We start from the raw sequence: 144179 nt of genomic DNA on the forward strand, positions 1-144179 counted from the left end.
CCACACTTTTCAACATGACATTTTCTTTCTCACAGTCTGTTTTAACAGAAAGCAGTACATCGTTATTTAAAATTATTATATAGCTGTTTGAATGTTTATTAGACTATAACATAAAAATTTGAAGCAAGATGGTAAGAAATTTTGAGATTTTCCTGACAACTTTTCCCCTAGTCAAGAACTTTGAGATTTTTGCTAACAATGTTTATCTTTAGATATCATGACATATATTTTGTATACCATATGTATTAAAAAATGTGTGGCCTATATCCATCTCAATGTTCATTTGTTTCATGCAAAAATTTGAAGTAAATTGGTCAACAATTTTTCAAGATTTTTGGTAACAACATTAAACAACAACTTGTCTTTATTTAGTAGTATAGATTCATCTTATATAGCTTTAGAAACTGAAAACAATTTTATAGAATTCAAACTTGCAATATTCAAATCTTGAAGAGTGATACAGCCATAATATTGCTCAATCATTACATGTGAATTTCTCACGGAACTAGTAACCACTAACCCTTACAATGTAATCAGGTTATAAAAAACATCTTTACGGAACTGTCACTCATTCAAGATGAACTGAAATTCTCGAATTTAGTTATTTATAGACATAAAATGTTCTGCTCACACTATTTTTACGTTGGCTCTAATGCTCTATACCTGTAGACTGGCAACCAAGGGGGCAGATAATTCAGTTAATTATCAGTTCTTCAGGTAAACAGGATGATTATTCCTCACTTAATTCTAATCATGTAATTAATGCAATCCTTTACATAAAGTAAAACCATAGCACCTTACCCATAAGTTACCTGTATATTGTTTTTTATTTAGCTGTACCAATAGCACTCTTTTAAATTCTGTAGTCAAACTAGAGTACAAGATGGGCTAGCATAGTTACACTAAGCAAAACTAACCTCTCCTAAGAACCTTTACAAACCCAAACCATGATGCTTAACAAACTGAATAGAGTATGGTATACGAAACTCTACCAAACACACCAATGTGTAGTTGCGAAATAGGCATACACCTCCAGTCGTTGGACATATCCAGTTACTTCTGACAGTATATTTTGTTTTTCCATAGACCCTTTAAGCTTTTCAACAGCCAATATCTATAAATGTGATTTTATTCTTTGTGTTACTACTGTCAAATCAGAGGAGTTGATTTTTAGGATAAGCAGCAACATTTTGTTGCCTTGCATACTCAAACCTTTACTTCGTATTAGCTGTGTCATGAACAGCACACAATGTCCAAGTAAAATTGTGTCATTATCATTAAATGATTAAATCACTGTATGAATTAGATTACTACAACTCAGTTAAGTTCCTCTACTATGAGGCCTGTCTAAAAAGTATCTGACCTTTGGCCAGAAAAAATATTTTGAATACCTGACGGAGTTGGGACCCTAATCCCTTCGAAGTACACCCCTTGTGCTTGCACACACTTAGCCCACTGATCCTTCCACTGCCAGAAACACCTCTGGAAGTCTTCTTTTCGAATGGTGTTTAGATCCATCATGTTCCACATTATCTCTTCTCTATTCTCAAAACAATATCCTTTCAGTGGCGTCTTCAATTTCGGAAATAACCAGAAGTCACAAGGAGCCATGTCTGGAGAGTAGGGAGGCTGGTGAATGGCTGTAATTCCATGTTTGGCCAAGAAATTTTGGATCAAGTGGGATGAATATGAGGGGGCATTGTCATGATGCAGTTGCTGGTTTTTCGCTATCCACATGTCTCGTCTTTTGCGCCGAACTGCATCACGGAGTTGCCGGAGAATATCTTGATAGTACTCCTTTGTCACTGTTTGTCTTTCCATTGTGCATTCGTGATGCACAATTCCACGGACATCAAAGAAGACAGTCAGCATCACCTTGATTTTGCTCTGCACCTGCTGCAATTTCTTTGGCCTTGGAGACTCGGGATGCTTCCATTGTGACAACTGTCTTTTTGTTTCTGGGTTGTACCCATACACCTATGACTCATCTCCAGTTATCACTGTGTTCAAAAACCCAGGATCAGTGTTGGTGGTGTCCACAAGGTCCTGTGCAACATCAAAACAGAGGTCTTTTTGTTCCAGCAACAACTTGGGCACATATTCCGCAGCCACTTGGTGCATGTTCAAATCATCACACAAAATTGCATGTGCAGAATCTTTACTCACTACAATCTCTTGGGCAATCTCCCGCATGGTCAGATGACAATCTGCCATCACCAAACTTTACACCCTCTCAACAACTGCCGCACTCCGAGTAGTTTGGGGCCTGCCAAAATGCTGATCACTCTCCGCTGATGTGTGGCCATTTTTGAATCAGTTGAACCACTCTTTAATTTGTATTACACCCATCGCATCCTGTCCAAACACCAGCTGAATCTTATGAATTGTTTTGCTTTGAGAATCACCAAGCTTTAGACAAAATATCTTTGCTCAACACATTCAGTCATCTTGAGAGAATTGGTAATCCAACGAACACGTTGTGTAGCGCCTCACTCAGTGACCGACAGGCAGTGACTGACGCACTGGAAGGCGGGGATAAAATTCATACATGCCCATAAAGGTCTCTTCCTTTACTGTCTACAGTCTATTTACAGTCTATTGTGTGTGGGAAAATTAAAGGTCAGATACTTTTTAGACAGACCTCGTACTTTGCAGCTTTGGAGTAAGCCTTAAACAATATTATACTTCTGTAGAAATCATCATATAAACCTCCTTCCACAGAAATAATTTCTTGAACAATGACTCAAATTCTCACAGCAAAAATATATATACAGGGTGCGGCAGTGTTGATAGTAGAATATTAAAAACACACCATCAGGCAGTAACTGTAATTTATTACCTCGTATGTCAATTAATAGTTAAAGGTCTGTCATTTACTAATGTGTAAGTCATTGTCCATTGTGTGGATACTTTTTTAATATGACTCCTGTGAAATGATGGCCCCCTCTGCATAACACATTCGTCTAGGCGGCATTGGAAGCTTTCCATAACTCGGCGTAACCTATTCCCTGGGACATTGCCGACAGTAGTTCTGATGGGATCCTCCAACTCAGGATTGGTGGCACAACGTGTTCGGAACATTTCTTGCTTCAGATACCTCCAACGGAAAAAGTCTGCACATGAAATGTCAGGTGAGTGAGGTGGCCAGGAAATGTCACTAAAACAGGAAATTACGCTACCGGGAAATGTCTGTCACAAGAAATCCAAGCAAATTCAGCTCTATGCAAGGTCGCTCCATCTTGTTGAAACCATAATTGTTCCACATCCACATCGACCATACCTAAATGGGGAAGAACAAAGTCTTGGAGCACCTTTAGGTAGCAGTCACTGGTGACAGTTACAGCCACACCTCAAAGAAGTAAGGGCCAATAATCCCAAAGGAAGCAACTTCACACCGCACTGTGACATGAGAACTGTGCAATGGTTTGATGTGCAGTTCATGCGGTTTTACATCACTCCAATAACGCATATTCTGTTTATCCACTGAACCACATAACTTGAAACGAGCTTCATCTGACATCAGGACGGTGTGCAACATTTGTGGATTTTGACGAGAGAGATCATGTGTGGTTAAGCAGAATGTTTCGCATGAAACCCAATCATGAGGCTTAATTCCCTGAATAATCTGAAGCTTATATGGGTGAAAATGGAGATCTTCGTGCAATATTCTCCTGAATGAGCAATCGGAAATACGCACAGTTTGCGCATGACGATGAGCAGATCTTTTTAGGCTACGCAATAGTGCATAATGAACATTACATTTTCCACGGCTTCTGGTGACTGCGCAGTTCTTTCACTTCACTCCCGTTTGCCATTGCAAACAGAACCTGTTGTTTGAATTGCCTGTACCCACCTCACAATGGTCCGTCCATCCGGAACTTTCTCATGACGGCCCAAGTTGAAATGTTGCCAAATTAGATGCTGGGTAACAATAACAGGGTCGTTATTCTTGAAATAAATTTCAACAGCAAAGCACGATGCTGTGCACTCCACTGCTCCACATCACTGTCACACTCAAAATGGCAGCTCATTAGTACACAAATAAGGCACGAGCTGGCACGCTTTCCTGCAGTAAGTCATTGTACTACGCAAGTCAAATTATGCTATGAATGCTGCTGCACCCTTTATATATTGCTCTTCTCCTACATTTAGGTGTATGTCATCCCTATTTCCTTTGGTCTACATACGCTATCCATTACACAATATATATACAAGGGTACAGTATCCTGCTTAATCATTACATACATCTGTACTCTCCTCTTCCTTCATATATTTTAAGGTAAGTTATTCCTACTGTATTTATAACCTGTCCCTGATCACAGATTCCTCACCTGCTGTCTCTTAAAATGTACTCCTCTGCAGTCAATACAACTTAACCAAAAATCATAATTTTCCTTTATAGAAACACATTTTACTGCTGTGGCTTTGCATGTCTTACACAGCTTTCATCAGTATCCCAGCTGTATTTAATCTGGACGTCAGCTTGTCAGTTAATCACAATATAAGGGTACTTTGCCCTTTCTTCTCCTGTTCGACATGACGTTGCTGAGAACCAACATTATCTTAAATGAGATTGTTTACTTAGGCAACATCTCTCTTTCGTGATTTCTCAATAATGTCAAATATGTATGTTTATTACCTGACCACAATATTACTGCTCTTTGCCTCCAGAGTCCATTATTGGAAACAAACTGTGATGTTACAGTACACAAGTACAGTGTTGACTAAGGAAAATGCAATCACATTGTGAATGATTTCAAGACAGTTGTGCATATGCTACTGAATGATTCAGTGTGTTCTCTTGAAACATCACGATAAAAACTCATGATAAGCCAACCAAAGTGCCCTCACTACCAGGTGCAATAATATTGTCGTCAAGTAATATTGTCAGAGAAGAATCTGAATAGTACCGTGGTGTAGTGGATATGATAATAAATGGAGGGACGTGAGTTCAAAACTCGCCTGCACTGTACAATTTCAATTCCTGCACTGTACAATTTCAATTTCTATATTTGGTTCGAGTACATTCTAGAAGAATCCACAAATGTCAAGAATCATAGTGCTGGAATGTTCTGTAGCTGTATATATACTGTATGTGTTCTGACCTGCGCTCTTGTATGTGCAAGTGCTGAATAAACCTTCGTTAAGTGAAGTTAGTGCTCGTCATTCATCTAATTACACTTCTTCTATGTGACAATATTACTGAAGCATTATGGTCAGATAACACCTTAATGTTAAACACACTTTAATCAATATCTTAATCAATATCTTACTGTAAGAATATACGAAATCCTCGTGGGTTACTCCTTATCTTTTATACAAGTATTAGGATAATCTTACTTATGAGAGAAAACACTGATTACAACTTCATTGTTACCATAACATCATTAGTGTCTTATTACATAAGCATTGATGATGTGATAGTGAAATCACACACATGCTGAGATAACATAATATAAATATACTAATAGGTTAAATCATTCAACATTTGGGTAATTTCTTTAACGCATTTTAGAATCAATAAGAAAGAAATGCACTTGCCATAATTATGAACATGGTTTTTATATCTAAAAACAACAGTAAATAGTTGCTAATTAACATTTTTCTTTTACGTGATGGGTTCCAATAGAATATTCAAAGAGAAATAAACTTTAAAGATGATATTATAGTATAAGAGACAGTTATATGGCGGTCTAAAGACCAAAAAATATAACAGGCAATTGGATGTCTTGGGGTGATCAATATGCATGGTTCACATAGGACATGAACTCCTGAAGCCATGATTTTTGGTCCCAAACAGGCATCTTTTTATCATGTCCATTATAAAATCCTTTTTCTTTGCTGGATCAATCAGAAACACTGTCTTTTGGTGCTGACCACTTATTTTACATGCATCTCCACAACACTGAAAAAACTTATGTTTCTTTCTTTGGGTGTGAACTCAGGTGGTAGGCTTTTACTAGCATAATTTCATGTACATGAAAATTATGTGTAACCACATTATGATTATGTACCCGGCATCTGGCTTGCTATTTTTAATTGCCTTTCCACATCATCCTGTATATTCTTAGCACTCATGTCTTTCTCATTCGGCCAAGTAAATTTTAATAATGGTTCCTCAATGCACCTCCTGTTCATTAAATCAGCTGGAGAAAGTCCCATATATAAGTGGGGAAATTCATTAAGAATAACCTGAAATTCTGGGATCATATGAGTCCAGTACGTGTATGTAGAAGAACAATATGTACAACACAATCTTCCAGTTCTGTCATTGTGTATGCAGATTGGTTAGATGAGGGATGATACTCAGAAAAACAGTGACATGTCTGACACCTTCCCTTTTCAGGAACTCTTTAAAGCTCTATCTTACAAATTGTGTTCCAGTATCCGTGAGTAAATGATTGGACTTTTTCCCCACATCCGTAAAGCACTATCTCAAACAATTTATTACATAATTGCCAATTTTAAAGGATAAAGCTTCACATACTTCAACCTATATTCTACTGCCACAAATACATACACAGCTCTTCCTCTGTCTTTCGGCAATGGTCCAAATAAATCACCTGCTGTTAAATCATGTAGAGCTTTTGGTATTACTGGATACATTTTATAAGTTACTTAACTAATGTCTTCTTTAACTTTTTGACACAGCTCCAAAGTTCTTACAGTTGTAATAACTTGAATACACAGTATTAACACTATTGTAGAATGTTAATAGTGTGTATTCAAGTTATCAGTACGTCTACCGATATGTTCCTCCGAGAAACAACAGAATATTCCATAAATCTTACCCCCTTCCTACTTAATTTCTTAAAATAGTAAAATTTCATCGCACAATTAATACACTTCTTTATTACAAAGTGTCCATAGCCTTCATCCAAAAGCCAAATCAGATCTTGCCCTGCTATTTGAGGAATACACAGCTTCCAACATTTAGAATTCTTGTTTATTCTCCAAAACAAGGTCTCTTCAAGTAATAACTACATACTCTTATCTTCTCTGATATCTCTCCTGGTTCCCATGATATGACTATATTACCAAAATATTCATCAGACGTCAGCCATTATATTGTTTTTGCTAGAGTACCTCATTATTGGTATGTTAACTCTAAAAATAGCTCCAGGACCTTTCAACTTGCTCAGTGTGTTCATATCTAGAGACAGTCAAAAGGCAGTGTGTCAGGTACTGTATTACATGAACCTTTGATATAATTAATTTATAATCTAAACTCTTTTATGAATAAGACCCAGATAATGGCATTGACAGAGATCCTGGGTACAGTTTAGAGTGTGACCTGGCAAAGATTGCATCAGCATCGAAGGATCCTACTGTTGACTTTGTATCTGTTCTTGGGTGCCATGACTGACCTCATTTGAACCCTTTTGTCAGGAGAGTTAATTTTGAGTTGGAACAGCTGCTTATGGCAAGTGCAGGGTCACACATTGGTGTGGTTTCTGTTGATTCTCTCAATAGGTGGGATTATACTAGGCATGGTCTTCTCCTCAACAGGAAAGGGAAAGGTAAACTAGCTGGTAAAATAGCAGGAAAGTTAAAGGGGGGAGGCACTGTCATGAGTGATAAAATGCCAGTTGTTATATGGTTCAGAAAAGACCCTTTTTTAGGGTAGGAAGGACAGAAAGAAACCAAGTTTTAAGAGAGGTTAGGATTGAGACAAACCTTCACTTTGAGAAAGAAACCAAAAAACCTAATTCTAGCTTATTACATCAGCATAAACAGCTGTTGGTTAAGAATTTTCAACAATCAACAAGAATTTCAACTCTACCCAGTTTAACTCAGTCAATGTGAAATGTCAGCTATCTTTATTGCATAAAATATTGTTATTGCATTAAAATTTTGGAGGACTGAGAAATGAAATTAATGAATTGATTATCTGCATAAATGAATTAGAGCCCTCAAAACCAGCTGACATAATCTGCATCTCTGAACATCACATGTGACCACTGGTACAGAACAGGATTTAGGTTAGCATCTCACTTTTGTAGAACAGAAATGGAGAAAGGAGGAGTTGCCACATTCATCAGGAACTGTCATAAATTTAAGAACACAGACATTCATAAATTTTGCCTAAAATAGCATATGGAAGCATGTGCAATAGAAGTAGAATTTCATAATAAATCCTTCATAATATTAAGTGTATATCAAGCACCTGCAGGTAACTTTAATCTGTTCATTAACCACCTTAATGTAGATTTCCTTAAAGACTATCCCCATAAGAACCTATTTGAGTTAGTAACACTAGAATTCAATTTATTTCCCACTGTAAAGTTCCCAACTAGGGTAGCCAATTGCTCGCCAACAGCCATTGATAATATCTTTATAGAAAAGTCCAACGAACAAAATTATACTACAAAATCAATAGTCAATGGTTTCTCAGACCATGACAGGCAATTCCTTCTGTTAAATGTTAATACTGAGCAGGATATAAAAACTGCTAAATCTGAACTCAAGAGGGCAATGAATAAGCCAAAAATTGGTTATTTTAGGACACTCCTCAGAGACATTCACTGGAGTGAATATTTACAGTGCTCAGGGCATGAATGAAAAATATAACACTTTTGCTAATAAAGTGCTTACCTTATTTGAACACTGTTTTCCCCCAAAACTAACCAAGGTTAGAGCAAAGTCTACAAAGAAGCCATGGATTACCCAAGGAATAGAGGTACCTTGTAAAACAAAAAGAAAACTGTATCTGTCAATCCGAAACAGTTCTGGCGTTGATGTTATAGCACATTACAAGAAATACTGCAAAATATTAATGACTGTAATGCAGGCATCAAAGGAAAAGATAGTCATACCAAATAACAAAATAAAGACAATATGGAAAGTTGCTGCTCACCATATAGTGGAGATGCTGAGTCGCAATAGGCACAATAAAAAGATTCACACAATTAAAGCTTTCAGCCATTAAGGCCTTTGGCCACCCGTGGTCATCGCATCTGCGGTGATGAGCAGTCCCTCTCAAAATATACCGAGGGTCTCACTGAAGCCTTCACTGACCGTAATTATCCTCCTATCCTTGTACAAAAACAAATCTCCCGTACCTTATCTTTCCTGTCTCCCACCACCTCCCAAGGTCCCACAGTCCGGCCACAGAGGAGCATTCCCCTCGTAACTCAGTACCATCCGGGACTGGAGCAACAGAATTACATTCTCCGCTAGGGTTTTGATTACCTCTCGTCATGCCCTGAGATGAGAAATGTCCTGCCCACTATCCTTCCCACCCCCCCCCCCCCTACTGTGGTATTTCACCGTCCACCGAACATACACAATATACTTGTCCATCCTTACACAACCCCTGCTCCCAATCCCTTACCTCATGGCTCATACCCCTGTAATAGACCTAGATGCAAGACTCGTCCCATACATCCTCCTACCACCACCTACTCCAGTCCAGTCACTAACATCACCTATCCCATCAAAGGCAGGGCTACCTGTGAAACCAGTCATATGATTTACAAGCTAAGCTGCAACCTCTGTGCTGCATTCTATGTAGGCATGAGAACCAACAAGCTGTCTGTCCGCATGAACAGCCACCGACAAACTGTGGCCAAGAAACAAGTGGATCACCCTGTTGCTGAACACGCTGCCAAACATGATATCCCTCATCTTAATGACTGCTTCACAGCCTGTGCCATATGAATCCTTCCCACCAACACAAGCTTTTCTGAATTGCGCAGGTGGGAACTTTCCCTGCAATACATCCTACGTTCCCGTAACCCTCCTGGCCTCAACCTTCGTCAGTCACTTTCCTCGCCCATCCAGCCCCCCTCCCTGTTCCCATTCCAGCACTACACAGCCGTCATTTCACCACCACACCCAGTCTTTATATTTCTTTTATTTGTAATCAGTTATTTATCAGTGGAATATTTCCTGAATGGTTGAAACATTCTGAAGTTAAGCCACTGTTTAAGAAGGGAGATAAAGAAGTAGTGTCAAATTTTTGTCAGATTTCACTTTTGCCAGCATTCTCAAAAATTTTAGAAAAGGTAATGTACAATTGGCTTTATAAGCATCTTATCACAAATAACATACTTTCAACGTCACAGTTCAGATTTCTAAAGGATTCTGATATTGAGAAGGCTACCTAGAATTACAGTGAAAATGTACTTAATTCATTACACAAAAAATTGCAGGCAACTGTTATATTTTATGATCTGTCAAAGGCATTTGACTGTGTAAATCACAATACCCTTTTAAGTAAAGTAGAATATTATAGTGTAACAGGACATGCTGCAAAGTGGTTCAAATCTTATATCTCTGGCAGGAAACAAAGAGTGTTATTAGGAAAGAGGCATGTATTAAGCTATCAGGCAACTGGGAACTAATTACATGTGGGGTCCCACACGGTTCCATCTTAGGGCCCTTACCTTTTCTTATGTATATCAATGACCTTTCATCAGTAACATTACCAGAGGCCAAGTTTGTTTTGTTTGCCAATGATACAAAATATTGCAATAAATAGCAAATCAAGTGTAGTCTTAGGAAGATCAGCTAATAAAATATTTGTGTACATTACTCACTGGTTCTTAGCCAATTCTTTATCACTAAACTTTGAAAAAAAAAAAAAAAAAACACTACATGCAGATCAGAACTTTTAAGGGGTGTCCCACGAGTACATGCCCAACATATGGTGACAAGCAGACAGAAGAAGTGGACAGTGTTAAATTCTTGGGATTACAGCTCGACAAATTCAACTGGGAGGAGCACACCACAGAACTGCTGAAGTGTCTAAACAAATCTCTATTTGCAATGGGAATTCTGTCAGACATAGGGGATATAAAAATGAAAAAGCTGGCATATTATGCTTACTTTCACTTCATATAGTCATACAGGATTATTTTTTGGGGTAATTCATCAAGCCAAGCTAAAGTTTTCTGGGCACAAAAACATGCAATAAGAGTTATATGTGGTGTGAACTCAAGAACATCCTGCAGAGGCCTGTTTAGGGAACTAGGGATACTAACTGCTGCTTCCCAATATATTTATTCCTTAATGAAACTTGTCATTAAAAATATATCACTTTTTCAAAGCAACAGTTCAGTTCATGGAATCAGTACTAGAAATAAGAATAATCTTCACAAGGATTTAAAGTCACTTACTCTTGTACAAAAAGGTGTCTGTTATTCAGGAACACATATTTTCAATAAGTTGCCAGCAGCCATAAAAACTTAACAACCAATGAAATTCAGTTTAAGAGAAGCCTAAAGGATTTATTGGTGGTCAACTACTTCAACTCCGTTGATGAATTTCTCCAGTAGAACCAACTGATTTTTGTGTGTGAGTGGGTGTGGTACAATCTAACTTCTGCACCATTTCAGTGCAGTAATGCGTTCACTGTAAATAAATATTGTAGTAGTTCTACTACATGTTTATTACCTTATAAATAAAAAGATTTTTACTTTTATTGCTAACCGGTTTTCGGCTTACAAGGCCATCTTCAGACATTTACTAAGTATTATCACCAACGAAGTTAAGTGTTAGCAGACAACATTGGAAGAGAAGTAACACATCTAGAGTGAAGTAGAAACATACAGTAAGTAACATCTTTGCAATGAAATAGTAAAAACTGAACAGTACATAAATAACAATGGAGTTGACAGGAAAACCTTTAGCACAAAATAGGGATAGCATGCCTACATAACAGTTTCTATTAATAAACAAAACTAATAAAATAAGATAAAATTAGTACTAGACAATGCTGCATCTAGAGGTATGAAACATGGAGAGTGATACACAACCAATTAAACAAAAAAAAGAAAAGAAAGACAGTTGTCAATGTAAATACAGAATACATAAGGAACTTAAGCAATTTCAATAAGATAAATAGAAATTAATAAATGCAGGAAAATGGAGGTGTTTGGGGGAACCTACAGTTTGAAAGTGTGGTGGTACTGCATTTTAACATTAACATTATAATCAAAGCAGTGGCTGTGTACCAGTTTTCATTAAATAAATGAGCAAAGTAAAACATGAACAGTATTTGATGAGACAACTACAAGGGGAGTTAAACATGGACAGTAATACAAGTACAAGTTAAAAGGAAACCCTTAACTATTGAAACTACAGCCTATGTGTGATAAAGGCAACAGTATTGTGCTTTTGAACAAATGTGATTATGTGGATAAAGTTAATGATTTTCTGAATACCACAGGCTTCCAAGTCCTTCATAAAGACCCTACTAAATTGTTCAAAGAGGATGTTAAATATGCAATTATTTCATGCAAAAGCATATTCTCTGAATTTGAAGCAAAACTGTTAACTAATATACTACCAGCCAGTGCCTCCTAGAATGTACGGACTTCCTAAACTGCATAAACAAGTTGTTCCTATTCGTCCAGTTGTATCATCATTCACTGCTCCATCTTACAAACTAGCCAGTAAACTTGATGTCCTAACTAAGAGCAAGACTAAATTCAAACCAAAGCATGGTATTTCAAACTCTGTGGACCTAGTAAACAAGTTAAAAGGTATATCTGTCTCACACAGTGATAAATTAGTATCCTTTGATGTCAGCAGTTTGTTTTCTGACATACCAGTAGTAGAATGCATTGATATTCTGACAGAGCTGATACACAAGTCTAATGTCAATCCTGTGGAACTGAATGACTTGAGACTGGCCACACAGACATGCCTTGCACAGAACTATTTCCAGTTCCAAGACACTCTTTATAAGCAATTAGATGGCTTAGCTATGGGTTCCCCTCTTAGTCCACTGTTGGCTGAAATATTTATGGACCATTTTGAACAAAATTTTCTAAAAACAGAACCTTTGAGTGCAAACATCAAATACTGGTTTAGATACGTAGATGATGTCCTGTGTATGTGGACTGGTACTACAAGACAACTCAACACATTCTTGAAAAACCTAAACAGTCAACATAAAAATATCCAGTTCACTATAGAAATTGGCAATAAATCCATAAACTTCTTAGATCTCACCATTGACATCAGTACACACACACATTGTTTCAAAATCTACAGAAAAACAACAGCTACAGACACAGTAATACCTTCTTGCTCACAACACCCCATAGCTCACAAACATGCAGCCTTCCACCCAATGGTACACCGTCTCATATCTATCCCCATGTCCAGAGATGATTTTAAAGCAGAGTTAGATACAATAAAATTTATTGCCACAGCCAATGGCTACAATCCAGTTCTTATTGACCACATCTTGCATAGGAAACAAAAACGGAAAATTATACCCCTCCTCTATGCCCCACCTGCTTCCCCATCCACTGTCTGCAAGAAATGGTGCACACTACCATTTCTAGGTCAGGTATCACAGACTGTAGCAAAAGCGTTGAAATCCTGCAAGTATAGGATTTCCTACTATGTCAGGAACACTACAGCCCAGTGTGTTTTTAATAGCAAAGACAAGATCCAGTTATTAGCCAACAGTGGGGTACACAAAATCACCTGTTCTGATTGTGACAAATTTTACATTGGTCAGTCAGGCAGAGACATATCAACTAGGCTGGCTGAACATGAACGCAGCTGGAGGTTGGAGAATTCAGACTCTGCATTTGCTAAGCTCCCTCCGCCGTCCGAGCCCCGCGCCACGGTCGCGCTGTGGAACAGATTGCGACGGCGTCTGAGATGACGTCGGTGTGATGGCTCTGTCCGCCGTGGTCGTCACAACTATACGTTTGCTCGATTTACTCTAGATTAACCCGATCGCTGGTTCCCAAGCCTTGCTAAGATTATAGCCACAGTCACAGTCACCGTGACTGTGGCTATAATCTTAGCAAGGCTTGGGAACCAGCGATCGGGTTAACCAAGAGTAAATCGAGCAAACGTGTAGTTGTGACGACCACGGCGGACAGAGCCATCACACCGACGTCATCTCAGACGCCGTCGCAATCGAACCGAACTGAACCGTGTGATTCACGTGCAATTCCCTGCATGGTTTAAAGCAGGTTAAGCAGGTCAACTGCTGTTCCTGCGTCTTGGAATCTTGAGATAGGTGTGGTCCTCACTTTGTTGTACGTCTTCTTGTGTTCACAAACGTTGGTCGTCCTCTGTGGCTGCATGGAATTATTCCAGCAGCCGGTCTGGCCATCTGGTCGCTGGACGCCAGTGGAGTTGGTTTCCCAGTCCACTGACCAGTGGGTTCCTTGATGTCCTCGCCGACTCGTAGAAGTTCCGTGCGAGCGCGCGGATGCGGCGCTTTAGCATCGGAACTCCCGCGATGTCGTGAAGCATACGGGTGTCGTGGTCCCTTGGCAGGTGGAGCGCCAGCCGAAGGGCTTTGTTCTGCACCCGTTGCAGCGTCTGGACGTGAGAGTCGGCGGCATTTCCCCACACCACGGCCGCGTACTCCAGCACTGGCCTGATTAGTGCTAGGTAGAGCGTGAGGCTGCAGTGGGGGGCAGTGTCGTCGTGGGGTTGAGGAGGGGGTAGAGCGAGCGCATCCGTCCAAGCGCCCGGCCCCTCAGCTCCCTGATGTGTGGACCCCAGGTCAGGTGTCGATCCAAAGTGACGCCGAGGTACTTTCCAGTACGCGATCACGGGATGGGGCCTCCCATGATCCGCACTTGCGGCAGCGCGTCGGGTATGCGGCGGCGAGTGAACACCACCGCCTGGCTCTTCCCGGCATTGAACTTGAGCTGCCATTTGGTGGCCCAGGCTCCAATCTCATTGCAGGCGAGCTGCAGGCGGCGGCGCATCAGCTGCGCGTTCATGCTGCGCGTGTATAGCGCGGTGTCATCGGCGTAGAGCGCCAGATGAACCCTCGGCGTCGTCTTCGGGACGTCGACGGTGAAGAGGGAGTACAGCAGGGGGCCAAGGACGGACCCCTGCGGCACTCCGGCACGTATGTGGCGCGCCGTTGACATGCCGCCGTCTGCACGCACATGGAACGTGCGCCCTCGCAGATAGGATTGGAGAAGGCGGACGTACGACACGGGCACCCCCTGTACCAGCAGCTTATACAGGAGGCCGTCGTGCCACACGCTATCAAAGGCCTTGGAGACGTCAAGGAGTACCGCCCCAAGGTACTCGCGTCGCTCCAGGGCCCCCATCGCCTGCTCCACCAGTCGCAGTAGTTGGTGCTGCGTCGAATGCCCACTGCGAAAGCCAAACTGCTCGTCAGGAAGCAGGCCTTCTTCTCTGACGTGGCGCTGTAGCCGTTTGGCGAGTATCCTCTCGAAGGTCTTCGATAGGGAGGGCAGTAGGCTTATCGGGCGATAGTTCTGCGCCAGCCTGGGGTCCTTGCCAGCCTTCGGAATGGCGACCACCTCTGCGTGTTTCCACGCGTCGGGGTAGGTGCCGGTGCGGAGGATGGCGTTGAAGATCGCTGTGACGATACGCACTGCTTCCGGTGGCAGCTTCTTCAGCAGTGCGTTGTCGATCTTGTCGCAACCCCCCGCCTTCCTGGGCTGTAGGAAGTCGAGGTGGTGTTGCACTTCCTCTGCAGTGGTTGGCTCGATGACGTCGTCCGCCTCCTGATGTGTCAGGTACAGCGGAAGACGCTCTTGCACCTCCTGGATGGTCTCTTCGTCGACCACATCGTCCACAGTGGAGAAGTTCTCGGCGAAGGTGTCCGCGAGCACGCTGGCCTTCATGTCCGGCTCTGCGGCGACGTCGCGGCCAACTTGAAGTGGCGGGTTGCGCTGCCCCTTGCGCAGAAAGCTCCTGGTCATGGCCCAGGCGCTTCCGTCATCGATCCTGAGCGTGGCTATTTTGCCAGCCCAGTCCCGATTATGGTGGTGGCCGACGGCCGCCGAAATCTCCCGGCGCAAGCGGTTTAGCAGCCGCTTGGTGGCGGGGTTTCTCGTGATCTGCCACTCACGAAAAACCCGGTTCTTCTCCCTGATCAACGCCAGGATGTCCGGCGGAAGCTGTTTGGAGTTGTCCTTCGGCTTCCGCGGTCCTCGCGGCGCTGCTGCATCTGCCGCCGCAAGTGTGTAGTGGGTGAATGCTGCTAGTGCTGCATCCACCCCCTCCTCGTCAGGATCAGGTGTGGCTGCGACCGTCTCCGCCAGGTGCTGTTGGAAGTGCGCCCAGTCGGTGTTGAGGCGGGCACTGCGGTGCTCGGGAGGCGCCGTACCGTCTGTGTCCAGGTCGAAGATCACTGACAGGTGATCGGACGACAGGGCACAGCGAGTGCTCGCGATCGCGTTGTGTGCTGCCCCTTTCACAATCGCGATATCGAGCACGTCAGGACGGCCGCGCGCCGGGTAGTGCGTCGGATCGAAGGGACCCAGCACCACGGCGTCATGGTCGTTAACGACCCGGAGAAGCCGTCTGCCGCTGATGGTGGTGACCCTGGAGTTCCACTCTGGGTGTTTTGCATTGAGATCGCCGCCGATGAACAGGTTCCCGCGCATCGACAGCAGCGTCTCGATGTCCCCGGAGTGGAGGTGTCCTGACGGCTTCCGGTAGGCCGCCACGAATGTTACGTGGCCCACGGAGGTGTTGACCACGACGCCGGTTGTCTCCAGGGTTGGCGTCGCCGGGAGCCGCACCTGGTGGTGGCGCAACGACATCTTCACGTACACCGCCGTTCCGCCGCCGTGAGTGGCCCGGTCAGTGCGGTAGCAGCAGAAGATTGCCGCCCGCACGTCCACGCCCGGCTTCAGCCAAGTTTCTGTGACGAGACAGACGGTACTCCTCGACGTCTCCAAGGCCTTTGATAGCGTGTGGCACGACGGCCTCCTGTATAAGCTGCTGGTACAGGGAGTACCCGTGTCGCACATCCGCCTTCTCCAGTCCTACCTGCGAGGGCGCACGTTCCATGTGCGTGCAGATGGGGGCGTGTCCACGGCGCGCCACATACGTGCTGGAGTGCCGCAGGGGTCCGTCCTTGGCACCCTGCTGTACTCTCTCTTCACCGCCGACGTCCCGAAGACGACGCCGAGGGTCCATCTGGCTCTCTACGCCGATGACACCGAGCTGTACACGCGCAGCATGAGCGCGCAGCTGATGCGCCGCCGCCTGCAGCTCGCCTGCACCGAGATTGGAGCCTGGGCCACCAAATGGCGGCTCAAGTTCAACACCGGGAAGAGCCAGGCGGTGGTGTTTACTCGCCGCCATATACCCGACGCGCTGCCGCAAGTGCGGATCATGAGAGGCCCCATCCCGTGGTCGCGCACTGGAAAGTACCTCGGCGTCACTATGGACCGACGCCTGACCTGGGGTCCACACATCAGGGAGCTGAGGGGCCGGGCGCTTGGACGGATGCGCTCGCTCTACCCCCTCCTCAACCCCACGACGACACTGCCCCCCCACTGCGGCCTCACGCTCTACCTAGCACTAATCAGGCCAGTGCTAGAGTACGCGGCCGTGGTGTGGGGAAATGCCGCCGACACACACGTCCAGACGCTGCAACGGGTGCAGAACAAAGCCCTTCGGCTGGCGCTCCACCTGCCAAGGGACTACGACACCCGTATGCTTCACGACATCGCGGGAGTTCCGATGCTGAAGCGCCGCTTCCGCGCGCTCGCACGGAACTTCTACGAGTCGGCGAGGACGTCCAGGAACCCGCTGGTCAGTGGACTGGGAAACCAACTCCACTGGTGCCCAGCGACCAGATGGCCGGACCGGTTGCTGGAATAACTCCAGCACCCAGTGAGGACGACCCACAGTTGTGAATTCGAGAAGACCTACCATAAAGTGAGGACCACATCCATCTAGAGAATACAACACGCAGGAACAGCAGTTGACCTGCTTAACCTGCTTCCAATCGTGCAGGGAATTGCACGTGAGTCACACGGTACGGCTCAGGCTGGTGCTCTCTCGGCGGTCCGCGCCCGCGCACGGCTACCGCCGCGGACGCAGGCTCCGGTTGACTGCCACGCCCCTGGACGTCAGCGGGGGCGGCAGGGCGCTGCTCAGCCGATCTGGCGGTGGCAGCGGATGCGTAACTGCTACCGGTTTGCACCCGCGCGGAACGCGCCGGCTTTCCTCTTCTTGCTGCAGCGCGCCGGAAGGCAGTGCAGCCGCGGAAACACGCCACATGCTTTTCGCCGCAATGGCAGCATGTGGGCGCGTCCGTCCGCGGGATTTTGCACTCCCGACTGGGATGCTCCCCCGCGCATTTGACGCAGCGGGGAGGCATCTTGCAGTACTTCGCCACATGGTCCAGGCCTTGGCAATTGAAGCACTGCGGTGGGCCGCGTCTTCTGCGCAGCTTCTCCACGGTGACGCCGACATCAGCCACGTGGGTCACCTGGAATATTTTGCGGTTCTCGACGGTGTCGTCGAGAACCGCCATAAATAGCGGCATGTCGGAGAAGTCCCTGGGTGACTTCATACGCGCCGTGGCGCGTATCGGGAAGCCCTGGTCCTCGAGCAGCTCCCGCAAGTATCCCGGGTCCATACTGAACGGGAGCTTGCGGAACACGACTTTCAGAGTCTTCACCGGCTCCGAGGAGTAGGTGAAGCTGTGTAGCCCTTCTCTCTCTGCAAGGTCCATGACCCCGCGGTAATCTTCTGCCGTCTTCGTTATCACTCGGTTCAGGTCACGCCCTGCGACTCTGAACGTCACGTTCCCTTTGACGACAGCTTTTACTTTCTCCCTGAATTCACGGAAGTCGCCAGTCCACTTGATGACCACGGGAGGTGGTGGGGGCGACTTATGCTGTTGCTGCTGCTGGCTGTCCATGGGCTCACTGGCATCATTGGAGAGGCCAGCGAACCGGTTGCCAGTGTGCACCGCCGACTGTTGCGCAAGCACCACAGCCCTGGCTGTGTGCTTGCGGGAGGGCTGCATGAAACCCTCGTCGTCCACGGTCGGGGGAAGGGTCCTGGATCCCTTCCGCGACGCCTTCCGCTGGGTACGGAGCGTGGGCGCGCTACTAGACGTGCTAGTGGCGGACCTCTTGCTGTGTGTTTCCGCGCTCACGTCAGCTGGCCGCTTACGCGAGTGCTGCACCTCTTTCATGGTATCCGGAGATGGTTTGGCGCCTGGGATGAGGCCCATCAGGAAGGCGAGCTGCCTTTCCGCCTCCGGCGTGTGGGCTGGGTCCCCAGGAGGCGCTGTCTCCGCCTCAGGTGCCAAGGCCGTCGGCTGTGGCACGCGGGAGGCCGAGGGTACGGCCGTCGGGCCACCAACATCGAGCCGTCGCAATCTGTTCCACCGCGCGACCGTGGCGCGGGGAGCGGACGGCGGAGGGAGCGCGCCGCGGGCGGAGGGTATTTAAATCGGCCGCCGTCGCGACCGAACCTAGTTCCTTCTGAGCAGCCATAGCGTACGGATCTCTGTGCCGGCACGTTCACAGGAGCTCAGTCCGTCAGTTCACCTGATGATGGCGACATGTATGATCGCCGAAATATTGTGCCCGTTGGACACTATAGACCGGCAGCATACCCGTGGATATTTTGATTAACAAACATCTTGCTCACAGTCCAGATCTCATCCTAAATGACCAGACACAACATTTCCCCTCTCCTAAACTTCATATAATCATCTTTGTTCATTACTTCCCACACTCTCTCTTCCTACATATTCCCATTTTCCTGTAGTCATTAAGTTGTTTTATTTGTTGCAGTTGTCTTTGTATTCCACATAGGCTGTAGTTTCAATAGTTAAGGGTTTCCTTTTAACTTGTACTTGTATTACTGTCCATGTTTAACTCCCCTTGTAGTTATCTCATCAAATACTGTTCATATTTTACTTTGCTCATTTACTTAATGAAAACTGGTACACAGCCACTGCTTTGATTATAATGTTAATGTTAAAATGCAGTACCACCACACTCTCAAACTGTAGGTTCTCTCAAACACCTCCATTTTCCTGTATTTATTAATTTCTGTTTATCTTATTGATGTTGCTTAAGTTCCTTATGTATTCTGTATTTACATTGACAACTGTCTTTTTTTTTTGTAATTGGTTGTGTATCACTCTCCATGTTTCATACCTCTAGATGCAGCATTGTCTAGTAATAATTTTATCTTATTTTATTAGTTTTGTTTATTAATAGAAACTTATGTAGGCATGCTATCCCTATTTTGTGCTAAAGGTTTTTGTGTCAACTCCATTGTTATTTATGTACTGTTCAGTTTTTACTATTTCATTGCAAAGATGTTACTTACTGTATGTTTCTACTTCACTCTAGATGTGTTACTTCTCTTCCAATGTTGTCTGCTAACACTTAACTTCTTTGGTGATAATACTCAGTAAATGTCTGAAGATGGCCTTGTAAGCCGAAAACCGGTTAGCAATAAAAGTAATATTGTAGAACAAAAGCAAACTGGTGCTCTTCCTTTATTATTATAATGTTGTTCTACCAAGAACCAACGGAAGATTCTGTTAATATGAAAAAGATTTTTAATTTTAAATTCAGTGCATTAATGTGATCTTTGTAAATGAGTGTTGTAAAATGATACACTTTCATATAGTGTTCATTTAAAAAAGATTAGCATTCCGCTTGGGACCTGTGGAAGGTACATTAGCTTATTTGTTTTAGTTGTAAATATGTCATATATTATTGTTTTTCTGGCATGTTCTATATCCTGGAGGACCTCCTCTCTATGGATCAATTGGAATGAAAGTCAATCTAATCTAATGATCTCATTAACTGATTTTGCAGCAAACTACTTTCCACTAAAAAGATACATCTTGGTAGTCTATATATAGACACAATAATTTGTGAACCCCATATCAGAGTTTGGAATTTCTGTAAACCCCACATAATGGGCTATAATTAATTCTCTGTAACAGCATAATTCAGTTCACCTTTATTAAAGCTTCTACTGGTAAACGATGTCATGTTCTTTCCCTTTTTTGTGGTCCCATTCCCTTTGAGTGCAACCTGTGGCTAATTTAAATGCTTGATGCATTTTTGGATAGCTTAATTCTTGGCCGTATTAGGGCTTGCTTGATATTATTAAATGTCTCAGCAGCACCACCATCCCAAATACACTTCGATCATTGTTTCAGTAGGCACAGGAGTTGCGGATCGTTCAATGCTAGTCCTGTTACGAAATGCCTATGGAGACCAGCTAACCCTAAAAATGAACGTAATTGTTTTACATTTCATGCTTCTGGCCAGTCTAACTGCTTGAATCCTTTGTGGACCAGTTTGTATCCCCTTTATAAGCCCATGATATTTTACTAGTTTTTTGTTATTACCTTTCCCTGTAACCTTTTAAAAATCCTAATTAATAACACCCAATACTTCTCTCAGTTATTAGAAATGGGCAGCATATTACCTACATATGTAATTAATTTCTGTAATAGACAATTACCCAATGATTTGCCCAGGGTAGGGATAAAAATTGCTACTATGTTCAGGCCAAAAGGTAGTACACAGAATAAATAAAAGTTCCTTCGAACGAGAGTGCTATGTACGGGCTATAATGGGTTCTTTGTGTAAGGATACCCCCAATAGCCTGCACTTAAACAGGATGTATACGCAGACACGGGAAAAAAAAATTCCCGGATTTCCCGGCTAAAAATACACTTTCTCCCGAGTGATAATACACCTTTTCGTTTTAAGGGACAGTATACTTTTTCCTCGGAGCTGTAAAAATTATCAATCATTTGAATGGTTATGGCTTTATACACCGGCGTATAATTTCCCGGCGCTTCAGAAAACGAAACTCAGGGGGGGGAGATGACTCGTTTTGGAATGATGTTTAACGTGCAGCAACACGTACTCTGCATATTTTCGTATTACAAAAGTATAAATTCGAATTCCAAAACACCGCATGCTATTTTCCAAAACATTAAAATGAGATTGCGATACACTTTAGTGAGCCAGTCTCAGCTCACGTCGTGATCTCGCCAGCCGATGAAAGCGGATAAGAGCATAGGACACGTGATGGAAGTCAGCCAATAGTAACATCACTGTTAAGTAGAGCGAACACACAAATAGGAAAAGTTAATTGTTTAAATTAATATACATAGTGTTGCCCCAAGTCAAGAAAACCTTTCACATACAATGCTGATCTGTTTTGCGGGTTACACTGTAAGATACATCACACAAATGTGCCAGTCAAATTTTTAACGACGACGTAAATGTCTGATCTGGACTCGAAATTCTTCTAAAGAGTTGATTTTTAAGTGAGAGTCAAACGTTCTGTGATTTAATAAATTCATCGTACATTCTTGAACATAAAACATCTTGCGTAAAAGGAAATTTACTTTAAAAGTAACACTTTTCAAACAACCATTCGCAATATTTTCTCGCGGCCTGTTAAAAACAGGTTCGTTTCAGCAGCTGCCAGAGAGCGCTAGATAGTATGGTTCACGAAATTCCGATGCTCTCGGAGTATCCTCTGAGGTTTCTTTTATGACCTTTTATTGGTCACACGTGCGAAAATACAGGCTTCCTGCGTCATTGTATCTGCGCAAGCGCGATGGCTGGCGCCTGTTGCATTTTCTTGGAGTACCAGTACTGTATTATCTCATGTTTCGTTCTTTATTACGGCATAATGCCATACGTGCTAGATGATGAAGATGTGCACTTGAAATGCTGCGAACAGTTGAAACTAGTCAATAGCGTGGAATTAAACACCTCGTTTCAAATAAATTGACTGCCTCAGCGGAAACGATTAATAAAAGCAAAATTTCTTTAGCAAACCGACAAAAATAACTCCATTGTTCTGCAAGGCAATTAATGCTTGACTGTCAGAATGGTGGAAATAAAATTAATAACACATTTTAGCCTGCCTTAACTATGTGAATGTATTTTAATTCACTTGATAGCTCCCGGCCACATAAATCCGTTTTGTTTTCATTTGACGTGAGAGCAACAAACGAAGAGGAAACAGCAAAACCACTACACGTAAACACGGGTCATGTGAAAACTACCCACCTCCTCATACAACTCAGACTGCTCTGTGCATCACCCCCGGATCTAAGATATTTCCGAATCTGGGCAATCCCCCCCCCCCCCTTTTTTTCCGAGCGTTTGAGGTAGGACAAAAAATTCGACTTCTCAAAAATGTGTTCATTTTGTAGCGCACATCTTTTTGAAGAGTCTGATACATAAAACATGTATGTTCGAGCAAATGTAAGACCTGTTATTTGGTCTTAAGTGTGCCGAAGTGGAATGCCACGCCTCTTCACACAGCATTGTTCTATCGCACGTCACTATTTCCCTCTGTAGAATTCAAACGTGTAATATTTTGTAATGGATGCCAACAAACTATATTCAGGACAGTGAAAATTAAAATGTTCTGTGGTGCCTCTCCCGCTACCAGTCGGCCGGTTTGACATACTGCTCATTAAATAATAATAAAACCTCGCAATTGATACTGGATGTGTTTATTTGTAACCGTAAGAACAAGAACTCTTCAGAAAATTTGCGCTCTTTATTAGATAGTAACTTGGTGTTGTGTGTGACATAAAATTAAATATGATACATAAAACCGTTAAAGGCAAGAGACAAGCTAGACAGTACACATTTCAATCCATTTTTTTCTCTCTAATCTTGCTATAGCTTCACATGGCGTGCTTTCCTTTCTGGGAAAGAATCTGTTATCTCTAAGTTCATCAAACGTTTTGCTACACGAAAAAACGAAATGTTGTCTAATACTAACAAAGCTGTTAATACAAATAGTACTCAAGCCTAGTGTGGTTTCTCAATCTGATTACGTGTATTTTGTCACTGTCTGCTAGATAAAACGAAATAGGCCTAGCTAATATTGCAGCAATTGTAACACACACCAAATAAACGAGACTGTTTTGGCACAAATGGTCATTTTTATAACACGACAGAATATAATTCACGAAGTACCAATATCAAACGCCCATTAGGCCTACTACAAGCAGAAAGTTTTATGTTAGGAAATAGTTTCACATTTCATTCATACGCTCCAGCTCCTGAAGCAGGAGATAGGAAAGTTTTAATACGACATATTTATATAAATTTAGAGTCGTCATATTCTTCCATATATTTGTGTTATGTCCCTGTTCCTTCTCCTTCCTCGTTCTAACAAACAATCTTGGCATCACGTAGTCTCTAACTACTCCCGCTAGTGTCAAAACTTACTCTCCCGGTTAACTTCACTAGCCTTGTCACAAACACCTGTATAGTTATCCCGTGTTTATTCTCCGGTTAATCGTTATTACATGTTCGCACGGCATGTTTTCCACACTACTCCCAGAATTGAACTTATGCGGCTGCTAGCCGGAAACTGTACAACTGGCCCATACTAGTGTAGCGGTCTGGCCAAAAATGTTAAAATTTCATTTTCTTGGATGAGAAGACAATACGTAATCTATCTTACCAGTTATTCCTGTTAGTCGTTTATTTCTGCTCTGGTAGTCTGAATCTACGGATTTCACTAATAATTATAACAACGCTGATCATTCGCAAACGCAACAGCGATTGTCATTCTCCCCGTTCGGCTTTATTCAGCTCACTTCGTATAACCCCGTCCCCTTTTGTCTGCAGGACGGGGCTCCCCTGGCAGACATCACGTGCATTATGAACTCATTCAAAAATCAACTTACGATTCGTTCAGAAATCAACTTAGAATGTGTTCAAAAACCAACACGGATGCGTTTAAAAAAAATCGTATTAATAATCCATAGACCAACGTGCTCTGGATGATAGGTGCTTTGTGAAACAAGGTTTTTCCTCAAGAATAAAGAATATGAATTTGGCGCCCGTCACCCCCACCTTTTTTCCCTGAAATTCCTGTCCAGGGCAGATACCCAGTTTGCTCCCCGACCGCTAGACCAGGGCCTGTTGCGCATGCGTGAATCTGGCAGCTCAGTTGCGCCAGTAAAATTTTTCCAGGTAGCATCTGGCTGCTTGCTTATGTAGTTAAATGCCACACTTCTGTACCCAGAAGTGGAAGAAGGTACTGCTCAGGCGCGACTGAATTGCGCAGTCGCATGAACATGCTCGCAACTGCTCAAACGAATCTAAGCAAGCAGTTGTGACGTCACGCTCATCGGAGGCAATTCGTTGTTATGAAGCATTGCATAGTCTTCCTAAATCCTTCGACACATTTTGCTGTTAGCAGACGCTTGTATGAGTACTGTGTTTTGTTGTTGGATATGGCGCATTTCCTTTGCAACTTAAAAGCTTTATTTTCGTTTTTTTCCTCATTCATGTTTTATTGTTGCACTATTATTCTGCAGTAGCGAGATACAGTAACATCCTTTGTTAAGAGTATTGGTTCTTACCAGTCAAAATTTAAAAAAATTTAACTGAAAACTAAAATGAAAAATTCTCGGGTTTTCCCTAGTTTTCTTCCAGATGAAAAAATTCCTGGGGTTTTCCCGGATCTCCTGGTTGTCCCGCGGCATATACACCCTGTTAAATCCATGTTACTAAAAAAAAAGTGGTTTCCTCGAACTTCAACACTAATTCTTTTACACTGACAGGCATATCTCACTGTGTCAATCCGCTTGTTTGAAACCCATGTCTAACACCAACCGAATGCCTCAGGCCAGTTTTTCCAGCATTAATGAAGGATTACCGATTACCCTATACTCTTAAAACTGTAATGTTACTTAAAATCTGTCTTGATTGCAATTTATTTTATTTTTTTTTTTTATTATTCATATGACCAGTTTCGGTTCATTCAGAACCATCTTCAGATCTGTAAAAATAATTATACTAATTTACTATTTCACGAAAGCAAATCTTTTTCATCCTATAATCAATATCAAATGTACCAGAACGTACCTGATATTTCAGTTACAGGAGTAACCCGTCCAAATCCAGCAACTTTCCCATGCTACGTCACATAAAATTGGTTGGCAGAGTGCACGTCATTTATATTAATTATAACAAGTTCACACCAGCACCATAGATATATAAATCGCCCTATGCCTTTTAGATCGTATAAAAATGATAATTTTACTGTTTTTTAATCCTGACAAGTACAGATTTTAGCTTTGACATCTACATATTTTAATTAAATATTTTTAATATAAAAAAGATCTACTGAATACAGTATGTGCAAATGGAATGTAACAAATGTACCAGACGCCACCTGTCGGTAATAATGTTATAATTAATATAAATGACGTGCGCTCTGCCAACCAATTTTATGTGACGTAGCATGGGAAAGTTGCTGGATTTGGACAGGTTACTCCTGTAACTGAAATATCAGGTACGTTCTGGTACATTTGATGTTGATTAGATAGGATGAAAAAGATTTGCTTTCGTGAATTAGTAAATTAGTATAATTATTTTTACAGATCTGAAGATGGTTCTGAATGAACCGAAACCGGTCATAAAAAAAAAAAAAATAAAAATAAAATTGCAATCAAGACGGATTTTAAGTAACATTATAAAATCACTGATTGCTGTTATCCCATAAGATATTATGTCTGTTTTTGCAAAATCTTAAAACTGTGTTAAATAATACCATTTGTCAATCACCTTTTGTATTTCTTTTTAGACCATCACACGATGACTCATAGGTAGAGGATATGGTTTTCAGAAGACTTATCCCTTATCTTAAATCTACACACATACTTACCAGCCGCCCTTTGTCTACTATCAGGAAGAGACTACTTTATACACAAGTAAAATGTTTAATTCATCATCTTTTCCAGTTATAGTCTATTCCTGTGGCTTTAATTTAATGCTTTCTATTAATTCTTCCTTTGCTGTGCTGTAACCCACCACTGTTACTGTATTAGCTGTGGCCTCCAGAGGGACATATTCATCGTTTGTAATTCCTGTTTAAATGCAATTTAATGATTTTTCAAAAAGTGCTCTGTAGATAGTTTTTCTGCAATACTGTATGTATTAAAGCCGAGGGACTTTAATTGCCCAGCAGCCAGTCTAAACCTAGAAGCACATATAAATTTACATTTGGCAGAATTAACAGTGTGATGGAAAGTAAAGGTATTAATTACTAGGGGTAGTCTCATTTCATTCTTTGGCTTGCTTTTGCTGCCAGTTATGCTTCAGCATAAATTGCCTTCAACCCTCAAGAGTGTGTCGGGCAAACATACTTATTTCGAATGGTTAGCATTAGTTCTTGTGATATTACGGATATCTTGCTCCCTGAATATCAACATCGATTTCGAAAACTTTCCTCTAAACTATTGGTTTTATTTGTTCTTCCTTATCACTGTTTTCTTCCTCAAGCAACCACTCACCCATAATCACTTTGTGGGTGAGGAGTACTCTTCTCCACATAAGACTGTTCTGTCTTCAAGCCGGGTCCTAGCCCCAGAATGTTCACTGTTTATAGACTACTGGTGAGAAAATGAAAACTTAGTCCGTGCATTAGGAACTGTATTATTAGAGGTAAGTATCCGTGTTTGGTTAGTCTTTGTTACTTCTATTATTTTGTTTCCTTACTTTCCAATATTAACTTTCATTTTTTCTTTGAAGCCGGCCAGGGTGGCCGAGCAGTTCTAGGCGCTACAGTCTGTAACCGCGCGACCGATATGGACGCAGGTACGAATCCTGCCTCGGGCATGGGTGTGTGTGATGTCCTTAGGTTAGTTAGGTTTAAGTAGTTCTAGGGGACTGATGACCTCAGAAGTCAAGTCCCATAGTGCTCAGAGCCATTTGAACTATTTTTTTTCTTTGAAATTGGGGTAGATAACAGGTTTCTTCATTATTACCTGCTTGACAATTTTCCCCTTGGGTGTAGTCTCCACACTATGTTTAACATGTCAAGATCTTCGACAAACATTAATAGATCATTTACTGTTATCCACCCATGATAGTGTATCTTCTTCCTGAAGTGATAAAGAAATATATGAACCAACACTTATCAAGTGACTCAAAGTCAGCCACCATTCAGTATACTATTTATAACTACTCCAGCTATCATTACAATATCTCAGGTCGAGCAACTCCAGTGTTAACTTTCCTCGAATGCCGCAGAACCATCTAGAATCGAGCTGGGGGTCTAGATTCAACCATTATACACAACTTCTAAATTCACTTGTATATGCCAACACAATTAGCTATTAGCCCCCACTGCTGGCTTCTGGCCAACTGATAAGACCTCCTGCAAGGTGGTGTGGAACATCCTAGACAATTTATAACTCATTGTCACCAACAGCAGAAAGAGTAAAAATGGTAAAGTGTCAAACTTTTATCAATTTAGCCCCTTTAAACTGTACTGAAATACAAAATAATCTTATTTCTATAATCATGATTTTCAGAACAAAAATATTTTTCCATGTTACTGAAGCTTGTCAAGTTGAAATAGTATGCCAGTACAGACTCAACCAGGCATCAGATAAGGCAGATCAGCTGCACTACTTACAGTGCAATTTTGTTCTGCAATGAAAACCACTGTTGTCTCATTGTGCTTTCTATACTTTCATTGTCAGTCTTGTTTGTAATGCAGTAGGAAAAACACTTCTAAATATCCAGCTTTCACTAAAGTAATTTAAGATATTAAGTCAAATGCAATATCAATTAGAAATGCTGTGAAGAAGTATGGTATTCAACGAACTAACTTGCGAGACTACATAATGTGAAGACATACATAGAAAAAAAATTAAAAGGAACAGTTTAATGTAGAGGAAAAACAAGTCATTGCAGAAACCCTGATTACTGTTTCAGAGTGGAGATTTCCATTTTCGAAATTCGACATTCAGGTATTAGCAAAACGGTGTGTTGATGGGCATAATTTTATGCCTGGGAATTAATTAAATATTTTTCTATTAAATCCATAAGAATGTAAGCTCTCAAAATGCATTTAACTCCATATCTTTCGATCCTATTTTTAATATCTTGTTTTTCTTTGACTGTGATATGCTGATCGAGTTTCCAATTAGTTACCTGCATTTCAACTTTCAAATCATCCCTTTGAGCCATTAATTCTTTTAGGAATTCACAACCTCCTTAATATCTAACTTGCTGTTAAATTCAGTTTTTAATTCATCACCCTGAGTTCCTACATTTGGGTCTGCAGAATCTAGTTTAGTACTCAGTTTACTCAAACTGTTAAGTAAATCTTATAAGTGAATCTCGATGCCTCTTGTCACTACCAGCATATGATGAAAATGACTGTTGTTATTGTCGTCGTCTTCAGTCCTGAGACTGGTTTGATGCAGCTCTCCATGCTACTCTATCCTGTGCAAGCTTCTTCATCTCCCAGTACTTACTGCAACCTACATCCTTCTGAATCTACTTAGTGTATTCATCTCTTGGTCTCCCTCTACGATTTTTACCCACCACACTACCCTCCAATGCTAAATTGGTGATCCCTTGATGCCTCAGAACATGTCCTACCAACCGGTCCCTCCTTCTTGCCAAGTTGTGCCACAAACTCTTCTCCCCAATTTTATTCAATAACTCCTCATTAGTTACGTGATCTACCCATCAAATCTTCAGCATTCTTCTGTAGCACCACAATTCGAAAGCTTCTATTCTCTTCTTGTCCAAAATACTTATCGTCCATGTTTCACTTCCATACATGGCTACACTCCATACAAGTACTTTCAGAAACGACTCCCTGACACTTAAATCTATACTCGATGTTAACAAATTTCTCTTCTTCAGAAAAACTTCCCTTGCCATTGCCAGTCTACATTTTATATCCTCTCTACTTCGACCATCATCAGTTATTTTGCTCCCCAAATAGCAAAAATCCTTTACTACTTTAAGTGTCTCATTTCCTAATTAATTCCCTCAGCATCACCCGACTTAATTCGACTACATTCCATTATCCTTGTTTAGCTTTTGTTGATGTTCATCTTATATCCTCCTGTCAAGACACTGTCCATTCCATTCAACTGCTCTTCCAAGTCCTTTGCTGTCTCTGAGAGTTACAATGTCATCGGCAAACCTCAAGGTTTTTATTTCTTCTCCATGGATTTTAATACCTACTCCCAATTTATCTTTTGTTTCCTTTACTGCTTGCTCAATATACAGATTGAATAACATTTGGGACAGGCTACAACCCTGTCTCACTCCCTTCCCAACCACTGCTTCCCTTTCATGTCCCTCGACTCATAACTGCCATCTGCTTTCTGTACAAATTGTAAATAGCCTTTCGCTCCCTGTATTTTACCCCTGCCACCTTTAGAATTTGAAAGAGAGTATTCTAGTCAACATTGTCAAAAGCTTTCTCTAAGTCTACAAATGCTAGAAATGTGGGTTTGCCTTTCCTTAATCTATTTTCTAAGATAAGTCTTGGGGTCAGTATTGCCTCACGTGTTCCAACATTTCTGCAGAATCCAAACTGATCTTCCCCGAGGTCAGCTTCTACCAGTTTTTCCATTCGTCTGTAAAGAATTCGCGTTAGTATTTTGCAGCTGTGACTTATTAAACTGATAGTTCGGTAATTTTCACATCTGTCAACACCTGCTTTCTTTGGGATTTGAATTATTATATTCTTCTTGAAGTCTGAGGGTATTTCGCCTGTCTCATACATCTTGCTCACCAGATGGTAGAGTTGTGTCAGGATTGGCTATCCCAAGGCTGTCAGTAGTTCTACTGGAATGTTGTCTACTCCCCTGGGCCTTGTTTCGACTCAGGTCTTTCAGTGCTCTGTCAAACTTTTCACGCAGTATCGTATCTCCCATTTTCTCTTCATCTACATCCTCTTCCATTTCCATAGTATTGTCCACAAGTACATCGCCCCTGTATAGACCCTCTATATACTCCTTCCACCGTTCTGCCTTCCCTTCTTTGCTTAGAATTGGGTTTCCATCTGAGTTCTTGATATTCATAAAAGTGGCTCTCTTTTCTCCAAAGGTTTCTTTAATTTTCCTGTAGGCAGTATCTATCTTACCCCTAGTGAGATAGGCCTCTACATCCTTACATTTGTCCTCTAGCCATCCCTGCTTAGCCATTTTGCACTTCCTGTCGATCTCATTTTTGAGACGTTTGTATTCCTTTTTGCCTGTTTCACTTACTGCATTTTTATATTTTCTCCTTTCATCAATTAAATTCAGTATTTCTTCTGTTACCCAAGGATTTCTAGTAGTGCTCGTCTTTTTACCTACTTGATCCTCTGCTGCCTTCACTACTTCATCCCTCAAAGTTACCCATTCTTCTTCTACTGTATTTCTTTCCCCCATTCCTGTCAATTGTTCCCTTATGCTCTCCCTGAAACTCTGTACAACCTCTGGTTCTTTCAGTTTATCCAGGTCCCATCTCCTTAAATTCCCACCTTTTTGCAGTTTCTTCAGTTTTAATCTACAGGTCATAACCAATAGATTGTGGTCAGAGTCCACATCTGCTCCTGCAAATGTCTTACAATTTAAAACCTGGTTCCTAAATCTCTGTCTTACCATTATGTAATCTATTTGATACCTTCTAGTATCTCCAGGATTCTTCCATGTATACAACCTTCTGATGTATGCCTGCAATTCATCAGTCTACAACTAACAACCACAGTATTTTGCCAACTCTGTTGAACAAATAAACAATGTTGAGTGTCAAGTCCCTTTTTAACTAACCATGAAGTAGATGCACCACCACCAAAATCAAAACAGGTCAGCTTTAATTTAATTCGGCTCACCAAATTTTCTTGCATAGTTCCCTCTGTCACTCTGTGGTCAGGAAGCTGGATTTCACTGCTTGGTGAACTGTGTGGTTGAAGTTGGCAGTGCAGTTGACCATGCCATTGCTTTAAGTGGGCAGATGTTATTACCGTCAGCTGTTGGGGCATTGGCATGAAGTGATAAAACATACTTGTGTTTAGATTATGACCACCACTGTTACTTTTAATTCTGAACTGTTGCTTATTGATCCCACGTCCAGAATAAACATGTATTACTTCTTACCAGTCGACTTGTTCTCCGTTGCAACTTCCCCCTTGCTGAAAACAAAGCCTATACCTAGCTCCATCTTCCCACCAGTAATAGAAAGTACATCTTCACAGATCAGATTATATTGATCTTCCCTACACAGGACGGTAATAATTCACAAACACATCAACTAGGACATTACAGGCATACTGTTTGACATGAATAGCTCGCAGTTCAAGACCATCGTAATGACAGCTAATAACTTTTCATCTCCCTTTCCGTGACATAATTGGCGGTGTCAAAAATCATTCTCTTCCATATCACACCTATTACCTCCTATACAGAGTGAACTGCCAAAAAGCATAGAAAAAAACTGTACTGGCCTTGTCGAACCAGTCTTGAAGACCTGCAGTGTCCATCAGATCCTGATGGAGTGCGATGGTCCCCTTCAACCCTCCTGCCAGAAGGAGCCATTGGCTCCTAAAGCTTGCATGCGTAAAACCTTTTTTTATGTGTGTGTTTGCTGCCACTTGGTGAGTAGACTTTTTATCTATTCAATTAGATTATATTGTCAAAAATTTATTATTTTTGTTGTTCAATCACCATTATTCTTAACTGTAAACATTCATCAGCATGTGCGTTTTAAACTTTTCGAAGCTTAATGAACAGTCCATTACATTTAGGGCAAGCAGCTGTGCAAATAAAATTTCTTCCACTGATATTTAAGCCACTTATCATCCGGCCATCCTCAGAGAGAGTCGCAGGTACTGTACCTGCGAGTTACAGATGTTGGTTGGCAACAAAGAGTACAAGCATTTCTTTGCTAGCATCTGTGACTCGCAGGCGTACCGCCGCGGTGGAGCATATAAGGCCTCACTTGGCACCTTGTCAGTCTTGCGACCACTCTGAGGATGGCCGGACGATAAGTGGCCAAATATCAGTGGAAGAAATTTTATTTGCATGGCTGCATGCCCGAAATTTAATGGACTTTAATGAAGTGATCTCTATCACAATGTCTGAGTGTGACTGAGGGCCTTTTAAGCCAAAAACTGTAACTAAATTCATTACTGTAGAATGCACTCTTTTGCGTGTTTGATTTATAAATATGAAGTTGTTTACCAAGCAGTAAAGGCTCAACTGATGTGATCAAAATGGCAATAGAAACTTCCCGAGTAAAGTACTTGAAGACCAATTTAGCAATCATAAAGTGTCGATTGTAGGTTCTACCTGTCCACATCACAAAAGCAGAATGAAGGTGAAAAAACAAGTGCACTAGGATGATGATTATATGCTGGGCTACCAACGACCTTTGCCAAGATTCAGAATTGGAATGTTTCAGTTGGTTCAGAAAACTGTTTCTCTTTAAATGATTCAAAAAATTATGATGGGATGTACAAATAGAAGCATTCTCCATACAAGAGGAAGTTTAGTTCCATGCATATTTAGTGTTGGCTTTTCCTGATGATCCTGAAATCTAACATGATTCTGATAACTACATGCCAATGAGATGTACCATTAACACCAATTAATTTACATATATTTTTGCAACCTCATATTACTGCTTTAGTGTAGGAGGCAGCAGAAGGTGAAGTACAAATACATGTTTCTTATGATATAATAAGATAGCCTTGGGCTGCAGCTATAGTTTAATAAGTTGCATTTCATGACCGATTTCAAGATTTTTACCTCTTGACCTCAGCACACATTTAATCGACGGGTACCCAGATTACAGCAATGTGTCAACCAAAGGTAGCTGAACACACCCTATGTTTGCAACACAATGCAAGGTGACACTTCTTGTGCATTAATTCAGTAGGAAGTTTTGACACTCAACAAGCAAATGCAATCCAACTTATAATTAAGCTATACGTGTGGTTTCTAATTCCATACAAGTTGTTCAGATTTTCATCAATGCAGAATGAAAATTTTAACAATTTATATTAAAGAAAATTTATTTTCAATCACAGAACATTTAGATAAACATTACAACATTATGTACATCAGTAGTTTTCACCACCTGCCACGGCCACGACCACCACCGCCACCACGTCCCCTTCTGCCTCCAAAACCAAAGGAATCTCCACCTCTGCTGCCACGGGTACTATCTCCATCATAGCGAACACGCTCCCTTTCTGCATTTCTCTTTTCCTTCCAAGCCTGAAATCTTTCTGCCATTTTATAAAGGTCTTCTGGTACTTCCTGGAAAATAAAAATGTATGTATTGTAATCACACAAATCTATACAGCTCTGCAAAATGTCTTGACATGTTAGAAACATACCTGATTTGCTTCTTCAAGTATTGCAATAAGTTCTTTTGCTTGTGCCCAGTCGCTACGAGTCACCAAAGTAATAGACTCTCCAGTTTTTCCAGCACGGCCTGTTCTACCAACTCTATGGACATATTCTTCAATGTTACGTGGAAAATCGTAATTAAAAATGTGCCTGGAAATCATAAAACAAAGTTCAGATATGTGGAAACATATAATGAATATATTAATTTTCTATGTGCACATCCTTTCAACAATTTTACTAACAGTTCTTTTTGATGATGACCAACCATACTCTCACTGTGAAAAACATATGGCAGATTTTAGTGAAAAATTTATTAATAGTGAGGACATTACACATGTGAAGCAGATGTCCTCATTCACCAAGGAGGAGGTCAGTGGAAGATTAAGAACCAATACCAGTATTTGCCTCACGTGATTTAGGGACACAACAGAAATCTAACAGGTTGAAATACATAGATCAGAAGCCACTCCTGGTGAATAAGAGCCCAGTGTCTTAATCAGGTGCACACAATTTCATTTGGTGAAAAAGAGTGAACAAGTAAGGACAGAAATAACCAGGAAAGAGCTCTGACTCCACACAAGTTGAGACATTAAATGCAAGCAACAAGTATGGGGAGTCTTATATAACAGATATGTTACAACTGTTGCCAGAAGAATGACTGAAGTGATGTTAAGGACAATACACAACTATCAGTACACCCCACTTAGCATTGTATCAGCTTATTCACCCAAAGCAGAGAGCAATTAACATTATTGGCCTCACCCCTAAATGACATTTAGGGGTGAGACCTAAGTCAATTCTCACAGTTCCCGTACCCAGCAACTGATGGCAACACTTATCTCCAATCTTTTCCATTTGAGGGTTAGCCTGTTTTTCCATGCATGTCTTCAACTGGGCAGTAACTGGATGGAACATGTTTGTCCTTACCAGACTTGTGTATGGAGATTACCGTGGCTTCATGCCAAAGACTGGGATGCGTGCCGTCTATCCAGACGCAATTATATGTATGAAGGAGACAGTTCTTGCCATCAAGAGATGGGTGCTGCAACATCTGAATGTTAATATCGTATGGTCCTGGAGTGGAGAATTATGATGAGATGAGAGCATGTTCGAGCTCCCTCACAGTAGAAGTGTTATTGTAGCATTTGTGATTCTGAAAGGGAAAAGATATCTCTCAAGCCTCCACCATTTGTTTCTGAGGTAGGAAGGTGAGAAGGTAATGGGCAGAGTTCAAGATATCTTTGAACTGTTGACACTAGGTGTTGGAAATATCGATAGGGTCCACAATGATCTCATTCGCTACAGTAAGGCCAGGAATCGGGAGGTGTATGTGTCTTCAGATATCCGACTTCGGTTACCGCAAACAAAAGAGGAAGTAAGACGGTTAAAAGAATTAGTACAAGAGATCCATATAGCTTTCTTGCTATGTCTGACAATGCTTTACGTGCAACTGTTTATAACAAACAGTTCTCTTTCGTGAGATAGCATTCAAAGACACTGACAGCATGTCTCCATGGGTGAACAGCATCACGCATTCCTCAGTCCATCAAGGGGTCCAAACATGTTGCAGTAGGGAAGAGGTTCACGGGATGGAACATTCTGCTGTGGTAAGGATAACACTAGTAAGATACTCCACCTAACGATCACTGCTATGGAAATTTTGTTTGTCGAAAGTTGCGAGTGAAGAGTAGAGCCACCACTCAGCTTTAGAAAGCTACCAGTCAGTAATGCGCAAAGATAGGACATAAGGCAGCAGACAAATTACGCACGGAAAATGGTCGGTTGAGTATGTGTCAGAGGATGGACTACTCTAGACGGTGGACAAGCTATGCAGTACAGAACAAGAGATCCAGGTGCGAGAAAGTGTGTGTGGAGTCTAAAAGAAATGTGTGTTCACCAGTGTTAAGAGAAAAGAGTAAACTGGTTGAGAATACCTGTCGGTAGAGAGCCTCTTGGGCATATTTTCAGAGAGCCCCAAATGGGATGGTAGGTGTTTTTGAAGTTGCCAAGTAGCAGAAAGTGTTGAGGTAGCTGGGCAGTACGCTACAGTATTTCTGCCCTATTGAGATCAGAAAATGGCAGTATGTAGATATTACAAAGAGGAAAGATATAACTGGGGAGAGAAAGATGGACATCAACAGTTTGTGTTCAATGAAATGGTTTGGCTCAGGATGTCCCAAATGAGCATCATGACTCCACTAGAGCTGGAGTTTGTTTCTTGGAAGGAAGGTCGAAATGTACTGCAATGAAGACGTCAAAGTGATCTTGAGGGTGTAATTTCATTTCTTGGAGGCATAAAACTGGGCACTACAATCAAAATACCAGCTTAACGCTGCCCTGCGTGATCTGATACCGCGAATGATGCACTGGAGAACAGCCATATTAGATGACGTAAGATATTTCTCTTAAAAGGGGCAATTACTTTGGTTCTTGCTGAGTGCCAGACTTCGGCTGCATACAACTACATGGTTCTGAAGCTGGAGGATCCTGTTCCATTATTTCTTCACAGGTACCAATAACCTCCCCGGGTCAGTCAGCTGACTCCAGCATGGAAAATCAGTTTGCGATTTGCATCGATGAAATGGAGGTCGACGGATGGAGGTACCGCGTGATGTCACTGTTTTAGAGGATTTTTGTGTTGGAGAAGGGGAAGAATATTTGTTTTTGTCCGACTTCTCAGCACCTTTGTGTTTGTCAGATGTGGACAAATACATTTGTGACTTGAGGGGTGCAAAAAGTCATCTTGTGTGCATTCCTTTTTAAATTTACGTTGTTCTGGTTGCGTAACAAGTGACTTCACCGGTGTGGGCAAAGGGTTTCTTGTGGGTTGAGCAACTGTTGTGGCAGGAGGTGAGGACATCACCTTACCACAACTTCACAACCATAGCACTTAACTGAAGATCAAACCAGTCTCAGGACTGAAGACCACAACAACATCTTTCATAGGCCTTGACGTAGGAACAATGGTACTGTAACTGCCAGATAGTGGTACGCAAGCCTTTCAGCTAATCAACATTCACAAGCTACACTGAAGGGTACCTTTTCCTTCACTCATAGGGGTACACACGCCATTCGCGGTATGAAGAGGCATGATTGCCACTGCAGAACAGCCCTACCACAAGTTACACATTTGGCTGTGTTTTTATGGGATAAGCAAGTAGGGTTATAATGCTGACATTAGGAGCCACGAATTACGTTCGGTATGTAGAGTCTGATGATGTTGACTTCGTAGCCTGTCTATCTTCAGTGAGAGCACCACTTGATCAAACATTAAGAAAAGGTTGCGAGTAAGCATAAATTCATATCAACCCACTTCATAACAATATGGACTGCAATTACAACCTGATCATAGAGATAATGTTGAATATCCCTCTCAGTAATACCATTATGTACCTGAGAGTATATGACACCATACGAAGAATTCAGTATTCAGTTAGCCTCTACATGAACAGGATATCTGTTGAGGGTGTAGCTTTAAGTAGTTTTTGGGCTTGAAAGGCACTATGTGTCTAGAAACAAAGTACCATTGCATAAGCAAGTGTAGGACATTAGTGGACCTGCAATTATGTCCACACATTTCTGATTGACAAACACGTTCACTGCAGAAAAGCTCTGACCGCCTTCTGTGCCCGGCACCTTGAGGTAGTGTGTGCAACTGGAAGATTTGTTGTGTCCTTGGCCTCTTAGAATTTCCATTTATTAGATGGAGGCTGCATCGATGGAGTTGATGTACTCATCATGGGTGAATCCTCCACGATTGCCAGTGTTGCCAATGGCGTGCTCCTTCCATCTGGGCCCCCACAGAGGCAAGACCACCCGCCTTAGGTGACTGTTCACACCTCAGGCACATCTCCCCAACTGCAAACAGAGGGACCAACTGGGAGTTGGGAAGGTAACAGCTCTGGCAATCACCCCTCCCTGGGCCTGGCCTTCACCAGAGGTACACACGAGCCGTACTTGCTGACCTGGGTTCTTTGAGTTACGCATTACCCATTGACCATCAAATGTGTGAACCGGCCCTCAAGCACACACAGGGAGGAAGAACGACAAAGGGAGACCTCAAAAGTCAAAGCGGAGAAAGGAAAGGAGAAGTCAGAACAAGAAAGGAGACAAAGGCAAGAATAACACTTTCATAAATTTTGGTTACCCAGTTTTGCACAAGACTTTGTCCACAAGGGAGGGGAGAAAGAATAGTAGGAAGATAGACATGCAGCACAGAAAAGGAAGCAGTACTGCAAGGGCGGGCCCCATGTGTGTCAAGAATGTACTCACAAAGGAGTTCACAGGTGTGGATACTACTGAACAAACAGTTTCAAAAGCCATGATTGCAAAATACTGACACACACTATTTAGAGAAGAATATAAAGACTGGTAGATGATGACCATGGGGAAGATTAGTTTGGGTTTCAGAAAAATGTAGGTACATACAAGATATTACTGACTATGACTTAGCATACGTGTTAGATTGAAAAGAAGACATTTATATCCTGGTCAGAAGCATCACCTATCCCATGAAAGGCATGGCTACCTGTGAAGCCAGTCATGAGATCAACAAGCTAGGCTATAACCACTGTGCTTCATTCTACATGGGCATGACAACCAACAAGCCGTCTGTCTGCATTAATTTCCACCAACAAACTGTGGCCAAGAAACACCTGGACCAACTAGTTGCTGAGCATGCTGCCTATTACAACATTCTCAATTTTAATGCCTGCTCCACAGCCTGTGCCTGGATCCTTCCTAACACCAACTTTTCTGAATTGCACATAATGGGAACTCTTCCTGCAATATATCCTACATTCCCGCAACCCTCCTGGCCTCAACCTTTGTTAATCATTGTCCTTTGCCCATGTAAACCATTCCCTGTTCCCACTCGAAAGCCACCTCCTGTAAGCACACCCACAGCCTTTTTACTTCTCTCCTTCTTCAACACCCCCTCCCTCCCCCGTGTAACCAGCCCTAACCTCTCTCCACCTTGTCCCTGGATGCTCCCACAAACAGCACTTTACCATCACACGCCTGTACCCTGCTCTCCCTCCCCCTCCCCACCCCAGCCTCTTACTTAGCCCCACCACCCAGACTGCTTCTCCGATCATGTGCTGTTGTTTGATGTCTGGTCTCAGTAGCCAGAAACAGCTCTCGTGTGTGTGAGCGGTGTGTGTGTGTGTGTGTGTGTGTGTGTGTGTGTGTGTGTGTGTGTGTGTGTGTGTGTGTGTAGTCTATTTCAGTAGAAAGCCTTCTGGCAGAAAGCTTACTTGTTTAATACTCTTTTTGTTGTGCCTGTCTGCAACTCAACAACCTTCTTATATGGCGAGAAGCAACCTACCCTTTTCATAATACTGACATTGCATTAACAGATTTACCAGTCCAAAGGAATTTAAAAGCTGGGAATTATACAATGTGAAGGTAAGAATATGTAATGATTAACAACTATTTCACAATTATATCAACAAATTTACTGATGGTTTTGGCTTTTGAGTAAGACAGGTTTAGCGGTCCTCTTTAACAGACTACTTTTCTACAGTCATTCATTAACATAAATAAAGAAAACACAAACAAAAGTGGTGGCATTTAGAACTAGTTACAGCCAATATGAGTGCAAGTCAACAAATGCCTTTACCTTGGATAGAGAAAGTTGATATCAAAAAATGATGAGAGAACAAAGCTAGAGAAATTTCAGTAGCCTTGTGGCACAATCAAATAGCCTTTTTAAAGTACAAGAAGATACATACTTCCTGAACAATATAATAAGGGGGTATCAATGTACTGATGTTAATGCTGGGCACTTATTAAATGACAGAGCAAAAGTATACAAGTGAAGAGCTGCACTTTCTAAGAGTACTTGCTGGCTATTCACACTTGATAGGAAGGAAAAAAAAATTAGGAAAGAAACACATTTAATCTGAATCAAGAAGCTACAAAGTAAAATAGCACACGGAAACAGCATGAAACTAGAATCCAAGAAGGGATACTCAAGTCACTACTGAACTGTAAGCCAAAACTACGAAGATCGAAGATCGTTCGGCCTAAGAAATGGATGGAGCAAAATATTCTAGGGCAGAATAAACCAGAAATGGTTTAGATCTAGTTGTTGGCAGTGATGATGGAAAGGATAGATCATAACAGCTCCTTCACTTAAGAGGTAATGTTTCAGTTCTCTCTTTGATTGTGGTGTCTAAATATACAGACACCAAAACAGATTTACACATGATGTGAAAATACTGAGAGTACACACAAGTAATTGCAGTTAAAGATTTCTTCCTGTGCAGGTTAATGTTACTGATTTTACTATTATAAATATTAATAATTTTCAAATATTGCTTTCAAACATTATTACATTAACATTTATACACTTTTTGGAAAAGTAAAATTCTTACTAAAAATGTGATGGGATACGAATGCACAACTTACGTAACATCAGTAATATCAATTCCTCTTGAAGCAACATCTGTGGCAATTAAAATCCTAACACAACCAGACTTCAGATCATCCAAAGCTTGCTCTCGATCTGCCTGTTCACGATCTCCATGGATACATTGGCAATCAATCCCTTTTAAGCAGAGATCACTTGCTAAATCATCTGCTCTCATTTTCTTCCCAACAAAAACAATCACCTTGTCGTCAGGACCCATGTTCTCAAGAAATTCCAGTACCTAAAAGAACATCATGTATCGGATTAGTTTACTACAAACAAAACTTTCAACTGCCACTGGGAAATTTTCCCTTCTCTATAGCTCCTCCGAGATAAATAACGGCATCAAATCATATGCAACGAGAACAAAATAACTACACACAGTATCTCACAATACAAAGAAAAACCTCTACACAATAACTAAAAGACCTAGTGAATAACATAGTGCAAAACATTGGGCTTTCTGCTGTATGGCTGCGTAGGATAATGTGCTGCATGCTCAATAATTTTTGTTTAGTTACATTAAAAGAAGTTCAGCATTTGCACAAAATTAGTTGAAAGAAAACTGTTTTTTTCACTGGGCTAGATGTGTGTGTGTATATATATATAAACTTCCAGTAACTTTTTTCCATAATTACTAGTGAGGGCACAAAAGCTGAGATAATTTACCCATACTCAACAAACTTTTGGCAGAAATGAGAGCATTTTTGGTGTTATATGATAATTTGTTTTCCCAATTTTTCATTTATGCATGCAGAACCATGTCATATTATTGTTTTTAATTGTTGGTAAGCACTGACACTCCTCTCTGTTGAAATGGTAATTACTGTGGAGATTCTTTCATTAAAAACTTTGTTCAGGAGTAATACAATCTAAAGTGTACGCTCTTTTACTATCCTATACCAAGGCCGGGCACTAGAGCCAGAGATATACAAAGCGCGCGCACGTACTTTTAACAAATTATATTCGAAATTTCTCCAGAATTATTCAGTTATTAACTGTAACTTAGGGCATGTCGACACACGAATTCACTGGCCTAAGATTATGGATTTTGTCCCATCTCACCTTTTCAGAAGAGCAGAAGTGAAAATGGCACTATCTATGAAACTCACCAGAAGATAATTTGTTTGAAAATACAAAAGTCTTAACTGATATTTCAAACTAATCAATGTCAGCAAACCATGCACTGGCAACACCTTTATTCTAAGTGGAAATGTTCAGTACTCTGAGCATTGTAATAACATAAAATCCTAAACAAGACTCCCTATTACTGGGATAGAATCACTCCCACTGCCTGTTACTTTATTTGATTATCAGAAGTCAGTAATTGAAATGCATTCTCAATGAGCTACCTGATCTCAATTTCCTTCGTGTACTACCAACTTTCCTCCTGTGATTAAAAATATTTGCCTTATTATGCTAATAAAACAATCAAAATGTTTTGTTTTGGGGCACAAGAACAAATAAGGTCATATGCACCCACTTCAGAACCATATAACATGAACACCAAAGGGAGTTAAATGCAACTACACGTTAAGCCCAATCAACAGAAGGAAAGAGCTAAAAACAGGAACTTGGAGAAAGGTCCATAAAATATGCCATACAGGCAATGGAAGTACTGAACGGAAGATTAAACGTCCTTCGCCACATTGCTACAACGAATGAAGAGTAAAACGTGGGCGACAATCTGCATGTCATTCACTAAAATGGCCAATAACTCAGAAGGCAAACATATTAGAACCTAAGAGGTTAAAAAAGGGCACTCCATCAGGTGGGGGCTCACCACTTAAATGGCAATAGGTAAAAAGACAGTGCTCAATACGAAACCTAACTAAAATGATCTCCTCGTGGCGAGAGGGCCGAGAAGAGGTCAGCCAAGCCACTGGGAGAGGTATAAATCCCCAGAGCTTGTTCCCATGAAGGGCGGACCAGTGGTGATGCCAAAGTGATAACCTGCTGACAGACAGCAACACAGAGATCAATGGAGGAAATGGAAGAACTAGCAGGTGGACGTAAGAGGACTGCAGCCTTGGCAGTAGTGTTATCAGCCTTGTTTCCTGTCAGACTGAGGTGATCAGGGACCCACATAAACATCATAGAGGCTCCAGCAAGAGTGAGCAAGTGAAAGCTTTCCTGGACCCATTGCACTAAGGGATGGGCAGTGTACAGCACACACAGGCTCTGAAGAGTACAGATAATTGGAGCAAATGACAATTGAAAAGCCTGCGTTGACGGGTGTCCTGCATACCCTGATGCAGGGCAAAGAGCTCTGCTGTAAATACTGAGCAGTGTTCCATAAGCCGATATCTAAAATTATCTGTGCCACTGACGAAGGCACACCCAACACCTCGTTGAGTCAGAGAGCCATTAGTGTACACAATGGTACTATCGAGAAGATCCATGTGATGGCTGAGAGACTTACAGTGATAGAACAAGTCTGGAGTAGTATCCTTAGGAAGTGAATGAAGTCCAATGTGAACACAGGCCACCACACAAAGCTAAGGTGGTGAAAAGTTCACAACCATCGGAAAAGTGGCATGTAGCATTAAGTTAAGCTGCCAGAGCAACAGCTGAAAACAAACTCCAGGAGGTAACAGAAGAGTGACGCATCCCATATTGGCGATAAGTCATCGAAGGAGGCAAACGATGGGTGGCCGGGCATGGCAGACAAATGGCATGCGTATCCTCTGAGGAGAACACTATGTCGGCATGACAGCGGTAGTTCGGCAGCTGCTGCATACAAACTCTCAACCGGGCTAGTGTAAAAGGTGCCAAAGGCCAAACGGGTGCCACGATGGTGGATTGTATTGAGACAATGTAAGGTGGACAGACATGCAGATGCATAAATGAAACACCCAGTCTAGTTTTGAATGGATAAGAGATCCATAGAAATTGAGGAGGGCTATTCGATCCATTCCCCAGGAAGTACTGCTGAGGATTCTCAAGACACTGAGGAACCGGTCACAGCAAGCGGCCACGTAAGACATGGGAGGACTACAAAAGTTTCTTATCAAGCATGAGCTCCAAGAATTTCGTAGTTTCAATGAACAGAAGAGCAACAGGTCCAAGATGTATAGACAGTGGAAGAAACACTTTACGCCACCAGAAAATCAAATGGTTTTGTCAGTGGAAAAGTGAAAGCTATTGTCGATGTCCCACGAGCAAAGAGGATCAAGACAATGCTGAAGACGCTGCTCAAGGAGTTGCTACAGACGGCAAAATCGTCAATGAAAAGGAAGCCAGAGATGCCCGACGAGAGACAGGCCATAACAGGGTTAATGGCGATAGCAAAGAGGACGATGACCAGGACGGAACCCTGAGGCACACTGTTTGCCTGGATGAAGGTGTCTGACAAGGCAAAACCTACACACGCCTTGAAAACTCAGTCTTTTAAAAAATCCTGAAGGAAATGGGGCATGCGGCCTCAGAAGCCCCACATGTACAGAGTACGGAGGATACCAGTCCTTCAGAAGCTGTTGTGGACTTTCTCCAAATCATAAAACACGGCCACAGTTTGGTATTTCTGCAGAAAAAAATCGTGACATGAGTTGACAAAGTGACGAGATGGTCAACTGCAGAACTGCGCACTCTAAATCCATTTGTGCAGTGGTTAGTAAATTGTGAGACTAAGCCACTATACCAGCTGAGCATGAATCTTAAGTTCCATCACCCTGCAAACACAGCTGCCGAGAAAAATGAATGGGGTGGTAGCTGGAAGGAAGGTGTTTGTCCTTACCAGGCTTAGGTATGGGTATGACAGTGGCTTCATGTCAGCGTCTGGAAAATGTGCCCTCTGCCCAGATACGATTTTTGTAGAAAATGCTTGCCTGCAAGAGAAAGGTGCAGCAACATCTGAAGGTGAACGTTGTCTGGCCCTGAAGCGGAGGATCAGGATGAAGTTAGAGCGTGATTGACCTCCCTAATAGTAAAAGTGGCACTGTAGCTCTCATGATTCTGAAGGATATTGCCCGAGCCGCCTCCACTCGTTTCCAATCGAGGAAGGCACGATGATAGTGGGGGGGAGCTTTAAATCTCCGCAAAATAGTGGCCCTAAGTGTTGGAGATCAGTAGGATCCACTATGACATCATCCGCTACAGTCAGGCCGGAAATTGGGGAATGGACCTTTGTTCCAGGGAGCAGTCAGGTTGGCCCACACGACGGAAGAGGGAGTGGAACTGTTAAAAGAACTAGTGAATGAAATCCAGTTAGCTTTTTTGCTGTACCAAAGAACATGACAACACTGTGCAGGCAAATGTTTATAACGAATACACTGTCATCGGAGCACGATGGTTACAAAAGTGGAGGGCCCGTCTCCTCACGCAAATTGTGTCACAACACGCCTCAGTCCACCAAGGGACCGGAACACGGCATGGTGAAGATGATGAGCGAGGAAGGGAACATTCTGCGGCAGTAAAGATAACGTTGTTAAGGTACTCTACCTGGTCATCACACCTGGGGAGATGATGTTCATCAAATGTTGCCTGAGAGGAGTAAAGACTCCAGTGAACCTTAGAAAGCTGCCATTTGGGTGTGCACATGGGTTGGGTAGGAGTCAGGAAACAGAAATTACATGGAAAATGCTCGCTCAAGTTCATGTTGGAGATAATGGACCACTTGAGATGACAGGCAAGCTGGGCAGTGCGGAAGGAAAGGTCCAAATGGGAATAGGTGTGCGCTGAGTCTGAAAGGAACGTAGGTGCTCCAATGTTAAGGCAGTTGAGGTTGAGTTGCTTGAGAAGGTCAGCCAAGAGCGCACCTCCCTGACAGGTTCTGGAAGAGCCCCAAAGGGGACAGTGTATGTTAAAGTCACTGAGCAGCAAAAAGGGGTGAGGGAGTTGCACAATAAGGTGGAGAAAGTCTGCCCTGGTGACACCTAATGACGGAAGAATGTAAACAGCACAAAGCGAAAAGACAAATTGAGGAAGCAAAATGCAAACTGCAACAGCTTGCAGCCATGTCCATCTGATCAGATGAATCACATTCCTTGTTACGCCAGGTTGATGATTGTGTCTGGATATCCCATCAACTGAGTTAAATCAGCTCCTATGGTGAACATTCGCCTGAGCTTCCATTGGACCTTTGATAGTAAAGATATTATTACAGTTGTGCCCTACATGATCATTATTTTGGACCTAGATCCCTTCATGCTTCTTGTCTTTGTTGAATTATCCATATCAAGTCTAGAATCATGCCAGATGGTGTACTCACACTGATATCTTGGCTACACATTCACCTGAGCTGAACCACAAGGAACACGTCTGATATATAATTGGATGCCAGATCCACCACAACAACCTGCAAAAAGACAATCTTCTGCAAGGGTTTTTATATCTTGTAACGTGATACAAATGTAATGATGTGATAAAACTGATTCTACAGTTTTACTAACATTTCATATTGTTTCAGCCAGCAGATTCCTGTTAATTTGATTCTTCTGTGAACTTTGTTGTTCACGTATAAGCAACAAATGCTACATTAAGTTTGTTATTTCATATTGTTTCAGCAGCAGATTCCTTTTAATATGATTCTTCAGTGAATTTTGCTGCTCTGGTATAGGCAACAAATGCTACATTAAGTTTGTTATGTCTAGTCAATCTGCAGATTAGAATTGTGGCATGACTATTTCTTTTTAGGCTAAGTAACTACAATTTTAACAATTTACTGGCATCTGCCCCCAGAAATAGAGAAGAAATAAAAATCGAGGAAAGACTGTTGTCCAAAAATTTGACACTCAAGATACTGCTCCATTTTGGTATTCACAATTCAGTAATGAATGTACTAACATCTTTCACATACTCTATCCTTTTTGTCCTCTTCATCAATCATTTCTATATGCTGTGTTACAGAATGAACAGCAGCTAAATCCAGTGTTCCAATTACCACCTGTATAGGATTTTTCATGTAAGACTGCGCAAGTCGTCTGACTCCCTCAGGCCATGTCGCACTGTGAATAAAAAAGGTCATATCAATTTATTGTCATCTCATTTGTTATTTTGATGAAGTCACTGACTACATTCTACACATTACACAAAGTAAAAGAGCAAAGTGCTACATGTCTCTTTCCTATTCAATTTTTTTTTTTTGAAAGTATTGAGATAGGTCAGAAAAATACCATTCTCCTTACACAAAATGTAGCAGAAGGCTAACCAGCAAAAACAATTACATAAACCAGAACAACATACTTCCTAAGCCTCTAAAACTTTACCTGATTAGCTTGCAAGAAAGCGTCAATATGATACAATACACAAATCTTCAAATTATCTTTAATCCCCCAATTCAACTCTATTTGAGAATTGCAATTCTATCTATCACACTGCCTATGTCACCTTCTCAAATCTGGGCCAATATAACCTTCTCAAATCAGGCAATTACACATACTTCATTAAACAATTTATCACCTACCATGTGTCACACTGCAACACCAATCTATTACATTTTGAATATAACCAAGTCAACACTACAACTGTCAATGTGATTTACATTTAAACAGGGGAGGACGAAGAGCCAGAGAAGAATAAAAACTTCTCCTGAAAAATGAGTACCCAAATATTTTATAACTTATCATTTAGTGTGTCAATTTTCCCAAAATAAACAAAACATTTTCCCAACATCTCTTCAACTTCTTTTTATCCTCCAAGCTGCTCTCCCTACTCTCCTCTCTATCCATATACCTTGATAAATGACGGGAATACAGGAAATACAGAATTAGAAAATACACTTATAAATTCAAGACATTCCTCAAATATTTAAATCACACTAAGTAAATGAGCACACACTATTTATGAAAATTTCAATGATATAGAAGTAGCACAAAAAAAAAAACAATTTACAGAATGGTACATAAAAGATTATATCCATACTATACACAGTATTTTTATGATACTGATTATCAGAGCTAGTGGAGAAGGGCAAATTTATCACTTTGAGGTAACTGTTTCTCGGCCAGAGTTTCCCAGAGTCTAAAGCTATACATAAAAATGAAGCACTACAAATTTACTGTCGGTCTACTGATAAAAATACAAGTACACACATTTTTGTATTGATTTTATTTATCTGCACAACTTTCACAAGGTGCTACATTTACAAAAGTCAAATTGGCATCCCCAGCCTCTATGCAAGCAAGATATTGTCACACAAAATTCTGTTGTACACATTTTAATAACCCTGGTGTACGTGAGCCACAACATGGTCTTGTTTATGTGATTCAAATGTGAGCCACAACTTGGTCTTGTTTATGCGATTCAGGATGTATAGTGTCTCTCCAAAAAGATCTGAGACTGGTTTTATTCCTAGCATATAAGCAAAGTCAATACAATAACTACAGTAGCAACTTTAACTAACAACTGTAAGCAACAGATATGCATTCGGCCAGTCAGTTGTAAGCAGGCTGTGTTAAGCTGTGGATGAGTGTCGATGTTACTGTGTCACAAATTGCAATGGGGCTACAAACTGAACATCTCTAACCCATGTGGTCTAGACAGTCTTCAGAATGTTTCGAATAAAAAAGTGTACGCTATTTTCATTCTACACACCCTGACTCCCAAACAAAAGCAACGAAACATGGACACCTTCTGTGACTTGATAGGGGAAAAAAAGGGCGGGCGAACGAACACACACACACACACACACACACACACACACACACACACACACACACACACCATATCTGTAAGAAGGATTTCACTTAGCATCTGTGGAAATTGCATTAGCATCTCTTTTCTTTGTAAATAGGTATTACCTGCTGACTCTTATTACATTTTTTTCAACTTCTTGAGGCTCTCCTTGCTACTGCTATATGTAATGAAAAGGATATCTAGTCTAGAAATTTCTTATTTCCAGTCTATCACAAAATACTGATTGATCACCACTAGATATGAACAACAAAGAGAGAGAATAATTTTCCAAATAAAACCCAGAATTAAGACAAAGTGGCATTGTCCTAAATATTATAGGGTGAAATCAGTAATTGTTTTGTGACAGATTCTACTGTTGACTTATAAACAAATATAAATTCTGTACTAATTATAAACATTTGGAAGAAGAACTACTAAGATTCTTAAAGTATTTATTTGGCTCTATTTGAAAACATATTAGTGAAGCCAGCCCTTAATTTATTCCAAAATAATTACCTGGTTTTTGCATAACTATATCTTAATTTCATTATTTAAACAAATAATTCGGCCTAACCTTTATGGTTGAAGGAACTGTTAAAAAGAAGACATTTTTCAATGTATTTAGCTAACTGAATGAGTTATATGTTTTAATGGTAATTTCTGTAACTTGAACACAAACAAAGTATAGTTTCTGTGCCTATTATTGTGAGGATATAGAAAGAACAGATTTTTGGTCCCAATACAAGTCAGTCTACAGCCAATTTTCAAATGGGAATGATGTATTGGTTGAATTAACAACAATGCACCAACTTAACAGTGGAATGAGTGAAACACAAATAGGCCTTGTGTTAGTTCAAGTAATGATGTCTGTTCAATTTATTTGAGAAATAGTGTCACACATACCATAGTATTCTGCAAGACCTGTGAACAGTGTGGTTCGGTTTTTACTCCTCATAGATGTTCAACAGCAAACTATTGTAGCAGTATGCTGATGTTTGCTGCAACCTATTAATGAGGCTTATCAACATTTACCAATAGTGAACTGGCCATATAATTGTGTAATATTTGAGGGTTGTGAACAGTGAAAGTAAAGAACAGTGAAACAATTGTGCAACTTTCAGCCACATCATTTACAGTAGTCAGAGTTCAACTTCCAGCCCCCATTTTTCAGCCAGTGTAACACTGCAGTACATCGACACCGAGGACTATCAACGAATAAATAAGCAGGTGAATGTCACAACGTTTACTGATGCTGAAGTGTATTACTCATTCAAGCTCAAAAAGCTATAGCATCCTCAAAACATCTGGCAGGAAGCACTCTACATTTTTCTTCTGGGGCTGTTCCAATTAATAAAGTTGAAGAATGTGAAGAGCAGGTTGAAAATATACCACAGGGTTATTGCAGATTTCACAAAAAAACTCTTCTAGTGGCACAGAATGGAGAGACAATGACATTTCAGGTGGTTTTCAAAGTTATCACTCTTGCATAACTATCTTTAATTATTTATGTTACTGTAGTAAATTTACAGCATATTACTTTGACACCTTATTTATCAAGTGTTTTCATAAATGTGGTGTACATATAAGAAGTTCTGTAATGTTTTTGATGATTTATTTAATTTGTTAAATAGACACAGAATGACATGTTGAGTTCCCTCTACTATGATGAAGTATCTACTTCATCGTTTACAATTTATAAAACCTACTTATATTGTTTATGCAATCGCTGAAAAATGGAAAGAGCATATCACACACTATAAGACAGCCTGGTTCACAGAATTTTCAATGGTACACCAAACAATTGCTTGGTATGCTGTCCTCAGATATGTAGGGGCAATGGAAGATCACAGTCGTTCTAATTTTAACGACCAATGTTGGAAATAGTAACAATAGGGAAGTTGTGGAGCCCGTCCTTCAATAATTTCTTTTACTTGGATTGCAAGAGAGCAACACACGCACACAGGTCGAACACACATGATCATAGTCTGCCTGCTGAGGCCACACTGTGAGCAGCAGCACACGGTGGGAGACGCAACATAGTTGTGGAGGTGGGAAGGAGGCTGGGGTGGGGAAGAAGGATAGGAAGGTAGTGGTTGGGGACAGTAAAGTGCTGCTTATGGGACCATACAGGGGCGAGGTGGAGAGAGGGTAGGGCAGCTACATGCAGTTGGGAGGTTAGATGAAGGGCGGGGGAGGGTTAGCAGAAAAGGAGAGGGGTAAAAAGCCTGTGGATGCATTTGTGGAATAGAGAACTGTGTAGTGCTGGAATGGGGGACAGGGAAGGAGCTAGAAGTTAAGGACAACGACTAATGAAGGCTGAAATCAGGAGGGTTAGGGGGACGTACGCTATATTCAAGGCAGACTTCCCACTTGCACAATTCAGAAAAGCTGCTGGTGGTGGTGGTGGAGGTGGTGGTGGGAAGGATCCAGATGGCAAAGGCAGTGAGGCAGTTATTGAAATGAATAACATTGTGTTGGGCGGTGTGCTCAACAATGGGGTGGGCCAACTGTTTCTTGGTGACCATTAATGCACACAGAGAGCTTGTCAGTTGTCATGCCCAAGTAGAATGCACCACATTGGTTGCAGCTTAGCTTGTAGATCACATGACTGGTTTCACAGGTAGCCCTGCCTCTGATGGTATAGGTGATGCTTGTGACTGGAATGGAACAGAGTGGTGGGAAGGTGTATGGGACAAGTCTTACATCTAGGTCTATTACAGGGGTATGAGATATGAGGCAAGGGGATGAGGGCAGGCGTTGTGTAGGGATGGGCGAGGATATTGTGTAGGTTTAGAGAGCAGCGGATTACCACTGTGGGTGGGGTGGGGTGGGGTGGGGTGGGAAAGATTGTGGGTAGGACATGAGACGTAGTCAAAATCCCGGTGGAAAATGTAATTAAGTTGCTCCTGGGTGGTACCAAGTCACGAGGGGAATGCTGCTCTGTGGGCTGTGCGATTTTGGAAGGTGGTGTGTGACTGGAGAGAAAAGGCATGGGAGATTGTAGATTGTTTTTGTACAAGCTTGGGAGGGTTGTTATGGTCTGTGAAGGCCACAGTGAGACCCTCAGTGTATTTCGAGAGGGATCACACACAACTACAGACGTGACAGCGACAGGTGGCTCCGCTGTGTGCAAGCGACTTCTTGGTATTGAATGGGTAGCAGCTGTCGAAGTGGAGGTACTGCTGGTGGCAGGTCAGTTAGATATGGATGGAGATACCGATGTAGCAATCTTTGAGGCTGAGATCAACATCAAGGAAGGTGGCTCATGGGTTGAGTAGGACCAAGTGAAGTGAATGGGGAGAAGGTGTTGACATTATGGAATGATGTGGATACGGTGCCCTCACCCTCGATCTGGACCATGAATATGTCATTTAATCTGAACCAGGTGAGGGGTTTGGTATTCTGGGTGTTTAGGAAGCATTCCTCTACATGGCCCATGAATAGGCTGGCACAGGATGATGCCAAGCGAGTGCCCAAGCTGTACCCTCTGTTTTTAAGTAATGCCTTCAACAGAGAAGTGATTGTGGATGAGGGTATAGCTGGTCATAGTGATCAAGAAGAACATTGTAGGTTTGGAATCTGTCAGGTGTTGGGAGAGGTAGTGTCCAATAATGCTGAGATCAAGGGCATTAAGGATGTTCGCGTAAAGGGAGATGCTATAAATAGTGATGAGCAGGACATCATGTAATAATGGAACAGGAACTGTTGAGTGTTTGTGGAGGAAATGGTTGGTATCTTTTACATAGGAGGGTAGGTTGCAGCTAACAGGCTGGAAGTGAGTGTCTATGAGAGCAGAGATTCTCTCTGTGAGGGCACCATAACCAGCCACAATGAGGTGTCCTGAGTGGTTGGGTTTATGGACTTTATGCAGCATGTAAAAGGCAGGAGTGTGGGGAGTGGTAGGGATGAGAGTGGAGAGTGACTCAGGGGAGAGTGTTTGGGATGGGCCTAAGGATTTGAGGAGAGACTATGTCCTGCTGGATTTCCAAAATAGGGTCACTGTGGCAGGGTTTGTAGGTGGATGAATCTGACAGCTGATTGAATCCTTCCACCAGGTAATACTTGCAGTTCAAAACAGTGGTGGAGACTTTTTCAGCAGGTAGGATTATAAGGCCAGGATCAGTTTTTAGGTGGTGGATTGCACTTCTTTCCATTGATGTAAGGTTAGTTTGTACGTTGAAGGATTTGGGGAATGATGGTGAGGCAAGGTCGAGGTTAAGAAATTCTGGAAAGTTAGCAGGGGGTGATTTGGGGATAGTGGTCGTGGGTCACATTTGGACGGAGGAATGAACTGAGCCAAGCAGGGTTCAACATCAGTCTTTTGTCGAGTCTGATTGGTAGGGTTGGTGGTGAAAAAGTGTTTCCAATGTAGGGACCAGGAGGAGGAGAGACCATCTTTAACAACTCCATTATCGAATTTGGGAGTGGAGCAAAAGACGAGACCTTTGGAAAGGACTGATACAACTGCGTGGCTAAGGCTTTTGAAGGACAGGTTCAAGACTGTTTTGAGTCTATTTAGGTTCTTGATTCTGTGTGGTGGTGAGAGGGAGTTTTTGAGGAGGAGGTAAATGTAATAGGTCTGTGAGACAGGGATTGTCAGCTATGAGGGGATGTGGGGAAGGTTTGGAGGTTGTTGATAGTGGTAGTCCAAGGTGGAACCAGGAACGGAACAAGGTGGAGAGTGTTTTGAGGTGGTGGTGTGTGTATTGCTCTAGTCCCTGGAGGCCAAGGGCTTCAATGCGTGATATGGGATCCAGGAATTTGGGATTTCATAGCCGGAGAATTTTAGGGATGGAGAGGAGGTATTGTGAGGAGATTTGGACCTGATCGATATGGTTTTGCATGACTATGTTAGTGAGGGTTAAGGACTGGTGGAAACAGAGCATGGAGGTCATTGTGAGAGGAAGGTTGGCAGCTGGAGATGGGTAATTTGATAGTAAGGCCACTTGGACGGGTTTCTTTAGCCACGAAACAACACAGGAACAGTACTTGGAACAGCATTCTGGCTAGTGATAAGGAAACTTCTGTACTGACGCAGATAGAAGGTACAAGGATCCATGGTTGACTGCGATCTTGTGTGTGTGTGTGTGTGTGTGTGTGTGTGTGTGTGTGTGTGTGTGTGTGTGGTGGTGAGGACTGCGAGATCGCTAGCTATCTCCAATGAAGGCCTTGTTGGCCGAACGCTCATTTTCTGACAGCCTTTTTGTTGTGCCTATCTGCAACTCAGCCTCTCCGCTATATGGTGAGTAGGAAGTATGCTTTTCATAATATTGTTAGAAAAGCAGTAATTATTGAAGGATGGATAGACAATGACAAAAAGAAAGTTCCGATACACACAAGCAATGCCAGTCCATCACAGAACATAAAAAACTTTGCCTGAGCCATTGTCTCATCACCAACACAGGATGGGTCTCTACAACACAATCTACCTTTGTGAACATAATGACTTTATAATGGACACAGTGGTCTTCGTGTGTGCATCATATTGCTTTGAGGGGATGGGATTGAAAGTGGCATCAGAGCTCATCATCTCCCCCATCCCCACCCCCCAAATTTATGGGAATTAGGTGATGTGTGCACATGTCGTGGCAACTCCTTCCATGATTTACCAAGGCCTCATTGCTTCCATGCTACAACACATAAGTGCACTTCATATAATTGTGCCAAAGGTGGACATAACGTTCTGGCTGATCAGTGTAGTTTAATGTGGACTTCAAACCACGGTGCATCTCCACATTTTTCTCTTTATCAACAGAAGGTGAAATCAGTAACAAGTAACAGACACAAATCCTAGGTCTGGCTAGGGTTGAACAAAAGGCCTTGGGATTCTTAGTGTGGCACTGTATCACGACCAGGAAAACTTAATTTGTTTTATGACACCCTACATAGCTAAAACTCCAGTTTCAGGACCAACATCCTGGTTTTTAATCTTAACATATTTACACTTTGACCTACAAGTTACTGAGACAAGCAACTGGTTTCTTTATGCCACTATTGATACTCAATGGAATTTCTTGCAAGAAATAATTTAATAATTTACAACAATCAACTGACAATGTGAAAACTGAATCAGTGGAACTTTCAGTTCACAAGTATCACAAACTAATGAGTTCCTCAATCAAGATGGTGGAAATGTTTCACAGAGCAAAGGTCTATTTATAATGAGGCATTACTGTGATTTGTTTCAGTCATAACTGTTGGAAGAATCATTTACTTAACTTTCAATAGCAATTCTTCAAACAGGCTGTGATTTACAAGGAATGTGCCAAAGACTTAAGTCACCCAAAATCTCCGCAAGAAAGAATTACAGCACAAAAATCTTACTTGTCATGATTATATCTCTGTGTCAGTTCGTGCTAAATGATCAACAGCTCCAGCAGAACTGATTTAAGATTGTGAACGGTTTACAAGAAAGCTCATAATCACAGAACTTTCCCAGTGCATTACGCACTTACATAAAATAATAAATAATTATTCCAAGAAAACATTTTTGTCCTTTACATCAACTTCTTGCGTTGGTTCTAAATTATATTAGTATTAAAAAACGTGTAGAAGTATACATTTAAGGTACTGGAAGCATTAATTTTGAGCATACCTTGTCATAATAGTTTGTCTATCTGGTCGAATATCTAAAAGTGTTTTTCGAATCTGAGGTTCAAAGCCCATATCAAGCATTCTATCTGCTTCATCCAACACTAAGTAAGTTATTGATGTAACATCTATAACATCTGTCAACAGAAACATCAGAGCCATGAAAGGAATTATAGTACCATCACAGACTTAAGTAAACACGTATGAAAAAGCAGGGCTACTATAAATGAGTCATTCAATTGCAAATATCTATATTTTCCAAAGTATTACATTCACAAATATGACTGATGCATTAATAGTACCGTAAGTTTGCATTCTGCGCTCTACAGTTGTCCTGAGCACCTCTATGGTCTCAACACATGTCCACAGGATAGTAAAGTTTGTTCCATACATTACGTAGCAAGATATGTCAATGGTCATCACAGCAACACTGATGCATTCTCTGAGCAGTACTAGTTTTCCTTGCAGTGGGTATAAGTAAACACGGACCTTAGTGTATCCCCAAAAGGAATCAGAATACGTAAATACTGTCCTTAATGTGACTTCCTGACAGGTTTAAAATGTGTGCCGGACCAAGTGCGTGCAAAGTAGGTGGACACGAAACTTTACCTCGCTCTCTCCACAGTTGCATCTGACACACTTGGTCGAGCAGTAGTTTTCTGTTTCCAGAGAAACTGTGTCCCTAAACTGTCAATACTAATGCACAATGCTCTGTTTACATGGCGGTTCTTTTCCACAATTCTTCTAAATGCACAAAGCACTGTTTTAACAAACATCTCACACATTCGAACGTATAGAAACTCTTTTCTGCTGTGTTGCCATTTTGTCGAGGCACTTCACTCTTTAATACCAACAGGTGGGCACAATGCAAACACTGTGAGTTTACACTTCCATTCACACATCAGTCATGTGTACAGATAAACTCTGGTAAACAAATAACATTGAAAACACATGGTCATTTATAGTAGCCCTGTACCAAATTATTCAGAAATAAAAATTTACCTTCTATAAATTAATAACACAGAGTTTTCTATCATTACAAATATGATTTAGAAGAAGCATTAAAATGAAAGGTGCTGGTAACAAGCCACATTCCTCTTCAGTAGCAGAAGTTATACGTACATTGTGATTATAAAATTAATCTAAATTTACAATCGTTGCACATGAATATAACCACAACAATATATTATCAATTAGAGAGAACTAAACACACACAAAGGTCACTGCCAAAACATTTAAAAGTTAACAAGGAGAGAGAAAAAAATAAAAATGATACAGTAATTGCTGATGGCTCAGAATTATTTCAAGAGACAGAATGCAATAAAAAAATGCAGCACATTTAAAATCATGCCTTTAAGGGGGGTAGGACGTCAAACTGGCCGACTTGGAGCAGGAGAGGCACCACAGGACACTTTAATTTCCACTGTCTATATTTCTAAAAATAAATTCAGAAAACTTTAACAGCATGACCAGGAAGGATTCAGGATTCATACTCATAGCAGTGGAAGCTCAAACACTTAACAAAACACTTTTTTACATGTGAAATTTCATCATTTTTTCACTTACTACTGGCTGCATTTGTTGCTATAGGTACACTTTTCTTCCTAAATAAGAGAGATTCTTCGATGACTTTTGCACAGCATACAAACCATAGTTACAGGTGTATGAAACTCTAGGAGTTATTTAATTTATGAAAAAATGAATGAACTGTTACATTTTAAACTTCATGTTTAGAAAAAAATTCAAGTTTTGTAGTTAATTATGTCAATTTCTTCCACAGTTTTTAATAGATTTGGAAAATTCTAGAGTTTCATACACCTGTAACTACTGTTTGTATGCTATGAAACATTCATCGAAGAATCTCTCTTACTTAGGAAGAAAAGTGTACCTCTAGCAACAAATGCCGCCAGTAATAAGTGAAAAAAATGATGAAATTTCACATGATTAAAAAAGGTATTTTGCTATGTTTTTGAACTTCCACTGCGATGAGTGTGAGTCCTCAATCCTTCCCGGTCATGGTGACAAAGTTTTATGAATTTATTTGTAAAATGTATAGACAGTAGAAATCAAAATGTCCTGAAGAAGAAGAAGAAAATTATGATTATCAGCAGCAATGGAATTTAATGTGTGCAACTGTGCTGCTGCTACTGAGTAGTTTCCATTTAGCTGCTGTACAAGGTTAACAGAAGTAAGGCACATGTAGCAATAGTGATGCATGCTCCAAAAGGCAACAGAGGGTATAAAATCATTAGTGAATTATCTACTGTTTATTGTTTCCAAAATTAAAGTGGGCCCATAAAGGTGAAATGAATTAAATTTGTGGGAAGGGGGGAGGGAGGGATGGTGGAGACAGAAGGAGGGGAGGGGGGGAGGGAGAGAGAGAAGAGAGAGAAGAGAGAGAAGAGAGAGAAGAGAGAGAAGAGAGAGAAGAGAGAGAAGAGAGAGAAGAGAGAGAAGAGAGAGAAGAGAGAGAGAGAGAGAGAGATTACAAATGTTATACTCACTGCTCATTATCAAGTCATTCAGTCTCCCCGGTGTTGCTATTATAATTTCCACACCTTTAGTTATCACGTTCACTTGCTCTCTCCTGCTGCCTCCACCATACACACAAACACTATAAAAGGAATGCAGCTCATTAACAGCCTGATAGTATGAGTGCAGCTGTAAGCATTACTTAGCACAAAAAATTACTTATACTAGAAACATTAAAAATATTAAGTTGGAGCAAAAGTTTGTAGTGTATTTCCAAAAGTTTAATAAAAACAGCAGATATACATCACAAACTTAAGTCATCAATAATACAGTCTCCTTCGCTATTTACAACAGTCCGCCAACCCTGGGGTAGACTTTCGATTCCGCACCTGTAGAAATCACATGGTTTTGAGGCGAACAACTCATCGTGCCATGCTTGAAGTGCATTTTTATCTGGAAAGGAAGTTCCTTGAAGGTTGTTCTGTACGGAGCAGAAAAGTTGAGAATCAGAGTGCAAGATCAGGTGAATAAGGTGGGTGTGGAATGGCTTCACAACCCAACTCCTTTATAGTCCTACAAGTTAAGTAAATTTCATAAACACTTTTAGTAACATCATTTCATCTCTAAATTAATGAACAGTTCTGCATTTTTTTTTTTTCAGTTCAATCAATTTGTTGACATAGTTGCATTTCAGGTGATGGAGGCTCATTTATAAAATTCTTGCAGTTCACATTGTTACTGTGGCCACGGAACTTGGTATAAGTTTTGGCATAGACTTTCAACTTTTGTTAAGTCTGCAAATATTTTACTTATCAGCAATCCATATTGTACACATCCCAAACCACATAGACCTTCACTATCAGAAGTTCCATTTTACACTCAGTATTTCCATTTCCAAATGACAATATGTTAACTCAAATAGCAACAGTGAACTACATATAAAAGATGACAATCAATAAATAAACTGACAGCTACTGGTATACCAATACACAAAACAAAAATGCTACAAACTTTTGTGCCAACCTAATACATGCAAATAAAGATATGGGAATAGCATACCTTTTTATCCCTTTATAACTGTACTTATTTACTTCTTTTTCAATTTGGATTGCAAGCTCTCTTGTGGGTGCTAGAATCAATACATTTGGACCCCCACGCTCTTCTCTCGGAATGGGCTGTCCATCAATGTGTATTAAGGCTGGCAATAGAAATGCCAAGGTCTTTCCTAAACACAAAAATAAAGTAAGGACAGGTAAAGTTCCCAGTGTTCATATAAAGGTTAATCTTTGTGTTTTCTATGAAATATCTCATCAGAAAGACTTAATATGACAACATCAGGAAGTGCAAAAGCTCACTCAATATAGCATATAAGTCTGTGCTATAATACTTCAGCAGCAAACAAAAGCTAGTGCATCTCTTGCCTCAAATACGTTATGTACCTACTGTGAATAAATGTGGTCAAAAAGAATCATCATAGAAGGCATTAAGACCTCTAGTGTTCACAAATGTTCCCGGTTGCACGACTATGATAGCTGTTTTATACCAATGGGAGAAATCTCATCGATAACATTACTGAATATGAATTATGCATTTATAAACATAATGGAAATTCCTGGATGGAGTAATATGTAAAATACAGGACACCCAAACACGCACTCCCATGAACACAGCAAGAAGTGGTCATCCATTGGGACAGACCTGCTGGGAGGACTAGCACTGCAACCCACCATGAAGCTAACTTATCAGTAAGAATGACATTATGAACGATGAAATTTAATTTTGAAGTACAATATCGAGAGGTGTTAAGATGTATATTTCGCCTGCTTCACCTTTTAGGATACCAAGATCACATGGGCTTCTAGGACGAGCAAAAGGTGACCCAGATTAAGTTTAAAATATTAATCTCATCTTTACCAAAATAGATGAGTTGTACTGTTTTCTATTTGGCACTCTTAAATACTATGTTACTTGTACCCACTGTTTTATTAAACTATTGCTTATTAGTATATTTAAAAAATTAAGTGAGTGTGGGGGGTGAGGGGGAGAGGGGCGACTGCTCACATGTGAGGAATATGGGAGGTGGGGGGGGGGGGGGAGGGGGGGAGGAGGAGGAGGAGCTGTATGTGTCCACATGTATATTCACACACATTTCCCCATGCTTTAATGAAACCATAATACAGTTAAGATGTAAAACACTAAGCAAAAGCACCTCTCCATGGGACACCACCTTATAGTACTGGCTACTCATGTTGATGTGGAGCTGAAGGCTATGTTGGTACCATAGCTTCTCGCAGTGTCTCCCGACAGGTCTCAGGGGATGAAGCTGCCTAGGTGTGTCCCCACAACACACCGCCTCTTCCCATATCTTTTCCATAGTCCTTTCCCGAATACCCCAGGTGTCCAACCTAAGTTGTAAAGCAATCTGTGCTGAGGTGTGTGTGGCACATGGTAAGATTTGTCATGAACAGAACCTGGATACTGGGCTACCTCCCCACGTAATTACTCTTACACTGGCATGGGTCTTCACTGGTGTTGACTTTGTATATTCCCAATTTTCAATTTTCATGGAAGCAAAATGAAGATCACAGAACCAAATTTAAAAATTGAGGGATTTGACAAACTTCAAATATCTGAACATTTGGTGTTGAATCATTAGAAGCTATCTCCGCAACTGGATAACATGACAGACCAGTCCAATAAGTGGGTATGTCCCTGAGGAGTCGGACCAGATCAAGACAAAAGCCTGGGGCACAGGGGAGGAAACTTAAAGAGAACAGAAAAGAAAAGAAGGCAAAAGAATGAGTTCTGAAGAACAAATGGAGGGGAATGAAAAGGACATGAACCAAATAGCTGTAAGAAAGTACTGTCTCATGGTGACAGCAGTAAAAAGACCCTCCCACTTGCAAGAGACTTATGGCCTCCAGAGACCGAGGGAGGAGTCTATACTCCCACTTCCAGGAATAACAAGATTCAGTAAAAACTAAGGCAAGAAACTGAACAGACCTGTAGGGGTTCAGTCTCAGTTTTTAAGATGATGATAGTCCATCAAAGACATCCACTTGTTATCTCTTAACATGAGCACCTAGTTTAGATTACTCTTGGAAAAGACACCCCAAATTCATGAGGGCCTATCAGGACACTGGTGCACAAATCTTTGTCTGTGAGGGCACAGGATGAGTAGATATGCTGAAGGAGACAGGGTCCAAGATCTCTCTGGGGAGGACATAGAGCTACTGAACAAGACTTTTACTTTAAAACCAACACACACATCAACTAGGCAAATCACGTGAAACAGCTATTCACCAACTTGGGAAAATCTAAAGAGCGCCACACTTACAGGAAATTGTTCTCTGCATCTTCCTGGATACTGAGAGGGCTTTTAGAAGTATGACCTTCGAATCCATTGTTAGAGCTGCAGAGGAACTTTCAAAGACCCTGAAGATATCAATCTGGGTCCTAAATTACTTACGGATGTTCCTCCAAAGACCCTGTTCAAGAAAGTATGGGCATAGAAACAAGTCTCTACAGATGAACAGAGGATAATTAAACAGAAGGTTGCATCTGGTGCACAAGCCTTTGCGGTTGAAGTCTGTGAGAAATCTTTGAAGGCAATGCGAGAGAAAGAAAAAACTATATTTAGGGTTTTTGCAGGTTACTATCATGATGATTAATGATATCAGAAGTGACAATGGTGGGAAGCTGGAGGCTACAAGTGTTGCAGATCAACCTGCAACACAGTAAGGGGCAACTGCTGCCTTGTGTCACCTACTGGTAGATAGAAGGTGGATGTGGCCGTGATCCAGGAAACATTTATATAAGGGAGCCACATCAGGCTTCCGAGAACTGAAGGTAAGCCGATCTATGCTAGACATCCATGAACACCCACAATACGCATTTGTGTTAAGAATAGAATTTCGTTCTTGCTCATGGCAAACTTATGTTACGGGGATTTAGTGACTATAAAGGTGAAACGGAGTGAGGAATGGTGCACAAGATATATTGTACTGGCCTCAGCTTAGCTTCCTTATGAGGAAAGTACTACTCTTTCACAGGAAGTGAGGAGACTGGTAGACAACTGCTCGTAACTGAATAAACAACTGCTGGTCGCTTGAGTTGCCGATATCCACAATCTGGCGCTGGGAAGCAGTGACACCAGTGGTGGAGGTGAATGCCTATATGAATACCTATTGGAGAGCAATCTCTAGATCTTGGTTAGGGGTAAGGAACCTGTCTTCAGGAATAGGAGAAGGGAAGAAGTAAGCGACATAACTTCTGGGTCAACCTTAATGGGTAGTTACGTCAGACAATGGCATGTGGTGATGCAGCCTTTCTGATCTGACAATATGTATATTAAATTTGGGGTTACTTGGGTGTTGAACATTTGTTGACCATAGGAATTTTAGAACGACAGACTGGGACTCGTGGGAAAGACCTAAACTCTCACTCATCTGAAGGTAAAACTTCGATAAGAAATCAAGTAGATATTGATGAAATGGCAGATGAAATGATGTCTGCCATTACAACCTTGTACTTTGGACACTTTCCAAACACCAAGAAACACACATACAGGAATGTACGCTGGTTGAACAATAATGTGCAATTGCACGGGAAGCAGGTAAGAAGACTATTTGCCTTTGCAAGAAAGAATGGGCAATGAGCAAAATATTGGGAGGCCCTTACTAAATATAAACTTGTGATTAACCACATGAAACTATCATCCTGGAAGGTATTTTGTGAGGAGGTGGAAAGTAAAGTTACTAGGGGCAGACTTCACAAAATTCGCATAAGAATACCAACAAATCCAGGAGGCACTCTGAGGAAATATGGTATTGGTATACAAGTACAGTGTACAAGATGCTAGATGTTCTGCTGAAAACTCACTTCCCTTAATGCATGGACTCTGGCAGATAAAGATTTAGTCCCTGTGTGGTAACCAACAGGAGAACTGAGAATCTGGGAACAATCCAATGGATAGTGGAAACTTTCTAACAATTCAAGTCAGCAGGCTCAGATGGAATTTTTCTGGCTCTATAGCAATAACCAGGACACGAATTAATCAGACTCCTACGCAGACTGTTTAAGAGTCAGTCTTGCAGCAGGAGTCCTTCCAAATTCGTGGGAGGACAGTGAAGGTTATTTTCATTCTCACGCCAGGGAATATTGACCCTACCACGGCTAAGGATATGAGACCAACCAGTCTGACCACCTTTTTTTAAAATACATTTGAAAAACTGGTTAATTAGGAAGTTGGGATAGAAACTTAGCTGAAGTTTCTTTACCTGAAAACCAACACGCATATCCACCAGGCAAATAATGTGAAACAGCACTTCACAAGCTTGTTGGGAATGTAGGAAAAGCTTCATATTTTCAGGAAATTGTTCTCTGCATCTTCCCAGATACTGAGAAAGGTTTTAGCAATGAGACCTCTGAATCCATCGTTAGAGTTGTGGAGGAGCATATGTTAAGACTACGATGAGTAGATGAAAAATAAAATCCACCGGAGTGTGTCCACAATGAGGGTCTTGTCCCCACTACTGTGGAACATAGTGATAGAGGGACTCATTGTAGAGTTAAATGCCAAAGGTTACCTTTAATGACAAATGCAGATGATATAGTCATTAATAATACTCTGAAAATGTGAAAGTACCGTTATAACAATAACACAATGCATTCTGAACATTGTGTAGACTTGGTGCAGCAAACAGGATCTACGGGTTAGCCCCAGGAAATATACTTTAGTACCAGTCACAAGCAAACATATACAAGACACACATGGAATCTTAAGATTTTTAACAAATTCTACCAATAGAGGGGATAGTAAAGTATCTTGGGTTAACTTTGGATACGAAAATAACATGGATCTCTAACATAAATAACGTATCAAGGCAAAAGAAGCTCTCACATGCATTGGAAGGTCCTGTGGTAAAAACTGGGGATTACATCCCACGGGCATGCATCAGATGTACACCTCTGTAATAAAACCTATGATAATTTATGGGTGTAGAGTATGGTGCAATAGAATAGAACCGAAAGAGGCTGCTAAGGAGCTTGGGAAGCTGGAGAGAATGGACTGTCTAGCCCTAACATGTAGAATTCGCAGCACACCCTCTGCTGGAATGGAGACCATGCTGGTCATGCCCCCAATACACCTTTGGGTTAAAATGGAGGTAGCAGTGGGGTCACATTGGTTAAAAACTGGAAACCTTTAGCATATCCAGAATCCCACACTAATATAATGAATGTGGTAAACATAGGAATGGTCAGAGAAATGGTTGTTGATAATACAAATGCTTCCAGATGCTGCAACAAAACTTTTAATGCAACAATTAGAAGTACGAAACAGTGGAGGAATGAATCACAATATTGTTTACAAGACACTGTCTAGTTTACTGCCTGTCCCAAACAGATGAAGGCACTAGGGCCAAAGTATGTGGCAGCACACTGCCTACATCACAGAGAGCAGTCTCTCTAAGGAAGCTAGCAACAGTTCTCCAGGTGGAAATATCCACTATCTGAGTATGTGCAGAAAAGAATCTGTGTAGATGCTACATGTATCTTAACATCTACATCTATCAGACAGTCAAGCAGCTCTGAAATATCTATCAGACAGTCAAGCAGCTCTGAAATCTCTATCCGATCTGGCAGTGAGACCAAAGCAGATTGGAAAATGCTATGAAATCCTAGGGAGACTATGGGAAAGCAACAGATAAACCTGCTGTGGGTCCCTGGTCACTCAGGAATCAGCGGTAATGAGCAAGGTGATTGGATAGGACAGGGTGACTCCATTTGTTGAACCAGAACCTGTCTTAACCACTACTAAGGCAATGGTAAAAATCTAAACTATATAGCTGAATCAGGAAGCAGCACGTAGAATACTAGAGTAAAACTCAAAAACAAAAGCATACCAAGATCATGATGGCAATATAATGTTTCAGGAGAAGCTCTGCAATCCTGGGCTTGAACAGAATGTACACTCATAGGTCTAGTGATCAGCTATGGTAACTTCAGGAAACACCTGCACATGACAACTATAGAGAAAGAAATGTAGATTATGTGGTGCGGGGGGAGGGGGTCACTAACTCCTGAAGTGACTGTGTCTAACAAATACCTGCTGAAGGGTCTCTTACTATTCATCAAGGGTTCTGGTTGGCATTACTAGAATGACAAGGAGAGAAACTGCACAATAAACCTAGTTTTCCTAAGGACAATCAGGGGCTAAGAAAACTGTTTTGTCTCCCTGATTAAATCATACCAATCAAAATTAGAATCAGCTGAATGAAAGTGCTAAAGCTTTTCCCAAGGTACATGTGACAACTGAAACAACAAAAGAGCCAGCTGAGTCATTCCACGTCAAATAATCATAGAGAAGTACCATTTGCAACAACAATCTCCGATTTATCAAATTGGTGTGTTCATTGCAAATGTCACAAAATGAAAAACTACAAATTTAGAATTGTAGCACAAGTACAATAAAAGTAACGCCTCCCTTAAGTTCTAAAAAAGTGCAGAAAATTCAACTATCATTACTGACAAAAACTCCTGTAACTTCTGTTCTAACAGAGTAGAAGCATGAATCAGGTAATTTTGGGCAAGGCTAAGAACAAACTTCCAAAGGATATCCGACAGGTTCAAATTCAAATAGCTTTAATTAAGATCAGTGACCTTGAATAAGACAAAACATAATAACTACAACATTTCTGAAAAATATATTCGTTTCTTTATGTTACATGACTCAACATAGTAAAAAACCAAGTTTGGAGGACATTTGGATTACAAGATACAAATTAATGTCTAGAGCTATACGACACTATCTAACAACATAAACTGAATGCAAACTGCAACAAAATGACTAAGTATTGAAAAACATGTTTACTTTTAAAAGATGGTGTGACAGCAATGCACAGTCAGGTAGCAATACGAACAGACCAATACCAAGCATGCAAAGTGCAAATGTTTTTGACTGGTATGGTGAGTGGCATAATGACAGACCACAAAATATGTGATAGATGTGTGAAAAGACTGACACAAAAACAGGGACCTGTGGCAGAAGCAACTACATGGAAACAGACAGAAATCACAAACGCATAATCCCTCAGACAAGCTGGGCAACTGTTTCCTAGGTATTGATTTAACTGCATTAAATGACAATCTCTGGTATCCCTTGATGAGTCACCAGTGGAAAGAGAGAGAGAGAGAGAGAGAGAGAGAGAGAGAGAGAACATGTGCACAGAAAAAGTTCCCAACTCATCTAAATGGCGTCAACTAAAAAAACTAATCCGGCAGTGAATGCACCACCACACGATGGAAAGAAGCGGTGTTGTCCATGGTGTTTCTAAAATTTATGTCCTTGTGGAAGCTGAAGTTACTGCATTTTTCTACTGCTATGTCATACTGACCAAAATTCCTTGTGTGCAGAAGTATTGTTGGCAAGCCATAGCAGTTTCAATTTAGACCGCTCCAGTGTGACGTCATATGATAGATTTCTACAGTTCTAACAGTACTTTCAAAGGTTTTGTTGGTGTAAGAGTTGCCATTCGAACAGGACACAGCCACAGCAAAAGCACCGCAGGCACAAAGATGTGAGCTGGTGCCAGTGCCATAGAGACTACTTGTGCGAGTTCCACCAGTGCCACCCATGGCACTGAGGACGAAGATATCGACTTTGCCTCAGCCAACTGCTGGCCGAGTATAATCCACCAATGACTGGATGACAACAGACACAAGCTTATTCGGAAGATAGAAGAGCACTTGGTTACAGATCATTGTCCAGAGCTGATTTAGACAGGGAATGTCATTTAGTGAACCCTTAGAAGTGAACAGACAGTTGTGGTAAAATTGCATTTGCTATGTACGGTGAAGCTTACCAATGTTTATTTGCGCTTAGTCACTGAGGGCCTTTTTTGTGTTATATTACACGCAGCATTGCAGACTTAATCAATCAAGAAGTCCTAAAGATTAATAAACCTTTTTTAACTCATTTACGTGACTGTTACTAATTTGTTGGAAGGTTGTAGAACCTTTACTCTCCTATTTTATTACCGAACCCTGGAGCATAGCTGCGTAATAGCAGAAGGGAGAAACTTTCTCAGCGGTGTACTGGACCAGAAATCGTTTCACGAACACTCAAACTCTGCCTCCACAGCAGTAGCAACGAAGCCTTCAAAACTGGCGACGAGGGTTTACAAAAGTAAGAGTGATACTTTCTGGAAAAACTCATTTTGCAATGAGGATATTTTTAATTGCTGTGTCCAGTTACAATAATCAATGTTTATAACAATGATCAATGTTTATAACAATGAAGATAATGAATATTAGACAATATAATGTAAATGGAGAGAGAAAAAAAAAAATCACCTCACCTAGCGGTGGCAGCAGAACCCACACACAAAATGGTTTAACTTTTACAAACTTTTGGAGCCAGTGGCTGCTCCTCCTGGAAGAAGAGTTGAAGTGAAAAGAAGAGGGGTGAAGGAAAAGGACAGGAGTGGTTTAATTAAAGGAGTACAGTTCAGAAAAGTCACCCAGAACCCCACATCAGGGGAGACTTACCAGATGGGACGAGAAGGAAATACTGACTATTTGAGACTGCACCGGGTGAGATTTGAAGACCTGAGAGCTTGATAGTGGAGGACAGGGTAGTATGCAGCACAGTGACTACTACTAAAACATCATGCACAAGTTAATAAGAGTGAAAAACCAAGTGCATTGTACGTATCAGGGGTGGGAGGGGGTGGCAAAAAATATGCAGGTCAGGAAATGACAGATGTAGAAAACTAAAATGAAGTGAAGAAAAGAGCAGTTACTGTTAATGAATACCAAGAAAGAAGGAATTAACATAAATTAAGGCCAGATGGGTGGCGAGAACCAAGGACACGTGCTATTTCCCACCTGTGGAATTATGAGAATTTGGCGCCTGGGGGGAAGAATCCAGATGGCGTGTATGGTGAAACAGGCACCGAGGTCATGACTGTCATGTTTTAGAGCATGCTCTGCAACAGGATACTTTGTGTGGCTGGTGTACACCCTCTGTCTACAACTATTCATCCTGTCTGGTAACTGGGTGGTAGTCATGCCAATATAAAAGGCCGAACAGTGTCTACATAACAGCTGGTATATGACGTGTCATTTTGCACATGGCTCTCCCTTTGATAATATACGTTTTGTCAGTTACAGAACTGGAATAGGGGTTGGTAGGAGGGTGCACAAGGCAAGTCTTGCAGCAAGAATGGTCCTCCCACCTCTGTTGCATACAATGTACTTAGCTTTTCACCTTTATTAACTCATGCATGATGTTTTAATAGTAACCTCTGTCCTGCATACTACCTGTCTTCCACTGTTAAGCTCTCAGATTTTCCAAATCTCATCCAGTGCAGTCCCCAACAATTAGTCTTTCCTTCTCATCCCATTTGATATGTCTCCACTGACTCAGGGTTCTGTGTGACTTTTCTGAACTGTACCGCTGTACGGTGTGTGAGGGACAATTCTGTCAAGTCCTTCTAGCTATGAGTATCGGTGATCTTTGCTGGAGCACATACTCCACTAAGAGAATTGTGGGTTCCACACTTGTTCCTAGTGACAACTAGGGATTTATACGGTACATCCAAATGAAATCATGTACTTTAAGGGAGAGGTTCCTAGAAGTTGCCCACTAAATTGTGTCACCCCAAGAGCCATCTCGCACATCTGCATGCAGCACACCTTGCAACTATACTATCCTGGCAATCCTCCCCTATCCGAAATACATAATGTTTCACCACTGGATGCTACCCATGTCCCAAGTTTACAGTACACCCAGGACCAACAGATGGTGAAAACCATCTACTCCATCTCTAACACAGTATTTTCATTATGACTAACAACCTTTATCTCCAAAATTTTATTTGTTTTAAGGCAAATTAACCTTCCCTCTATGAATAATAAGTAAATAAACGTTCAGAGCATTCTGTGTGAAACTGACAAAGCACTATGTTTTTCTCTTCTATTACATTAGGAATATGTGTCACTACTATTAAAAATACAAAATACATACCTGTTCCAGTTTGCGCAATACCAATCAAGTCGTACCCTTTAAGCAAAACAGGCCAAGCCTGACTCTGTATTGGAGATGGAGATTTGAAATTCTGCTTGTAAATTTCATCCAGAATTTCTGGGAAATTTGCAAAACATTGCTCAAAAGTCGTGACAGGGTTTGGAATGGGCTCCTCTCCTTCTTCAAAGACATATGAAACTTCAATATTGTTTTGGATAAGTCTGGTAAAACAGAAATGTTTAGTGTTTCAGTTTCACAGTAGAAACGGAGCACAGGAACAAACTTCATGCATATAGTATTTCAATAACAACCGTTCTGAATATCTTACATACAGCTACGTTTCTGTTTACTCAAATAATTATGGAGTAAAGGTACCAACTTGCACAGTCGAGGTGCTTCTACTGTATACTGTGCCTGTTGTGTCGATCTAACCTGTCCTCATTGGCTCCTCTAGTGCTACCCTCAGCCCACAGCTTCAAAATTTTCCTTATATCTGTACTTTATATACTACTATTTCCTCAGTCAAACTTCTGAGGCTTATTAACTGTTGTGGTGTGCCCAGTTCATTCGTGGCTTCGCAAACTTAATTATTTTTATGGTGTCATATGTCGCTTTAAAATCAAAAACTATATGGTACAAGTTAATCTTTGCTGGTTGGCAATACACTAGAGACCAGTTACAGTTGCAGGGTGAGTTAGTTGTGGTTGGGCTCTCGGCCAGGATGGAGTGAGCCGAGCTTCGATAGTGCATTCGTTAGCACTGCTCAGTAGCTATCTTAATGCTCTTATAGCATGTCCATGCCACGACTGATAGGTGGAAGCGATTGGTAGCAAATTGTGGCATGTACACAGAAATGTTGAATTTTATCAAAGTGTTAATGTTCACCGAGTGTTTGAATAAATTATAATTCATGATCCCTTAATCTACATTCTCATTTGAAACATCATAGTATCTCTGGAGGAATTATTGAATGAGATTAGCTTAGAGAAAGTTTGCTGGAAAAGTAAGGAGAGAGTGGAACTTAATATAGTGGGCCTGAAGGAATACCAACAGAATTGTTCGCAGGACAGCTTCGGTGAAGTTTGGAAGGTGGGAGACATACAGGCCAAAGTAAAGCTGTGAGAATGGGTCGTGAGTTGTATTTGGGTAGCTCAGGTAGTAGAGAGAGAGCTCACAAAAGGCAAAGTTCCAGAGTTCGAGTCTCTGTCCAGCATAGTTTTAATCTGCAACAAAGTTTCAGGGTCATTATAATGAGTTTCTATACTTTATTGTTTTTTCCAATATATGCACCACGGTGGATATTTGGTCAGAGGTTGATCTGCCAGATCTAAAGCCTCCCTGATATCTCCCACCATGGTGGATATTTGGTCAAAGGCTGATCTGCCAGATCTAAAGCCTCCCTGATATCTCCCAATCACTTATTCTGCAAAAAGTTTTACATGGTACGAAGCAGGGTGGAGAATATTTTCTCAGTGGTGTTCAATAATGTAATTCTCCTATAGCTTGTACATTTGTAATAAGGACAGCACAAATCAACACAACAGACACATTATACAATATAATGGTGCAGGTTCTGACCAATGCAGATGATGTGGATATTACTGCAAGAACAGAACTAGCTGCTAAAGAAACACAGGGCACTGGTGGCAGCAGCAATAGAAATGGGACTGGAAGGCAATGTTAGTGAAACCAAAGACATGCAAATACTACAACTGGAACTAAACACAATGTTAGAACTGCCTACATGCAAATAAAATCTGCTAGAGAATTTGTCAGGACACACTGGTAATACGACAAAATATTAGTATGGAAATGAAGTTGCACATCCACCTAGCTAATAAATGATGTTAAGGGCAGCCCCCATGATTTAAGTCCAGAAATTTGACCATATGAACAAAGCACCAACTTTATAAAACTTTAATACACCCAGTATTAACACATGGCTGAGAAACCTGGACACTGACAGCAGTGCAAACAGCTGATACAATGTTTTGAACAAAAGGTGTAATGCGAAATCTATAGGGTGACTAATGAAGATAAAGCATGGCTTAGATGATATAATTTTGAGCTTTACAAATATACTGAATCATTAAAATAAACTGCATGAAATTGATTGGCCAGGATTTTCGCAAGGAACATGAGAACCAAACAAAAATACCACTGCTACAAAGCCCAGTCAGACGAAGAAGCAAGGCAAGATCAAGACTTCAATACCTGGATGACACAAAAGAATTTACAAATTACTGGTGTCAGAGGACAGACAAACAATATACTGGACAAGGACAAAAGGGAATGTTGTCTTAGAACAGCCAAAAGCCCATCAAGGACTGTAGAGCCCGGAAGAATAAGAGGTGCTGCTATCTGGTGATTTTGTACCTTCACTCCAAAATCTTTAACACTTAATCAGAACTTTCCATACTACAATCTTTTAAGTCTACATACACATTAAAGACACACATTAACATTAATTTAATAGCTGAAGGTTGGATATTATGATCATTAATTATACACTTGAGTTTCTATGAGATGTGTGAGAAAAGTAATGAACTCATCTTTTATCTACCACAGTATTTTTTCCTCTTTATTTCTTTCATTCAAACAACAATATTGTCCTCTTCAGAGTAGTTCTCTTTGGCAGCTGCACACCGGTGGAGTTGTCATTCACAGTCTTGGTAGCAGCGATGAAAGGCTTCAACTGATCGGGCCTTTAACATGTCGTCACATTCTTTTGAATCCTTTCTGGTGTCCCAAAAATGACATGCTTTTAAAACTTTTTCAATTCCAGGAAAAGAAAAAAGTCACAAGGACACTTGTCACTTATATAGGGGGCTCTGGAACAACAAGAATGCCTTTTGAAGTTAAAACATCCGTGACAGAAGTGACCGTGTGACATGGGGTGTCTTCATGATGCAGCATCTACTTTTTTTTATTTAGGGCACAAAAAACAACTGGGATCACATGCGCCTAAGTCAAAACTATAAAACACAAACACAGAGAGGAGTTAAATAACTCTACGTCAGTCACTATGGACAGAATAGGAGACAGCTAAAAACAGGCATGTGGAAAAAGGGCTAAAAACCACCATGCAGAAATGGAGGTCCAAAACTAAAAATTAAATGGCCTTCGCCATATTGCTTTGGCGGATAAAAAGGAAAATGCGGTCAACAGCCCGTGAGTCATTCGCTAAGACAGCTGATAAATCAGATGGCAAACCCAAGTTGGAACATAAATTGTTAAAAAAAGGGCATTCCAGCAGGAAGTGGTGGACAGTGAAAATTTAAGTGCAATGTGTACAAAGTGGTGCAGTAGTGCCACTTAGCAAATGAAGATAAAAAGGCAGTGACCGATATGCAACCGACTTAAAGGAATCTCCTCCCGGCGGGAGTGTTACGAGGAGGTCGTCCAAGGTGCTGAGAGAGGCTTAATGAGCCGAAGCTTATCCTGTGAAGGGAGGACCAGTGGCGATGCCAGAGGGACACCACCTCCTGACAGATGGCAACGCACATATCATCAGAGGGAATATAGGTACTTGTGGGCTGAGGTACGAGGACTACAGCCTTGGCAGCAGCATCAGCAGCCTCGTTTCCTGGCAGACCGACATGACCGGGGACCCACAGAAACATCAAACTGGCTCCACCAAGAGTGAGCGAGTGACAGTTTTCCTGAAACCGCTAGACTAAGGGATGAGCAGTGTACAGTGCACATAGATTTTGGAGGGCACTGACTGAGTCTGAGCAGAGGACACAATTGGAAAGGCTGTGTTGCCGGATGTACTCCATGGACTGATACAAGGCGAAGAGCTCGGCTGTAAATATTGAGGAGTGTGCCGGAAGCCAATATTGAAAGACACGGGTACCAATGACAAAGGCACACCTGACCCCATGGTCAGTCCGAGAGCCATAAGAGTAGACAAAGGTACTATCGCGAAGTTCCATGTGAAGGTCATGAAACTGAAGGCGATAGACCGAGGCTGAAGTAGAGTCCTTAGGAAGCGAACGAAGGCCAAGGTTAACATGGGCCACTTCATGAAGCCAAGGTGGTGAAAGGGTTCACACCCACTGGGAAAGTTGCAGGTATGATGAAGTTAAGCCACTGTATCAAAAGGTGAAAGCGGTCTCCAGGAGGTAACAGAGAAGAAGGACGAGTCTCATACTGAAGATCAAAGGAATCATCAAAGAAGGAGGCATAGGAGGGAAGGCAATGCATGGCAGACAAACGGCATGCATACCCGCTGAGGAGAAAGTCACGGCAGTGGGACTGTGGTAGTTCAGCAGCTTCAGCAGACAGACACTCAACCGAGCTGGTGTAAAAGGCGCCTGTGGCCAAACAGATGCCACACTGATGGTTAGTGTTGAGACAGCATAAGAGGGATGGGCGTGCAAACGCATAAACAAAGCACCCGTAGTTGAGTTTAGAACGGACAAAGGGACCAGTACAAACAAAGGAGAGTGGTCGATCGGCACTCCAGGAAGTACCATTGAGGACACATAAGAGCTTGAGGGACTGTGTACAGTGGGCTGCCAGGTAAGACACAGGTAGGAACAAGAGTGTTTCCTATTGAGTATGAATCACAGGTATCTCGTAGTTTCAATGAACTCGAAGGGCAACAGGCCCATGATGTAGAGATGGTGGGAGAAAGTATTTGCGCCGCCAGAAATTCAGACAGACAGTTTTGTTAGGGGAAAAGTGAAAGCCGCTGGCAATGCTCCAGGAGTAAAGACAATCAAGACAGCACTGAAGATGCTGCTGAGTGAGACAGGCCCGTGTAGAACTGCAACAGATGGCAAAATCGCTTACAAAAAGAGCCGGAGATGACCAGCGAGAGACAGGTCATTATAGGGTTAATGGTGATAGCAAAGAGGACGAAGCTCAGGACGAAACCCTGAGGCACACCATTTTCCTGGATAAAGGTGTCTGACAAGGCAGAACCCACATGCACCTTGAAAACTCGGTCTGGCAAAAATGCCTGAAGAAAACAGGGCAGGCACACATGGAAGCCACACATGTAACAACTACGCTGGATACCAGTTGATCTCCAGCAGGTGTCGTAGGCCTTCTCCAAATCGTAAAACACTGCCACAGTCTGGGATTTCCACAGAAAACCATTCATGACATGGGTGGACGAAGTAATGAGATGGTCAACTGCAAAACACCGCCCTCAAAATCCACACTGTGCATTCATTAGTAAATGTCGAGACTCTAGCCACCACACCAGCCGGGCATGAATCATACGTTCCATTACCTTGCAAACAGAGCTGGTAAGAGAGATTGGGCGGTAGCTAGAAGGAAGGTTTTGTCCTTACTGGACTTCGGTACGGGTATGACGGTGGCTTCACGCCAGTGTCCAGGAAATGTGCCCTCTGCCCAGATGCGGTTGTACATGTTAAGCAGAAAGTGCTTGCCTGCAAAAGTTAGGTGATGCAACATCTGGCCCTGGGGCGGTGGATCGGGATGAACCAAGAGCATGATCTAGCTCTCTCATAGTAAAGATAGCATTGTAGCACTCACGATTCAGAGAAGAGAAGGCCATCGCCCAAGCCTTCTCCGCTCGATTCCGACGGAGCAAGGCAGAGTGATATTGGGAAGAGCTCAAAACTTCCGCAAAATGGCGGCCCATGGTGTTGGAGAAAGCAATAGTGTCCACAATGACATCGTCAGCGACTGTCAGGTCGTAAACTGGGGAATGGATCTTGGTTCCAGAGATCAGAAGAAGGTGTGGAACTGTTAAAAGAACTAATGGATGAAATCCAACTAGCTCTTTTGCTATCCCAAAGAATGTGACAACATTTTGCATGCATCTGTTTATAATGAATGCAGTTTGCCAGCATAGTGTGGTGGTTAAAAACGCAGCATGTCTACGTGCGCAAATTGTGTCGTGGCATGCCTCAGTCCACCCAGGGACTGGGACACGACGTAGAGAGGAAGTGCGGGGGATGGAACGTTCTGCAGCAGTAAGGATAATGTTTGTGAGATATTCGACCTGGGCATCACAACTGGGGAAATCTTGTTCTTCGAAGGTCGCCAGGGAGGAGTAAAGCTGCCAGTCAGCCCTAGGAAGCTGCCATTTAGGTGTGCAGGCAGATGGGGTAGGGGTCAAACAGATAGCATATGGGAAATGGTCGCTCAAGTAGGTGTCAGAAAGAATGGACCACTCAAGATGATGGGCAAGCTGGGCAATGCAAAGGGATAAGTCCAAATGGGAACATGTGTGCGAGTCGGAAAGGAAAGTGGGTGCTCCAGTGTTAAGGTAGAAGAGGTTAAGTTGGTTAAGAAGATCAGCCAAGAGGACACCTCTCTGACAGGTCCTGGGAGAAGCCCAAATGGGATGACGTGCATTAAAGTCACCAAGTAGCAAAAATGGGGGAGGCAGCTACCCAATAAGTTGAAGGAAGTCTGCCCTGGTGACAGTGAATGATGAAGGGACAAATGTAGTACAGAGGGAAAAAGTCAGGTGGGGAAGGAAAAGGCAAACTGACACAGCTTGAAGATTGGCAGTCAGCAAGGTGGGTTGAGGTTGACTGAACGCGTTCCATATGAGCAGCATACTAAAGGGAATGTCAAAACGAATCAGTAAGTAATGTGAAACCTCAAAGCGGTAATGAGGGTGCAATTTCATTTCCTGACGGCAGAGTACAAGGGGATGCGAGAAGCAGCTGTAAATCCTCTTTGTGGGACCGAAGCCCGCAAACGTTCCGTTGGAGGTGCGTCATGATGAAGAGACATGGGCGTGTCACCTCGCAGCTGCCGAGTGACAGCAAGGGAAGAGGCGCTACTACAGGGCAAAAAAGCTCGAGGATCCTGCTCCATATGGTCCACAGAAACACCAGCTTGCTTGTGCGGTCGGTCTGTGGAGTCCAATGCTGAAAAACGGTTGTATGTGCGCACCGGGTGTTGTTTGGGGTGGAGGGACAGAGGACGTCTTCACAGGTGTACTCCTCCTGTCCTTTCCAGCCTACCAGTTGTGTAGCTGGTGGTTTCGCCTCTTGAGGCGAGAGTTTGACAGCTTGTTGCACAGCTGGACAGGGGGAATGGCGATGCTACCTTGACACTAGGCGATTTCACGATGTCAGAGCCGAGTTTGAGGTCACATGTCTGCATGGTCATGTCCTTCATGGAATGAGGGGTAACAACAGAACTATAGGTACCAGACGGGAGAACACAGCGTTTGCAACTAGCCGGTAACTTGTGAGCAACTGGATAAGGCACCTTTTCCCTTACCCAGATCTCTTGAATAGCCCACTCATCAAGATACACTAGACACTCCCTAGAGGAGGGGACATGGCCGCCATTACAGTTGATACAGAGGGGAGAAGGAGGTGGACAATTGCCCTCGTACGCATCCCTACCACAGGTGACACATTTGGCTGGGTGTCAACAAGATGTTCTAGTGTGGTTAAAATGATGACACTGGAAACAGTGCATCGGGTTCGGAATGTATGGCTGGACAGTGATAATTTCATAGCCTGCTTTCAGCTTGGACGGAAGCACCACTATCAAAATTTAGAAACAGAGTGTGGGTAGCCATTAAGGAGGAATCTACATTTTTCATTACACGATGAATGGCAATGACACCCTGATCAGAGAGGTAAGATTGTATTTCAGCCTCTGTTAGACCATCAAGAAACCTGGTGTTAAATTACACCACGGGAAGAGTTCAGAGTTCTGTGGTCCTCGACACGAACAGGGTAACCGTAGAGAAGTGGGGCAGCAAGCAGTTGTGCTCGAGAATCAGAATTGGTCTCCAAAAGCAAAGTACCATTCCATAAACGAGAGCAGGATTTCACAGGGCCAGCAATTTCATCTACACATTTCTGAATAATAAACGGATTTACTATGGAGGAGGACTGACCTTCAGTACATGACACCATGAGGAACAGTGGTGCATCAGGAAGGGTCTTTTGAATCATTAGCCTCATTGTGTTTATGTTTTGTAGAAGTTGAGTGGGAAGATGATTGACTCATCGCAAGGAAATCCTCCACGATTGCCAGCGTCTCCGATGGTGCACTCCTTCCAACTGGGGGCCCCTTCACAAGGGGGCACATCCGCCTTAGGTGATTGTTCACACATCAGGTCATACCTCCTGAACACCTGACAGAGGGACCAATCAGCAATTTGGGAAGGTTACAGCTCAGGCAATCACCCCAACCTGGGCCTGGCCGGTACCGGGGGGTATCTGCAAACTGTAGCTGTTGACCCAGGGCTGGAAATTATGCATTATCCAGTCAATTGTTATGCGTTAGACATATGGGCCGGCCTTCAGGAGTACACAGGGAGAAGGAAGAAAAAAGAAGATCCTCAAACACGTAAGCAGAGGAATGAGTGGAGAAGGGAAGCAAAGAAATGAAGAAAAGGGAGTGAAAAACAAAGGTGAGACTGTTCGCACAGCACCAACAGAATGCAGAACATTCCCAAGAATACCCCAGACATGTTCCCCAAGGGAGGGGATAAAAAATAGCAAGAGGATAGCCATGCAGCACGAAAGAGAAAAAATGCCGCAAAGACTGGGGACCCATGGCAGCCAAGCACAAACCCAACAAGGAGTGGCGAGCTCCTTGGGAGGGGGGCGGAGGGGGGGGGGGGGGGGGGGGGGGGGATCTACTTGCCTGCAATATTTGGTCGCACTCTACTCACCCTTTTCCTCAGCTTTTCAACATCATCTTTGTAAAACACTTTGTTGAGAGTTTTTGCATAAATTTTTAACACATGTTACTCCTACTGTCAAAAAAGCAAATATGCATTTGTTTTGTTTTTATTTGTTGATTTGCTGCTTTGTCTCAGGATCGTGCTGAAAAATCCAGGATTCACCACCTGTGAGGACATGACAACCATTCGTGATCATTAGCAATCCTCTCAAGATGATCAACACCCAAGTTTCTTCGATTACCCTTCTGCTCACTTGTGAGGTTTTTTGGTACCATTTCGGCACAAACTTTTCACACGTGCAAAATTTTGGTAAAAGTGTATGTTCAGTTAGTGTTTAACGGGTCACACACCACCCTTACTGTTAAATGTTGGTCTGATCTCACAAGGGCATGCTCATGATCTATGTTTTCATCAGTTTTTGAAGTTGAAGGTCTCCCTGAGCAAAGCTGATCTTCAACATGTTCTTTGCCTTCCAAAAAGATTTCTGCCATTGAAAAACTTGTGCTCTTGATAAGGAATGTTCCCCATTGGCCTGTTTAAATTTTTCACAGGTCACACTCTGATTCCCCAAGTCTGACACAGAACATGGTGGCATAGCATTGCTCTAAATTCCACAGTTCCATTTTTTTAACACACAACAAAAACACAACTTCATTGACGGTGTTCTCAAAAATCACATGATGAGTGTACAGGGCTCAAACTCTGAAAAACTGGAAGGGATGAAAAAGATCTACACAAGCAGAACAACAAAGTGTTGCCAGTCCTATTACTTTCCTCACACACCTTATATGTATGAATACTGTAAAATTAAGAGAAGTTTCTTTGATTCTCATTTGTTCTAAGTAGTTTACAAGAACGGTCACAGATACAACTGTGCTAGAAACATACATTATGCAGAAAAAAGGTTGATTTCTAGACAACTGTATTTACTCATCTAAATTACGATCCCATATACAACATTCTTCCACTCTTACGAAAGCGACATAACTTAGACATTTCAGGAACTGAAAGGTATTGATTTGGTAAACAATGGTGGGGGGAAGTGATTGGTGTTAGCTGCTCCCACATCATATTCGTATATACTTCAGTATGTTTACTAGTCTCTGATGAGCATATTTCATGCAAAGAACAATTTAGCAGCTGATTTTTCCACCGTAGTCTGTAGAACTTTCCTGTGATGTTTAAGAGTTATTTAAATTTACTTTTAATGACACTGGTTTTCTACACACTAACAGTTTGTATTTGGAGTCCGGCCAGCCCATTAGTCAAAAAATAAGGAGCTGGGCATTCATGAAACTTTGCTCCTCTCAATTGCAAAACTGTTTTGAATTCCACAGCTATGAACTGTCTTCATCTGTAACAATTACAATGGGGACGTTATATGCTACAAGGCTAACATACAAAATTGCAATGTTGTTATTGTGCAGCCAGTTAATCTCACCACCAGTTATTTGCAACAATTTATGATATTAAGTTAAATAGACCTGTGTAATATAGCTATTGCCACTCCCACTGTCCTTTTTGATACTCTTATCAAAAAATTTGAGGCGGCTCTAATTTGGAAGCAGGATGTGCATGTTTACGAAACTGATAGTAAGAAACAAAAAGCAGTTTTGTGGTTTTGTCACTGCTACTAAACGAAAGTGTGACCCAAGTTCTTTGTTATCACGATTCTTACAAGGTCCTCCTTTACTCTAGACATTATCCCCTTTTTTTTATTTTAATAAAGACAATGTTCCAATGAGAATGCAATTTTACTAGCCAGGTCTTGTAGTGTACACCACTAGTTTCAGCTTACAAATCCCTTCTCAAGTACAAACCAATATCAACAAGTGTATCGCAAGTACAGGTTAAAATACACTCCTGAAAATTGAAATAAGAACACCGTGAATTCATTGTCCCAGGAAGGGGGAACTTTATTGACACATTCCTGGGGTCAGATACATCACATGATCACACTGACAGAACCACAGGCACATAGACACAGGCAACAGAGCATGCACAATGTCGGCACTAGTACAGTGTATATCCACCTTTCGCAGCAATGCAGGCTGCTATTCTCCCATGGAGACGATCGTAGAGATGCTGGATGTAGTCCTGTGGAATGGCTTGCCATGCCATTTCCACCTGGCGCCTCAGTTGGACCAGCGTACGTGCTGGACGTGCAGACCGCGTGAGACGACGCTTCATCCAGTCCCAAACATGCTCAATGGGGGACAGATCCGGAGATCTTGCTGGCCAGGGTAGTTGACTTACACCTTCTAGAGCACGTTGGGTGGCACGGGATACATGCGGACGTGCATTGTCCTGTTGGAACAGCAAGTTCCCTTGCCGGTCTAGGAATGGTAGAACGATGGGTTCGATGACGGTTTGGATGTACCGTGCACTATTCAGTGTCCCCTCGACGATCACCAGTGGTGTACGGCCAGTGTAGGAAATCGCTCCCCACACCATGATGCCGGGTGTTGGCCCTGTGTGCCTCGGTCGTATGCAGTCCTGATTGTGGCGCTCACCTGCACGGCGCCAAACACGCATACGACCATCATTGGCACCAAGGCAGAAGCGACTCATCGCTGAAGACGACACGTCTCCATTCGTCCCTCCATTCACGCCTGTCGCGACACCACTGGAGGCGGGCTGCACGATGTTGGGGCGCGAGCGGAAGACGGCCTAACGGTGTGCGGGACCGTAGCCCAGCTTCATGGAGACGGTTGCGAATGGTCCTCGCCGATACCCCAGGAGCAACAGTGTCCCTAATTTGCTGGGAAGTGGCGGTGCGGTCCCCTACGGCACTGCGTAGGATCCTACGGCCTTGGCGTGCATCCGTGCGTCGCTGCGGTCCGGTCCCAGGTCGACGGGCACGTGCACCTTCCGCCGACCACTGGCGACAACATCGATGTACTGTGGAGACCTCACACCCCACGTGTTGAGCAATTCGGCGGTACGTCCACCTGGCCTCCCGCATGCCCACTATACGCCCTCGCTCAAAGTCCGTCAACTGCACATACGGTTCACGTCCACGCTGTCGCGGCATGCTACCAGTGTTAAAGACTGCGATGGAGCTCCGTATGCCACGGCAAACTGGCTGACACTGACGGCGGCGGTGCACAAATGCTGCGCAGCTAGCGCCATTCGACGGCCAACACCGCGGTTCCTGGTGTGTCCACTGTGCCGTGCGTGTGATCATTGCTTGTACAGCCCTCTCGCAGTGTCCGGAGCAAGTATGGTGGGTCTGACACACCGGTGTCAATGTGTTCTTTTTTCCATTTCCAGGAGTGTATTAATAACAATATCTTTGTGAACATGGCTATATGTGAGAAATTATTTAATATGGAACACTTCAGAGGTAGAAACTGAAAGAATCTGCAGAAATGGTTCTTGGGTGAAACATCCAAAAGTATTGTGAAATCCTGCATTATTTCATCAGTTACCTAACAGACATACCCTCATGAGTTATAACATTATTATCTTCCCAACTGTGAGGTTGAACTCTGGTGACAATGTGGGTATGTGATGTGGTGAGGAAAGTATACGAGCAAAGCAAACACAAATGGGGAAACATTATAGCAACAGTATGGCTTGCAAGTGACTTTGACAAAGGTAAATATTGTTGTGGCCCAGCACCTGAGAATGAGCTTTAGGGAACAGCTGAGTTTCCAGGCTGTTCACATCCTACTGCCACAAGTCTTTACTGAAAGTAGTTGAAGGATGATGAAACTATGGGTGGGTGGCAACATGTCTGATTCCTATCACTCGTCACAGAATGACTAAGTCTAACCCTTGCTCACTTTGTAAAGAAGGATGGCTGTGACCTGTGGCAGATTTGACAACTTAGTACAATGAGAGTGCAGGCACAAGTTTTTCAGAGAACACTGTTCGCTGCACATAGTTTAACATAGGGCTCTACAGCAGACGGACCACTACACGTTCCCTTGTTGTCACAACAATACTGGCAGTCTTAACTGAAATGGGTAAGGGATCATCAAGACTGGACCGTAGATCAATGGAACATTTTGTCTATTTGGATGGGTTATGTTTCTCGTTACATCTGTTCAATGGTCATGTCCAGGTACACGGGCATCCAGCTGAATGGCTGCTCGAAACCTGCACTGTGCCAGGAACACAATGCAGGAGGGGTAGTAGTACACTACAGGGGGCATTCACCTGGGCATCTGAGGAACCTACAGTAGTAAATGAAGGCGTTATGACAGCTGTAGAATTTGTAACATTGCTGACCACTAGCTTCTTTTCATTTCACACTCAATGGCTTCCTTGACAGTGATTGCATCTTCCAGCAGGATAAATAGCCATGTCACAAGGCAGTCTGAAGAACACTCTAATAAATTCATGTTTATGTCTTTTTCAGCAAATTAGTCCAATTTGGACCCAACAGAACACCTCTGGGTGGGCACACACTGTACTCACAAACCAGCTGCCTGCAGTTTACGTGAACTATGTGTAGGTATCTAGTTTCGCTTACCTCTGGATACCTACCAAGGACTTTAATCTTTGGTACACACAATCACTGTTGTAATGCATTCCAAAGGTGGTCAAACACACTATTAAGCAAGCAGTCATTACGTTTAGGCTTTTCAATGAATGAACATGCTGCTGAGCTGTCAGTGCTGCCTCCTATTTAAACCAGCGTAAGTGCAAAATATGCAAGTGTGAAGATGCCAAATTTTGTGGCAAATAGGGCAGCATTCCTTGCAGTAGAGGGAAGGTACACCACATCACCCATCAGAATAGAAATTACTGGTCACCCGGAGGATAATGTTAGTGGAAATTTAAATATTCAGCAGAGTGGCAAGGACAGATACCACATTATCACGTACACATTACGGTATGCTACTTCTGAGGCCAGTGTAGTAGCCTAGCAGCAGTGTGCAGGAGGTATGACTGCCTCAGTATGTGCACTGGAGTTCATGTTTCGACTTCTGACGGTTGGCGTGGCAATCCTCCCCTGTACTGATCGGGAATGCTTTGCTATTAGGCAAGGGCTGCACATTTATAACTTACAGACCAGTATAAACAGTAGGCTGCAGTCATAGGTCAGCAGTGTGTGAGAGTCAATGAAATGTTGCCAGTATTTCATGACAGCTGATGTTTCAACCAAGAAACTTTGCCACAAGTATTCCTACAGGAAAGCATTTCACAACACTTTTAAATAAACTATGTAACCACCATTCCTTTCAAAGCACTTACTATCTCATAGTTCTACAGAATTTATATTACACATAGCTGAGTCACAAAAATCTTATTTGTCCATTTCAGAAGCTAAACTCATGAAGAGACAATGTATCCTCTGCGCTGTGATGCATGTACTCAATTTGAAGGAAAATGCTTGCATTACTGCAGCACAGGAACGTCGATTTATGTAACTTAACACAGTGAGCTGAAACTGTTTGGTGTTCAATGTAAAATCTGGGTTAACTTATTCCATAATAAACAAACTGACTTTTTTCACATCCCTAAAGGCATTCCGCCATGAAATTTATGGAAGACAATGTGCGAATGAATGAATACTTGTGAAATTCATTCTAAAAATATATATAATTAAAATCTCTGCACCATCGTCGATAACAGCATCTGAGCTATACAGCCACAATGTATTTTACAGGGTGTCAGAAAAGTCTTTCCCTGATTAAATAAATTCATAACTCAGGCTAGAAGTAAGATACAAATCTTAAACTGGTGTCTAATTGTTTAGAAACTATCAAAGTTTTTTTTCACACATCAGTAAACTTCCACTTCCATTGTTGCCCAATGACAGTACATGTTGATATGACTTTGCGGTCTAAATGCTATCACATATTGAGGACGATGATGGTTATCTCAGACGAATTGCCTTTTCCGATGAAGCAACCTTTTTTGTCAGTGGAGTAGTGAGACGCCATAATGTGCGCATTTGGGATTCACAACCCCCTGGCGAGGTCATGGAATGCACCAGAGGCAGTCCAAAGGTGAATGTTTGGTGCGCGCTATTGCAAGATCGAAATATCGGGCCATTCTTCTTCGCTGAGGCTACCATCACATCTGCAGTGTATCTGGACATGTTTCAACTGTATGCTGGTCCTCAGCTGCTTCAGTATCACCCCGATGTCTTGTTTCAGCAAGACGGTGCACCGCCTCATTGGGGTTTGAACATCCGTGCCTATCTCGACAGGACCTTTCCTGGGTGATGGATTGGTCATGATGGGCCAACGGTTTGGCCTCCACGCTCTCCTGACATAACCGCATTAGACTTCTTTTTACGGGGTTATGTCACGGACGAGGTCTACCGAACGCGTGTACCAGATCTTTAAACCCTGCGGCAACGGATAACCACAATTGTTGAATCGATCCCTCCAGTGATGTTGGCTAATGTGTGGACAGAAATTGAAAATCGCTTAGATGTGCTACGTGCTGCCAAGGGTGCTCATGTGGAAGTTTACTGATGTATGAAAAAAACTTTGATAGTTTGTAAACAATTAGACACCAGTTCCATATTTGTAGATTACTTCTAGCCTGAGTTATCAATTTATGTAATCAGAGAAAGACTTTTCGGACACCTTGTATTACATGAAAGATTATAAACTTCATCAAACTTTACTTTTTTGATGTTTATTATTCACACAACACACACGATCAATTTTGGAACACACATTCCATCATCAGATGTATCTGGGAAACAAATTGTGTCTATATTGATTCAGTAACTTACATCCATGCACGGGTAGGTGATAACCGCCGATATCTTGCAATACAAATTGACCACGTAGGTTGTAAAGTTGAAGGAATTTTTTGTTACGACGCATACAAAACTCGGACTGAAATGTACCAAAACTACAGCTTCTATGAATCGCAGATGGGACTGGTCCTTCAATACATCCTTTGATCCCACAAACCTCCTGGCCTCAAGTCTCCACTAGCCCTGCACCCACACCCTCTTCTCTGCAGTCTCCCCCTTCCTTTGTTCTATCTTCCTGTCCCACCTACTCCTCCAGGCAACTGTGTGCAGCCCTGCTAGCAGCAAGAATTAGCTCCTCCGTGTCGCATTCCTACCCTGTGCTCATGCTGCCTCTCCCTCTCAGCTGTCTGCCACCATTCCCCGACTCTCCCTCCTACCCTTCACCTCCTTTCACCCCTCACCTATTCAACCAAGTTGAACCATAGTGCCAGCACAACATACTCTAAGGACTCAGTGTGTCAACTATTTGCAGAGTTGGTAACTCCACTCTTAAAGTTACACATTTTCATTATAATGTGAAGAAGCATGTAATTTTTTTACTACTTGGCACACAACTTTCATACAATACGGCAACAGTTAATTACAATTCTTACCTATATTTTGCAACCAGTTCTGGTGGCATGTTCGCTACTTCTGGATCTTCGTGATAAAAGTTTTTTATCATAGGTGGTAATTTGGACCATTTTTCTTTCTGAGCTTCTTCCTGTTTAGGAGTAATTGGACTTAAAAATCTCTCACCTAATGCTTTCCACATTTTAAAAAAGGAAGTACAATCCTAACACTTACATATACTCTATTCAACTCTGACCAGTTAATATTATTCAGCTTTTTAAAAACCTCATCGTCTTCCGACAGCTCAAAAATATTGCCACTACTTTCATTATTTGAGGAATGCTGTTTTTCCTCTTTACTGTAACCTCCATTTGTTGGTGTCTGATTGGTATAACTTTTTCCTCTTCTATAAGATGTGTCATCAAGAAGATCTTGAATTAGTTGTTTGGCCTTCGACTGTGATTCTTCTGAGCCACGTAATGTAATATCTGTCTTGTCATTATATGAGTTCTGATCAGGTTTTTTAATCTGTAAAAGTTCAATAAAATTTAAATAAATTTTCACTTACTTTAAAAAAATTAAATCACACATTAAACTACAATCCCCAACACACACACACACACACACACACACACACACACACAAAACCTGGAATTTGTTTTACGTTCTTCCATTTCTGCATTTGTCAAAAAATGTGACACGATCTCCACTGTTGAAGGTCACGGTGTTGTAGCTACATGGCAATGATGTTAGCAGGAGTCGAAGTCTGGATGACCACTAAAGAGCATGGGTGGGCAACCAGCACAGTGTTTGTTTCCTGGGCTTGGGAAGGCAGGCAGTGGTACGTTGTTTGCAAAATGATCATAGCAGAGTCACTGTGATGGCTCTAACACAGACTGGACATCACATACTGCCCATCTGACCAAACGAAGAGCTGGTTTATGCATCCTTAATTTCTGATTTTCCATGCCAACTGCATGTGAACATCAGTGTCGGTGATCCCACTGCAGTATCTCCTGTAGGTTGGCCTGGTGTAATCTCGTCATCACAGGGGTGTTGTGAAACTGCTGAATGTGCTGCTCACTGGCCCCCGTCCAACTTTGGCATGGCCTGATACTGCTCTAACACTGAAGCGCTGATTCCAAGTCATTTACAACATATGGGGCAAGAACAGGGAGCGTATCAGGTGCATCAACAGCACCGGTTACTGACACATGCAGGAGAAGCGTCATACGTGTGAAACAGTAAAGTCATCATCAAGCAGAAAACACAACAATTTAGTGTGGTACAAGACATTGCATCACAGAACAACAATGGCAGTACCGGGAGCTATGTTAAGCAGGGAAATGTATGTCACAAAATACTTTCAAGGCACAGTGGGTTACATGTGGCATTGCTGCAGTGGGAATTGTTCAATAGAAGGAGAACGGTATCTTTAACACGTGTTGAGAATAAACTAATGTGCTGCGTCAGAATGCTAGAATCCATGTAACAAGGCTAATTTTATACTAAAAGTCATGGAGGCTGCTATATATTTGACTGTGACTGAGCAGCTCCTCTATCTGTTTCATAATATTATGTAAATAGATAGATAAAAAAAAATCTACTCATCAAGTGTCGGCAGGGGAACATGCACACACGCACGCACGTGCACACACTGGTTTAACATTTACAAGCTTTCTGAGCCAGCAGCTCCTCCTCCTGTCAGAAGAGTTGAAGAAGAAGGAAGTGGGGTGAAGGAAAAGGACTGGAGAGGTTTAGGGAAAGGGGTACAGTTCAGAACAGTCACCCAGAACCCCAGTCTGGGGAGACTTACTGGACAGGATGAGAAGAAAAGTCTTTCCTTCTCATTCCGTCCGGTAACTCTTCCCTGACCGAGGGTTCCGGGTGGCTTTTGTAGTGAAATATTGGTTACAGGAAATGCTGTAAGAGGGCAAGGATGAACTGAGACTAAGGGCATACAATAGACAGACAAAGAGTCGCCAGTCGGCACATTGCAACACTTCATTAGAATTGAATAGATATTTGACAAAGTACGGGCATGATATGGAGATACGTTCTTATGATCGATTCGTTGGTTTAAAGGTGGGAGAAGGGACCAAGCTACGAGGTCATCGGTCCCTTGTTCCTAATAAAACACTGCCACAAGTGTGAGAATAAAATGGATGAAGCATATAACACAAAACGGAAAGAGAGGAAAAGCCACAAGAACGAAGGGAAGGCAATGAACACTAAAAGGAACAAAAGAGGACAAGGAAACAACAGAGACACCAGAAACAAAAGAGAAACATGAAAGCAGATTACTGTGGCTGGCCAACCACGAGAATAAGAAGGGAAAGCCAGCCACTCTGCAACACATTAAAACCTCCACCCTAAAAGCACAAGGGTGGAGGACATGGAGGGACAAAGGACATGCGCTAAAACATACATAGAGGTATAAAACCCACTCTCAGGGATAAAACGTAAAACTAAAGCTGCTCTGGAGGCACTGTTGCCCAACACCGAAGGCACGGTGCTGGGAAAGTTAAAAGTCTGCCACAGAGCGGCTAAAAGTGGGCAGTCCAGCAAGAGGTGGATGACTGTAATTTGGGAACCACATCAACACTGAGGTGCGTCCTCGCAACGGAGTAGGTAACCATGCATTAGCCACCTATGGCCAATGCGGAGCCGCCAGAGGACAAATGATTCCCTGCGAGAGGCCTGCATGGAAGACTTCCACACATTCACAGTCACCTTCATGACACGCAGTTTGTTGTGTGTGCTATTATGACATACCGTCTCTCAAAGCTGGAAAACCCTGCGGCGTAAGACAGAACGCAGGTCAGCTTCGGAGATGCCCATCTCCAGAAGCGACTTCTGCGTCGCCTGTTTGGCCAGCCTGTCAGCAAGTTCATTGCCGGGGATTCCGACGGCGGGACTGTTCCAGGGCACAGATGGACTCCTGAATGGACGCTACCACAGGGTGGTGAGGATAGCACTGGTCAATAGTTTGTAGGCTGCTCAATGAGTCAGTACACAGGATAAATAACTCGCCAGGGCATGAGTGGATGTACTCAAGAGTACGATATATGGCCACCAGTTCTGCAGTGAAAGCACTGCAGCCAGCTGGCAAGGAGCACTGCTCAATATGTCCTCCATGAACATATTTGAAGCCTATGTGACCATCAGCCATTGAGCCATTAGTGTAAACCACTTCAGAGCCCCAGAACCTATCAAGAATCAAGAGGAAGTGAGAGCGGTGGGGTTAACGGAGTCCTTAGGGCCATGCGAAAGGTCAAAACGAAGCTGTGGCAGAGACATATGTGAACGGACCGCAAGTAGAGGTGGTAAAGGGAAGGAGAGATGGGACTGCACGCGAACCGCAATCGTTTGCCCCGATCTGGGCCGCTGATGCGGGAGATGTGCTGCTGCAGGCGGGAAATGAGACAGTAATTTGGATGCTCAGTGGAACTATGAATGTGTGCTGCGTAACTGGTGAGAAGTTGCGCATGTCTGATCTGCAGTGGAGGGACACCAGCCTCCACCAGCATGCTGGTCACCGGACTCCTCCTAAAAGCTCCTGTCACTAACTGGACCCCACAGTGGTGCACACAGTCGAGTAAATGCAATGTTGAAGGCGCTGCCAAACAATAAACCACACTCCGATAGACAATTCAGGATTGGGCAAGGGCTCTGTAGAGCTGCAGCACCGCACAGTGAACTGCACCCCAATTGGTGTTGCTCAGGCAACGGAGGGCATTGAGGTGCTGCCAGCACTTCTGCTTAAGCTGACTAAGATGGGGAGACAAGTCAATCGAGCATCAAAAACCAGTCGTAAGAACTGATACGTCTCCACTACAGTGAGTGGATCATCAATACGGTAAAGTGCTGGTTCCGGATTAACAGTACGGCGCCGACAGAAGTGCACGAGACAACTCTGCGGCTGAAAACTGAAAGCCGTGGGCTAGAGCCCATGACTGCGCCTTGTGGATGGCTCGCTGGATGCACTGCTCAGCAACAACAGTACTGGAGCAGCAGTACAAAGTGCAGAAGTCGTCTGCATACAGAGAAGGTGAGACAGAGGGTCCAACAGCTGCTGCTAGACAGTTAATGTCCATTAAAAATAGAGAGACACTCAATACAGAGCCCTGCGGGACTGCATTCTCCTGGACATGGATGGAACTATGGGAGTCACCAGCTTGGACACGGAAAGTACGGAGCAACAGGAAGTTTTGGATAAAAATCGGGAGTGGTCCCTGGAGACCCCACTCATACAATGTGGCAAGGATATGATGTCGCCAAGTTGTGTCGTATGCTTTACCTAAGTCAAAAAAGACAATCAAGTGTTGCTGTCTGGAAACGGCTGTTCGGATGGCAGACTCGATGGACACAAGATTATCAGTGGTAGAGCGACCCTGGTGGAAGCTGCCCTGACATGGAGCCAGCAAGTCACGTGACTCCAGGACCCAACCCAAGCACAGACATACCATACATTCCAGCAGCTTACAAAGAATGTTGGTGAGGCTGATGGGCCGATAGCTATCCACATGAAGCGGGTTTTTACCAGAATGATGGAGCTCTCCTGCCATTGCAATGGAAAGACGCCATCGCACCAGAGCCGGTTGAAGATGACGAGATGTTACTTGTAGTCAGATGAGAGATGTTTAATCATCTGGCTGTGGATGCTATCAGGCCCAGGAGTTGTGTCAGGGCAATGTGCAACGGCACTGAGGAGCTCCCACCCTGTAAATGGGGCGTTATAGGATTCACTGTGGTGTGCAGTGAATGTGAGGACTTTTCCTTGTGCAGCTAATACCTTCAGGAGTACTGCACCATCTGGAGGAAGATATGCATTGCAGACAGTTATTTTTTGCATCGTCCTTATTCTGACAGCCACAGCTTCAAGAGGGGTTTGAAGGGGCACATGTTCACAACAGACCAAGTTTAGGACATAAATACAAACTCTGCCTGACACACTATTATAGTTGCTACGGTTCCGGTAATATCCCTTATAGCCGGAGAGGGCAGGGGTCTGCATTGCTTGGAACCAGGTTTCCTGGAGGGCAATGCAGATAGCAGGTGTAAAGCTTAACAGTTGCCATAGCTCAGTCAGGCGGTTGAAAAAAACACCCCAATTCCACTGGAGGATGACATCGTGAGATTGAGAAGGCAGGAACATTCAATGAGGCAGTTTACGCCACAGAGTCATCTGCTGCCACAGATTTATTGCCCGAGCAGTCTATATCCATTGTGTCTGAGGGTCTGGCAAGATCTAGGTCCTCAGCGGACACCAAAATCTCCACCTCATCCTCAGACACAGAGCTTGTAGGTGCTGGGTGCTACCGCAGTGCCTTGGTTCTTGGGGGTCTTTTTCTTTTTAGGTTTCTCTCACTGCTCCTTATGTTTGCCCGGCTGGGAGGGCTTCACTGTTTCAGCCTCAGGAACCGTGAAGCCCTACAACCTGCTACCTGTGGTTGCTTCAGCCACTGGTGGGTGTCAGCTTTGCCACTGGTAGGAACCTGGGAAGGGAGTGACCCAAGGGATCCCTTCCTGGCGAGAGAAGCCGAAGAAGACTTACACTTCTCTGGCTTGGAAGTGGGGATGGACGACCCCGATGGTCGGGGGAAAGGGGGGGGGGGGGGGGGGTTGTTCGCAAAGTAGGTGGTGCAGGAACAACAGGGAGGGAAATGCCCCCCCCACCATCAAGGCGGTAGGTGTAGTCTTCCGGCTCTGCGAGGTGACCTGGGTTGGCGGAACTGATGGTGCCAGAACTGTTGTAGCAGCAGCGTAAGACAATGTCATATGCACAGGATGCAGGCGTTCAAATTTTCTCTTAGCCTCAGTGTAGGTCAGTCGGTCCAGGGTCTTTTACTCCATGATTTTCCTTTCTTTCTGGAGAATCCTTCAGTCAAGTGAGCAAGGCGAATGGTGCTCTCCGCAGTTGACACAGATGGAAAGTGGGGCACAGGGAGTATTGGGATGTGATGGGTGTCTGCAGTCTCAGCATGTGATACTGGAAGTAGAGTGGGAAGACATATGGCCGAACTTCCAGCACTTAAAGCACAGCATCGGGAGGGATATAGTGCTTTACATCACACCTGTAGACTATCACCTTGATCATCTCGGGCAATGTATCACCCTCAAAGGCCAAGATGAAGGCACCGGTGGCAACCTGATTATCCTTTGGACCCCGGTAGACACGCCGAACAAAATGTACACCTCGCTGCTCTGAACTGGCACGCAGCTCATCATCAGACTGCAAACGAAGGTCTCTTTGAAATATGAAACCCTGGACCATATTTAAGCTCTTATGGGGCGTGAGGGTTACAGAAACATCCCCCAGCTTGTCACAAGCGAGTAACTCCCGTGACTGGGGAGAGGATGCTGTTTTGATCAAGACTGACCCAGATCTCATTTTGGACAAGCCCTCCAACTCCCCAAACTTGTCCTCTAGATGCTCCACAAAAAACTGAGGTTTCATTGACAAGAAAGATTCCCCTTCAACTCTAGTACATACGAGGTACCCGGGTGAATAAGCTTCACTGCCATCCTTACCCTGGCATTCCTCCCATGGTGTGGCCTGTTGGGTGGGGGCGATTTGGGGTTGCATTTCTTAGCATTGAAGTTAGATCTTGACCGCTTAGAGACAGATGGTGTTTCACCACAAGCGAATTGATGGACTACGCTTCACCGCGTGTCATCCGCCCTGATGCCACCCACTCTGTCCAGGGGGACTCTCCCTCTACATTTATAGCGTTTGTAGACTCAGAGAAAGCTTTTGACAATGCTGACTTGACTTTTACAAATACCAGACGACAGTTATACGAGTTAAGGGAAGCAGTGATTGAAAAGGAAGTGAAACAGGGTTGTAGCCTATCCCCTATGTTATTCAATCTGCATACTGAGCAAGCAGTAAAGAAAACCAAAGAAAAGTTTGGAGTAGAAATTAAAGTTCAGGGAGAAGAATTAAAAATTTTGAGGTTTGCCAACGACACTGTCATTTTGTCAGACAGAGCAAGGAATGGGAAGAGCAGTTAAACAGAACGGATGGTGTCTTGGAAGGAGGATATAATATGAATATCAACAAAAGCAAAATGAGGAAAATGGAATGTAGCTGAATTAAATCAAGTGATGCTGAGGGAATTAGATTAGGAAATGATACACAAAGTAGTATATGAGTTTTGCTATTTGGGGAGCAAAATAACTGATGTCTGAAGTAGGGAGGATATAAAATGTAGACTGCCAAGGGTAAGTAAAGTGTTTCTGAGAGAAATGTGTTAACACAGAGTATAGATTTAAGTATCAGGAAGTCTTTTCTCAAAGAAAGAACTTGCCCCCCTTCTAACAGCCGTGTACAGAAAGTCTCTAGAGGATGGAAGGTTCCAAATGATTGGAAAAGAGCACAGGTAGTCCCAGTCTTCAAGAAGGGTCGTCGAGCAGATGCGCAAAACTATAGACCTATATCTCTGACGTCGATCTGTTGTAGAATTTTAGAACATGTTTTTTGCTCATGTATCATGTCGTTTTTGGAAACCCAGAATCAACATTTTTGGAAACCCAGAATCAACATGGATTCCGGAAACAGCGATCGTGTGAGACCCAACTCGCTTTATTTGTTCATGAGACCCAGAAAATATTAGATACAGGCTCCCAGGTTGATGCTATTTTCCTTGACTTCCGGAAGGCGTTCGATACAGTTCCGCACTGTCGCCTGATAAAGTAAGAGCCTACGGAATATCAGACCAGCTGTGCGGCTGGATTGAAGAGTTTTTAGCAAACCGAACACAGCATGTTGTTATCAATGGAGAGACGTCTACAGACATTAAGGTAACCTCTGGCGTGCCACAGGGGAGTGTTATGGGACCATTGCTTTTCACAATATATATAAATGACCTAGTAGATAGTGTCGGAAGTTCCATGCGGCTTTTCACGGATGATGCTGTTGTATACAGAGAAGTTGCAGCATTAGAGAATTGTAGCGAAATGCAGGAAGGTCTGCAGCGGATAGGCACTTGGTGCAGGGAGTGGCAACTGACATTTAACATAGATAAATTTAATGTATTGCGAATACATAGAAAGAAGGATCCTTTATTGTATGATTATATGATAGCGGAACAAACACTGGTAGCAGTTACTTCTGTAAAATATCTGGGAGTATGCGTGTGGAACGATTTGAAGTGGAATGATCACATAAAATTAATTGTTGGTAAGGCGGGTACCAGGTTGAGGTTCATTGGGAGAGTCCTTAGAAAATGTAGTCCATCAACAAAGGAGATGGCTTACAAAACACTCGTTCGACCTATACTTGAGAATTGCTCATCGGTGTGGGATCCGTACCAGATCGGGTTGACGGAGGAGATAGAGAAGATCCAAAGAAGAGCGGCGCGTTCCGTCACAAGGTTATTTGGTAACCGTGATAGCGTTACGGAGAGGTTTAGCAAACTCAAGTGGCAGACTCTGCAAGAGAGGCGCTCTGCATCGCGGTGTAGCCTGCTCGCCAGGTTTCGAGAGGGTGCTTTTCTGGATGAGGTATCGAATATATTGCTTCCCCCTACTTATACCTCCCGAGGAGATCACGAATGTAAAATTAGAGAGATTCGAGCGCGCATGGAGGCTTTCAGACAGTCGTCCTTCCCGCGAACCATACGCGACTGGAACAGAAAAGGGAGGTAATGACAGTGGCACGTAAGTGCCCTCCGCCACACACCGTTGGGTGGCTTGCGGAGTATAAATGTAGATGTAGAAAGTATTTGTATGGAGTGTAGCCATGTATGGAAGTGAAATATGGTTGACAAACAGTTTTACATGAAAAGAGAACAGAAGCTTTCGAAATGTGGTGCTACAGAAGCATATTTAAGATCAGATGGGTTGATCAACTTAACTAATGAGGGGGTACTGAATAGAATTGGGGAGAAAAGAAATTTGTGGCACAACCTGAATAGGAGGGATCAGTTGATAGGACACAGTCCGAGACATCATTTAGTATTGGAGGAAGGGGTGGGGTGGCAGGTTGAGGGAGGGAAGGTGGGTTGGGGTGGGGTGTGAATTTTAGAGTGAGACCAAGAGATGTATATATTAAGCAGATTCAGGATGATTAGTGAACACACGGTTGTCATAATGAGACTGAATATTGTAACCCCCAAACATCAAAAAAATAAATGAAAACTATACCTATTCAACAAAGCAGATAAAAATTCTGCTTGACACCCTCCTAAGACACAATCTCCACTCCTTCCAAATCAACAAAATAAGTAAAGACCAGATGTGGCTTGAATTCAAAGAAACAGTATCTACAGCAATTGCAAGATTTATACCAAATAAATTAACAAATGACAGAGCTGATCCCCCTTGGTACACAAAACGGGTCAGAACACTGTTGCAGAAATAACGAAAAAGTGTGCCAAATTTAAATGAATGCAAAATCTCCAAGATTTTACAGAAGCTCAACACTTAGAGCAGACTTCAATGTGAGATGCTTGTAATAGTTTCCAAAATGAAACTGTCTCTAACCCTGGCGGAAAATCCAAAGAGGTTCTGGTCATATGTAAAGTATGCTAGCGGCAAGACAATGCCTTCTCTGCACGATAGCAATGGAAATACTACTGACGACAGTGCTGCCGAAGCATTACTGAACACAGTCTTCCGCAATTCCTTCGCCAAAGAAGACAAAGTAAATATTCCAGAATTCGGTTCAAGTACAGCTGCCAACATGAGTAACTCAGAAGTAGATATCCTCTGAGTAGTGGGGCAACTTAAATCACTTAATAGGAACATGTCTTCTGGTCCAAACTGTACACCAATTAGATTCCTTTCAGAGTATGCTGGTGCAACAGCTCTGAACTTAAACATATACAACTGCTTGCTTGATGGAACATCCGTACCATGAGACTGGAAAGTTGCACAGGTCACACCAATATTCAAGAAAGGTAATAGTAGTAGTAGTAGTAGTAGTAGTAGTAATCCACTTAATTAAAGGTCCATATCATTACCACTGATATGTGGCAGGATTTTGGAACATAGTATGTTCAGACATTATGAATTACCTTGAAGGGAATGGTCTATTGACATACAGTTAACACAGATTTAGAAAACATTCTTATGAAACACAGCTAGCTCTTTACTCTCACATCAAGTGTTGAGTGCTATTGACAAGGCATTTCAAACTGATTGCGTATTTCTAGATTTCCAAAAGACTTTACACTATACCAAACAAGCAGTTTGTAGTGAAATTGCATGCTTATGGAATATCGTCTCAGTTATGTGACTGGATTCATTGTTTCCTGCCAGAGAGGTCACAGTTCTTAATAACTGACGGAAAGTTATCAAGTAAAATGGAAGTGATTTCTAGCATTCCCGAAGGTGGTGTTATCAGTCCTCTGCTGTTCCTTACCTATGTAAATGATTTAGGGGACAATCTGAGCAGCCATTTTAGGTTGTTTACAGATGATGCTGTCGTTTATCATCTAGTAAAGTCATCAGAAGATCAAAACAAATTGCAAAACAATTTAGACAAAGCTATCTGTATGGGGTGAACATTGGCAACTCACACAAAAGAAGTGTTTGGTCATCCAAATAAATGCTATAAGGAATAAGCTTTGGTTACCTGACAAATCAGTTAAATCTAAAGGCTGTAAATTCAACTTGCTACCTAGGAATTACAATTATGAACAACTTAAACTGAAAAGAACACACACAAAATGTTGTAGGGAAGGCAAACCAAGGATTATGTTTTATTGGCAGTACACTAAGAAAATGTAAGAGATCTACTAAAGATATTGTCTACGCTACAGTTGTCCATCCTCTCTTTGAGTACTGCTGCACTGTGCGGGATCCTTACCAGATAGGATTAATGGTGTACGAGAAGCAGGGGAGAGAGTCACTGACATGATACAGGACATCATTACAGCAAACACATCTTTCATTGCAGCACAATCTTTCTCACGAAATTTCAAGCACCAACTTTCTCCTACAGGACATCATTACAGCAAACACATCTTTCATTGCAGCACAATCTTTCTCACGAAATTTCAAACACCAACTTTCTCCTCTGAATGTGAAAATATTTTGCTGACACTGACCTACATAGCGAGGGAATAATCGTAATAAAATAAGGAAAATCATAGCTTGCATGGAAAGGTATAGCTGAGTTTTTTTGTGCACCATACACTATAACCAGGGAAAGATTTGGGGACAGTGCTTGTGGTTCACAGATGGGAGGAGTAAATTGAGTCAAGCAAGGTTCAGTATTGGGTTTTAGATAGAACAATTGGTAGGGTTAGTGGCAAACAAGTTTTTCCACTGTAGAGATGGAGAAGAGGTCTTTAAAAAAGTCCAGTACAACTGAATTTGTGAGGGGAGTGAAAGGTAAGGCCCTTGGAAAGAACTGATACTTCTGTGGGACTCAGGCTTTTGGAAGGTATGTTCACGACTGTGTTGTGGGTCTCTTTAGGCTCCAGGTTCTGTAGAGTAGTGAGACTGAGGTTTTGAAAGGCTTTTGTAAGAGTGGAAGATATTGCTGAACCAAAATGGGAGTATGAGGTGAACAGGTGTGCATCCCACTCACTCAGCCTCTTGAAGGGCAAAGGCTTCAACATGGCAGATGGGAGGCATGAATTTAGTATTGGAAAGCACACAATTTTAAAGTTGGAGAGGAGATAGTTCAAGGATGTTTGGACATGATGTGTGTAGTTTTGCTGGACTAAGTTGGTGAGAACTATTAAATGGGGGAATCTGAACAGATAGGGTGGAAGGGGGACATCTTGCTCCCGATCCCTTGCCTTATGGTTCATATCCCTCCAACACATCCTGATGCAAGACCTGTACCATACACATCCTCCTACAATCAGCTACTCCAATTCTGTTACAAGCCTCTCCTACCCCATGTATGGCAGGGGAACCTATGAAAGCAGCCATGTGATTACCAACAGCTGCAACAATTTTACACATTCTACATGGACGTTATACTAATATGCTATCTGTTCCCATAAATGGCCACTGTCAAACAGTGGCCAAGAGTCAACTGGATCACCAGTTCCAGAGCGACTGCCCTACATGATGTACCTCGTAGCATGTGCCAGGCTGCTTCTCGCCAACATCAGCTTTTACAAACTGTGCAAGGGGGAACTCTCCTTGCGACATTTCCTCCATTCTCATAGCCCACCTGACTGCAACCTTCAGTATTCCCTGTCCTCCACCTGCCTATCCCCTTCACTGCTCCCACTCCAACACAACACAGCCTTCTATTCCACTAACACAGTCCGTTCCCCTTCTCTACTTCTCTCCTCCGACCCAATGCTGCACTTAGCAGCTCTATATCCTGTCCCCACTTGGTCCCTGCATGCTCCCCACCTGTACCTTGCTACACCTCCCCCTCCCTGCCCCCACACCTCTTCTACACCCACACTACCAGCCCCAGAAAGGATTGCCACTCACCAACCAGACAGAGCAGCAGTCTGACCTTAGCACCCAGATACGACAGTGGCCATCTGTGTGGACTCTGCTTAGGTAAACATGTTCAAGTTTTCTACGTCTGAAGAAGGACTTAGCCTGAAAGCTAAATATTTCGAGCATCTTTTTTTCATTGCACCTGTTGGAGACTTTGGCTCCTCTTTGTGGTAGTAGCAATCTATTCTTTCCATTATCTATATTTGTGGTACTTTAAAATATTACATTGTTTATGCTTGCTGTAGTTCATAACAAGTAAGACAACACAGATTAGAGGTCATAGCACATTCATTAAACCTGAAAGAGTCGTTATCTCCTGAGTTGGTATTTTTAATTATACTCCCTTACCTCCTTTGTGGAGGTGATATTCTCAAAGGTATAAACAGTAAAAGCAAGCAACGCACAGGACAACTGGCATTACAATCATGCTGCTGTCTTTATTTAAATTTATTCAATGAGGATGAGCACCCTCACCAGGTTGTATACGCGGACCAGGAAAAAAAAAATTCCCAGACTGCTCTGTTAAAAATAAATTTTTTCTGTGTTAAGTGACAGTATACTTAACCTCGTAACTGTAAGACTTATCAGTCCTCTGAATCATTAAGGTTTTATACGCCAGCATAGAACTCGCCAGCAGTTTAGAAAAGTAAACAGAAAAACACGTTTTGGAAAGAGCTTTGACATGCAACAACATATACACCGCATATTTTGGTATTACGAAGGTATCAATTCGAATTCCACCAAACACAGCACATTTGTTTCCGAAGCACTGAAATCGAGATTGCGATGTCTTTTTGTAAGCCAACCATAGCTCATGTCACATGATCCCGCCAGCCGATGACAGCAGATATTCAGGACACGTGATGTAGTCAGCCAATAGCAACATCACTTAAGTTTTGTGAACACACAAATAGGAAAACTTAATGGCTGAAATCAATATACACAGTGGACCTACAAAACAAGCCAAGCTTTCACATACGCTATTGGTCTCTCAAGATTAATAAGTTACAAGAGAAGCTAAGCTTTCACAAATAATATTGGTATTTTTTTGCGTGTGTTGCATTAAGATACATCACACAAATTTGCCAGTAAAATTTAAAATACAGACATATATGTGTGGTCTTCTGGGCTCGAAATTTTTGTAAGTGGCTCATCCTCAAAGTATTAAGTTTTAAACAAGAGTCAAATGCTCTGTGATTTAAGAAATTCATGGCACATTCTCACACATAACTTAATTCATCTTGCACAAAAGGGAATTTACTTCGAAAGGAATGCTTTTCAAACCACCATTCGCAATATTTTCATGTGACCTCTTAGAAACAGGTTCGTTTCAGCAGTTGCCAGAGAGTGCCAGACAACAGGCATTACTGCCCATGTGTAGCTGCAATGACATATGAAGCCTGTATATTCATACATATAAAGCATTAAGTGATCTCAATATAATAGAGGGAAACATTCCACGCGGGAAAAATATATTTAAAAACAAAGATGATGTGACTTTCCATACGAAAGCGCTGGCAGGTCGATAGAAACACAAACAAACACATACATACACACAAAATTCAAGCTTTCGCAACAAACTGTTGCCTCATCAGGAAAGAGGGAAGGAGAGGGAAAGACGAAAGGAAGTGAGTTTTAAGGGAGAGGGTAAGGAGTCATCCCAATCCCGGGAGCGGAAAGACTTACCGTAGGGGGAAAAAAGAACGGGTATACACTCGCGCCCCCCCCCCCCCCCACACACACACACACAAAAAAAAAAAAAAGCAGACATATTTAAAGACCCCTCTCCCTTAAAACCCACTTCCTTTCGTCTTTCCCTCTCCTTCCTTCTTTCCTGATGAGGCAACAGTTTGTTGCGAAAGCTTGAATTTTGTGTGTATGTATGTGTTTGTTTGTGTTTCTATCGACCTGCCAGCGCTTTCGTATGGTAAGTCACATCATCTTTGTTTTTAAATGCATTAAGTGATTTCATATACACCATAAAATAAACAGGAAGAGGATACTCTAAGAGCATCGGAATTTCGTAAACCATACTAAAATCCATAATTTGGCTTAAAGTGCACATTTGCATGTCCAGATTCACAACGAAGTAGCCCCGAGCTGATACTAAGCTTCCCCCTGTGGTTTTCAAAATTTAAATTTTCTTGGAGTACCAGTACTACATTATCTCATGTTTGGTTCTTTATTGTGGAATAATGCAATACATACTAGCAGATGAAAACATGCACCTGAAATTCAGCGTACAGTTGAAACTAGCCAATAGTGTGAAATGAAACACTGTTGCAAATAAATTGACTGCCTCAGCAGAAAAGATTAATAAAAGCCAAATTTCTTTAACAATCCGACAAAAGTAACTTCCTTGTTCTGCAAGGCAATTAATGCTCGCCTGCTAAAAATTTGGAAACAAAATCAGAAAACTGAAACAAATAACATATTTTAGCCTTCCATAATTTTGTGAAGGTATGTTAATTCATTTAATAGCTCTTATTTCATTTGAAATAACAGCTGTAAACGCAGAGGAAACAGGAAAATCACTAACTGTAAACACAGATGACATGGAGACTTCTCCCCACCACAACTCAAGACTGCTCAACACATGCATGAATCTGGAAGCTTGGGTGCGCTAGAAAGATTTTTCCAGTTAGCTTCTGGCTGCTTGTTGGTTCTGCCGAAACAATTAACAGCCACACTTCAAAAAAGTAGCCAGAAGTAGGAGCAAGTACTGCTCATAAGCAACTCAACTGCGCATGCACATGAGCCCACTGGCAACTGCTCAAATGTACCTAATGTAAACTGTTGTGACATGACACTCACCAGAAACCGTCTTCTGAAGTTGGTTGGTGGGTTTAAAAGAGGGGGAAAGGGACCAAACTACGAGGTCATCAGTCTCTTGTTCCTAATAAAACAATGCCACAAGTGTGAGAATAAAACGGACGAGACATATAACACAAAACAGAAAGAAAAACCACAAGAACGAATGAAAGGCAACGAACACTAAAAGGAACAAAAGAGAACAAGAAAACAACAGACGCTAGAAACAGAAGAGAGTAAAACAAGAAAGCAGACTACAGTGGCTGGCTGACCATGAGAATAAAAAGGAAAAGCCAGCCCCTCTGGAACACATTAAACCTCCCACCCTAAAAGCACTAGGATGGAGGACACAGAGGGACAAAGGACATATTGCTAAAACCTACACACAAGTATAAAACGCACTCTCACTGATAAAGCGTAAAACTAAAGCTGCTGCTGAGGCATCATCGCCCAACACCGAAGGTAGGGAGCTGGGAAAGTTTGAAGTCTGCTGAAGAGCAGTGGGCAGTCCAGCAAGAGGTGAACGACTGTCATTTAGGAGCCACAGCAACACAGAAGTGGGTCCCCGCAATGGAGTAGGTAATGGCCAATGCGGAGCTGGCAGAGGACAACTGATTCCCTGCAAGAGGCCTGCATAGAAGACATCCACACATTCATAGTCTCCTTAATGACATGCAGTTTGTTGTGAGTGCTGTTATGCCATTCTATCTCCCAAAGCCAGAAAACCTGGGGCGTAAGACAGAACGCAGGTCAGCTTCGGAGATGCCCATCTCCAGAAGTGGTTTCCGCGTTGCATGTTTGGCCAGCCTGTCGGCAAATTCGTTGCCTGGGATTCCAACGTGTCCTGGGATCCACACAAACACCACTAAACGATGCGACCGTTCCTGGGCATAGGTGGACTCCTGGATGGACGCTACCAGAGGATAGTGAGGGTAGCACTGCTCGATAGCTTGTAGGCTGCTCAATGAGTCAGTACACAGGAGAAATGATGCGCCAGGGCATAAGCGGATGTGCTCAAGAACACGAGATATGGCCTACAGCTCTGCAGTGAAAGCACTGCAGCCATCTGGCAAGGAGTGCTGATTGGTATGTCCTCCATGAACATACACAAAGCCTACATGACCATCGGCCATCGAGCCATCTGTGTAAACCACGTCAGAGCCCCAGAACAAGTCAAGAATTGAGAAAAAGTGACAGCAGAGAGCAGCGGGGCTAACGGAGTCCTTTGGGCCATGCAGAAGGTCCAGACAAAGCTGCAGCTGAGGCTTACACCATGGAGGCGTACGTGAACGGACCGCAAGTAGAGGTGGTAAAGGGAACGACTCCATTTCAGAGAGAAGGGACCGCATGCAAACCACCATCGTTAGTCCCGACCTGGGCCGCCGATACAAGAGGTGGAATGCCGCGAGCGGGAAAAGGAGACTGTAATTCGGATGCTCAGTGGAACCACAAATGTGTGTTGCGTAACTCGTGAGAAGTTGCGCACGTCTGATCTGCAGTGGAGGGACACCAGTCTCCACCAGTACACTGGTCACCGGACTCTTCCTAAAAGCTCCTGTCGCAAATCTAATCCCACATTGGTGCAAAAGGGCGAGTAAATGCAATGTTGAAGGCGCTGCCAAACAATAAACCACACTCCGATAGACAATTCAGGATTGGGCAAGGGCTCTGTAGAGCTGCAGCACCGCACAGCGAACTGCACCCCAACTGGTGTTGCTCAGGCAACGGAGGGCATTGAGGTGCTGCCAGCAATTCTGCTTAAGCTGACTAAGATGGGGAGCCAAGTCAATCGAGCATCAAAAACCAGTTGTAAGAACTGATATGTCTCCACTCCAGTGAGTGGATCATCAATACGGTAAAGTGCTGGTTCCGGATTAACAGTACGACGCCAACAGAAGCGCACGAGAGACAACTCTGCGGCTGAAAACTGAAAGCCGAGGGCTAAAGTCCATGACTGCGCCTTGAGGATGGCTTCCTGGATGCACTGCTCAGCAACAACAGTACTGGAACAGCAGTACAAAATACAGAAGTCGTCTACATGCAGAGAAGGCAAGACGGATTGCCCGACAGCTGCTGCTAGACAGTTAATGTCCATTAAAAATAGAGAGACACTCAATACAGAGCCCTGCAGGACTCCATTCTCCTGGACATGGACATCAAAGCTCGGTGTGTACAAGATCCCTTGCCACTGTGGGAAGGCTTATATTGGTCAGACAATCCGGACCATTCGGGACCGATGTGTTGATCATCAGCGACACACATGGCTGCTTCAACCTGAGAAATCCGCAGTGGCGGAGCACTGTCTCACCGAGGGACACAGAATGCTACATGATGCGACACAAATGGTTGCCCCTGCATCTTGCTATTGGGACTGTGTTTTGAAAGAATCCATAGAGATTCGTTTATCTGACAATCTTATTAATAGAGACAAGGGTTATCTTATAAGTAAGACTTGGGACCCGGTGTTATCTGACATTAAAAAACAACGGTCTGTGTTTCAACCGTCGGAATAAAAATTTTTTTTTCTTTTATTTTTGACAGCGATATCTCGATTTCGCCTCTTTCCACCACTGGCGGCGCGGCATGTTTACTGCGCTAGAGGGCAGCTACGGCACCTTCTCGCGCACGCATTGTGGGTCTTCTGCGGCCTATATAGGGGCTGCCGCTTGCGCTGGGAAGTCGGTTCCAGCGAGAGTGTGCACCAGCGCTCTCACCTGAAGATGGCGGCCAGTTGGACCGCAGAAATATTGTGTCATGAAGACGTTATGATTCAGCTGCATACCCGAGAAGAATATTATAAATTACTACGCCGGGAAAGCCTTCGTAGTCGCTCCTTAATTGCTTCAGCAACTTCTGGTGACCAAGGGAATGCCTTATACCTCAGGCACCCTAAAGAGCGAGGGATCACGTTTTCTGCTGCAGAAACAATTGTTGTAGTCCTTGCTCAACCATGACACCGATGTTACTGTGTGGGGGAGATTCAACGGTGACAGCAGCGGTGAAAGTTTCCCAGTCCGCCTTGTTTAAAGCCCAACTGGGCAGGCGTCTGTGGGCCTGATGCCGGGGCAATGACAGGAAGATGGGGAAATGGTCACTACCACACAGGTTGTCATGTGCTCTTCTATAGATAGATGGGAGAAGTCTTGGGCTGCAAATTGATAAATCAATGCCCGAGTAACTACCATGAGCCACACCGAAATGTGTGGCGGCCCCAGTATTTAAGAGGCACAGGTTGAACTGAGACAGTAAAGTTTCGACATCTCTGCCTCGGCCAGTAAGCATGGTGCCACCCCACAAGGGGTTACGGGCATTAAAATCTTCCAAAAGTAGGAAAGGTTTAGGGAGTTGATCAATCAGTGCAGCTAATACATTCAGGGGTACTGCACCATCTGGAGGAAGATACACACTTTCTTTCTTTTGCTTGTGTCTGTTGTCCCGCGGAGACACAGGTTCGGCATGGTTAATCGGACGTGGCAATGTTAGTTTAAGGGGTGGCTGGATGCCCTTCCTGCCGCCACCCCGTAAGCCCCCCCGGGAAGGAATTAGTGTACCTCAACTGTCTGTGACTAGTGTAATCCATGGAATAGTGCGAAAGTGTTCAGATGTCTGCAAGCCGTGTAACTGAGGCAGAACGTGGGGACCAGCCCATTATTCACATAGGGGGATGTGGGAAACCGCCTAATAACCACACCCAGGCTGGCCGGCACACCGGCCCTCGTCGTTAACCTGCCGGGTGAATTCGATCCAGGGTCGGCCCACCTATATATATATTCATGGAGGTATGTACCGTCTATGCAACAAATTGAAGGTAGTTCGTTTTTTGCCACACGCATTTCGCTTCTTTTATTGGGGAAACATCACCAGTGGTCTGTAATACACGTTTCTTTTTATACATACAATAAATGTATTATGTGGTAGATATAATGTGCTGCTATATTACATTTTGTCGAGTTTCCCCTCTTGTATTTAGATCAGAATCAACTTTGGTAGCACAAATTTCCTCTTGTTTATGTTTTATTGCTGCCGTGTTATTCTGCTGTAGTGGGATACATTAATATTTTTTGTTAGAGTATCAGTTCTTACCAGTCAAAATTACAAAAAATTAATTGAAAACAATGACGAATACCCAGAATTCCAAAAAACACTGGGTTTTTCCTCGTTTTCTCTTGTATGGAAAAAATTCCCTGGTTCTTCCCGGGGCACATACACCCTGTTCACACAACTTAGCATACTGCTGAGCAACATCCACAATAAGAAGTCTCACACTGCCACTAAAATTTTAATCAAGAGTATTTAGACACTACTGATTGATTACTTGTACAAAACAACTGAAGGCTCTTAATCAACATAGGTGGAAATAAGTTAAGCTCCATTAATTAATTTCAAACTTTCTTCCTCACCCAATACCAATTTTTGCAATAATTTTTATGAATAACACCTGACAATTTCTTTTACTGACTAGGAAAGAATACTGAAAACTGGTAACACCATACTCGCCTGAATACTGGCACCACTTTCCTGTTCTAATTCTCGTATTTTTGAGCCACCTTTACCAATGACTTTCCCAACATCACTACAGTTTACACTCATGATCACTTCCTCATTTGTGGGAGAGGTATCTGCATTAGACTCCCTCTGTCTCCAGTTTCCGCTGGGTCCTCCTCTCCTTGGCCCGGACCACTGGTTGCCTCGACCTCTTCCACCTTGCCGATCACCATAGCCTCTGCCTCCTCTCTGTCCCAATTCTCTCAAGTCCTCTCCCCCACGGCCCCCATTGTTTCGACCTCGAGAGAAAGTTTGTGAGTACACAGGTAAGTAATTCGTATTTTGAGATTCACCACCAGAATCCCAGCCATCATCACTCATTTTTACCTGTGAATCAAAATAAATAAATCAGCAAATGTACATTGCTTTAATAAACTAAGTATCTTACAATCCACAAAAAAGGAATACAAGAAAAAAACGTGTACACCTTTTTATGTGTGGATCAACATACATGAATTTCTCAAAAGAAATATCTTTTCTTACAAAGCTCTACTGTAATGAACAAAGATCCTGTATGTCACATTTAGTAAACCTGTATGTCAACCTCTCATTTTCAAGTTACGAAACAAATGAGATAACTTACCAAACACTTCTGTAATTTAACAATACAACGTACTTGTTCCTTTCTTTATGTTTTGATTCATTGATCAGTTAAAACTCTTCAGATCCATTTCAACTGCCAGTACTCATAACTAAGTACAAGTTATTTTCAGGAAGTTAGTTCCGATGATATCTGGTGAAGGTACGTAGCATAGTGACTTCAGCTTAGCTGTGCCTGCTATCTCCAAGTGTGACAGTGCTACAGAAAGGTTACTGAACAGTTTCTTACAACATAATTTTAATCAAAATGGCCACTATTGTCAGATAGGCCATCACCTTAGAATTGTGTGTTGTGATACATTCCGCTTGTGTGAAAAACATGAAAGCTGTTGGCATGCACAGTGAACTTTGCACAGTATACGGACATAAAATTTTGGGTGACAGTGTTGTAAGAAAATGGTGCCATTAGTCTCAGGAAGGTCAGACAAACATCCATGTTTAAGGTAGAAGTGGACGATTATGTTGTGACAAACATGCAAGGGATAATGATAGAATCAGAGAATATCATCAGTCCACAAGCACATAATCCTCAGTCGATTTCCCTCCTGTCACATAATGCTGGAAGAACTTATGACTGTAAAGCTTAGCTATTTTAAATTTTGAACACAATGGGTACCAAAGCTTCTGACTGATGTCTGTAAAATGAAGAGGTCAGGAGACACGTTAACATTTTTCATGCAGTACGATGCTCAAGATAAAGTCCTCAATCACATTGTGACATGGGCCAGCAGCTGCAGTTCTTCCAGATGCAACTGATATTTCCAATTCCAGTTACACTGTCATAGGGAAGCCCCTGTGGGAGCCACAAATTAGTGATGGTTGTTGTTCTCCCCCAGTGCTGGTGATTTACTTGAGAGGTCACGTGGGATGTTAAGACAGTTCCCAGCTCCTCCATGCGGATATCAATATCCTCGACAGTAAAATCACCATCGGAAAGTGTGCCAACCACTGTGCCACCTTTCACATTATAAATAGATCAAATCGGCTGTATAACAATGCATTTTTTTTTTTTATTATGGTAGACCCAACACTAAACTACTTTTTGAAATCTCTATTTCCTACATGTGGTCCAATATATTCAAATATTAAAATTTTTTGAAAACGTTAACAAAGGACGAACATGCTATGCAAACTCCCATTATTCCCCTTTGGGTCCCAATATTTTGATGCTTGCAATACTTTTACACGTATCATTATTATGCCATAGTCGCCTGGTTGACAGTGTTACCGATCAAAGGTGACGGGCTGTACCGCATTCTTCGGTTCTTCCCAGTAACAACCCCATTTTTTTTTCTATCACAACACCAACTGGAAACTTTTACATTAACCACTCGCTCTAAACTACCACAATCTTGGATGCCAAAATGATCAAAACTGGAATGTAATCAAACAAGAAACTTATTGTGCGCCGCGTAATAACAATATCTGTTCACACATTAGACTGAACACCGAACAGTTTGAAACACATGCGGTCACAATACATTTTCAACAAAACTGTCTGAACAAATAGCTACCGTAATCAAACCGGTATCTCAATTTGGTAGCTATTACTTAGTTCTGACCGAGCAAGTTGTCAGAGACTTAGTAACACTCCACACACATCCCGTCTTTCCACTCACGATTAAATACGACAACATTTTATAGCACTAAACGCGAAATTACGTTGTAATTAGGCTCATTCCCCTCAATTTTAGTTTTCGGCTCTAATCAGAAACACTGAGCGTTTCATTACGTTCATCAGTAGGTTACAAGTTACTGCAGCCTATTAACATCGCCCAGTCAAACCTATTCTTTAAGTATAGTATTTAAAAACTTAACGATACATTTGCGGCGATATTTAATACCGTTCTTACGGGATTTCAAAGGAATCGCAAATTGATAAAGAAAAGCATCCACGTGGTAATTGCACTTTTAATATGCACCTCAGGCTCGAGCATCAAATTTTGAAAACTGCGAAATGCCTTTATGCTTCAAGTCGCTCTAGTTTACCCAGAAAATTTCTTAATCCCTGCTGAAACTTTGTATGGAACGCCGATGTCAACAAGACTCTATTTGACGTCAAATTACAACCAAAAACCGATTAATAATTATGACATTGATAAGATAAAGAAAAAAATGATGATCACACTTCCAATAGAACTTACCGATAAGAACCTTACACTTGATTCTCCCAAAACAGGTATCTCCTATCTTCAATATATTTCGTACACTTCCATTCCAACAAGAGATATTCAACAATCGATTGGTGATTACTGTATTCGGCATGTAGAACTATCGATTTCGTTCGGCTCACTTTTCCAGAGAAAAATACGAGTTCAGTTTTCGTAAAATACGTATTCTCCGACTTACATCCGGCAGTACAAAAAATTATTACACGTTTTATATAAGTATTAAATTCCTACATTTTTCTAATCTTGTCGACGATGGCTTACCATTATCAAAAAACATAATGGAAGTAAGAAAGTGTGACCACAAGCATTGTCAGCTTCCAAGCTTGTAGAGAGTCCAATAGTCTGTAATCAATCAAATAAGAAGCTTGTATCAGAACAGTATTTATAATCATTGTGCAATCCACTAACAAGTTTTGTTCAAAACGCGATTTAATTTACAGTACATGAAAGCACTATACATTTTGTTTCATGTTCTACATTCATACTGTGGTGTAGCTGAATGAAATTGATACACTTCGAACTGCCGGTGTCACATGAACAGTAAATTTATTATACACAAAAAATCTTTATAGCTTGTGCCTTTAAGTAAAAGGCACCAGATCAAAATCAAGTCAAAGTAGTTGCATACTCATTGAATGAGCATAGGGGAGGATATACAGAAATCCTGCACCGCCGTTCTAGGCAAGGTCCTCAGATTTAACATGAAATGTCAAGTGTTTGTTTTTGTTTTTTGAGCACTTTAATATAAACGAGTAAGCTTTTTTAATTGATCAGTTCGTGAATTACAACAACTTCATACCAGTGACAAATTGCCAGTCACTGATTTTATTTCCCCAATCTGCATCGCTGAAGGCCATTATTTCTCTGTTACCATCTCTAGAAAATTTTAGCTTGTAGTCCATGATTCCCCTTAAATATCTAAACAATCTTTTTACTGACAACCAATAAATAATTTTAAAACAATGATTATATTTGCTAAGGAGATTTGTAGCAAAATGTGCATCATGTCTTGGAGACTTGGGTTAGATACATAAGACTTCCTATTTTTTCTTGATATTGTACCTTGATATTACCTGATTCAAGTGTTTCAAAGTCCAAATCAAGTTCAAGCGGTGTTGACACCGACTTGGCTTCACTCATTCCAAATTTCTCCAGAACTTTTTTTGCATACAATTTCTGGGAGATCCAAATTTTTCCTTTATCATGATCCCACGTACAAGGGTCACTCCAAAAGAAATGCACACTATTTTTGTAAAAATACAGTTTTCATCCAGCATGTGTAAAAGTTTTACAGTGTGTAGATACATCCTTCCCGCTTGTTTCCAAACTTAGTTCAACCTGTTCCCTTGAGTGGCGCCGTCACAGCATGTCTTCAAGATGGTTGCTAAACTTGACGTTCGTCAGAAGCAACGTGCTGTCATAGAATTCCTGTGCTGTGAAAACGAGACAATGGGAAACATCCACAAGAGGTTCAAAAAGGTGTATGGAGATGCTGCTGTCGATCGCAGTACAGTTAGTACAGTCGATCGCAGTTAGTCGGTGGGCAAGCAGGTTACATGATGAAAGCGAGCACGGCAATATTGAGGATTGTCCTCGCAGCGGCAGGCCTCGTGCTGCACACACTCCAGACAATGTGCAGAGAGTTAACGAATTGGTGACTGCTGACAGACGCATCACAGTGAACGAATTGTCACGCTACGTTGAGATAGAGGGAGAAAGTGTTTGCAGAATACTGAAAGTGTTGGAGTTAAAAAAGGTTTGTTGCCCGACAATGTACAGCCACATGGCAGTCAAAAAACAATGGAAACGATCGCAAACCTCGGATGGACAACATTGAAACATCCGCTTACAGTTCTGACCTGGCTCCATGTGACTATCATCTCTTTGGGAAACTGAAAGGCTCTCTCAAAGCGGGATGTTTTGCAATGTACAGCCACATGTCAGTCAAAAAAACGTGGAAGAGATCACAAAACTCGGATGGACAACACCGAAACACCCGCCTTACAGTCCTGACCTGGCTCCATGTGACTATCATCTCTTTGGGAAACTGAAAGGCTCTCTTCGTGGAACAAGGTTTGAAGATGATGACTCCCTTGTGCACACTGCCAAACAGTGGCTCCAACAGGTTGGTCCAGAATTTTACAGTGCGGGTATACAGGTGCTGGTGCCAAGACGGCGTAAGGCAGTTGAGAGGGATGGAAATTATGTGGAGAAATGAAAATATTGTTCCTAAAGGGTGTATCTACACACTATAAAACTTTCAAACATGTAGAATAAAAGATGGATTAAAAAAAATAGTGTACATTTCTTTTGGAGTAATTTCCATCCTAGGTATTGGCTTATCTGTCATAAATCTTTTATCTCAAAAATTCTCTTCAAAGAACTTTTGAACTGATCCAAAACACTTCTGTCATTTTAGAATAATAGCGTATCATCGACATATAAAGCTATGATGACTAGTTTGGCGCCACTCCTGTGAAAATAGATATATGGATCAGTGTCTGATCTGTTAAATTTCAGTTTTCTTTATCCCTCATCAATGTTTTTGATTTCAATTCCTACTGCAGTGCGACAGAGTTGTTGCGCTTCGTTGCGACTTATTATTGATGTCCACCTACCTCAGCATAGCGTCCATCCACCACCCGTTGCTCTGCATTCGTAGGTACTTTGTAGACGACGAGAAAAGCAGCGTTGAAGAAAACCGCCGTCCATACTTACGATTACAAAGTCCGCGTAACTCAAGTAACAACATAAATCTGTAAATCTCTATTAATAATGGGCAAAGTGGGTGCTTCTCCCTTCATTGAAAATATTAATTTGTAGATACTGATGTTTTATTACGGTTCTTTTCATTTATTGTGTCACCAAACCCACATTTACGTTGGTAGTACATCTACTACTTGTTCGTGCAGCTTATATAATACATAAGACAGGCAGAAATGTACTAAGTCCAACCCAAAATATTAGGAGATTCACACAGCCAGCCCACTGTTACAAAACGAGTTCACAATCGGTCCTTTTCAGTGGATTCTTCGAAAGAAAATGCTCGCCAAAATGTTCTGTATATGCATACGGAACACGCCACAAAGAATATTGACAAAGGCCAGTAGTTTCACACGCGGTTTATTCTGCAACCAACATTCCAAAACCTCTCAAAACTTCACCGTGACGTCTGTAATTGCATCTTCTAGCACTGCGATATAAACCGAGTGCGATTTGACCGTTATTTCTTCATCTTACAGATAATTTTTTCGGACACATTTAGCATGACCTTCTCGTCCGACAGCGAGTCCACGACTGACTGAATGGTGTAGCTCACAGGGCATATAACTCATTCAATTACACAGGAAAGACTTCTCTCTCATTGGTTGATCAAAATGATCATTCAATCAGATTAACCTTTCATGATCAATTTCGAGTGCAAACCGCGTTACTCCAGTCTGCATTTGCAGATGCATCTACGTCATTTCATATAGCAAGAATTCACAAAATATTCCACAAAATCAAACGAAACGAAAATTAAAACAAAACTATGCTTGAAATATACTTTGGAACTAAGTATCCTCTTACTTTCTTTCTAGTTGACTTATTACAAAAGCAAGCTCTCCTAGACATACGTCATCCACCAGTTAGGGGGATTCACCATTTTCAGGACATCCTGGTTACATAACACTTGCTAGTTACAGATGGTGTAATACATTATAAAATTGAAATATGACTTATGTCCCCACATACACACTCACATTCACTCTCATCTACTCCCACCCTAATACAAAATATAAATATCAACTTTTAAAATATTATTTCAATTACAAAAGCAAAATTATTGCAAGTTTAGAAACAAAATTCCTTAAAAATAACTTGTGCGCACTGAGCGTGCTGCTATTGCTTTCAAATAACAAAGAAACTTAAATTGTTGGGTTGTTTTTGGGGGAGGAGACCAGACAGCGAGGTCATTGGTCTCATCGGATTAGGGAAGGAAGAGGAAGGAAGTTGGCTGTGCCCTTACAAAGGAACCATCCCGGAATTTGCCTGGAGCGATTTAGGGAAATCGCGGAAAACCTAAATCAGGACGCGGGATTGAACCGTCGTCCTCCCGATGCGAGTCCAGTGTGCTAGCCACTGCGCCACCTCGCTCAGTAACTCAAATTGTCATGATTCCTATCTGAATTTACTTTACTAAGTGTCAGTTAAGTACTTTTTAATAGGTTTTTTTATATTTCCAAAATTATTAAAGTTATCCACATGAAAATTTTACACACTGTTTCTCCAAATTACAAAAATTCCTGTAACAAATTTGAAAACAAACAGATCGTATTTATCATAGTTATTTAGTTTCTTAGGTGAGATGAATAAGTGATCTTAGTACGCTCCACACAGAGCATTTCTCATGGTCTGCACACCGCGACAAATGGCATTATGACGCCAACAGCCTACCACACAATGGCCAGGTCTGGAGGCTTCATTGTCAGTCTCCAATACAGATTGACCTAACGGAATAAAACTTACTGCAAACTCTGCAGCCGTGTAAATAGCTGTGATGTTTGAATCCATAAACAGCGTTCTTCAGCCTCCACAGTTTTGCAGGAATTGCAAAATTTTCTGGTGGAATGACATAAATTTCTTCTTATCTCTATAGAGACAAGCAGTGGTGATGTCAACAAGGTCGACCTTCAAGTTCTCTCGAGCTGCCATAAACAAGAGATATCTAATGGATGCATGCTTGACCACTGGTGTGAAGGTTTCCTGAAAATCAACACCTTGAACTTTAATGCATCCTTTTACCACAAGGAGAGCCTTAAATGTTTCCAGTGTACTGCTAGTCCCAGTCTGTACTTTTAATACCCACTTAGTCTTGAGAGGTTATTATCTCCTTGGGTAGCTCTACTTCTTCATCATGTTCATCTTCAACTTCTCTTCAGGTATTAGGCAGGAATTGCCTGTTACAGTACCCATCTCTGTCGCAGTCTTCCTCTGTCTCTTCTCCCCTGGGACTTATAATATCTTGCCTTTAAGGGGAGTCTTTCACTCTCCATTCTTTGTAGGTGTTCGTTCCATTTTCTTCTGTAATCTCGAATTTTATCATTGAGGCTAAAGATTTGCAGTTCTTCTCTAATATATTAACTTCTTAGTCTGTCTTCTCTTGTGCAACCTTTAACACCTCTAAGGAATTTCATTTCTTGTGCCTGAATTAGGCTTTCTTGCTTTTTGGTAATCACCCAGGTCTCACTTTCATAGAGCAGTGCGGGAACTGCAACAGTTTTGTAAAATTTGATTTGAGTGCCTTTCCCGGTTTTGTTTTTTAGGTTTCTGTTAATTGTTCCTCATACCTGGCTGAATTTACTAAGCTGAATTTCAATATCTCTGCTGTAGCCATATGTCATTTCACATCTGAGGCAATTGAAACGGTTTACTTGCTCTAAAATCTTCTGATCTATCACTATTTTGGTTCTGATTGGTTCTTCCGCCATGAAGACCATTATCTTAGTTTTTTCTTTTGAAACTTCCATGTTAAATTTTGCACTTATTTGTTTTAGTTAGTAGATTCCTTTCTGAAGGTTATCTTCCTTGTCTGCTAGGATCACTGCATCATCAGCATATAGTAAATTATTTAAAAGAATGGTCCTGTCTATGTAGATGTACTTCGAAAATTCAGATTTCCATGTATGTATTATTTCATTAATGTGAGTATTGAACAAAGTTGGAGAGATGCAGCAGCCTTCTTGTACCCCTTTGTTAGTTGGTATCTCATTAGTTGTTTTACCATTGAGATCTAGAGTGATATTTGAGTCTTGATATAAACTTTTTATTACATTTAATAAATGCTTTGGATATCCACGATTCATCATTACTTCCCAACGTTTCTGTCTGTTGACACTGTCAAAAGCTTTCTTAAAGTCAAAAAAAGCAATGTATGTTTCTTTATTATACTCTCTCCGTTTTTCTATTATTTGCTGTAGAATAAAAACTGCATCCATTGTGGTGCACCCTTTCCTAAAAACCATTTGTTCCTTACGCAGTACTGCTTCTGCTATGTTTTAAGTCTTGTATTTATAATCTTAGCATACACCTTTTATGCTGAGTCCAGTAAACTTATTCCTCTGTAATTACTGAATAGGCTTTTATCTCCTTTTTTTAAAACTGATATCACTCTAGCTGTTTTCCAGTTTTTGGGAATACTATTCGTCTTCCAACATTCGTTGAAGAGGTGTAGCAGTCGTTGGTGTACCATCATTCCTCTATATTTTAATAATTCAGCATTAATGCCGTCTTTTCCTGTTGATTTTCTGTTCTCAAGTGATGTTAGTCATCATCATCATCATTTAAGACTGATTATGGCTTTCAGCGTTCAGTCTGGAGCATAGCCCCCCTTATACAGTTCCTCCATGATCCCCTATTCAGTGCTAACATTGGTGCCTCTTCTGATGTTAAACCTATTACTTCAAAATCATTCTTAACCGAATCCAGGTACCTTCTCCTCGGTCTGCCCCGACTCCTCCTACCCTCTACTGCTGAATCCATGAGTCTCTTGGGTAACCTTGCTTCTCCCATGCGTGTAACATGACCCCACCATCTAAGCCTGTTCGCCCTGACTGCTCCATCTATAGAGTTCATTCCCAGTTTTTCTTTGATTTCCTCATTGTGGACACCCTCCTGCCATTGTTCCCATCTACTAGTACCTGCGATCATCCTAGCTACTTTCATATCCGTAACCTCAACCTTGTTGATAAGGTAACCTGAATCCACCCAGCTTTCATTCCCGTACAACATAGTTGATCGAAAGATTGAACGGTGCACAGATAACTTAGTCTTGGTACTGACTTCCTTCTTGTAGAAGAGAGTAGATCGTAGCTGAGCGCTCACTGCATTAGTTTTGCTACACCTCGCTTCCAGTTCTTTCACTATGTTGCAATCCTGTGAGAATATGCATCCTAAGTACTTGAAACCGTCCACCTGTTCTAACTTTGTTCCTCCTATTTGGCACTCAATCCGTTTATATTTCTTTCCCACTGACATTACATTCGTTTTGGAGATGCTAATCTTCATACCATAGTCCTTACATTTATGATCTAGCTCTGAAATATTACTTTGCAAACTTTCAATCGAATCTGCCATCACAACTAAGTCATCCGCATATGCAAGACTGCTTATTTTGTGTTCACGTATCTTAATCTCACCCAGCCAGTCTATTGTTTTCAACATATGATCCATAAATAATATGAACAACAGTGGAGACAGGTTGCAGCCTTGTCTTACCCCTGAAACTACTCTGAACCATGAACTCAATTTACCGTCACCTCTAACTGCTGCCTGACTACCCATGTAAAGACCTTTAATTGCTTGCAAAAGTTTGCCTCCTATTCCATAATCTTGTAGAACAGACAATAACTTCCTCCTAGGAACCCGGTCATATGTCTTTTCTAGATCTATAAAGCATAGATACAATTCCCTGTTCCACTCATAACACTTCTCCATTATTTGCCGTAAGCTAAAGATCTGGTCCTGACAACCTCTAAGAGGCCTAAACCCACACTGATTTTCATCCAATTGGTCCTCAACTAATACTCGCACTTTCCTTTCAACAATACCTGAGAAGATTTTACCCACAACGCTGATTAAAGAGATACCTCTATAATTGTTACAATCTTTTCTGTTTCCATGTTTAAAGATTGGTGTGATTACTGCTTTTGTTCAGTCTGATGGAACCTGTCCCAACTCCCAGGCCATTTCAATTATCCTGTGTAGCCATTTAAGACCTGACATTCCACTGTATTTGATGAGTTCCGACTTAATTTCATCCACCCCAGCCGCTTTATTGCACTGCAATCTATTGACCATTTTTTCCACTTCCTCAAATGTGATCCTATTTCCATCATCATTCCTATCCCATTCTACCTCGAAATCTGAAACATTACTGATCGCATTTTCACCTACATTGAGCAACTCTTCAAAATATTCCCTCCATCTGCCCAAGGCATCCACAGGATTCACCAGCAGTTTTCCTGACCTGTCCAAAATACTTGTCATTTCCTTCTTACCTCCCTTTCGAAGACTGCTAATTACACTCCAGAATGGTTTTCCAGCAGCTTGATCCATAGTCTCCAACCTGTTTCCAAAGTCTTCCCACGATTTCTTCTTGGATGCTGCAATTATCTGTTTGGCTTTGTTTCTTTCTTCAACATAACTTTCTCTGTCTACCTGGGTTCTGGTTTGTAGCCATTTTTGATACGCGTTCTTTTTCCTTTTACAGGCTGCCTTGACTGTATCATTCCACCAAGCTGTTTGCTTCATCCTACTTTTACACACTACTGTTCCAAGACATTCTTTAGCCACTTCTAGTACTGTGTCCCTGTACCTTGTCCATTCCTTTTCCAATGACTGTAATTGACTACATTCAACTAACTGGTACCTTTCTGAGATCGCTGTTATGTACTTGTGCCTGATTTCCTTATCCTGAAGTTTCTCCACTCTTATCCTCCTACATATGGACCTGACCTCCTGCACTTTCGGCCTCACAATCCCAATTTCACTGCAGATTAAATAATGATCAGTGTCATCAAAGAATCCCCTGAATACACGTGTGTCCCTCACAGCCTTCCTGAATTCCTGATATGTTATTATATAGTCAATGACAGATCTGGTTCCCCTGCCTTCCCAAGTATACCGGTGAATGTTCTTATGTTTAAAAAAGAAGTTTGTGATTACTAAGCCGATACTGGCACAGAAATCCAAGAGTTGTTTCCCGTTCCTGTTGGCCTCCATATCCTCTCCAAATTTACCCATAACCTTTTCATACCCTTCTGTTCGATTTCCAATCCTGGCGTTAAAATCACCCATGAGCAGAACACTGTCCTTGTCCTTTACTCTAACAACTACATCACTGAGTGCCTCATAAAAACTATCCATCTTATCTTGATTTGTCCCTTCACAATGCGAATATACTGACACAATCCTAATTTTCTTGCTAGGCACTGTCAAATCTATCCACATCAGTCGTTCGTTTACATACCTTATTGCAACTACGCTGGGTTCCATTTCTTTCCTGACGTAAAGCCCTACACCCCATTGTGCTATTCCTGCTTTGACTCCTGACAGGTAGACCTTGTATTCTCCCACTTCCTCTTCTTTCTCACCCCTTACCCGAATGTCACTAACAGCTAAAACGTCCAGCCCCATCTTACTTGCAGCCTCTGCCAGCTCTACCTTCTTCCCAGAGTAGCCCCCATTGATATTAATAGCTCCCCATCTCATTACCATTTGTTTGCCAAGTCGTATCTTTGGAGTCCCTGGTTTGTCAGTTAGAGGTGGGTCTCCGTCACCTCCAAAGGTCCAAGGCATTTTGCTCTGATTGTTGCCAACATCATATTTAAAGTACCAGGGAAGCAGGTTGCTAGCCTTACTTGCCCCGAGTCCCATTGGGTTTTACCGCTAACGGCTGAGGGACTAACTAGTGGATTTGGTAGTCTTTGCCGTATGAGCACAAAGGTAACCACGAATCAGAATATGTCCGAGATGCCCAGCCTTATTCCAAAGTAACTGGTATCCCGACTGTCGGGACCACTTACTTGGCCACTCATACGTTGCCGATGGTTCATGAACTAGGACATGACTACAGGAACCCACACCATGAACCACATGTTAGTGCAGATATTAATTCGTCAGACTGTATTTCATCCAATCCCTTCTCGTCTAGTTGTTCAATTTCAGTTTCTTGTGCTGTATGATCATCCCACAATTCGCTGTAATGATTTATCCACTGTTCTTCTCCAATATACAATTTATTTGTACCTTCTCTCTTTCTGTTGTGTTTAAAGCTTTTAAAACTTTAATGCCATTTGTTGTATTCAGTGGATATCATGTTCGATATCAGAAATAAACCTATCCCAGTGTTCCTGGAGTGCTTTCCTTACTATGCATTTTCTCCTTATAGTAGTGTTTGTTCTCATTAGTGGGTTCAAATGGTTCAGATGACTCTGAGCACTATGGGACTCAACATCTTAGGTCATAAGTCCCCTAGAACTTAGAACTACTTAAACCTAACTAACCTAAGGACATCACACACACCCATGCCCGAGGCAGGATTCGAACCTGCGACCGTAGCAGTCCCACAGTTCTGGACTGCAGCGCCAGAACCGCACGGCCACTGCGGCCAGCTCTCATTGGTGGGGTTGCTTAAGTATTTTATACATGCATTCTCTTTTTCTTCGACAACTTTCATTGTATCCTCATTTCAAATTTTTAGGCCTTTTCTTTTCGATATTCTTTTTTGTTTTTATATATTTATTTATTTTACCGAGAGGTTCTCCTGCTACTCTGCATACAGTATTCTTCAGAGTTTGCCATTCTTCTTCTACATTGTCTTTAGTTTGTAAGTTTGCTAGTTCTTCATTTCGTTATATATTGCTCCTTTGGTACAGGTGTCTGATACTGTCCTCTTCAAGCAAGTATACCTTATAAACGCTTTGATCTTGTTGGTTTGTTACTTGTTTGGTTATTTTCTTCCATTTTGTAAAAGATCTATTATGGAGATTGGTAAGAAATGATCTGATCCTCTATCTTGTCCTCTATAAACTCTTGTATCCCTTACTTGGCACACTAGGTAATCATTCACTACTCAGTTATTGATCTAAGGCCTCTGCTGGCCCAAGTATACTTGTATATATACTTTTCCTTAAAAAGTGAAATTGTGATTTTCAAATTGTTCTAAGTAGCAAAATCTCTTAGTAATTTTCCACTTTCGTTATATATTGGTTCTCCAAACGGACCTATAACGTTTGTTACTGGGATATTTCCTGTTCTGGCATTGAAATCTCTCATCATAATAATCTGATCAGTAGCACCATATTTACCCTGAGTCTTCTGTAATTCTTCATAGAAGCTTTCAGACTCATCTTTTTTCCATTCTTCAGGCGCATATACAGTTATAAAGGTAGCATTACCCCTTATCAGTTTCAGCCTGACTCTAAGTATTCTTTCACTTATGTATGTACAATCTTGAATATCTTTTCCCCATTTTTATGCAGGAGTAGTGCTACACCTTTGCTTGCTCTTTTATGTTGTTCAACGCTACTATAGAACATAATGTAATACCCTACATATTTATTTCCTCTTAATGTCTTTTTAGTTTCTGCGAGTGCTACAGCATCGATATTCATGTTGTTTAGTATATCTACTAGTTCTACCTGCTTTTGGGAAATGCCTCTCACATTCCAGGTTGCTACTTTGATGTGTCCATGTATCCCTTTCTGTTTGTCCTTTTTCATAGCCTTGTCATTTACCTTTGAGACCGTCGTGTTTCTGAGGCTCGTTTGTGTACTGGGAGTAGTCTGTGTTTTCTGAGAGTTGATTACCATCTGCTCAACCCCCTTCTAGGAGGACCAGAATTTTATCTCAGGGTTATCTCCCTTAGCCAATATGTTCCAGTTATTTAAAGAGGCCGGAAATAAGTTCGCCTTTCGTTCTCTCCCATTGGCTTTGTACTCTGTATCCACTGTGTGTCTTACATTGTTTAGGGATCTCATGACTCATGCCATCTAGGATGTGGAAGTAAGATCAATTGGCAGAGCACTCAAATACTCCCAAGACAGGAGCCCCCTAGGAGGACTACTCTTTGTGTGGAATCTCTCCAATTGACCAGTTGGCATGGGTGGCCTACTGGGAGCATAGCTCCCACCAGCATAGTTCAGTGGATCACTGATGCATACAAACACCCCCACCAACATTAAGATGGTAATCCTTGAGGAGGAGCTCTTCTTCTTCAAATATGTTATTATGAACTAGAGATGAGAATTCTTTCCTCATTTCTTTTTTCCATTCTTCATTATTCGTCCCTTCCAAACCTTTCTTTGACATCAGTGTCTTCTGTTGGAAGTCCTTTTTTCAGATCGTAAGTACACGATCAGGCCTTGTCTTGGGTTTTGGTTCTCTGTTTGACCTTCAAGGTGTAATTTGTTGAACTATGTTTTGATTATCATGACCCTCATCTTGAGCTTCAATTTCTATTGAATTACTGTCAAAGCCATAAAAGGGTTCATTATCACTGTCATCTGATTTAACTTCTTCTTCAGTTTGTGAAGTATTGATGTCCTGAAGAACTGCTTCTTGTTCCAATCCAAAGGTATTTGGGGTCATATGTTCCTCTCTCTTTGGACTTGAAAAATTCCCATCCTCCAGGAATTTTACATCCCTGCTGACAATTATTTGCCCAGTCTCCTTATTGATGAATCGATAGCCTTTGCCTGCCTAAAAGTAGCATACAAATGTCAACTTCTGTGACTTCTTATCCCACTTCTTGTGACTGGGTTTTGTAATGTGAATCATTCCACAACAGCCAAAAATTCTCAAATGTAATAAACAAGGCTTTCTCCTATGCCAAAGTACATACAACATCTTAGCTCCAAGTGTGATGGAAAGTGAACGATTTGACAGGTATGCAGCTGAAGGCACTACTGCAACCCAATTTAACATTGTTTGATTGGCACTGCACAGTGTCCCGCAGCAATCCAAATGCTTCAGCTATTACATACTGTTCAAAGGTAATTTTTTATGAAAATAAACACACCACTCACAAATATGATATTTTGTTATACAGTCTAATTTCAGTATATAAGGATATCAATTCATTACTTGTTTAATTAAGACTTCATGTCTATATTTTGTTAGAACTATTTATTTAAAAAATTTCAGATGTAACTGTCAAATGTTTTGTTATTTTGAATTATTGATCTGTATTTACATTTCATCATGTACATCATAGTGTGAGCTAATTGAGCTTAGAGCTTAGATTAATTTTTATGATTGGAAATTGATTAAAAGTTTAATTTCAACAAAGAATGCATTACATTTGATCATCAAGACTGTATAAACAATCAGGCAATTTAGCCTGAAAATTAGTCCATTACAGATTAACTTTGTGTTAATTTATTTATGTACTTGTGTTTGGGAAAATGACTAAGAATTTAAAATAGTGTATCCATATTTCAATAGAACCTTTTATAAAAGATTCGTTACAAGAACCTGGGAAATAATAGTCTGCCGCGAAAACTTACTCAATTCCATCATTGATGGCTGGATAAAAATTAAAAATAATTTTTAACAGTTATTATTATAACTTAGCTGCTATTGTACTTAATGAAGACGACATATACTTCATAACAGTTGTGGAAAAGAAGTGCAATACAGAGCCATAATCTTTAAATTTTTCGAGTATAAGCGAACAGGTAGAAACTAAAATATACCACTAACTTTGAAGAAACCTAGGTGAATGCACTTTCACAAAGTCACTTTAGTGTATGGGGTGACTTTATGCCAAGTTCATGCCTTTTTTAGTCCCATGGTGTACTACAGGAAACAAGTACTGAGAGTGTTGGATGATGGATATTACTTCAGAGTGGGTTAAAAATTTTTCTTTAAAAAGGTTTTTTTGGCGAAACCTTCAAAGGTGGCACAGTGTCACACCAGGTTATGGTATGTCAGTTTTAAGAAGTTAGAGATAACGTTTTTTGCTATTAGATGTGTTTGAAAGTCCAGCTATTCTAATTAAATATGTTGTTGTTGTTGTGGTCTTCAGTCCTGAGACTGGTTTGATGCACCTCTCCATGCTACTCTATCCTGCGCAAGGTTCTTCATCTCCCAGTACCTACCGCAACCTAAATCCTTCTGAATCTGCTTAGTGTATTCATCTCTTGGTCTCCCTCTAAGATTTTTACCCTCCACACTGCCCTCCAATGCTAAATTTGGTAATCCTTTGATGGCTCAGAACATGTCCTACCAACCGGTCCCTTCTCCTTGTCAAGTTGTGCCACAAACTCTTCTCCACAATTCTATTCAATACATCCTCATTATTTATGTGATCTACCCATCTAATCTCCAGCATTCTTCTGTAGCACTACATTTCGAAAGCTTCTACTCTCTTCTTGCCCAAACTATTTATCGTCCATGTTTCACTTCCATACTTCCAGAAACGGCTTCCTGACACTTAAACCTATACTCGATGTTAACAAATTTCTCTTCTTCAGAAACGCTTTCCCTGCCATTGCCAGTCTACATTTTATATCCTCTCTACTTCGACCATCATCAGTTATTTTGCTTCCCAAATATCAAAATTCATTTACTACTTTAAGCGTCTCATTTCCTAATCTATTTCCCGCAGCATCACCCGACTTAATTCGGCTACATTCCATTATCCTCATTTTGCATTTGTTGATGTTCATCTTATATCCTACTTTCAAGACACTGTCTGTTCCGTTCAACTGCTCTTCCAAGTCCTTTGCTGTCTCTGACAGAATTACAATGTCATCAGCGAACCTCAAACTTTTTATTTATTCTCCATGGACTTTAATACCTACTCCGAATTCTTCTTTTGTTTCCTTTACTGCTTGCTCAATATACAGATTGAATAACATTGGGGGAGAGGCTACAACCCTGTCTCACTCCCTTCCCAACCACTGCTACCCTTTCATGCCCCTCAACTCATATAACTGCCATCTGGTTTCTGTACAAATTGTAAATAGCCTTTTGCTCGCTGTATTTTACCCCTGCCACCTTTAGAATTTGAAAGAGAGTATTCCAGTCAACATTGTCAAACGCTTTCTCTAAGTCTACAAATGCTAGAAACGTAGGTTTGCCTTTCCTTAGTCTTTCTTCCAAGGTTAAGTCATAAGGTCAGTATTGCATCACGTGTTCCCATATTTCTACGGAATCCAAACTGATCTTCCCCAAAGTCGGCATCTACCAGTTTTCCCATTAGTCTGTAAAGAATTCGTGTTAGTATTTTCCAGCCGTGACTTATTAAACTGATAGTTCGGTAATTTTCACATCTGTCAACACCTGCGTTCTTTGGTATTGGAATTATTATATTCTTCTTGAAGTCTGAGGATATTTCGCCTGTCTCATACATCATTCTCACCAGATGTTAGAGTTTTTTTAGGACTAGCTGTCCCAAGGCTGTCAGTAGTTCTAAGGAATGTTGTCTACTCTCGGGGCCGTGTTTCAACTCAGGTCTTTCAGTGTTCTATCAAACTCTTCACGCACTATTGTATCTCCCATTTCATCTTCATTTACGTCCTCTTCCATTTCCATAATATTGTCCTCAAGTACATCGCCCTTGTATAGACCCTCTATATACTCCTTCCACCTTTCTGCTTTCCCTTCTTTGCTTAGAACTGGGTTTCGATCTGAGCTATTGATATTCATACAAGTGGCTCTCTTTTCTCCAAAGGTCTCTCTAATTTTCCTGTAGGCAGTATCCATCTTACCCCCAGTGAGATAAGCTTCTACATCCTTACATTTGTCCTCTAGCCATCCCTGCTTAGCCATTTTGCCCTTCCTCTCGATCTCATTTTTGAGATGTTTGTATTTATTTTTGCCTGCTTCATTTACTGCATTTTTATGTTTTCTCCTTTCATCAATTAAATTCAGTATTTCTTCTGTTACAGTAACAAGTTCTCTTCAGGAGTGAAACATATCAACCACTTTAGAATTCAAAGTGCACATAAAGATGAGAAACACTAGACTGAACAACAAGTGACTCAAACACGTTTTGCACATCAGGTTTGTGGCGATTTTCTGTCTACATGCTCCAACTGATCTGTGCAAAAGTCATCTGTGCATTCAGGCTTGAGCAAATTCCAATTTCCTGTTTAGTGCACAATTCATATCTCCATAAATTGGTTCCACAGTCTACAGTCTGTGCAGAAGAATGCAGTGTCCAGAACATTCGACATTAGATTTATTCCATGCTGAACAACAAGATGCAACTGATACATAGAACGTAAAATGTATATATTCTAGCAATGGTGTCAGAGTTTGTGGGAGGCATATGGATGAACAGCATGACGTCTGCAGGTGACTTAATTGGCTTTGTAGACTTGTAATGTGGAATTAGCCCAGGTTTAATTTGTTAACTGATTTTTTTTGTGGTTTTATGATATGAAAACATGTATGGTGAGCCAAACTAAACGTTCAGCCTATTTCGAGCGGGAAAGAACAGAAATTGTATGTTCAGAGTCTTTAATTTTCGATAAATTCCGAGGAAATTTGAATACAACATAAACAGTTAACTGTATTATGATGTGATATGACAAAGATCCAATAGGTGCAAGCATTGCTGTTTATATTAAGCTCCCATACACATTAAGAATATCAAAGTGTCATCCACCTCCAAAAATATTGTAGCACCTGCCTCTGGTTCGTTTGTAAACTTGTGTTTGCTGCTGCTGTTTTTCATTTCTGTTCTTTTCAGATGCACCTACTACTGTACCTGCCCCTGATGCTCGAAGAAGAAAGGTGGGTTGAATGTGACGTTATGCCATCAAATGTCATATACATTGGTTTGAGCAGCAGGTTTTCATGCCTAGTAGTGAAATACGATTTCTATTGGTAGGCTTTTCGTCCCTGTCAGTCATACTGATTAGGCGTTTCCATAGTTTTCCTTAATTGTTGAGACAAATGCGATTATGTTTTCTTTGAAGAGAATTCATGTCCACATCCTTGTAATATGTGCTTTGTCACACAAGATCTGCCCACAGACGGTCACTTATGGTATGCTGAAGAAACGTGTAAAGCATTCTGGTCACACTCATAGCTCTTAAACCCCTGTATGGTCTAGTGGGAGAAATTGAACACTTATACAGTGAAAGCCAAATAAGCATTAATGAACCACTCTGCATGTTATTTTTCTAGGCCTTTAGTATAAAAGAGAAGACTGGGGGTGGCACAGCAATTTTTATTGTAAATGAAAGTAGTTCCAATGTTATTGATATAAGTACTTATGCTACAATAAATCTGAAATGGGGAGGAGAAAATAGTGTAGTTATTGATGTCTAAAGGTTATCTGTGGCAAACATAGTTTTGTCAAGAGTCTGTCTGACTCCTTTGTATACGTAGACAGTACGTTTTCTGGGTTAAATGGCAATGTAAATTATATAATGACACACGATATAAATATAGATTTATTAACAAATGATGCCAGCTCCAAAAACCTACTAGATCAATTCCATCTGACCCAGCTCATTCATGAGACATGTAGAGAAATTTGCAACAGCAAAACGTGTGTAGATAACATAACAACAAACATGACCCATCTTTCCCACAGTACATCTGTTCTAAAACTAGCCATCTCCAACCCCCATAGAGTACAGCTTCAATTGGAGTCATAAGAGAAGCCCTTTTTCATTAAAATGAAACAATATGCATGAAAAACAATTATGTAAGATGATAACTTCAATAGAGTGACAGGATGTTAGCTCACATACTGTAGTTTGAAAATAATAGATTTTCGTTTGTTAGTTGTGCTGTTGACTTATATTATTGTTTTAATGCCACATGCCTAGTTGTAGCTACTAAAGTTAAACATGCAAAAATAAAGAAAAGTATCTGCGTAAACCCCAAAGTCATTGAAGCAAGAGAAAAATAAAAATTACTCCATAGTGCAATGTTTCTCAAGCTCAAAGAAGCTTTCAGAATGTATCAAGAACACTATAAAGCTTTATTAATACAAACCACAAGGAACTATGGTGCAAACAAGCTTCTGGCTTCACACAATGTTACTGTTGGTGTCTAGGCAGTGATAAACGATTTAGAACATCCAGAGGCAAATCTTGAATGTACTTAACTATTAACTACAATGAGACACTCATAAAAGACTAACATGAAATTGCAAAAACATTAAATGAATACTTTTCTTTGGTAGTTGGAGCCGTCAATGAAAAACACAGAAACCTACAGTATGATTTTAAAGGCAGACAGTGTAAGCAGTGCACCTATTCAAAAATGCAAAATAAATGCAAAGAAATTAGCTCTTGAGAATCCTCCAGTTCTACAGGCTATGATAGCCTCAGTATTAATATTTTTTCATTAAAAGTGTGAAGAACAAAACGTCTCTGTATCTCTGTCTGTAGCTTTAAATAATACAATAGACTCTGGCATCTTTCTAGACAAACCACAAATAGTCCAACAATGATTTTTAAAAAAGTGACGAAACCAAAATTGAAAATGACAGGCCAATCTCAATACTTCCTTTGTTTTCCAAACTAGGTAAAAAATCATATATAATAGGAAATAATAAATTTTCTCAACAAACACAGTCTAAAGTTTGAAAATCAAATTACATTTTAGGAAAAATGTAATTCAACTAGCAAAGCAGTTGCTCAGATAACTGAAGAGGAAATAAGTGGCATTGAGAACAAGGATCATGTTGAAGGTATGTAGCTATACCTTGGGGTTCGCTTTTGACTGTGTGACTAACAGATATCCTATGGAACATTGGCATAAAACGTACAGTTTATGACCTAATAAAATTTTACTCGAGTAACAGAAAATAGTTTGTACTGTTTAAAGCTGAAGGCGTATTCAGAAATCTAAAATCAGTAACATAAATTATGGAATGCTGTGAGGCTTCATATTGAGATCTCTTCCGTTTTTATTTATGTAAAAGGCACTAAACATTGCTCTCCATGTTCCAGAGTAGTTATGTGTGCAGATGATATGTCCATCATAATGAAACATTTAACAGATTATATATGCACTGCAATTATGCAAAAAATTAAATTATTCAGTATTTTAATGAAAGCCACATAACGTAAACAGCAGTAATAGTTGGATCATGGAGTTCAACAACAGTAGATTCAGTGATGAAATGAAACCATACATAGGTAGTGAAAGGGTAAAAAGGTGTTTAGTGTAAAATCCTTGGTGTAACTGTTCCAAGCACTCTGAAATGGAACATGCATAGTGGTGTAACATGTCATTTGTAGATATAGGTGTTCCATGTCCTTGATCTCAAATGACTGGTGAAAGATGTTCTTGTGTTAAGGCAGTTAGTAAGTAGTAAGCAGTCCTGTTTCAGGACGTGTTTGCTGGTTTCTGCAGATCGAAGTTGTACTGATTCTGTATTCAATCACGGTTCACTGCAGCATGCAGTTCGACGTTTGGTGAGCTGTTTTATCCACGAATTTGTGGCAAAATTTTATGATTTGTTCTTAACAGACATTGCCAAGGAGTCATGTAAATGAATTGCGTTTAAAATCATAAAATTTGTGATAACTACTAAGTAGTGGAAAACTCAAGATTACAATTTTCGTATTATTCCATTCCAGTCACACGTGTAAAATGGCAACTGATACACAGGAAATAGATATGACAACTTTATTTGCTAAATTTCAAGAAGAAATGTCTAAAAATAAGAGAAAGCTCTTAATGCCCAAAGGAACGATGGTAAAGCAGAACTGAATTTAAGTATTGATAAGAAGTTAGATGAAAATCTTAATCTTGAATTGAAAGCAACCATTAACACACAGAAGGTGATGGAGAAATGCAGAATTATCTGTGTGTAAAACGCATTTTAAAGCTAATAATACTAAACAAGATTAAATAATAAGTGAATAACAGTAAGGAAAATTAAATTTCTACCTTAGAAAATGTAATTACTAATTTACCCAGGAGTTACGAAGAGAAATAAATGATCAGTGTCATTTTGTTTGCAAAGAACTTGATAAACATTTTAAAGACATTCTTAAAAACAATAAACAAGAAAATCACAGATGCTAAATAAAGGGTAGGTATATACGATCAAGGTAGGGCATTCAATGAAATTTTGAGTACTTATACCACTATTGTCTAATTTGGAGGGACAGTTGCAAGAGTACACAGAACAAAAACGATAGGAAAGAATTGATTCCTCTAGCTCTTCACCTACTTCTACCGGAAAGTCTAATTATAATCAACCAGGGTTTTAGAGAATAAGGGAGGAGTTAGGAAAAACACAAAAAGAACTACAGAAAATGAGTATTGTATTTCCAAATAGTACAGGTAATTCAAAAGAAAGAGTAGAATTTCAATTAAGGATGGATATGAACCTGTCAAAAGAGTTTCCCAAGTTTAAACCACATGGTGAAGAACATCCCACACATTTCTTATGTATCTTTTCTAGTGCTCTACCCAAGAGCTGGGAAGACCAAAGAAAAATAGCTTTTGCACTCTGTTATTTGGTCAGTGACACAAGAGAATGGGGAATAATTACATGGGCACAAGTGGTTCCTGAGTCTCAAGTGATAATAAATAAATTACCACACATGGCTACTGGATTATCTGTAGTGGGAATCATAAATAGAACCTTTGTTGGGCAACCATTATTGAAATTATTTAAGTGCCCATCTACTTCAAAAGAAAATTTTGAAGATGTACTGTACATAAGACAATAGAATGGCGTTTACAGATACATGCTGATGTGAGGGTACACAAGTTAAATAGTGAAGCACATACTCCGATTTTTAATATTGGTGGGTCAGAGCTTGTTCAGGATCATCGCCACAGTTCCAGTTTATTGATAGAAACTAGTAATTTATGTCCAAAGTATTGTGAAGGGTACAAATTGTGAGTATACCACACCCAGTGGCCGTGTATATCTTGTAAACTCCACAACAGGCCAAGATAAAAGTCATATAGATATAAGAAAACAATTTAGGTCCGCAGGGCAATTTGCATTCTAAACTGCTTCCACAGGGTGATATCTATCAGGCCCCAAGTTAACTGTTCTATTATTTATGTTTTCGATTTCTGTGGAACTGTTTCTTCCCTCTTCTCCTATCCTATAATCTTTCGAAAAATATTAACTCTAACTGTCCTATCCTAGAATTAGGTATATGGAACACTCAAGTGCAATATGAATATACATGTAGCATATGAAGGGCTTATTTCAATAGTGGTACAAGTCCATTACCTTCACTTTTCTGCCTATAATGCTTCTGAAATTAACGATCCAACCAAACAGAAAGAAAGGTTCATCTTTAGCAAGAAGCCATATGCTTGAATATTTCTGGTATCTCAACTGCAGATTTTTCAGCGCTCATTTATCTTTATGACTCTGTATCTCAATACCAAGAAAAATGGACTTGTACCACTATCGAAATAAGCCATTCATATGAGAGTAAACATAGTTACTCATAAGCTAATACCTCACATACAAGCAACTAGCATGTATACTGAATGAGATTTTCACTCTGTGGTGGAGTGTGGGCTGATATGAAATTTCCTGGCAGATTAAAACTGTGTGCTGGACCGAGACTCGAACTCTGACCTTAGCCTTTCGTTGGCAAGTGCTCTACCATTTGAATTACCCAAGCACGACTCATGCCCTGTCCTCACAGCTTTACTTTCCAAGTTCGAGTCACAGTCTGGCACACAGTTTTAATCTGCAAGGAAGTTTCAGCATGTATACTGTTTGAAATCTATGATGCATTTCGAATCTAACTTTTATATATTTTGTATGAACATTGTATTATTTTGGTACTTACATCCTATATTTTAAGTTTATGGGTGTAGTACATTGGCTAACTCTTAAATGCATGAGAAGAAGTGTGCTAACCACCTTCAACTGTCACCCATCAGCAGTTCAATTTACTAACGTTACAGAATATCGCTAACATTGTATCGTTGGCACAACTGGCATATATGAGCGATTGTAGGAAATCAACAAATAACACATGTGAGCGTACAAGCTGTGGTGGGAGATTAGAGCCGCAGTCTTCCGCAGCAGAGCATGTGACTGGAGGTTGCTATTGGGCGAGCAGCTAGTGATTACTCACCCTTGGAGTGGAGGCTTGGCAGGGGAGCATATGGCCGTGTTTGCGCACTTGGAGGAATTTATATGCCATAGAAAAATTGATGAAAACAGAACTAAGAGTGACATGATGCGAGTTGGCACTCAGAGGGAGCAAAATTATCTAGACACACCAAAAATATATAATACTTTTAAAGTTATTGTTGTCTTAAAAATTGTAAATTTATGAAAGTTCAAAAGCTATTATCTCGACAATGCTTTGGTAGTTAACATGAACAAAGTGTTTACAGATGCGGCTAGTAAATCTGCTTCGAGCAATCATAGCTGATTTAGCAGAATATGTACCATTTTTGAATGAGAGGTCGGAATATGAGATTCAACTGAGAGAAAGTGTGTTTTTGGTAATAACTAAATTTAAAGAGACGAAACTAGCGGCAGAATTCTAAAGTGTAGAGAGGTAGGTAAGTAATTAAATATGTATTTTTATTTGTTTATTTATGTTTAGTGTCAAAAATGTCGGAAAAGTAAAATCACGCCACAAGAACATTATTTGTGAAAAAACGGTGGCAGATAGAAGAAATTGTTATTGCCTGGAAAATTTCCATGTTTTTCAGTTTATCATATGTGTTTCTGAGTTTAGTTTTAGAATATTCGAAATTTTTTGTCAAACATTCTTTCGAGGGTGTATAGGGAGTCCATCTTTGGGGGAGTTGAGTTTGAGCGACACTAAGAGCCAGCCGTGCCGCCCATCTGTGAGTAGTATTGGGTTGGTAGCCACGATCGGCGACAACCATGTATGTAGGTACTTTCGAAAACGATAAAGTTGAGCGTAATATAATGGTTTAGGACAGCACACAAGAGTGTATTTTTTGACCTGTGAAAAGACTGTCGAATGCCATGATCGTGGCATATGAATTTTATAGCGAAGTGTTGTAGCATCAGTTATTAAAGCACTCATCTACATACTTTGCCGTGATCTACAACCACAATTAGGTGTTATTTGATAGGTTGTATATGTGAATATTTAAAGAGACTGACAATGTCACATACACCTTGTAAATAATTGTTAACGCTTTTGCATGAAAGGTGACGGAGTGTTTTTATTATCAAAATGGCATAATGAATGATTGCCTATACTAGTAGGGAGAGGTTGGAACGCCAGTGGAGATGAAACGGCAGGCGGAACTCAAGCCCTGGGTGGAAGGTCAGCACAGATGTGTCGGTCTTGCTTAAACACAGGGAGTAGCAAGACAGACGTTATGGCACCTGAGCGCTGGAGCACAATAGAGTTGCGGCGGATTGTTTTGTAGGCGGACTGGAAGGATAACCGGGAACTCTGCAAATCTTGGACACAGCTGAGAGGAACGAGGAAGCGTCGCCTCAGAAATCATGTAGGCTGGGTTATTTCCAACGATTTCTACTCAAAAGCGTACCATTGTACGAGCGTAGGTATTCTCTTGCAAACTTTCTGCGCTGGACGACAAAAGACTAAAATATAGTTGGCTGTCATTCGGAAGAATCTGTAGAGAGGGGGCATATTCGGGGTTTGGGGAATATGATTCGCCTTCTGCAGTTACAAGGAAGGGGAGCCGAGTCCTGCTGGGAAGCCACCACTGGAGAAGAAGGGTCTTCTGTTTTTGAGCGCCCGTGTCTGACGGTCGCTCAGCAACAGCTTTGTTGGTACAGATGGACTTGCTGTCTTTGCTCTCAGAACATTTTGTAGTTAGAACGGTTAGGCACTGTACTGTTGCGAACCTATACGATTCTGGACTTGGTATCTGGGTTGGATGAGTACGCAGTGTTCAGTGATTGAGAGCACTTCTCCTGCCTATACTTATGTTGAGACGTTATTTTAACCCCGTCCTTCTGGCTGGGAGTTCGCGTTTCTCGTCTGTAGAACACAGAGAGGAGAAGACAGTATTAGAGTGTATTAGTCAGAGGGCCGCCTTCTGCCATCCTAGTGTTTGAAAGAGTCTTATTTTGTGGCTGGAGTTCTTCCATCATCACAGAGGGGTACGAGAACCATCATTCCAATGAATCAGATGCAGTGCATACTGTGATATTGGTAATTGCTTCTGCTTATTATGGCTATAAAGCTAAACAGGTGTGATCACTCTATTTTATTTCCACTGAGATTGCACACCACTGTATATGATTTTGAAAGTGGTGTCTTCTAGTGTTTGGTACATAGATGATGTCAGTCATTTTGCATTATTTATGTTAGATAACGTGGCCACCAAAAAGGGTCAGAGTTGGGCAATTGACCAGCAATTTTCAGAGAGGAAATATAGACAACTGTAATATAAAGGGTTGTTTTTTAATCTACAATAAATGTATAATAAGAAACAATGTTTTTCATTTAGTAGTATAAGTTATCTTAATCATTCATTAATGTTGAGGTTGTAATTTATATGTTAAAGAGCATTAAGAGATCCTATGATTTGCCTCAAGGGGTAGTCAGACAGGGCCAAATCACCATTTTAGCGTCCAATATTTTCCGTTTTGCATATGCATTTTACAGCCGCCTGGAGTAGCATCTTGGAACATAAAAGTCCCACACACTGCATTTTAAGTGTTTAGTCAATATATTGAAGACTCTTTGTGGAAAAATAGAAATAAATTACTTGTTCCACTTATACATCAATGTGAATAACTCGATACTTTAAATTTCACCACAATACCTGCCTGTATTGTTTTTTATATATATTTTATTTCAGCTTGAAAAAGAGTTTACGACAGGTGTGAGCTGGCAGCCTATGACGAAAAAAGTAGCCAAGCATTGAAACCAGCCACATCTCTGGGGCCACTCAATTAAGCTGAGTATTGAGTGTAACAAATACATATTTTTTCTTGCCATAGCATGTGGGGGCTTGAGCTAACTGTTCAATTTAAACTAACTTTTTTATCAAAAATCGGCGAACAGCACCAACAACAACTATATAAATATTTATTTTCATCATTTTCAGTGAATTTTTACAGTGTGTAGTGCCCAGTACTGTCGTACACACTACAAAGTGGTAAATCGCTAGTGTGCAATGTACACACTTGAATAAGTGGCAACAACGAAATTTTTAAAGATTTTGTATGATGTATTATTTTAACTTTGCCACTATAGTCATGTAAAAAATGATTGGGTTTATGAATTTCTTTAGGGGAGGTGTAAATTATAGTAGTATTATAACCATGACAATAGACAGACAGGCTCAGAACACTGACGACTGACAATGTACTACTTTTTCCACTATGAAAGGTTCGTTTGTTCTCTGCAAGCTTTCAGCAGGGTTCAATTAGGTCACTTTTCGGGGTCTGCGATGGTGAAGTTGTTACAAATTCGTTCTGTAGAGAATGCTGACCAAGTTCTCCCTCCAGTGTGACAGTGGAAATCTTTAGCAGAAGCAGTTTCCTTGGATTGGGGGTGGTATGGACCTCTATCGTTTGGGGCTATCTTCTTTCTTTCTTTGATCTTAATGAACTCGTCTTCCTTTCCCTTTCCTGTTTCTCCAACTGTAGGACTATCTCTCTTCCCTCTGCTTGATAACCGAGCTAGGTGGCGCAATGGTTAGCACACTGGACTTGCATTCAGGAGGACGACGGTTCAGTCCTGTGTCCGGCCATTCTGATTTAGGTTTTCCATGATTTTCCTAAATCGCTCCATGCAAATGCCCGGATGGTTCCTCTGAAAGGACATGGCCGACTTCCTTCCCCGTCCTTCCCTAATCTGATGAGACTGATGACCTCTATGTTTGGTCTCTTCCTCCAAACAATCCAATGTGCTTGATATTCACAAATTTCTATAGCTGAAACACTTCCTTCACAGGTTAGCCAGGGAAAATGACACACATGGTACAATATGACAACGACACTTGGACAATCTTTCGTGACCACTACATATTGAGCTAGTTGCTGTGTTATGTGTTACTCACAATATTGTTGTGGAGAAGAGAACCTCCTAACATATATAGCACACTGGCTGAGAAGGTGATGGACGAACAAGTGCACATCTGTTATTTTAACAATTGAGAAATGGAGTCAATAAAACAAGATACTCTTGTCATGAAGATAGTTTTCTGATGTGGAAATAAAATAACAAATTTTAAAAACTTAACTACATTTCTTAAAGGATGAGATTAATGATTAAGGCACTTGAAAACTGATTAGTAATCAAGTAAATATACTTTTTAATGTAAGTAGTATAAGGATTAGTAGACACTAACACACTCCACTAAGTATCCATCTCAATAAGGACCTATAGGACAGTTGACAATATATAACAGATTAAGAATAGGGTGAAGTTGAAAAAGAGCTTCAAATATGTTGATTACAGAATGAAATAAACATACTTATAATAAAACAGAGCAGGTGGAACAGAGTTGTTGGTGGATGGTATCACACAAGATAAGCAAATGATAATGATTAATAGTTCACAGTTTATATTCACTGTCAGCACAGAACTATTAAGAGGTGTAAATATTAATGTTAGACAAGATCTGAGAAAGGTAGGTATGTGCATAAGGTGTGCCACTGCTGTATGCGAATGACAGAGATACTGTGTGAGCGAGACAGTGATAAGGAGGTGGCGCTTCAGGCAGACGCTTGTGGCTATATACGAGTATCTTGCATCCATCTCCTGGGGCAACCATTCGAGTTGGCAGCCTCAAGCAGGCAGGAACTATGGTTGTTTTATGCTGCTGGGCTTTCCTGAGGTTGCAAATTAAAAAGAATCTTCACCATTGTTAATTTCACAGTCAAATATTAACTGATTTTAAAAACTGATTATTGTAACATAATGTTCATGAAAAGGTTTATTCAGAGAAATAATAATGAATAAAATCGAAAATCATTAGACACACAATTTTTCAGTTTAAAAATTCTCAGTTAATGTTCTGTGTTGTGCATCAAATGTGAAATTCTTCTTTCCATACATTATTACGTAGGCGTATTTTATCACTGAAAGCTGCACATAATTTCATAGTACTCCCTTGAGCAGTAACAGTATGCTTTCTGTGACTCATATTCATCATATAGATAGGATAGTTCGTTACAAAATTAAAAGGACTTTATATCTACATCGCCTTTCAACTGTGTGACTTGTTAAATCCAAATTCGATATGAATGAGCTATTTCATTCCTTCCATTTTTAATATAAATATTATGAAGTTTAATGTGATCATACAATGAAGTACCAGTCACCTGATTATTTTCGAATTAGTTGAAAAATAACAAATAAAATAAGGCATATCGAACTCTATTCAGTTATATTATTTTGTGATATCTAGTTCGAAATTTTCGTTCCCACTTAATCCAGCTGCCTCAACTGTTTGTAGTTCATAGAAATCATTGGGAATTTTCAGATTTTTCAGTGTATTTTCTCATTGTCTGAGCTAGTAATTTGGTTCATATTTAGCAATAGGTACATGAATAACATAGATTCTGCTACAATTTTGTCTACTTTTTGAAGTTTATCTTTTTTTTCCAACTCCAGTATCATTGTAGTCAGCCCATCTAAGAAGAGCATCTCCAGCACTGGAACTCCAAGTAAAAATTACTGTAAGATCCCCTTCCCATAACATTTCTTTCTAGTAGCTAAAGAAATCACCTATCATATTCAGTGGATAAAGCACTTCGTTTATCTTATTCTTTATTGACAATTGAAACGCATATGTATTTAGTACCAGCGATGGCGAGACATGACAGAATTTCTGACCAGAGAGTTATTTATCGTGTCTAGTCTGCGCTTGACTGCGCGAGAGTTCAGTTGCGAGTTGGACTCAGTCGGAGTTGTGTGTGAGCAGTCGGCGGGCGTCGACATGGGTCTCTGGTCAAGGTTCGGGACAAGGTATATTGTTAAATAAGGTAATGAAGCAGCATTGCGCACATCTGATAATGTAATGTATGTTAATTGTAATTAATTTGTTCAAGAAATGCCCCAATAATAATTTTGTTTTCAAAGCAATCGTTTTTAAGAAAAGAATCATTCCAATTGAAACAATATTTCCTATGCTTTTCCTCCCAGAATCAATTTATCAAATTAATTATTGCACAGGGCCTAAGGTCAGCGATGCTGCCCTATTATTGTGGGTTTAAGGATTAATCTTCATTTCTTAATTTTTGTGTCGAGTTTACCTTTGGGTCATTATTATTCTATAATTTTTGTGGGGACCAAATGTCTGGCACGTTTTCATTATCATTGAGTTTTCTTACAAGCTTTCTGCGGGGAGGTTACACTTGGCGACATCCAGTCCAGGATCGTATTTCTTTGTGAATCTTCTAAGAAACAGTCAGATATCTGCTCTTATATACTTAAATATAATTAGGATTTGGCACAACGCTTTTACTAATTTTGTCAATTTCTTTCACAGGCCATCGGCAATTCTTTGCTCTTTGTTGTATTTGTGGTTGTTGCTTTTTGCATTGTGCTTATTTCATTTGTGAATAATTGTGATTTGTGTAAAAAAGCCGCGAAAAACTGTTAATAGTACATCGCGAGGTATAATGAGTGAAATTACCGACTTAAACAACTTCACCGATAGTACTTGTGACACGCAGTGTAATGATGACAATCCAGCGTTCACTGACAATCAGTGCGTTCCAACCACTAATGATGATTTTTATCTTAATGGTGAACAAACGAACTCAATTGTCTCCTCTGTTAATTTGACGACAATTGATAATGCGGGGCGTTCTGTTGCAATGAACGCTGCCCAGCTTAATACAACCAGTTCGCTAAATTCATGTGACGAGCAGACAAATTTTTCTAATGAAAATGAACAGGATACTCAAAGTAGGACGGATTTATTTCATTCCGAAATAGTGACTGACAGTGTAGATCCGACTGGCAAACCTTTTTGTAAATTACGGAATAACCAAATTGTCACGCAAAACGCGACAGTTGCAGATATACCATCAAACAGTACAGAGAATAGAGTAGATAATGAAATTTCCTGGCAGATTAAAACTGTGTGCCCGACCGAGACTCGAACTCGGGACCTTTGCCTTTCGCGGGCAAGTGCTCTACCATCTGAGCTACCGAAGCACGACTCACGCCCGGTACTCACAGCTTTACTTCTGCCAGTATCTCGTCTCCTACCTTCCAAACTTTACAGAAGCTCTCCTGCGAACCTTGCAGAACTAGCACTCCTGAAAGAAAGGATATTGCGGAGACATGGCTTAGCCACAGCCTGGGGGAGGTTTCCAGAATGAGATTTTCACTCTGCACCGGAGTGTGCGCTGATATGAAACTTCCTGGCAGATTAAAACTGTGTGCCCGACCGAGACTCGAACTCGGGACCTTTGCCTTTCGCGGGCAAGTGCTCTACCATCTGAGCTACCGAAGCACGACTCACGCCTGGTACTCACTGCTTTACTTCTGCCAGTATCTCGTCTCCTACCTTCCAAACTTTACAGAAGCTCTCCTGCGAACCTTGCAGAACTAGCACTCCTGAAAGAAAGGATATTGCGGAGACATGGCTTAGTCACAGCCTGGGGGAGGTTTCCAGAATGAGATTTTCACTCTGCAGTGCACACCTGATGAAATTTCTGATCTTAAATCAAAAACAGATACACACACAGCAGATATTCAGACAGTGACAGACAGATTCGAACAATTAGAACTAACATAGGATTCCGAAGTTGTGAAAGCTGACGTTAAAAAATTGAACGAAACCACACGTAAATTACAAAAACAGATTAATGCTTCTGACAGTAAAAACGATGATCAGGTAAAAATACTGACTGAAAAATGTGATGAATTGGCCAGTCGTATTGATGTTGTTGAAAGTAATAATGACAACAAATCAGACGATACCTCACCGGTTTCATTTAATCAAACACCTGAATTTCAAAATTTACAGCAGACAATCAATGAGATCGATTCGTCTAATAACACATTGCGTAGAAAATTGTCAAGTTTACAGCAAGAGGTAACAGAGATAAAAAACGTTTCAGTTAATAACACATCACAGCAGACGCCACTTTGCGAACATTTGTCAGACTCACGCAGCGCGTATAATTTTGTAATCTACAGAGAGTATGTGAGTTAGGTTCAGAACAGTCACAGTCAAACAGATTCCCATACAATCCTGAACCTGTTCCGTCATACAGAGATGATAATTTTGATTACAAACATTTTCTATCGGTGAGAAAATTTAAAGTGTTTAAAAATGACGGAACACAGATTCACCCTCTGGATTGGATACAACAATTCAGCTTTGCTTTTCCACCTACTTGGCCTGTAACACATAAACTTGAATTTATTTGCAGTTTTTTGGAAGGCGAACCAGCAACTCACATGAGACCAATCGCGAGGCAATGCTATTCAGTAGAAGAGTTTCAGAATGCTTTTCTGTCAGCGTATTGGTCGAAGATGACACAGCACGGAATTAAGGATCAATTAATTAGTTTACCAAACTATGAGAACTCAAATTTTTGCACTGTCACGCAATTTTTTGAGCACATGGTCCAACAAAATCAGTATTTAAGTGAACCTTATAGTGAATCTGCACTTATTCAATTATGTATCTCTAAATTACCACGATCATTAAGAGTGTCACTTCTAACGGGTCAGCAAAAGGAAAACATTTCGGCATTCAGAGATTTGTTACAGCTTCTGGAAGTATAGCAATCGGATTATTCCTTTATAAAAAAAATTTTTCATATAATAACCAAGGCCAGCAAACTTAACAGTAATTATGATCAACCATGTAATTTCAATAGTATAAGTAACAGACGCTTTAGGAACGACAACCACCAGAACTTTAATAGCAGACAAAATTTTAATTATCAGTATCGTCAAAATTATCAGCAGCAGGAACCATATTTTAGTAACAATAGAGGTTTTTCACAACAACAGCAACAAAACCAGCCGGTTAGCATACCTAACCAACAATGTAATGCACAAGGTCAACTTAACTTTAATGTTTCGCCACGTGGACGTATAGTCCCTGGTACAACAAATAGTAACGCACGGCAGCAAAGGAACAACTACGTACAGAAAACACAGTATTTCAATTCCTATCGCAATGCACCGTATAGAAATGACTATTACGACAGACGTAAAAATAATGTGGACAATTTTCAGCGTACATTTAATAACAGTCGGTCTTACCAGCAGCAAAATGATCAGCAACAACATATTCTCATAATTGAACCAGACAGTAGGTATCATCCAGAGCGTAATACATCTGGAAGAAATAATAGAACAATTCAAATAGTCGAAATGCCACAGAATGGTCCTGACAATAATAACACGTCAGATAGAATTTGACTAGATACTGTACAGATCGCATCTTCCAGTAACTCAAGCACTACTTTAGACACGCAGAATGCTGTTCACGAAAATGTTATTACTTCTGACGACATCAGAGACACTCTTTTAGAGGAAAGACCAGTTGTTCAGAAATCCATTTCACACCCTGTCATCGAAATTAAAATTGGATCATCGAAATTTTCAGCAGTAATCGATTCTGGATCACCTATCTCAGTTATAAATGAAGAAACTTTCAACGAGTGTAACAAAGAGAATACCTATCCTACATTACCATTAGGCAAAACGAAAGTAAAAGGAGCAGTATCGAGTAAAGGAGTAGATGTTAAATTACAGACACATTTATCATTTTGTATTGCAGGTCACACGTTTCACTCAAATTTTTGGATTGTTCCTTTATTGACAACAGACGTTATTTTAGGTACGAATTTTCTGGTACAACACGATGCAGTTATCGATTTTCAGAATTCCTATTTAATGTTGAAGGATGAAAATATACAACTGGCTATAGAATTTCAGCACTCTTTATCTGCAGAAGAACAGACAATTAATCGTACAGAGGTTATTTCCGTATCACATGACATAGACTGTAATTCCACATTGTTCACAGATACATACGTACATAACTATAATATTCCAGACGAAGCTGACTATGATGTAATGCAGATGATTTCTGATAAAGTTAAGCAGAGCTGTGCAAATACAGACGACGAACGCACGCAACTACACAAAATTCTTTTACAGCAAGCTTCAGTTTTTGACAACATTCCTGGTACTATGTCCGGTTTTATGTATGAATTTCAAGTCAAACAGCACGACACATTTAAAGCAAAGCATTATCCCATTCCATATATCCACAGAGAAAAAGTTAAAAAAGAGTTGCAAGCTATGCTTGACCAAGGTATTATTGAACCGGCAGTTAGTCCATACATAAACCCGCTACATATTGTTAAGAAAAAAGATCGCTCACTTCGCCTTGTACTTGATTCGCGTCACATTAATGACATTATTATTAATGAAACAGATCGACCACAGACACTAGAAGAAATACTACAGAAATTTCATGGTACGGATATTTATTCCACACTAGATTTGAAATCGGGATTTTGGCAAATTCAGCTTCATCCGAATTGCAGAAAGTATACAGCTTTTCTCTGTTTCGGTGACTGTTATCAATTTTGTAAATTACCATTCGGTTTAACTATTTCTTCTGCAGATTTTATTCGCGGTTTGAACACAATACTTCCGACAGAACTTGAAGACAGAATCACGACGTACGTAGACGACATTCTTATTGCAGAAGCTAACTGGTCTGAACACAATATGATTCTTGAACGACTGTTGCAAACTTTTCATGCACAAGGACTTACAGTTAATCTCAGTAAATCGCACCTTGGCAAAACTTCTATAAAATTTCTTGGACACGTAATTTCAGCAGAAGGCATTGCGCCTGATCCGGAAAAACTTCAAGCTTTACGTGACATTACTGTTCGTACGACGAAGAAACAACTACGCAGTTTTTTTTGGGATTAATTAACTTTTTTCGTAAATTTATTCATCACTCTGCTTTAGACACACCTAGATTATGTCAATTGACAGGTAAAAACACTATTTGGTCCTGGGATTCTGAATTTATGAACCTGAAACATGCTTTGTTGAATGCACCACTTTTATCGCACCCAGATCTTACCAGAAATTTTTCCATTGCCACCGACAGTTCCAACACCGCTTTAGGCGTACATATTTTTCAGGAAATTGAAGAAGATGGTTCTACAATAATTAAAAACATCGCATTTGCAAGTCGCATTCTGTCATCTGCTGAACGAAATTATTCTGTTACAGAACTGGAAACGTTATGTGTTGTATGGGCTTTTACGAGATTTAGGCATTTTCTTTATGGAAGACATACCACCGTCTACACAGACCACAGAGCGATACAATTCTTACTTTCAGCTAAATTAACTCACGACAGATTAAGCAGATGGAAGCTTTATTTACAGGAATTTAATATCACAATTGTTCACATTCCCGGCACACGAAATGTTGTAGCAGACGCACTATCTCGTTCTCTCAGCAACAATCAGCAAGACATCGCAACCAACTTCTGTAAAGCAAATTTCAGCGTGATGTACATTCAACAAGTTGCATTCGAAAATTTTATTTCGTCATCATTACAGGACATAGCAAAAGATCAAAATAAAGACAACGTGTGGAAATAAATTAAACACCTCTGGCAAGATAGGAATAATGTTACGATTAGAAACCATTACACTGTACGCAATGACATTCTGTTTCGCCGCTCTCATCCTGACAGCAACAATTGGTTATTATGCATTCCTGACGAACTGGTCAACAAATTAATCTGGTATACTCATTTAAGTTACGCACATTACGGAGGTAGAAAATGTTTTCTTATACTGAGACAGAACTGTTATTTTGCCAACATGGAGAAACGTATACGACGAGTTTTAGCGTCATGTAAAATCTGCCAGATAGCTAAGTCAGACACAACTTCACATATTCCTCCATTATATCCCATTGTACCTGTTAAATTAAGACATGTGGCCGCTGTAGACATTTTTGGTCCGATTCCCAGAACTAATAGAGGTTTTTGCTACATCTTTGTCGCTGTTGAACTCACTTCAGAATTTGTTACCTTCACTCTGTTACGCAAAGCTACTGCTAAAACCGTTTCGAAAGCATTTGTAAAACATTTTCTATTTCATGTAGGGCATGTGTTGAAAGTAATTTCCGATAATGGATCACAATTTCGTTCTGCTATATGGACACGTATGTTATGAGCTAGAAACATTTCTCCGATCTATATATCCAAGTACCATGCTTCTTCGAACCCTTGTGAACGATTAATGAAAGAAATTGGTAAACTGTGTAGAATATACTGCCACAAAAGACATATTGATTGGGACACACACATATTCTCATTCCAGGATGTAATTAATTCCATTCCAAATGAATCCACTATGCTATCTCCGTCTGTTATACCGAAAGATGTTGAACCACCTAACAAAATTACAGAATTAGTAAACTTTCCTACATCTCGTCGATTACGACACCACGAAATAATCGACTTTGCGCTGAACAACATCAAACGTGCCACAGAGCGCCGGAGAAGACAGCAAAAACAGGTTTGTACACGCTGTTACTTTCACATTGGACAGAAAATATTAGTATATACACACTATTTATCCAACAAAGGAAAAGGTAGGTGCAGTAAATTTGAACTTCTATACGCTGGTCCATATCGGATTCGCAGCATTCCTCACCCCAATGTTGTACACGTCGAAACTTTGAGAACTAGAAAATCCAAAGGCAACCACCATTGGTCAAACATCAAACCTTTTATTGAATGAAGACACTTTATGATTTAACATGCTATAATGCCATTTTGCTAGTTTTATGATCACTTATGCAATTATATTCACATGACTAATTACTGATGATTATCGTATTTTTTCTTGGCAAGTGCCCGGCAAGGTAAGGTTAGCAGGTCGCTCTTCTTGTCGTTACACATCACACCATGCATATTTTTCCAGATGAATTTACACATTTTATGACCACTTATGCAATTATATTTATGTGACTACTTATTGATAATTATCGTATTTTTTCTTGGCAAGTGCCCGGCAAGGTAAGGTTAGCAGGTCGCTCTTCTTGTCGTTACATATCAGACTGTGCACATTTTTTCCAGATAAACTTACGTATGTTATGAATAATTATGCAATGCTATCTAGTGACATATTAATTTTATTAAATTTTTTCTCTATTAAAGTCTTCAATTTTCGCCTCTATTAACTACAAAACATACAAGCTGAACACAACGAACGTCACATTTTTTGTCTTTCTTAGGTATATACGATTGTTTCATGTTTTGTTTGTATGCACTATGAAATAGTTAAGATATAGCAAACACCAGTTGACTTTGACATTTTGCCTTTTGATATCTCAACATCGTGACTACTTTACTGTTACATTGTGATACACTGAGTACATTTTGCCTCTGAACACTATATAAGTTTTTCACATATTACGTTTTCTGTCATGTTATGCTGTATGCTTAATTATGTTACCATAAACCAGTCATTATTTAATGAGTATATGATTTAAATGCAAGACATTAATCTCTGTTCATCAATTTCAGAAAGAAATGATGCGTGAAAGAAATAAATTAAACAGAAATGGGAATTTCAGCTTCGGAATGATTGAAAGAAGATGCAAACCTCGTGAGGTAGAGTAAATGGATCAGGATTAACAAGCATTAACAAGAATATTCTATACACATCGTAGAACAGCAGTCTTAACTAATTTTTTTCTTTCAGAATACAAGGCGATTGATGCAGGCTGTCAGACAGAACTACACATCTTAGTTTTAGTGATGAAATATGATAGAAATAAGGAATAGTTGTATAAAGAGTAATGAAGTGATTTTTTGCAGATGATAATGAATGCTGATGAATAATGATGAAGAATATGCTACTATGGATAATGAAGTTTTTCTTTACAGGTGATGATAATAATGGAGTTATGATAATATAGATAATGAAGTGATGGATAATGAAGTTTTTTCTTTACAGATGAGGATAATGTGGAAGTTATGTATTCATGCTATGTAGTTATTTAAGTATTTGTTGCAGTTCGCTTTGACAGCAGGTGTTATATTGCATAGTATAATGACTGAAGGTTTTGGAAAGGACAGCTATGGAACACATTTTTATACACATTTCACTACCTGCTAATTCGAAGTTCACTACTTTTCAGCATAAAATGCGTTTCTTCTTTCAGCTTAATAATCCATTTTTTTAATATATTTTTGCAGGAGAAATTATTTATGAAATTAATGTGCTATAAGCAGTTGTTCATTAAATCTATGTCATTTATGAATGTGATTACATATACTTTACTTGTTTCATAACCTTGCTACAGCTGACTCATGACGAATGATGTTACACATTTTCATTTACAGGAACAACCCAGAAGCAAATTTTTTCTTTTTCTCTTCTTGCTTTCCAAAGCAATGCATTGCTAACAAAAAAATGTATTACCAGTCCCAAATAATGATACCAGTTTAAGAAAGTTCTGAGTAATACTGATTAGCTCTGAATAGTATGTCACTTGAATAATGAATGCATAAATACTATGTGCATAATTTCATTACTGTATTGGGATGACCAATGATTAATTAATAATGCTTTGTAACTGGGAAATGAATGCTACTGATTACTGTATTGGGATGACCAATGATTAATTAATAATGCTTTGTAATGGGGAAATGAATGCTACTGATTACTGTATTGAGATGACCAATGATTAATTAATAATGCTTTGTAACTGGGAAATGAATGCTACTGATTACTGTATTGAGATGACGAATGATTAATTAATAATGCTTTGTAACTGGTAAATGAACTCTACTGATTACTGTATTGGGATGACCAATGATTAATTATCAACATTATTCTGCAATACTATGTTATTGACTACCTCCTGTTTTAAGTAATGACTTCTGATGATTTGTAATTAGGCAACGAATTTCAATGTTCTCTGTAAAACTAATGACTTCTGATGATTTGTAATTAGGCAACGAATTTCAATGTTCTCTGTAAAACGAATGACTTCTATGATTTGTAATTAGGTAATGAGTGCCAATGTTCTCTGTAAAACAATTAATGAACATTTTTCTGTAATACTACATACATGGTACAGAAATGTTCAAAACTGGGCTATGAATGCCGCAAACTACTAATGTAATTCCCAATGAAGACTAGTATGTGAATTAATGTCCTTCACCTTCTGACCTAACTACCTTGAATTACTGCAATATCCATTTGTCCTGTATATCCTCTTGGTCATGGAGCACTATATTTGGTTGTTGCACTAATTCTACGTTGGTGTGCCTTGTAAGAGCGTGGTGTTGACACGACATACTGTCCACCGCCGTGAGCGATGGAGACGTTATTATGGTCCCACTGTTCGGTGTACCTGATGTACTGCCAAAATGATGACATGGAATATTACTACGACATTTCAGTGTCTTGGCTACGCTGATAAATACTTCTGGGAAAAGAACTTCAGATTGCTCCACTTGGTGTTGTGCTACAGCAGAAAGATATGGACTTTCAGTGCAGCTGTGTGCAACCTAATGTGATACAACCATGATGCAATCTTTCCCTTTCCTATCCTAATTCTTGTAACATAGTGAAAATCATTTTTTTTTGCTAACATCATTTGTATTCAATGCCTATACATTTTTTTTCGATTTGCTGATATATTCTGAACTTCAGTGCATGTGCACTTTTGTCATTTTTCTAACATGATTTCTACTTATTGTATATACATTTTGTGATTTGCTGATATATTCTGAATTGCAGTGTGTGTGCACTTTTGTCATTTTTCTAACATGATTTCTACTTATCGTATATTCATTTTGTGATTTGCTGATAGGTTCTGAACTATAGTACATGTGCACTTATCTCACTTGTCAACATGGTTTTTTTGCCATTACGTTTATTTGTTGTGAAAATGCTGAAGACTTTTTCAGTGGGTGTGCATTTTTGTCATTTTTCTAACATGATTTCTACTCATTGTATGTGCATTTTGATTTTCTGATATGTTCTGAATTACAGTACATGTGCACTTATGTCATTTGTCAATGAGATTTGTACTCATTATGTTTATTTGTTGTGAAAACGTTGAAGAATTTTTCAGTGCATGTGCACTTATGTCATTTGTTAATATGTTTTGTACTCACATTTTGTTATTGTCTAATATGTTTTGTACTCGGTGCATGTGCACCACATTTACTTCATGTTCTACATCTGTATATTCTGTGATTGTAAAGTTAA

The 144179-nt window shown here is 41.1% G+C and overlaps 1 protein-coding gene across 1 annotated transcript; it reads right to left on the bottom strand.

The window, feature by feature from the left end:
• Nucleotides 1-33546: 33546 nt before the first annotated feature.
• On the bottom strand, nt 33547-106579 carry LOC124802566 (probable ATP-dependent RNA helicase DDX43). The gene is made up of 12 exons (XM_047263435.1): nt 106472-106579; nt 103680-104054; nt 84183-84476; nt 83990-84099; nt 68023-68243; nt 58053-58218; nt 57026-57135; nt 54526-54658; nt 46114-46261; nt 40316-40557; nt 33892-34054; nt 33547-33811 (listed from the first exon to the last, which is right to left on the bottom strand). Exons 2-12 carry the CDS (start codon nt 104046-104048, stop codon nt 33623-33625), a joined length of 2145 nt encoding a protein of 714 aa, XP_047119391.1. The 5' UTR covers nt 104049-104054; nt 106472-106579; the 3' UTR covers nt 33547-33622.
• Between the last annotated feature and the right edge of the window lie 37600 nt (nt 106580-144179).

The sequence above is a fragment of the Schistocerca piceifrons genome, chromosome 6, assembly GCF_021461385.2.
Source record: "Schistocerca piceifrons isolate TAMUIC-IGC-003096 chromosome 6, iqSchPice1.1, whole genome shotgun sequence".
Classification (NCBI taxonomy): Eukaryota; Metazoa; Arthropoda; class Insecta; order Orthoptera; family Acrididae; genus Schistocerca; species Schistocerca piceifrons.

Excerpts from the sequence above, each read along its gene's own strand:
- LOC124802566 (XM_047263435.1), bottom strand. The coding sequence starts at position 104,048 with ATGAGTGATGATGGCTGGGATTCTGGTGGTGAATCTCAAAATACGAAT. Across the intron at positions 57,136-58,052 it reads AGTTATAAAGGGATAAAAAG|TGTTTGTGTGTATGGTGGAG; the intron begins GTATGCTATTCC and ends TTCCTTTTATAG. Across the intron at positions 34,055-40,315 it reads ATTGATATTACTGATGTTAC|GCACATTTTTAATTACGATT; the intron begins GTAAGTTGTGCA and ends TATGATTTCCAG.